The sequence below is a fragment of the Protopterus annectens genome, chromosome 4.part1 (genome assembly GCF_019279795.1).
Source record: "Protopterus annectens isolate FY-2018-M chromosome 4.part1, PAN1.0, whole genome shotgun sequence".
NCBI classification, from domain to species: domain Eukaryota; kingdom Metazoa; phylum Chordata; order Ceratodontiformes; family Protopteridae; genus Protopterus; species Protopterus annectens.
In genome coordinates, this window is record NC_056734.1 from 551,085,380 (window position 1) to 551,229,558 (window position 144,179).

Sequence of the window (144,179 nt, forward strand, 5' to 3'; positions counted from 1 at the left end):
GGGTGTAGAGGTCAATACTAGGCTTGTTGCCCTAGGAAATGACAGCTCAGCCAGAGTGTGCTTGGCATCTGCATCCCCAGTACAGTAGGCTACTGTGCCACTGTAAAGTAGGTCACATAAGGCAATGTGTGAGGCTAGTGAGCTGTGCCTCTGTCAAGCAGGGACACAGTAGAGATCCCAGGGTTTGAATGTGCTAAGCCACAGCCATGTTGTCGGTGTGTGTTGGAAGAGGGTTGCTGAGGATCTCTAACAGTAAGTGGCCGTCAATAACAGACTGAGGGGAGCCCTATCTGCATTCTCTGGACAATTCCACTGTCAACACTGTGTTGTGATGATTATGTGTGAATGAATTGCTGTGCCAGAACTGTTCACAGATGTCCTCCCTCTGTGGGCTACAGCTCTGCAATGTATTAGCTCACTCTGTCTGTTGTATGGCTCATATATGGCTGGTGTACACCTGACAGGTGTCTTGTTGTGGAACAGTCATGGGTATATGTGGGATAGCATGATCAATGCAAACCATACACATGCTCATAGAATGCAATTGTCAAGGATTATGCTGAGTGGCCAGTATAGTCCCCCAGCATGGGTCCTCTGAAGTCGTCCACCGCAGTCTTCACAAGTGTAGAGTCTGCTTGTGCTAAATACAGTTTGTGTGCAGTGACAACCTTGCCTGGGGGTGGTGATGGGATATGGATGTCCAGGGAAAGGTGGGTATGGTCAGATATCAACAATGGTGGTCTACCTCTGGTGTGGAACAGTGAGTACCAATGTTGCAGATGGACAGGTGCAATATGTATTCCCCCATGTGGCTGTGGTGTGTGGTTCTGCCATAGCACATGGACCCACAAATTGTAGTGGCTGTAGGGTAAAGTGGTAGAGGCCTGAGTAGTTCTCACACACAATATGCCTGTACCTGATGTTAACAACTGGAATGGTGTATGTGAACACATGCATATCCCGGCACTGCTCCCAGGGAAGCTAAATGTGTGTCCTGGATGTGGGTGTGGTGTTCTGGACTGGTTGTGGTGTGTGTTACAGGTCCTGTGGTCACAAAGCATGGTATAGAACATAACCTGCCAGTGCGATGTGCATATCTGACCCTGACGTAGGTGGCTGCAAATGCATATATATGCTATCCCCCACCTGACAGGTAGTACTACATGTACATACCTCTGTAGAAATAAAGATGTCAGCACCCTATAAATACTGCAGGTGCGGAACAGATGCCCAGTAATTCAGATAGTGCGCTCTGCTAATGCGTTTCCCTCAAGTGTCATAATATAGTTAGGTAGGGGTTTAAATCCAGCAAATGCTCAGTGTGTGTAGGTGGGTGAGTGGGGTTTGTGTGTGTGAAACTCTGTGTGAGGGAAATGTCCCTTTTGGCAACTGGGAAAACACACTACAGGATGCACATTCCCCTTTCTAAACACTAATGATGTCAGCACCCTATAAGTACAGCAGGAGAAGGGAAACCTCCCAGTAATGCGAATAGCATGCTCTGCTAATGCGTCCGTCTCGAGTGTCATAACATAGTTAGGTAGGGGGTTAGTGTGTGTGCAAGTCTGTATGAAAGAAATATCCCTTTTGGCAACTAGGAGAACACACTACAGGATGCACATTCCCCTTTCTAAACACTGATGATGTCAGCACCCTATAAGTAAAGCAGGAGAAGAGAAACCTTCCAGTAATGCGAATAGCGCGCTCCGCTAATGCATCCGTCTTGAGTGGCATAACATAGTTAGGTAGGGGTTTGAATCCTGCAACTGCCCAGTGTGTGTGGAGGGGGGTTAGTGTGTGTGCAAATCTGTGTGGAGGAGATGTCCCTTTTGGCAACTGTGAAAGCACTCTACAGGATGCACATTCCCCTATCTCAGCACGGATGATGTCAGCACCCTATAAGTACAGCAGGAGAAGAATAACCTCTCAGTAATTCAAATAGCGTGCTCCGCTAATGCGTCTGTTATGAGTGTCATAACATAGTTAGGTAGGGGTTTGAATCCTGCAAATGCTCAGTGTGTGTGGAGGGGGTTAGTGTGTGTTTAAGTCTGTATGAAAGAAATATCCCTTTTGGCAACTAGGAGAACACACTACAGGATGCACATTCCCCTTTCTAAACACTGATGATGTCAACACCCTATAAGTAAAGCAGGAGAAGGGAAGCCTCCCATTAATGCGAATAGCGTGCTCTGCTAATGCGTCTGTCTCAAGTGTCATAACATAGTTAGGTAGGAGTTTGAATCTTGCAACTGCCCATTGTGTGTGGAGGGGGGTTTGTGTGTGTGCAAGTCTGTGTGAGGGAGATGTCCCTTTTGGCAACTGTGAAAGCACTCTACAGGATGCACATTCCCCTATCTCAGCACGGATGATGTCAGCACCCTATAAGTACAGCAGGAGAAGAGAAACATCCCAGTAATTTGAATAGTGCGCTCTGCTAATGTGTCTGTCACAAGTGTCATAGCATGTTTACTTAGGGGTTTGAATCCTGCAAATGCTCAGTGTGTGTGGAGAGGAGCAGTGTGTGTGCAAGTCTGTGTAAGGGATATGTCCCTTTTGGCAACTGTGAAAGCACTCTACAGGATGCACATTCCCCTCTCTTAGCACGGATGATGTCAGCACCCTATAAGTACAGCAGGAGAAGAGAAACCTCCCAGTAATTCAAATAGCGTGCTCCGCTAATGCGTCTGTCACGAGTATCATAACATAGTTAGGTAGGGGTTTGAATCCTGCAATTGCTCAGTGTGTGTGGAGGGGATTAGTGTGTGTACAAGTCTGCAGAAAGAAATTTCCCTTTTGGCAACTAGGAGAACACACTACAGGATGCACATTCCCCTTTCTAAACACTGATGAAGTCAGCACCCTATAAGTATAGCAGGAGAAAGGAAACCTCCCAGTAATGCGAATAGCGCGCTCTGCTTATGCGTCTCTCTCGAGTGTCGTAATATAGTTAGGTAGGAGTTTGAAACCTGCAAATGGCATGTGTGTGTGTTTGGATGTGGGGAGCTTGTGTGTGTGCAATTCTGTATGACAAACATGTCAGTTTTGGCAAACAGGAGATCACACTACCTGATGCACATTACCCTTTCAAAACACTGATGATGTCAGCACCCTATGAGTACAGCCAGAGAAAAGGAGCCATCTAGTAATCTGAATAGTGTGCTTCGCTAATGCATCTCTCTCACGTGTCGTGACTTAGTTAGGTAGGGGTATGAATCCTGCAAATGGCAAGTGTGTGTGTGTGTGTGTGGGGATAGTAGGGTGTGTGCAAATGCAAGTGTGAGAGAACAGATCTGTTTGGCAAATACTACAATACACCAGATGCTGCATATTCCCCCAGTAAACACAGAGGATGTCACCACACTATCAACACAGCCAGACAGGGCTAGTTGACCAGTAATGCCAATAGTGCGATCTGCTACATGGTCTATTACCATTGTCAGAGTACAGATAGGTATGTTTTGGTAACCCACAACTGCCACGTGTGGTTGTGTCACACATTATGACCCTGTGTGGGTCTTTGTGCATAACAATGCATGCCATTACCCAAACCAGCAATGGCATTGCACACATGATGTATGTGTGTGACACATACACATAAATACCTGTGACCTGCAGTAGTTACCATGTCTGACACATGCCTCAAGTGGATAAATGGTATTTGCAATGCATAACAATATGACTGTGTCTTACTGTGCAGGGGCCGCATGCGGTATGTGTCTATACAGTGTGGGTGTATATGGTAAAATACCTACAGCAGGGGATACACATCTGGTCTGGTTCATATAGTCTACATGTAGTCGATGTACAGGTGCTGCATGTTCCCACCTGTTGTGGGAGTGGTAACATGTCATTCCACTGAAATTCAGTGACCACATGCTGGGAACCCTTCAACTAGTGTGTTATAGCTACAGTAATGCTCATGCACAATGTTTGGCTGGATGCAGTCCAGCCATATGAAGACAGTTCTTGAGACTGTCATATTGCCTGTGTTGTTATGGAGGATAGGTGGTTTTCCTGTGTATGGGAGGGTTGTGTGGTGTGTACCAGGCTATGAACCAGACGGCAGTCCAACACACTGTTAGCTGCACATGAATAGGCCCTGACACTTTGTGCTGTGCCAACAACCTGGAGGTGTGTGTATCTGTGGTGCCTTGGGATACCACCCCCCTGTCCATGTGTGTTACATGTGTAGGGGACAACAGGCATGGTATGAGGCATAACCTGGCAGTGATGGGTTGTACCTGTGAGCCATGAATCAGGACTGTGGTACTGCACAGACATTGCAGTTCACCGTGCTGAGGACAGTGTCCAGTGCATGCATCTTGTGGTGTACACTGCTGGTGTTGTGTAGCAGCACTGTTAGTGCCCTAACCTGTGTGATACCCGCGGAGGTGGCTATGTAATCCGTGTCCTGCAGCATAAGGCAGTATGTGTGTATCAAGGAGCTTCGCCAATATACATTGGGGCATGGGTGTCACGTGCAAGCTGCCCCTTGCACATCATTGTGGCTTCCCTAGCATGTAAGCACACATTGACAGCCAGCGGATACCCTATGAATGACATTGGAGACTGAGCAGAATGTAGACCTACAACACCCTTCCTACATATAGTGGTAGCATACCTGGTGAGGGTATGTTGGCAACCAAGATCAGGCTCATACTGGCCAGTGCCACATGCTGAGAGATCCCTTCTATGTTCCCTATCATGTAGTCCAGGGAGGTATGTCTCAGGTCATCCATAGTGGCATGGTCAATGACTGAGTCATATGTGTCCATGCCTCTGACTAACCTGTATGCATGTGTTTTGTGGTGGACCATAGTGCCCCTGAGGCATATCACTGTGACCTTCACCATATACAGCCTGTTGAGCGGGACCCCACTGCAGCGCCCAAGACAGGTACCTGACACATCTGTAGCAGGTGTGTTGTGTAGCCCTACAGGCTGTGAGTGTGTGGCACACGGAATGTGTGTGCCATGTGTGGCATGTGCTCTGTTCTGACGTAACATATGCCTGTGTGCCAGCTGCAGAGGTGTGTGATGCTCAGGAAGGATACTATTCTGAGTCCCCACGTATGCCCCAGTGTGTTCAGCATGCTGTCAGTGCGTGTCTATGTCTGACTTGTATTGTAGTCACTGTAGTATGACATGCCACCTGACAGGGTATGGCACTACTGGGTTCAGAGAGCTCAGTCCCCAGATTGGCTATGTGGTGGCATCCCACACATGTGTTGTACGTTCCTGGCCAAGGGTGATGGTTGACTGCATACATGTGGCAGCTGTGACATTGCCACATGACTCACATAAACCACAACTGGACCATAAAGGTGATTCACAGGTTACCTTTGCACATGCTACCCTAGTAGTGTGATTGCCATGGTGAGTACCAACACATAGGGCCAATGGGGAACAACATACTGAAGTTGTGTATGTGTGGGTGTACTGCTTCTGTTTCATAGCACTGGCATATATGACTGCACACGTGGGTAAATGCCAGGAAAGACATGTGCAATGTGTCACAGGCAACATACATGCGAACAGGACAGACAGTGACGTTCTGTCATGTGTAAACTTGACATACGTATTGTACACTATGCAGATGTCACTAGGAGTCCACAGAAGTACTGTAACTCTGCATTGCAGGTGGAAGCAGTGTTCCAGGGAACCCCAAATGAATATGCATGCAAACAAAGCTACAGTAAGCAGGGCTGGAAGTAGTTCATCGTACAACAAAGAAGGGGTAACACTAACAGTAAGTAACAGTGCAAATATGTAGGCACTATCAACATGTACCCAGGAATGCACAGTGCAGATGCCCATGGTAGAACTGATATTATGTCATAGTTAATTGTGATTTGGATTACATTGGTACTGCACACATATCAACATGCGCAAACATCCACATTGCATAGTCATTGTGGGCAACTTGACACCATTACTGTACATGTCCATCATTGCATATCACTACTTGCATTAGCTTCCCCCCTGTGCTACCCATGTATGTGGCTATCTGTTGACATCCTTACCACCGGCATGCAATAATGTGCAGCTGTTACACTTTAGTACGCACTATGGGTGCAGATAACAATTCAGGACAGTCATACGGTTACTGCATCAGGCATGCTGGGATATACACACAGTCATATCAGCACACTGTACTGTTACCAACATGATACTACTAATACACTTCTATGTAGTCACCCTGTGCATCAGCAACGTGTTTACCTGTTCCCGCAATGATGTTGGAGATTGCAGGAGGTGGCACTGTGTCATCATATGCACAGGGTGTGAATTAGGTATGCCTGAGTCTGCCACTGATACCACCAATTGACATGTGTGTGTATGTGTGTTGGTGAGGGACAGCAGTACAGGGTGGGGCACTGTTGGTGCAGTGTGTGCATGTATGTGGTAGCCCTAGGTGTTAACATTTCGCATGTGTGTATGCACGCACACAGTTCCACCTCATGGCTGCCATATACAGGGGTTTGTGGACAGCCACAGACTGCACCTGGCAGGTCATACAGATCAGTGTCTGTGGGCACGGACACGGTACCTGTGCCTGGCAGGGGTGCTACGGACCGTATCCAGTACTAAGCCAGACTGGGTACTGTCATCAGAAGTGGGAGTGTGTTGACTGAACACAGGTCCCTGTTGGGACTGTCCAGAGCCGCGTGCACGTGGTCTCCTGGGGCGTTCCAATGACAGCACAGACCCAGCATTGCTGGGGCTGCTGCCACACTATGAAGGCATGCGTGGGCCTGTTGTTGTCTGCGCCGACTGCCAGCTGCTGCTGTTGCTGGCATACGGCCACGGCGATGCCGCAACCGCCCACCATTGCCCTGGCTCATGGACATTTGGTTGTGGAACTGCTGTAATATGTCCCCACAATGTCTGTCTATGACATCGGTGAAATTACGGATAGCATCCGCAATGTCACGCATACTGTCAGTCATGGCTGTGCAACATGCTCTCAGCTCCCTCAGACCCTGTCTGGTGTACCTTTCCATACGCGACTGTGCCTGCATGACAGCCCAAAACATAGCTGAGGTTGACAGACCTCTTTGGGCACATCTGCCAGAGGCAGTACGCCCATGGATGCTCCCACGAGAACTCACGGGCAACTGTCTGTGTGGTACCATCGCAGGACCCTGCCCATGGCTGCTGTGTGGGGAAGCATGTGCCACAGATACCACATTACCCTGGTCAATGCCCACTGTATCCTGTCCATCACCTAGGGACAATGGTGACAAAGGATGTACTGGCAGGATGACTGTGCGCAATGATGGGGTTGACAGCTGTGTACTGTCAATTGGCTGACCAACGGCGGACCCTGACACACCTTCCTGTACCATTACACAGATATCATCATTACCAGTACCTGTGGCACCAGATTCAGGTTCCCTGCTGCAGGACACCAGAGCAGCACCAGAACCTGTGGGAGGAAGACAGGAAACACAGTTTACAGTGTCCACACAATGTTACCAGTGATGCACTTATGCACACATGCACACATGCACACATGGACACAGGCACACATGCAGACATGCACACGTGGACACATGCACACATGCACACATGCACACAGGCACACATGCACACGTGGACACATGCACACATGCACACGTGGTCACATGTATACATGCACACATGCACACATGCACATGTGGACACATGCACACATGCACACGTGGACACAGGCACACATGCACACATGCACACGTGGACACAGGCACACATGCACACATGCACACATTCACACATGGACACAGGCACACCTGCACACCCCACAGTATACACACAGAGCACTACTGAGTTACACTAGTGTTACTAGCACTATCAGGACTATTATAGGTATTGTTAAACACACTCACCAGCATGGATGGCCTGCTTTGTTGTAACCCCAGAGGGACCTGCAGAAATGAGGAGATTAATGTCAGTGGGCACAACTGTGCCATTGATACTGCATATGATACAGTGCAGTAGTACACCAGTTGCCTTTCACACGTCAGCTGCTGATATTGCCAATATCACACATGCACAATTACATACTATGTTGACAGCTACATACCACGGACACACCTTACACATGCATAAACTAACAGTGTACAGAACAGTCAAGTGTACATATGGCATATTACCTGCACACTCCATGTCGTGCTGCTGTGTGGATCCAGCTTCCATCATGATGCAGGTGTATTGCTGTTGCTGTTCCGGGGCTGGAGCCACAACACTTAGGAGTAGCCCCTCCAGTCTGGTGAGGGGGGGATGTGTGGCCACCCCACCTCCTGTGGCAACCTGTTGCCTGTGGATATCCGACGCACACTGACGGACATTTCTGGTTAAATCACTGCAGTGATGTTGTACCTGCTCATATGTCCTATTATGCATGCCAATGTCATTTACCCTACGGACAAGGTCTTGCCACAGTGCATCCCTCTCCTGCTGATTCTGGCTGGTGCGAGAAAACAGTATGTCATACTCCCGCACCAGGCTCTGGTGTATCTCCTCATCTTCCACTGCAGAGTAGGCAGGATTACACTGACGCGCCATCTCCCTGGAAGAGAACACTAACAGGATATCAGCAGACTATGTCAGCAATATATGGCACACATACTATACATGATACTCAAGTGTAGTGATATACTACTACTCCCATATGTTGCATGTGTGTGTCTCGTGGTGGATACACAAGTACATGGCCAGATATCAGTGCTCAGCCAACACCTGTGCAACAATACCTGCCACATTCCATACAACATAGTAGCATGCCCCGTTGGTCAGCACACTGTGACAGGTCCAATGCACAACCTCACTCTGGGGGTTCATACCAAGGTACTGTATGTGAAACGCCATCCACTAGTGTGATGTGGACACAAGTTACTTGGCCTGGATATACATATCCCACCACCACCACCAGCACAGTAGACTACTTTGATATGTATGTGATTAGACAGTTATTCACTTGTTAGGACTGAGATGGTATCCATGCAGCCCACTGGGCCAGTGGAAGCTACAACCCACACTGCTGACCCCTTTGCAAATGCTTACCACGGACATCCCACAGATTGCATGGAACTTGCACACACATTTCTAACCCAGACCCTATGCACAAAGGTTAGGCATCCTGTCCGGTGGACCCCAGCCAGAGGCAGATTGTATAACAATAGCAGGAGGCTACTGCAGGACAGAGCAGATTCACATTAAGGGAAGGCATCTGTGGTCAGCACTGGTAATATGCTACAGTCCCTAATAACAACGGCCACAGCCTACTCTGGGAGGGAAATGGCCACAAACACTATAGATAACCACAAGGCCTTCTTCAGTTATGTTACACATATGGACCAAATGCCTCAGATATGCTCTGAGTTAATACACACCTACTTAACATTCACCGAACACACAAATATTGGCAACATTCTTGCAGACAGGTTCGGTGCACGTATCCCCCCTCCTTCTCCCCCACAAGTTGAAATACTTATCACAGCTGTATGTAACCTCCCTATCATCTCACATGTCCAGGTGAGGGCCGCCCTCAGCAAAGCAGAACAAACAGCATCACTGTGACCTGATGGTATCCCTGGATGTGTGCTACGTGCACTCCAAGAGGACATACAACTGCATATAAGACTGATATTTAACCTTGGCCGTACTACAGGATATGTACCTGGACACTGGCATACAGCAACAGGGGTCCCACACCACTAAGGAGGCACCTCTACTGACCCTGGGAACTACCACATCATAAGCATAACCAGCCTGGTCTGCTAAGCTATGGAATTATTCAGTATGGGACGCATATACAGCGATATTGGGTACCTGCAGACACTTGTTCCCGGCCAGTTTGCGTTTGTGATGGGCTGATCCTGCCTTTTGAACCTGGCTGACCTTTCAAAACAGTCACTACAGCCATTGCTGAGGGCAACACACAGACAACTGCTGCCAGGATCATGGCCTAACACTGACTGACATGTAATGTATAGTCATCCCCTTTTGGTGGAACTACGTACACAACATATCACATGGACATACCTATAGATACAGACCTATGACACATTTGGAGGGTTCACAGTATGCAGACTATTAACCTGCTACTTTACATTACCTGTGTTTGTCGCAGCTGGTTGCGTTACCACTACTTCTGCTTCCTGCTGCTGCTGGCACGGCTTGCTACTGTCACTGCTGACAGCTTAGACTCAGTGTGTAGCGTGTGTATTTTTTTTTTATATCTCACTCTCTGTCTCTGTCTCTGTCTGTCTCTCTCCCTCTGTCTGCGTCCAGACAGTGCAATGAACATATTGCATGTGTGGAGTGTTAGTACAGGATGCTTTTGTAGGTATCTGCATAGGTCCATGTGATGGCCTCTGCACCAATTGTAAGCCAGCATTTGCTAATTGCATGCAGCCAGTTGTGTACTGATTGCAGTTCTCACTGTGATTTCAAGACAGTGCTGTAAAAGGGTATGTGAGATAGGCGTTGCCCTTTCAGATTGTAAGGGCGGGGACCATGCTGGTATGCTGTGGACACTGTTCTGTGAGTATAAAGGTTAGTATCTCTCTCATTATTCAGGCTGTGTTGTAGATTCACATTTCTCCATTCCTCTCTCCTGTTCCCTGTAGTAAGTGTGCATGCACAATGACACCTACAACTATATGTATATATATATATATATATATATATATATATATATATATATATATATATATATATATATATATATATATATATATGTAAATATACATACATTTATATATGTACATTAACTGACATTATTACCTACTAGCTACCAACAAGCATGGCTGTTTCTGTTCACACACTATTATTATGGAAATCCACTAGTTTTGACAGTAATTCTAAATGACATGCTTTGTGTACTACACATCCTATATTCCCTTTACATTCATTCCTACTATTACATGATATATTTATTTTAGCACAATGTTCTTGTATAAGAGTCATGGCTTAGTGGTAGGTCATACAGACAAGGTCCTGGGTTCGGGAATGACAGTGGGATTTTATTTTGCTTTTGAACTGACTACAGGACCTGTCAATTAGAGTGACTAAGGCACTTTTAAGCAGTTGTAACCAGGTTAGCGCTGGTTTGCGCGGAGCTCCCGCATGCGCAGTGGCGTTCAGCTCCGGGCACACACACGCACACCCGCTTACAACGGCTTAATAGTGCTTACTCTGGCGCACACCCGCACTATTTTCTTTGAAAGAAATGAAAATGGGGAGACAGGAAAGTGGTGAAAAAGGGGTCACAAAGAGGGTAAGACAGTAGGGAAACAAGCTTGGGATTTGCAGGAGGGATGTAGGTAAGGCCCATAGCTGCCCATTTCTTCATCAGCAACAGCTGTGCATATGTATGTAATTTGGTGTGATATTTGAAACCTTCCACCCCTGAGAGAGGTGTCAGGACAACAATAATACTTGTTGTACAGCCAATTGTAATTGATAGTTTCCATGTCCAGCAGACATGTGTGCGGAATGGGCAGCTATGTATGGGCGTAATTTTTTTGTGGGTACAGAGTGCCCTTTTTCTTTTTCAGGTGAAAGTGGTATGTCAGGTGAAGGAAGTCGGTATAGCTGGGGAGGTAGGTTGGGTAGGTCAACAGACAAGACAAACAAGATGCATACAGGGGCGGTGTATGACAACAATTGACGGGGATGGAGGTTTGGATATCCAGAGCCCATGAGCCCACAGATGGCAACAGTGGAACTGATGTCCCCAGCCATGGGCAGTTGCCACTGTTCCTTCACTGCCCAAGATGGGGCTGTGCTGGGGGCTGTGTAGGCCGGGCAACAGGCATGCCCATAAGTTGTGCCACCTGTGCCTCAAGCTGGCATAGGGGCTCAAGAACAGAGTCCTGGATCTCCCTATGCACCACAGTCCGGACGCTATGGAGGGTGAGTGGTAGTTCTCCTCCGGCCACGCTTGCAGAGGGGGGACATGCTCCATCCCCTGCAGCGCTTCCACCCGCAGGTGGCACAGGGCCACCAGAGGAGGGTCCAGACTGGGCACTAGTGCCAGGTGCACTCGCCAGCCGAGGTGGGAGAGGTGGGTCCGCTGGAACCCGCCTTCCCTGTCGTTCTATGATTTGCATTATGTCATGACAATTTGGGTTAGTAACATACAATACCATTCGCAATTAGTTGTAACAGCATGCATTAGTATTCCCATTAACCAAACACCCAGATATTCACACCATTGAACAGCGAGCATAACACATGCATAATTTGAACAGCAATACACAGTCCAACAACATGCAGGGTTTATTGATGGCAACAGGCCATCAGGTTTGGATGTATGAACAGGGCAGATGCATCAACGGACATGCAAATATTTATGACCCATCAGGACAAATGTCCAGGGGTGTTAATTGTGATTTCACATACCAATTTCACGTGGAATGGATTATATGTGGTTATAGGGTGGGGTGAAGAAAATATTATTAACACCTTCGAATACCAATATATATGCTGTACATTTCTAATAGCTACAGATATATCCACACTACTGTTCTAACTACAGTTTCCTATATGATAACTACTTCACTTTGGTGATAGGATTGTTACTGCTACATCAATATACATTTTATTGTTATTCATACACGTTCATATCTGGCTTTGTTCAGCTACATCATCCTGCTACATTTGCTTTATATAGCTATAGACAACTGTGGATGTTTGATATTTCAGACAATCATGCTATCTGCATATTGCAGACTGAGAGCAACATATCCAGATTTTGGGATACACATTCCAGCTGCAGCAACACTTTGGACACATTTTGCAGTTTGGTTCTACTTGTCACATTCATTTCATTCTGTACTGACTGCTGTATACTTTATTCAGGGGTTATTACTACTTTATTGGTGGATTCATAACTCTTTCTCACACCCTCTCACTTGTTTTCATTTTACTATTCAGGATGGTACTTACTTCTAGGCTTTATTGACATGTTTTACCTGTAGTTATTACAATCCTTTCCAGCAGTCTCACTTCTGTCATGTTTCAGTATTTCAACAGGGATATATTTCACACATGTGATTTGCTCATCTTCTGCAGCTGTACTTTTCAGCCTGCTGCAGGTTATGCACTATTATATTACAGGTGGGGCATCTTTATTTCAGACTTTATTTGAGACATTTTCATTTTTCTGTTTGGATTACAGACTGCAACACACTTTTGTAATCAAGCAATACTTGCAAACACTTTTACACTGTTACTTGCACATTTTATTACTTAGTGACTACACTGCACTCTTTTGCTAACTGTCATACTTTGATATTTCTTTAGAGTTACTGGGAGTGGATTACTGACCTGCCTGGTGGCACAACCGCACCAGCCTATCGCCATAGGCTCTGCGGTCCGCAGAACGGACACCTGCAGCTGTAATATAAATGAAGTAATATTGGAATACACATCCATAATATCAGCTAATTTAATTTCTTACATACATAATTAAATGTAACTTACTCAGTAGTGGGGCGTTGGGCATTTGCCGGGCCTCCTGGATCCAAAGGTTCAATTGGTCCTGCTTGCATCTCTTCAGATCCGCATGGTGGTGATGGACCTGCTCACCAGTCCTTGGAATCCCTGTGGCACTGGTGAGATCATGAGCCAACTGGTCCCACGCCTCAGCCCTATATGCTCCCCATAGGACCTGGCCCTGCATAAGTTGGGCCTCATGATTGTGGACTAGGAGCCAGACCATGTATCTGGACTCCTCAACACCCCACCTCTGTGCTCGAAAGCAACTACCCTCTTCTACACCTGACATTCTGGCTGCAAGTCAGTTCTACAATCATTTATGCTGTGTATTCCCACCTATGGGGCTTATATATGCCATTTTTCCCGCACTTATCTGTGATTGGCCATTTTGGAATTGTATCCACTTCACAAAACCTGCTTTGTCATGCTCCACTTTATATTCATTCCTATATATTTGCTATTACTGCATTTCTGAGTACAGCTGTCGTGGCTTAGTGGTTCAGTACCTTGACTATGGTACATGGTATCCTGGGTTTGAACCTGGCCACGGCTTTTTATATTTTATGATTGTCTAGACAGGCTAGGGGGTGTGTCTGTGTAAAGGCAGTTTTGTTACAGCTTGCTCAATGGTGCCCGGTCAGTTAGCTTGTTGGCGCGGTGCACAGCTCCGCGCAAACGGGGTACGCTGGTTTAAGCCTCATTTGGCTATCAGCAAGCATATTACGCTCAGCTCAGCTGGGGGCACATAGTTTCAGCGTGTTAAACCACTGCTCACCTACGGGCACTCAGTTTGCACCTGTTAAACCACTGCTCACCAACGGGCAGATGCACTCACCTTGTTAAACTGTAGCTCAGATATAGGCACATCTGGCATCTTTTATTATTTTGTTATCTCACATTTCTTCAAAATAAATGGACTATTTCATTACATTTTACATAAACTATGATTTTATATGTGTACATGTTTGTCAGGGACTTGTTTCGTGCTTATTTTACTAGAAATAAAAATTGGTGCTGTGGGTGCTCGAACCATGAATGCCTGCTCTTCAGCTGACGTCTCTACCGCTACGCTATTGCTTCTTGGCTTACTTTGCATATTTAGTTCTTATATCCTTTTCCACTGACTGCTAACTGTGGCTAAGCTATGGGCACGCCCGCGCAAACGAGTGCACACACGGGCAAACATCCTTACGATTGAAAAAAATATATAACATGTTCATTTATATATTTTATGTTCATATTCTGTGGGGGCATGTGTTGTGTTGTGTTTATTCATATTTCCATGGCCTCTGTCGTGGGTGTTTACTTTGGGCAATTTTACTTTCTGGGGGCGTGTCCGCTTGCAGGGCTCGGCCTACGGACACACCCCTTACTGTCTTCCACGGACCGTGTTAGCTTTAGGTGTGATTCAGCATGCTCTCATGAATATGCAGAGCATGCTGACATCACTCCATTTAACTGCAGCCTCTGTGTAAGAGTTATAACTCTTACACGGAGGCTTCGTGAATCCTGCTCATTATTTATCTGTTTATTGAGTAAGATAGTACAACTGGACATAACCCATTTTCAGCAAAGGCTGGAGAAGAAAAGATCCTTAAGTCCCACCTCCATATGGGGTTGCAACCTTTCCAGTTCTAGGACACTGGTATGAAACAAAATCACCAAAAACAGCTTAACTGATTCTAATAATAAAAATAAATAAATAAATGTACTGAAGCATACTTTCATTAAAAATACACAAAACACAACAGTGCTTAGAATGCTCAGTGATATTTGCCTTATGATGCAAAGCCGCAGCACCTAACACAGAAAACCCAACAACCCCTTATCTATAACCCAAACCCTAAGTTTAACCTCAGTCCTAAATAAAAATATAAATCCAAGTCTAATTTAAACTCTAATCCAAACTCCAAACTTAAACCTAAACTTAGTCTTAAACCTAACCCTAAAGGTAATCCGCTTATTAACCCTAACTGATCAGTAGCCAAAACCAAAATCTCATCCTAAACCACTGACAAATCTACAGTTCTAACACTCTAATCACAAAGTCAGTGACGGATAAAGCTACTACTGTAACCACATTCCATTAAATAGCAACTCTTTCACACAAGCAAAATTCTCATTCAGTGCAAGATTCAAGCAAATAAAAAGAACTGAGCTAAACAGTAATCTACTTCCTTTCCCACCACATTTACGTATGTAAGTATTTATTTATGCAGTTGTTTGTATGTGTTAACCAGAGTAGAGTAGTGATTCACATGGACACCCATTGTTAAGCTAAACTTAGGAACACTCTCTAGTTAAGTGACTTGCTCAGAGTCAGATAACAGGAGAATGGATGCTGGCAGAATCAAATATTAGACAACAGAAAGCAGCTTGTTAACATAATGTTAATCCTCTTCACTAACTCCCACAAAAAATATTGCTGGCCTCTATCTGCTATATCCTCATCTATACCAAAGAAAGACATAGCAGTCATTTCAGCCAAACAGGGACAATAAGTGAGTGTTAAAGTCTCACGTTGGTATAATTTATATGTCTGGATGCCTCTGCAATAGTTCCACATTATATCCCAGGCAAGGCCAACCAGACATTCCTGTGAAGAAAGTCTGAGATCCTCTATGCTTCTAGCTGAAACCAAGGGTGTGGCATAAAATTTTTCATGTATGCCATGGTAGACATACTGGTTTTACATTTTTTACTGGTTTAATTAATTTATGCAAAATAGATGTGAAACTTGTGACATTTGTAGCAGCACCATTTGAACTGTAAGTGCTATTTAAAATATAAACAGAAGTGCTGTTCAGCAAAAACTTATTTCAATGATAATAATCACTATTATCAAAGTCTTTACATCAATATTATCCTTTCTCACAATTAAAAAAAATAAAAAATGCACACATAATTTGTTCCCAAATATTTTAGAAAAAAAATCTATATATTTGAAAGCATTCAAGGCAGACATGTAATTCAGTAGCACATTGGTTCAGTCAGCTTGAACATTCTTATAATCACAAGCATTTTTTTTCTGAGAACTTGCTGGGAACTTGCTTTATATTTCCAGAAATATAAAAACATGCCTATTGACATAATTAACAGTATATGTAAATAGACTATTTTTCAAGTTGTACAACTTAGACTACAAATATCATTAACAGTTTTCTTCAACTTCATCTAAGGTTTCAGCTGATACCACACAACTGCAAGGAATTTACTGTTTTTCTATAATAGCAACATAAACCAGACCAATCTGTCATCAACTGCTTCTTTAATCTTAAACACATTCATGTTCATTACTTAAATAAGTTGCCTCTTTCTTCATTTACCTTTGATCTTTCCCAGCATCAGAATCTTCTTTAATAGAATCCCACTTTTATATTACGGGGACAGTATATTTTAATTTTAGTTTTATAATAAGACCTTCCAGTAAACAGTGTAATGACTGATTTTTGTCTTGCAGTCCACAACATTCTCAAAAGCTTTTTCCAATACCATAGTTCAAAAGCATCAATTTCCTGGTGTATAGATTATTTATACTCTATCTCTCACAGCCATATATTATTCTGGGGAAAACCATATTTTTGGGTATATGAACCTTTGTTAACACTGATATCCTTTCTCTTTAAAATCTTATCTAGATTTGCCATAACCTTCTTCCCCAAAAGCAATCACTGTTTAATTTTATGGTTGCAATTACCATCTACAAAAATCTTTGAGCCTGAGTCTTGAAAAAGGGCATGACCAAGATGACAAGCAGTTAGCAGCACAGGCTTTTTGCTCTGCTTCTCTTATAAATTCCTGACAGGATTAAATTATCTGGAATATTGTGTTGGAAACTTCTTGGGACATTTTGGTAGAAAAATAATTTACATTTGAAATATTTTCCTGTCAAAACCTCAAGATAAAGATTTACCAAAGGAATATGAACCACTCTAAAGTAGTTTCACAAGAAAATTCAGTGAAGAAAGAGTTACAGTCTATTCTTTGTACTATAGAAGACCTATCCTTAAAACTAGATAAACTGGACCCAAAGTCGACAAAATAAAAGAAGATTGTATAAAGCAGATTGAAGTATCAAGGAAGTAGCGAAACAACATAAATTTCTGATATCTGCTATGGAGGATTCTATCACTGACATAGACAGCAGACTTACAGAAGGAGAATATAACATTGATTTTATTCTTCAACAAAACAACAAGTTTTTAGGAAAAATTGATGACCTGGACAATAGGGTTAGGAGGAACAAAATCTGTATTTATGGAGTCCCTGAACAACTAGAAGGAGATAACATGGTGGATTTATGGAGTTCTTGAACAACTAGAAGGAGATAACATGGTAAACTTCTTATCCACTTGGATCCCTAAAACATTAAACCTTCCTGAAGCCCTGTCATTTGGCATAGAAAGGGCTCATAGATCTTTGACTGTAATGACACCAAGCAAAAAAACTTTCAAATCCAAGATCTATAATAGTCAAATTTATTTCTAGTCAAGACAAAGATCTAGTTTTGAAAACAGCCTAGTCTGCTTCACCCATAAAACGTGGTGATTCTTTCATTAGATTTGACAATGCCTATTCCTCTCCGATGGTTTTGAAAAGAAAAGCTTGTATTCCTCTGTTAAAATCACTGAAGAAAGCCGGAATAAAAACTCACCTAATTTACCCTGCAAAACTAAGATTTTTCTTGCCAGAAAGGAAAAAAAATGATTTATTAGAAGATGCAGTTTCCTTCATCCAGAAAAATAAATTACTTAATTCTACTGATGATATGGACCTTAGTGTATCTTTAAAAAGACAGGCTACAAGGAATGATTGTACAGTTAAAGACAACAAAAAAGCTCAGAGACAAATAAAACTAACTGTTAGTTATTTATATTTTATTTGTCATAAAAATGCTGTTTCTGAAACATCTTTTAAATGAAATCACCTAAAAGTAATACTTTTCTAGTTTCCTTACATTAACTTAGGTTTACAAGTATTAGCCTCCCTATTACTGCAATATTGCAGTTATTCCACTACAGGGAGTAAAGTATATAGTAATAAGCTTATTTTAACTAAACTATTATGAATCTAAAGGGAAATATACTCAGTTTTAATTTTTTTAATTGTTTTATTCCTTTTCCTTTCTCTTCTGTCCTCCCACTCTTTCCTTTTCAACAATAATTTAATAACTGAGTAACTTTAATAGAATGAGTCTGGTTTGGGTACTGGTTTGACTGTTGGGAATGTATGTGTGTAGAAGGGAATGTCAAAACTCTTTACTGTTTAAAGTTTAATCTGTAACACAGTATTTACTTATAGTGTTACTAACAGTGAAGGATATAGTTAAAATATGTGCACTGATGTGTTTTTAATCCCGTTTTATTTCTAGTGATGTTATTAAGGTTGTGTAACTTTCCCCTGCTTATTTGATGTGAAACAATGTCTTTCCATTAATATGTGGCTTGCAGAATATGTCCACAAATGTTCAGTGTTTAAAGATTTTCTTTTCAGTCTATTTTCCCACTGAATTACTTCAGAGGAGTTTAGAGAAGGGTTTCAGGTTGTCTAAAGCTTCTCTGTGTCTCTGCTTAACTCTGAATCCTTCCTGAATAGTTCCTGAGTCAGAGAGGAAGTGCAATGTGACCTTTAACTCCTCAGAAGCAGGAAGTTTGCAGAACACAGAAAAGGATTGATAAAATGGACTTTTAAATGAAGCTTTTAAAATGATATTTCCCAGTATTAAGGACAAACTGTAAGTAGTGCAATTTAATATAATAGTAATTCATTAGACTTCTGAATGGCTTATTTAGCTATATATACATGGAACATCTGTTTAATTATTGAAGGGGGAGCAAGTGAAATGATGCACAAAACGTGCATATTTGATGTGGGACACAGACAGGTGTTTTCATTAAACCTCAAACACGATACACAAATGTACACAATAGTTGAGTGGAAATTTGCATTAAATGTTTTCAACATTACTGCAGTGTGTCCAATTCCCTCTGTAGCTGGTACGCTGCTTTTTTTTTTTTACTGTAATTCTGAAGATTTTAATGTGTATTATTCCTAGTTCAAGCATTTGTTCTTTCTGGATAATGCTGTAGCACCACTTTATTAGTTAGAAGACTCATATATGTGTTTTATATAGGGAATAGTGGAATAACATAAGTTGAAAAATACATATAATTTCATTAAGGTAACTTACATTTCTGCATAAAATACAAACATTAGCAGTCTGCTTTATAATTCATCCATGTTAGATAATGAATATGAATGTAAATAGCCAAAATCTATGCAGGGTGTTTTCACGAGCTTCTAGTCTGTGTGAGAGATTGGATGTGAATCTGTAATCAGTTATGAGATTTTTGTAGTGAATGTGGTGGAACTGTAAGTAATTTACATAGGCAGAGTGTTAATATAGGTACTGGTTCATAACCTTTTTACAACATGTTATAAGTACAGGTAATCTGTTTGTTATACAATGTGGTACATATAGGACTTGCGTGTTATTCTGGTTAAATTACAGGCACATATACCTTAAAAAGACACTATTAAATCATAACACAGAGTTTCTTAATTCATAGAAATACTTCATGTATTAAGAATGGTCTGGGCATATCTTCAGTATGATAGTTAATATATAAATAAATGTTATGTATAACTAATGCTAATTATTATAAATAAATAGTTATTTAAAGTTATTCTATTTGAAAGGTCTTATTATATATTAACCTTGTGTAGTTTTTTTGTTTTTTTCTAGTAATTTAACATCTTCTTAAAATGTAAAAGATTTATTTAGAAAATTTCAATGTATGTAAATATAAGTAGTAACAATAATGTGATTAGTTGTGTTATGGTGTTGTTAGTAAGCAGCTTGTATAAACTTTTCATCAGGCCTGGAATACTTTCTTTCATGTTAGAGATTAAAAATATTTAAATTCTGAATTTTCACATCATCCTTATTATGTTTGTCCATAACAAGTTGTTCTTTTGTTATCTTAATGCTTAATGCGCTAAAACATTTCATAGTAGTTTTTATACCTATTGTTCCAATAGATGCAGTATATAAATGCCTTTCATTAAATACAAATGGGTTAAATAACCCTTTAAAGAGGGATTGTTTAAATAAGTATTTTGCTCTATATAAAGCAGACATTGTTTTTCAACAGGAAACCCATTTATTGACTAAAGATTTAGCTAGATTGTTGTTAAAAGATTATTCAGTTTTAATTGGCTCAATGGTTCAAAAAGAAGATGTGTTCTTATTCTCTGGAAAAAAACATCAGGTCTACCTAAAATAGTGGATTCCTATTTTGACAAGAATGGTATGCTGGGGTTGGTGGTAATAGAAATTGATAAAAAAAAATACTATATCCTTATAAATACAAATACCTATTGGATCCCTGGGATTGGTTGTAAAACAGTTAAGAAATACTCAGATATTTATAACACTATATTCTATAGGAGAAATGTTGAACACTGGTGATTTTAACTGCATCCTATCAGACAAAGACACTACAAATGTTAAACAAATGCTGTTTTCAGGAGATAAATATTTAAATCATTATATTAAGACAATTTATATGAGATATATATATCAGATTTAAAACTATATGGTTCCTTAAAATATATTCACCATTCTTATAGATTTGGGACTCAAATCAATATTGATAAAGTATTGGTATCCAATTAATTTAGATCTAAAATAAAGGAGGTACTAATAATTTCATGTTCCTTGTCTGACCACAATGCTATTACATTTAAATTAACGTTAAGTCCAAGCAATTTAATTTATTGTCAAAGACTTCTGGCATATATAACTAAAATAAAAGGTTTTAATGAGTGGTTATTAAAAGAGATAAATCAATTTATGGAATTTGACAATAATGGTGAGGCCATGGATGTCATACTATGGGACACATTAAAAGCTTACTTATATGGTAATGTAAAGAACTGGTATATTTCATAGGTTCATAGGTTGGTACTAGGCTATCTGCCCTAGGGCATTTATAAGCTTAGCCAGAGTGTGTTTGGCTTTAGCCACCCTTTTAGATAGGTGGCTGTTCCTCTGTATAGTGGGTCACAGAAGATAGCCCTTAGTTTACTGTGCCTCTGTCTAGTAGGGACACAGAAGAGATCCCTTGGGCAAACCTATGATCTCCCATCCACTCATCAAGATTTCTCTTGAAGAGGGCCATTGAGGGGCTCAGCCTAACATGGATTGGGACCTTATTCCAGAGTGAGGGGAGCCTCTGGGATATGAATCTGTCCCTCCAGCATGTCCTATTTATTTCTGTACTGAGGTTTAAGTCCCTGGTGCATGTAGCTCTAAGGGATTTAGATTTCCTGAGGTGGAGCATGTCCAGTAGTTCTGGGTTGGACATGGCTTTATACGTCAGGCATAGATCACCTCTGAGTAGGCGGTAAGCAACTGAGTAGAGCTGTAGTTTCTTTAACCTGACTGCGTAGGGCATCTGTTTGAGTCCCTTGATCCTCTTGGTGAGGTACTTTTGGGGTCTTTCTAGTCGCTGCAGGTGTCTGGTAAGGTACATCCCAAACGAGGCATTGTATTCAATTATGGGACTGATGAGTGATGAGTAGAGGGGCACAATGACCTGTTTTGATCTAGATGTAAACCCTTTCATGATAAGGTGGGCTATATAGAAGGTTTTTCTAACCACTTTGGCAACGTGATTGTCAAAGGAGAGGTTGCTATCTACTTGGGCCCTCAAATCCCTAATTATTTCTTCCATACTTAATGAATTACTACCTATGTGGTAATTTGTGGGCACTTTGTTTTTCCCATAGGGGATGACTATGCACTTTTTTGCATTTAGCTTCAGGCCATGGCTCTGACACCAGTTATCTGTCTCTGTGAGACCCTTTTGGAGGATGCTTGTGTCAGCCGGTGAGTCAATTATGGCACCCAGTTTGCAGTCATCTGCGAACTTGGTCAGCCATAATCCTCCTGTGTTAGCCTGTACTTCAGAGAAATACATACCGAACAAGAGAGGTCCCAGGACTGAACCTTGTGGGATGTCACTTGTAACTGGTTTGGCATTTGACATGGCTCCTGCAATTTTGACCAAGTGGGATCTATCCCTGAGCCAGTTTGTAACCCATCTTGTGACATAGGGGTTGGTATTTAAGCTGGTGAGCTTATTTATGATGCCTGAGTGGGGTATTGTGTCGAAGGCTTTTGCGAGGTCCAGGTAGGCTGTGTGGACTACCTTCCCCTCATCTATGGCCTTGGTGACTGTTTCAAAGAAGTCAACCAGGTTCAAGAGGCAAGATCTACCCTTGACAAAGCTGAATTGGGTAGGATCCAGTGTTTGGAGGTTCCCAATGTCTCTGTTTATGAGTTCCATGATGATACACTTCATAGCTTTGCAGACCAGGCTAGTCAGGCTTATAGGCGATAGTTCCCGGGATCCATTGTGGCACCACCTTTGTGGAGTGGGACTACTGTTGCTGTACGCCATTCCTTGGGTACATATTCTGTAGTAAGGCTGAGACTGAACAGTGACTTCATGTGAGGGTTTAGTTCTTCTTTGAGTTCATGTAAGATGCAGCCTGGGACTCCGTCCGGTCCCATTGATGCTGTGTTTTTTGCTTTGGAGAGAGCAGCTCTCACCTGTGCTTCTGTGATGTCAGGGTGGCTACACTCTGATGGGATAGTCATTTGCTCTTTTGTGGGGGAAGGAGGGGAGAAGTTTGCACTGAACCTATCTGCCAGGATGTTGGCAATGTCTGTGGGTTCAGTGTATTTTTTGTCATTTTGCCCTAACTCAGAGCATGTCTGGGAGTTGCCACCCAGGTTCCTGACATAACTAAAGAAGGCCTTGTGATTTTCTTTAGTGTCTTGTGCAATTTTTCTTTCAAATCTGGCTTTAATTGATTTTATGAGGGACCGTAGTTTTTTTGCTGGTACTGATCAGAGATGCCTTCCCTTTCTGGGATTTTGTTCTGTCATGTAGTAGCTTCCTCCTCCTGTTATATAGCTTGTTGATGGCTGGGTCCACCAGACAGGTCTCTTGCCTTTGGAGGAGTGGGTCTTGGTTTTATTTGGGATAGCAAGATCCATGCATTCCCGTAGGTGTCCACAGAATGTGTTTGTAAAGGATTCTGCGGTTTGAGCCGTATTTTCCACTGGCCTGGGGGCTTTGAAGGATTTCATCCCGGTTTTAAGGAGTGTGAAGTTTGCTTTTGAGAAGTTCTTCACTGTGGTTAACTTGGCCGGGGGTGGGGTTGGGATATGGATGTCCAGTGAGATTAATTTGTGGTCAGATCTTACCAATGAGGGGTATACCTCAGGTATGGAACATAGAGTTCCCATGTTGGTGATGATCAGGTCCAGTATGTTTTCTCCTCTTGTGGTAGTGGTGACCAGTTGTACCATAGCATTTGTGTTTATAAATTGTAGGAACCATTGGGCAAGGGTGTTTTGGCTTGAGTAGTGCTCCCAGTCTATGTTTGAGTAGTTGAAATCACCCAATATGATGGTGTTTGGAGAGACCTTCATATTCTCCAGTGTTCTCAGGAAGGCCAAGTGGGGTTCATGAGTTTGGGAGGGTGGTCTGTAGTAGGCTAAAAACTGAAGGGCAGTTTTGTCTACTGTTAGCTGCACATGGATGGTCTCCAATACTTTGTGCAGTGCCACTAACCTGGAGGTGTGGGCATCTTTGATGAATATGGATACTCCCCCTCCTTTTGTGGTTCGGTCCAAGTTTTGGCGCCGAAAAGCATGGTATGAGGTATAACCTGGTAGTGCTGGGGTGCTCTCTGGAGCCTTGAACCAGGTTTCTGTTACTGCACAGATGTCGATATTTTCCATACTGAGGAGAGTCTCGAGTGAGTGCATCTTGAGGTTTAGACTTCTGGTGTTGAGCAGCATTACCCTAAGTTTCTTATCCCTTGTGGTGTCTATGGAGGTGGGTTTGTCTTTTGAGCCTTGCCTAAAAAAGGCACTATGGGGGTGGCAAGAGCCTTAGCCAGTATTCGAAAGCCCAGGGGTGACAGATGCAAGCTGTCCCTAGTGAAGCAACATGGCTTGTCGAGCATATCATCCCAGGCTGACAGACACTGGATCCCCTTTGAATGACACCAATATTTTAGCCAGTTGGTAAAATTGATCATTTTGTCTTTATACTGTGGCATCATTCTTGGTGAGGGTAAGATGCTACTCAAGGTCAGGGTCATACCAGCCTGGGCTACATGATCAGAGAGCTCCTCTATGTCTCTTTTCATGTAGTCTAGGGAGGTATGTCTCAGGTGATTCACACCAGCATGGACAATGATGGAGTCATATTTGTACTTGCTTTGGAGTGACCTGAGTGCTTGTGTTATGTGGCAGATCCTGGCACCCGATAGGCAGCTTACAGTAACCCTCTCCTTGTTCAGCCTGGTGAGTGGGACGTCAGTGTGTCTGACAATAGAGTTACCTATTACAAGTGTGTTTGGTGTGTTGTTTAGCCTTAGGGGCTGTGACTGTGTGGCACACTGACTTTGTGAACTATGTGATAGTGATACGTGAGTATTGTTTTGGGGTAGCAGTTGCTTGGATGCTTGCTTTGGAGGTCTCTGCTCTTTGGGCAGATTTTTATTTAGAGCCTCCAAGTATGTTTTTGCGTGTTTATGTGTTTGGTTTGCTGTTGTGATAGGTCTATGTGAGACTGGATTTGTGGTGTGTGTGGTTCCCTTCTCCTCCTGACTGATTACAACAGTGCTGGGTTTAGAGAGCTCAGCCTCCAGTTTGGCTATATAGTTGCATCTCTCACATATATTTGAGCTTGTTGGGAGGAGGAGAGGGTGGTCTGTGTACATAAGGCAGTTGTTACAATGCCTCAAGATTCCCAGGTTCACCAGCTGGACTGGAGAGTAAACCCGAAACTGACTTGTGGACATGCCCGAATAGTAAAAGGGACTACTTTTTGACTGACCAAAAAGGACCAATAGGGAGCCAATAGGGAGTCAAGTACTTTGAGGGAGTATAAGAGGATGTAGTGCTTTAGTTTATTAGTGCCTACTTATAAGATTACTTAAACTAGTGCTTTGGAATGAAACTAAAGTGCTTACTTTGAGATTTAGAACAGTTCTAAGGTAAAAAGTGAAGAGCAGACTTTTTGGAGCCGGTAATAGTTTAACCCTGTTTAAGCTGTGCTGCCTGATGCTGCACTATGCGCAAAATCACGCAAAACTATGCTAAAGCGGGCTTTAAAGCAGGGAGTTTGAAAGAGATAGGAAATGGCCCAAAACGGCCAATAAGCTACAAGTTACTGGGCTGAAACCACTACTCAAGGGATAGATAGGCTGCTCAGAGCTCTCCACTCTCACTGGTGAACAAAGAATCTTCCTCCTATCCAAATAAGGATATGGGCAACACAGGAACTATGACACAGCCCAGAATTCAGCAATATCTGAAGACTGCACTATTCTAGTTCATAAAAGGCGGGAAACAAAGATATTTTTGGGGTTTTTTTCTTTGTTTAAATAGTAACAGAGATTAGGTACAGAAATACAGTAAATGCTTTAAATTGGCTAGCACACTTGAGTGTGTAGCCTACCAATTAAACAAGGCAAAAAAAAACTTTAAAAGTGCAAAAACACAAAAAATACAGGCAGGATGCAATAAAACAAACTTTGCAGAGCTTAGTTAGTTAAAAAAACTTGCTTTTCGGTGAGTAAAAGCAGTCGCAAATAAGGAGGCAGAAAAATTACTTGAAATCAATGAAAAGTCACTCTTCTACTCACTGCTGCTTGTAGAACTCTGCAGGACACCACGAAAAGCTGTGCCGAGTCAATTACAAGTGCAGTACCATGCTAAAGTGGGCTTTAAAGCAGGGAGTTTGAAAGAGATAGGAAATGGCCCAAAACAGCCAATAAGCTACAAGTTACTGGGCTGAAACCACTCCTCAAGGGACAGATAGGCTGCTCAGTGCTCCCCACTCTCACTGGTGAACAAAGAAGCTTCCTCCTATCCAAATAAGAATATGGGCAACACAGGAACTGTGACACAGCCCAGAATTCAGCAATACCTGAAGATTGGACTATTCTAGTTCAGAAAAGCCGAGAAACAAGGATATTATTTTGTTTGTTTTTTTTTTTTTCTTTTTTTAAATAGTAACAGAGATTAGGTACAGAAATACAGTTTTGTTTGTTTGTGTCTTTTGGCTTTTCCCGGTTAGGGGTCGCCACAGCGGAACTCCAGTCTGCTAATGATTGGCAGTAGATTTTTACATGCTGGCTTGCCGGGCCTAACACACAACCATCAATGAAGGAACGCCCATTCATGCATGTCGATACACAGAAGACGCTCTAACTGAGAATCAAACGGGCAACGTCTAACTGTGAGGCGACAATGGTACCGCAGCACCACCACAGTAAATGCTTTAAATCGGCTAGCGTACTTGAGTGTGTAGCCTACCAATTAAACAAGGTGAAAAACAAACTTTAAAAGTGGAAAAACACAAAAAATACAGGCAGGATGCAATAAAACAAACTTTGCAGAGCTTAGTTAGTTAAAAAACTCGCATTTCGGTGAGTAAAAGCAGTTGCAAATTAGGAGGCAGAAAAAATACTTGAAATCAATGAAAAGTCACTCTTCTACTCGCTGCTGCTTGTAAAACTCTGCAGGACACAATGAGAAGCTGTGCCGAGTCAATTACAAGTGCAAAACCGCGCTAAAGTGGGCTTTAAAGCAGGGAGTTTGAAAGAGATAGGGAAAGGCCCAAAATGGCCAATAAGCTACAAGTTACTCTGCTGAAACCACACCTCAAGGGACAGATACGCTGTTCAGAGCTCCCCACTCTCACTGGTGAACAAAGAAGCTTCCTCCTATCCAAATAAGGATATGGGCAACACAGGAGCTATGACACAGCCCAGAATTCGGCAATACCTGTAGACTGGACTATTCTAGTTCAAAAAAGGCGGGAAACAAGGATTTTTTATTTCTTTTTTTAAATAGTAACAGAGATTAGATACAGAAATACAGTAAATGCTTTAAATCGGCTAGCGCACTTGAGTGTGTAGCCTACCAATTAATCAAGGCAGAAAACAAACTTTAAAAGTGCAAAAACACAAAAAATACAGGCAAGATGCAATAAAACAAACTTTGCAGAGCTTAGTTAGTTAAAAAAACTCGCTTTTCGGCGAGTAAAAGCAGTCGCAAAAAAGGAGGCAGAAAAAATACATATTTGTAAAAGAAAGGAATGGGATAAAGAGTTAAATGCTCTCAAAGCTGAAATTGATAAATTAAAATTAAACCATAAACCCAAGATAAAACTGCAAGTACATAGTTGAAAAAAATCATAGAAATGTTACATCATAAGACTTTCATTAATCTAGAAAAAAATTAAATTACAGTCATATTCAATAAACCCCAAGGGCCTTTATAGAATGTTAGATCAAAAAACATGAATAAAATAAACCATATCAAGGAGATTGTTTATAAAGAAGGGAATAAGGTCATTAAACTACAGATCTGAAAGATATATTAAAATGTTTTAGCAAATATTATGAAGAAATTAATAAAACATAGTTCAACCTGAGTAACAGGCAACTGATTGGATAGTTTTTTAAAAGAAAACATCCATAATAAACTATCAAAATAATAGAAAAGCAAGACTGATAAGTATTTTTACTTTAAGGAATTAAAAATCCACATTAAACATATTAAAACTAATAAAGCACCAGGTATGGATGGGATAATTCCTGAGCTATATAAAATTTTAATCAGACCACAAAATGCTGGGATACAAGAACAGGAACTGTAGAAAACACACACCAAACGTTGAGAAAAATTATTTTATAAAATAGCAAAGCTTTCGGGCAAGCACCCTTCTTCAATACTAATACAAACATAAGTAAAAGCAATTTGCTTTAAATAAGAGCCAAAAGATCACATGACCGCAGCCAAAATCATGTGATCCACATAAAATCAAAATATCTTAAATATAGCAATATAGCGCAATTTTATAATAAAATGATGAATACATTTATAAATAAACACTCATTGTATTTATTTAACTACACAATTTAGTATGTTGTAGCTTCACTAAGAATGTTTTCAAACTAACAGCAGTATTCAAACCAGGCGAGCGATCAGCTGCAAGCCTTAAAGTCCATTCATATTCTTTAATCTCCAACAAATTGTTAATGCCTCCACCTCTAAGGGATGGAATAGCCATATCAATAACCCTAAATTTAAATCTATGTTCTACATCCTGGGATTTGATGTGTTTATATCAGGCATTCTTCTCATTACCCCTTCTGATTTCAGATTTGTGCTCAATAATATGCTCCTTTAATTTCCGTGTAGTTTTCCCCACATAGAATGAGGAACATGCAACACAAGTTGCCAAATAGACAAGATTAATACTACCACAGTTAGTTGTTAACGTAAATGTATAATTCTTTCTAGTAATTGGGTGAATATAAGAATAATTAGGATTATCAGCAATATCTACACAACATGTGCAAGTCATGCACCTAAATGTACCATGACGGATCGAACTATGTATATTAGAGCCATGGTTAAAGTCCTTGTAACATAGTTTACTTTTCAAAGTTTTCATATTTCTATAAGAAAAATAAGGTTTACTATCCAATAAATTCCTTATCTCAGGGGACGCCATCAACATAATCCAGTTCTTTTCAATAATATGTTTCACTAAATGAGTTTTGTTGTTATAAGTAGTAACATATCTAATTTTCTCCAATTTTAGTGTACTGTTATTTAAATCAGGAACAGACTCATTATGAGTCAAAGAAGTCTCAAAGATTGGTTTAGAAATAGTCTTCCTATTCTCTATAGTATTAGCTTTTAAATTTAGTAGCAAATCGTAGTCAAACCCACTGTTTAAAAATTCATTTAACATTTCATCCAACTGTATATGGAAAATTGAATCAACTGTATTAAGTCTACTGGCTCTAGCAAACTGAGCATGAACAATCCCTCTAAATGCATGTGGGTCATGCATGCTGTTACTATGTATATATCTACCAGCATGCACATCTTTCTTATAAATACTAGTATGTAACAATCCACCTTCTAAAAAAACTCTCACATCCAAAAATGAGACATCACAGTCAGAAAAGGTAATTTTAAATTTCAAAAAGGTGGTAATGGTGTTCAAATAATCAATGTAACTTACTAAATCATGGGGAGAGCCCTTCCAGATTAAAAAACAATCATCCACAAACCGCTGGTAAAAACATACACTACTGTTCAAAAATTTAGAACTATCATGAATATACTGCGATTCCCATTGGTGCAAGACCAAATTAGCATATGTATTAGCTACCGGTGTGCCCATGGCCACACCGGTAAGCTACAAATACAACTGTTTGTGTAATATAAAGACATTGTTACTTAAAACTATATCCATTCAAAGACAAACATTTTCAACATAACTTGCTGACAGGGAAGCTTGTGCTGTCAAAAACTCCCTAATAGATTCAATACCATAACTATTCGGTATTACTGTAAAGAGAGATGTAATATCTAACGTCACAAAGAGATATTCACCTTTATGTATCTTAGTGACTTGTAAACCATTGAACCATTCAGATAACTTAACCAAAAATTCTTTTGTATCTTTCAGCACATTGCTACATTCTACTAAATACGGATGCAATTGTTTTTGTAAATAAATGGAAATCGGCTCAGTTATCCAACCATTCCCAGACACTATTGGTCTCATAGGTGGATTGTGTAGTGATTTGTGGATTTTGGACAGCCCATATAAGTGTGAAATAACCGGGCAAGGCACCGTAAAAAAATGGAAAAGATCCAAACCAATATCACCATTAACTTGTAAATCATATATCATCATATTCACAGTATTAATGCACTTTTTGACATCACTAGAGCCAATTATTTTAAAAGCATTCCCTTCATTAAGAAAATCAGTTACAGATGACATATATCTATCATGATCCATAATAACTACTATACCCCCTTTATCAACTTGTTTGATTACAATGTTATTACTTGCTTCTAATTCTTTCAAGGCCAAGAACTCATTATAGCTCAAATTATAACATTTTGTCTTAATAGTATCAGAATATAACAGACCAGTCAAACATAGACTCTTTAAATAAAAAAATTAAGATTTCTATTCCTAACAAACTGTTTGAAGTCAGTCAAAGCAGATACCAAGTCAGCACTAGCTGTAGGTATGAAACTTAGTCCTTTCTGGAATAAAGAAAGGTGCGAAGCATCCAGGACAAATTTAGATAAGTTTAAAGTACCTTTATTTATCGATGGCTCATTTTCCCCTGTCCCATCAGACTGTCGTTTTTGCATTTCATCGAGTTTATAGATAGTCTTATTAAAGACCAGCCCCTCAGTGCATTGCTCTCTTGCACTTTCTCTGGCTGATCTAATTGAAAGCATTTTTGAGAAAAATTTAAAACAGACTGTTGGCTTTTCTTTATATGCGACTTTCCACTTTTGTGCTCATCTCGTATCAACTCCCCACTGGCTGCAGGCACAATATCATGCGCACTACTGCCCATCTCCACCGATACCGACGTCATCTCTGGAGGTGTGGTTTCAGGCACTTTACCTGATAGGATAATAGATGTATTTGAAACAAAGTTATTAGTTCTAAACTCTGGAAATTCATCCAAATTATTGATAGAAACAGGACGAGTATGGACTTTCGTAGAAGTCATATTAGTGGAATCATTTTTAGGCCAAGAGAATATATGGCCCTTTTGAAAATCTGCCACATCTCTCATTAATTTCCGCTTTCTAGTTGCTTCAAGGCAGTCATCAAGGTTATGCAATCTGTCTAACATCTGTTGAAATACAGTCAGCATGCTAGGAAAACAAGTCATTGCCATAAGTTCATTCTCCATTTTAATAATTTCATCTTTCAAATCTTTCTTATTTTTAGAGAAAAAAATAATTCATTAAACTCATATAGTCCAAGCTCAGCTTGATATTTAACTGTTGCCAACGCTTTAATAGATCCGGATAGGCATTACCATATGAGGGCATCTTCAAAATTCTTAACCCCCGTGGTATAATACCCCTATCCAGATAAGCTGAAAAACGAAAACATTGCCATTGTAAGCATTTATAAGTGCCAACCTTCCTTTCTAAAAGTTCCATTTTTTTACTAAATGCCACAGTACCTTCTGACAATGCACTAACAGTATTGTCCACATCCACTGGGATATTAGATACTAAATCCAATAAAGGATTTATGTCCTTGGCCAAGAAGGATTTAAGTGAACTAGTAGTTTCCATGAGGCTGCAGGGGCTCTCAGCAAAATTCCCAACAAACCAGCAGGAGAATGATATAACCAGACCACAAAATGCTGGGATACAAAAACAGGAACTGTAGATATAGTTTTAAGTAACAATGGGCAGGATTCACGAAGGCTTGCACGGAGTCTAAGAGTAGTGTAAGACTCCATGCAGCCTTCGCGATCCAGGAACAGCCCAAAGTCCATGTAAGAGACCAGCTAAAACGTCTCTAACACGGAGTGGGTGTGGATAAGCTAATCACCTCACTTGCAGCCGAATAGCATGCAAATGAGGTTGATTAGCGATCCAGGAAGCCCAAAACAGCCTGTGTAAGAGCCATTTTAGCTGCAGAAATGTACTCAGTTGACAACTGAGTACGTTTCTGCAAAAACCACAATGGAGCCATGTCAGCTCCAAATAAAGGGTGCATATGTGTCAGGCAGCATGCCAATGGCCAAATATGTGGCCATTGGCAAGGTAACCTGATGCAAAAGTAATAAAAATATATATTTTTTTTCGGCGATCACCGATGTTTAAACCCAGTGCAGCCCCGCACAAACGGGCTGCGCTGTATAAAACATAAAAATGAAGTTTATAAACCCACAAATGTGGGTTTTATGCAATACATGGATTTACAATGCAGGGACCAGCAGACCAAAAACAACATGGCCACCGTTTAGTGGTTGCTAAGGGGGGAAGCTGAGTCTAAGACATGTAACTAAGCATTAGTAGGCAATCTGATGCAAATGAGTGTTAGGATACTGAATTCCACTGTCACATAGCAAATGAGCACATTCTGAGTAGTGTAAGAGATACATAAGGGAGAGGAATAGAGTAGGAGATAGGTGACATCACAGGGGGGAATGGTAGAAAGAAATGCAGTTCATTGGAGGTCAAAGTTACATGACAGATGTCAGACACATATCATGGAAAGAGGAGTGCCACAACATAAGCATGGGAAAGTCAAGAAATTTAAGGTGTACACTTTTGCCTACATAAAAAGTTTCTTGCTGGGCATGCATGAGCACGTGCGCATGCCGTGAAGCGCGAGTAAGACAGTGTGCGCACGAGTAGGGCAGACTTAGCATGTAGAAGCCTGTTGGCAGACCTGTAACACTGTTTGAGCTGGTGTGCGCGTTTTAACCTGAATAAGCAGATTCTGAACAATGTAAGCATGTGTGCATGCGTGTAAGCCACTGTGAGCATGTTTCTGCTGGTATACACACTGCTCCCCCCTGAGGAAACAGAAAGGAAAAAGGAAGCAACAGAATTAGTAGGAAGCTAGCAGGGAATACTGCTGGAGCTAGCAGGTGAAAACAATTAGAAGCAGGCAATTACACAGGCAGAATAGTAACTCAGCCCAACACTTAAAAATCTGCAAACAGCAGTGCAAGATGTTTCTCTCAAGAGACACTGCAAGACAGGAGTAAGCTATTAGAAGTGAAAACTGAAAAAGCTGAACTCAGAGCAGAAATGTTACGGGCTGCCATAGCTGTCATAATGAGACATAGGCGACTTGCTGAGGGTGGTGACAATGCAGATGGTGCCAGACAACCCACAATGAGGAGACGGAAAAGAGTGTACAGGCCCAGGGTCACCTTCCACGGGTTACATGAGCTGGAGATAGTAGAGCGCTATAGCATGGACAGAGACCTCCTGCAGCAAATAGTGGAGTTGTGCAGGCCACGCCTCACACACAGAACCAACAGAGGGGAACCCATCCCAGTGGAAACCAAGGTATGTGTTGGCCTAAGAATACTAGCAACAGGTACCTTCCAGAGACCAACTGGTGATATGATGGGGATATCACAGGCATCAGCCTCCAGGGTACTGCACCAGTTCCTGGATGCCATGTCAGCACATGTCGGTGATTATGTATATTTCCCCAATGCCCGTGAGGTATTGGCCAGCAATATGCGTCTCTTCCAGCAAATAGCGGAATACCCTGAGGTAGTGGGTGCAATAGACTGCATGCACATACGCATCAAAGCACCAGCCGGTGAGCAGGGTAGGGCCTACATTAACTGCAAGGGCTTCCCCTCCATCAACTGCCAGGTCGTGTGTGATGCCCATGGCATAATAATGAATGCGTGTGCTGGCTGCCCTGGGAGCTACCATGATTTCCACATCTGGCATTTGACGCAGCTGTACCAGACATTTGCCAATGGGGATATCCCACATGGACACCTAGTGGGGGATGCAGGTTATGCACTGGAGCCATGGCTGATGACACCCATCAGAAACGCACACACACCTGAATAGGAACGCCATAATGAGGCACACGCACAAACACGTAATGTAATAGAGCGTGTGATTGGGCTGCTCAAGTCACCGTTCCGGTGTCTGGACACATCTGGTGGTGCCTTGCAGTACACACCAACTACATGTACCCAAATTGTCATGGTATGTGCTATGCTACGTAATATGATCTTGCGAAAACAGCTGCAGCAGGACCAGCATAGGGCTGGGCCAAACAGCCCCCCACCATTGCCAAGGCCATCACAGGCAGAGCGTGACTCAGAGGAGGAACAACCTGAGCCTGCCCCAGTAGGCAGAAGGAGGTGTGCCCAGTATGCCCTGGCCTTGGCAAAGAGGCAACGCATAGCACATACACTGGCTCAGTAGGAACCCTGGGAATGATACCCCCTCTGACTCACTCAAATAATAACAGGGATACCTAAAATGACATGACCTGCTCACAAACATGTACAGGGAGTGTAATATGTGCATCTGACAGAGGCAGCCCTGCAGCACCACCTGAGGCATGAATGCCATGTGTTAAGTAATGTAACACCATGTACTATATGCACACCTGAGGACCCTGACTAACATCCTACCCTCACCAAGCATCATGCCACAATATGACAATGAGATGATCAAGTGCAATAATTGGCTGAAGTATCGCAGTTAGTCAAAGGGGAGCCAATGTGTGCCAGCCTGGGATGACATGCTGAGCATGACATGATGCTCCACCTGCTAGGACTGGCGTGCACCTATCAGTGCAGGCCGTATGGATACTGGCAAAGGCTGTTGTTACCCACAGCGTGCCCTGAATAGGTAAGGCTCAAAACACAAACCTACCTCCATAGGTATCAGAAGGGATAAGAACCTAGATGTAATGCTACCCAATGCCAGAAGTCGAAACAGCAAGATGCTTGCAGTCTAAACTCACCCAGTATGGAGAATGTTAATATCTGTGCTGTAACAGAAAACTGGGTCAAGGCTCACAACAGCACCCTAACACTACCAGGTTACACTTCATACTGTGCTGTACAGCCTCAAAACATGGAACAAGCTACAAAAGGAGGGTGACTAGCAATAATTGTCAAGGATAACCACACCCCCATGTTGGTACCACAACAAGAAGCAGCATGGACTAGCCATGGTCAAGTAACAGAGGCTAAAACTGCCCCCCAGTTTATAGCCTGCTACAGACTACCATCCCAACACCAGGAACTGCACCTGGCCTATGCTGGAATACATGAATATATCAAGTCCTCCAAACCACATTATATTGGGTGACTGAAAATACCCAGACATAGACTGGGAGCATTATACTAGCCCCAACACTGTAGGACAAAAGTTCATAGAATCCATAAACCAAAATGCCCAGGAACAACATACCACTCCCACAAGAGAGGTAAGCATACTGGATGTGATAATCAGCAACATGGGTACTGGATGGCAAGACAAGAAGTGTATTGTTCACTGGTAAATTCAGACCATAGAGTAATCACACTGGATATACAAATCCTGACCACAGTCCCTGGCCAGAAAACCACAGTGAAAAACATGTGTAAAGCAATATTTGCACTCCTCCAAACTGATGTGGAATCCATTAAAGGTCCTGTGCAGGTGCAAAATATGGGCCACACCTCAGAACCTGTAATACAGCCATTCCATGAACACTGCCAAGAATGCTTGGATTATGCAATCCTAAATTAAAACAAGACACAATGCCATACATGCAGGCATCTGGCATGGTGGACACCAGCCATAACCAAACCATGCAAGAGAATGAGGAAGCTACTACATGATAGAGCAAACATAAAAAATGAAGTAATCACTGATCAGTACTATGGCAATAAAATATGTCCACACATACAATCCACTAAGGCCAGCCACAACAAGTTGAATCTGTGAATCTTGAGGCAATGTTACACCTGCCCCAAGTACACAGACAACCCCCACCCCCCAAGAAATACAAATATATGTGAGAGATGCAACCATCTATCCAAACTGGAGGCTGAGCTCCTTCAACTCAGTACTCCCAAAACTAGTCAGGAGGAGAAGGTAACCACACACACCACAAACCCAGTCTCACATAGACCTATCACAACTGCAAACCAAAGACATAAACACAGAAAAACATTCCCGGAGGCCCGAATTACAAACACAGCACACCAACAGAGGCCTCCAAAGCAGACACCCAATCAAACAACCTCCAAACATAGCACATGCAACACATAGTACACAAAGCTGGTGTGCCAAACAGTCACAGGACAGAAGGAGAAACAACATGCCTGATACAGTTGTAATAGGTGACTCCATAGTGAGACACACTGCTGTCCCGCACACCAGACTGAACAAGGGAAAGGGTACAGTAAGCTATCTGTAGGCTGCCACAATACGCCACATAACACAAGTATGCAGGTCACCCCAAAGTAAGTAGAAATATGATGCAGTCATAGTCCATGCTGGTGTGAATGACCTGAGATGTACCTCCCCAGACTACATGAAAAGAGACATAGATGAGCTCTCTGATTATGTAGTCCAGGCCGGTATGACACTGACCGTTTGCAGCATCCTACCCTCACCAAGAATGATGCCACAGTACAAACACGGAATGATCAGTTATAACAAGTGGCACAATTACTGGTGTCATTCCAAGGGGATCCAATGTCTGTCTGCTTGGGATGTCATGCTTGACAAGCCACGCAGCTATTCCAGGGATGGCTTGCACCTGTTACCCCTTGGCATCTGGATATTGGATAAGGCTTTTGCCACCTCCATAGAGCCTTTCATAGGCAAGGCTGAAAAGACTAACCCACCACCCTACAAAACATAAGTGGAAAGAAACATAAGGGTAATGCTGACCTATGCCAGATGTGTAAACCCCAATATGCATGCTTCTGAGGCCATCCCCAGTATGGAGAACATCAATGTCTGTGCAGTGACAGAAACCTGCTGCAAGCCTCCTGACAGCACACCAGCACTACCAGGTTATACCACATATCATGCATCATGGCCCCAAAACCTGGAACAAAACATAAAAGGAGGGTGAGTATCCATATTCAGCACAGACACCCATACGTCCAGGTAACTAACAATGCACAAGGCATTGGAGTCCACCCATGTGCAACTAACCGTAGGCAAGACTGCTGTACAGTCTGTAGCATGCTACAGACCACATCCTCACACACAGGAACCCCACCCAGCCGTCCTGAAGACACTGGACAGTATGAATGTCCCACCAAATACCAAACAAGGTACTCACAAATTACCACATAGGTGGTAAACCATTATGTATGGAAGGAGTAATCAGGGAACTAGGGACACAAGTGGACAGTAACCTGTTATGTGACACTCACATTGCCAATGTGGCTAGGAAGACTGTCTACACTGGACACCGTATCATGAAAGGATTCACATCTATGTCAACAGAGGTCATTGTGCCCCTATACTGTTCTCTTATCACACCCATAATCTAGTACAATGCCTCATATGGGATGTACCTTACCTGACACCTGCAGCAGTTAGAAAGACCTCAAAGGTACCTCACCAAGAGGATAAAGGGTCTCAAATATATGTCATATGCTGCCTGGCTGTAGACACCCCAGCTGAATGCAGTCACATACTGCCTACACAGAGGCATTGCATGCCTGTTGTACAAGGCCATGTCCAACACAGGAGTAATGGACATGCTCCACCCCAGAAAACTCAAAGCCATCGGAGCTGTGAGAGTGAGAGATGTCAACCTCAACACATAATGAAATAGGATGTGCTGGAGGGACAGATACATAACCCAGAGGCTCCCCACACCCTGGAACAAAATCCCACTCCATCTTAGGCAAAGCCCCTCACTGACACTCTTCAACAGGAATCTTGCCAAGTGGATGGATGATCGTAGAGTTACACTGAGGGTCTTCACTGTGTCATGTCCAGACAGAGGCACAGCAAAACAAATCATAAATGGCCATAATATTCACATAGCAAGGGGTGGCGAAAGCCACACACACTCTGGCTAGGCTAAGAAATGCCCTAGGGTGAATAGCCTAGTATGAACCTATGAACTTATGAAGATACAAATTGTACAGGACACTAAGGATAATCCCAAGGCTTCCACAACTGATGGTAGGAACCATGTTGGGAATTCAAAGATATGATCTGAATCACACAAATATCACAAACAACATACCAAACACACACACATATTGCCAACATACATCCTGACAGGTGCAGTGCAACCCCCTCCCCCGAATGCAAAATATCTATCCCAGCAGACTGCTGGCCCCCTGACATTGCAGATGCTGAGATAACAGCCAGCATCTACAAAGCAAAACACACAGCAGCAATGGTATGAGATGGTGTCCTGGGCTGAGCCCAACATGGACTCCAAGACAAATGGAATGCCAAATCACACTACTGCTCAATGTCAGCCTTACCACAGGATATGTACCCAAAGAGCCGTGTACAACAACAGTGGTCCTTCTCAAAAAAGGTGTTGCCTGAATGGATACTGAAAACTACCACCCCAGAATCCTGAGAAGCTCGGTCTGCACAGCTATGGAAAGGATCAGCATGTACCGCAGACATAAAGATATTGGGGACCTACTGACACCAGACCCTACCCAGTGTGGCTTTCTTAAGTGCAGATCCTGCCCCTAAACATGTTTGACTCATTTGATACAGTCATTAAGGTCACTGATGAGGGCAATGTGGTCCACACAGCGTAGCTGGACCTTGCAAAGGCTTCTATACAATACCCTACGTGTTCATTATAGATATTCTCACCAGCTTAAATATAAACCCCTATGTCAGTAGAGGGGTTGCAAACCAGACCAAGGACAGAACAGACATGGTCAGACATGCTGCAGCCATGTCAGACTACAAACCAGATATAACTGGCATCCCACAAGGCTTGGTCCTGGGATCTCCCTCGTCTGGTATATATGTCCCATAGGTACAGGCCAACATGGAAGGACTGTGTCTGAACATGTTTGCAGAGGACTACAAACTGCTCACCATATATGACCCTCCAGCTGACACAAGCATCCCACAAAAGGGTCACATAGAAACAGACAACTGGGGCCATAGCCATGTCAGCAAGCGAATTGCAGAAAAGTGTATAGTCAACCCCCGTGGATATACAGTAAGTGCCCACCAATTACCACATAGGTGTTAACCCATTATGTACTTAACATGTAATGAGAGACCTGGGGACACAAGGTGATAGATATCCTGCATTGGACAAACATGTGGCTGTAGTGTTCACAGAAACATACCATATACCCACCTAATCATGAAGGTTGTCAGATCTAGATAAGGGGAGGTCATTGTGGCTCTGCAGTCATCCTTCATCAGCGTTACAATTGACTACAATAGCCCCTGTGGGATGTACTTCAGCAGACACCTCCATCACCTGTAAAGTCCCCAACAGTACCTCACCAGGAGTATCAAAGAGCTTGCACAGATGCCATGTGTTGCCTGATTAAACAAACTGCAGCTACACACACTGCCATACTGCCCACCCAGAGGCAAGCTGTACCTGATGTATAAAGCCATGTCCAAGCTGGTATCAATAAACATGCTGCACCTTGTACAATCTGAATGGCAGTGAGCTATGCACATGAGAGACCTGAACCCCAGCACTGACTTACATAGGACAAGCTGTACTGCATGATCCATAACACAGAAGCCACCCCCACCCATGAGTAAACTCCCAGTACAGGCTATCCATAGAGTCACTCATCGATTCTCCTCAAGAGGAATCTTGATGAGTGGATGGGAGATGGTAGCTTTACCCTGGGTATCACTGTTATGTCACAGGTAGACAGAGGCACAGTATACTAACCATGACATACGTCATGGCAAACTCCACTTACAATGTGTGTCGAAGGACAAACACACTCTCCGACTAGCATTAGAAATGGCCTAGGGCACATCGCTAGTGTTTGCAAATGTACACCTATGTTGTGGAATACACTACCAATGTTGGACAAGCCTGGTTTAAGTAGTTCATATCTGAACATAATGCAACATGGTCAGATGTGCACAACTGGCCCCTACCCTAACCAGGCTGTTGTGTTCACTATGGAAATGTAAAGCAGTGATAGGACTAAAGCCCAGGATACTGTCCACCACAGTCAAAGTACTAAACCAGTACACTATACAGTACTACAGTGTTAGGTCAGTGTGAAAGGATGTTGACAACTGTATGCAAAGTATCCCATGCAAACCCTGCAGGCACAGTATAATCCCTGTTGTGTTCACACACAAAGCAGTTGGACAGTAACTACACAACATGACACACAACACACAACCATAAACGAGAGATATTTGTTGAAGTTCACACTCATCCACAAATGTGGTGGGCTGCAGAGTTCAAGATATGGAAAGCTCACACTGGGCATGCTCACACACACTGATAAATGAGACATATGTCAGACAACATGCCATGGGAAGGCTGAACTGGGCATGCTCACACACTTAGGCCAAATCTCAGTTTAGCAGTTGGCCACACATATCTGGTATTTGTACGTGTTATTCCAGGAACCAACCACATTACAGCAATCTGCCCAGTGCACACAGTTAAATGACTACAGAGACATACGTGATATAGTGGATCCCTCCCAAATGCAAACATCTTCCACAGATACACAAGTTGTTCATACAAACAGGGAATGCTATGGCAGTAAAGACCTGCAAACAGTCTATCAGCAACAAATAATGTGCATTTGACAATTAAACATATGGGTGTAGAGGTCAACACTAGACTGTTTGCCCTAGGGAATGACAGCTTAGCCAGAGTGTGCTTGGCGTCTGCCTCCCCACAGGATGCACATTCCCCTTTCTAAACACTGATGATGTCAGCACCCTATAAGTACAGCAGGAGAAGGGAAACCTCCCAGGAATGCGAATAGTGCGCTCCGCTAATGCGTCAGTCTCAAGTGTCATAACATAGTTAGGTAGGGGTTTGAATCCTGCAAATGCTCAGTGTGTGGGTGTGTGTGAGTGGGGTTGGTGTGTGTGCAAGTCTGTGGGAGGGAAATGTCCCTTTTGGCAACTGGGAAAACACACTACAGGATGCACATTCCCCTTTCTAAACACTGATGATGTCAGCACCCTATAAGTAAAGAAGGAGAAGAGAAATCTCCCAGTAATGCGAATAGCGCGCTCCTCTAATGTGTCCGTCTACAGTGTCATAACATAGGAAGATAGGAGTTTGAATCCTGAAAGTGTGTGTGTGTGAGTGTGGTTGGTGTGTGTGCAAGTGGGTGTGAAGGAAATGTCCCTTTTGGCAACTGGGAAAGCACACTACAGGATGCACATTCCCTTTTCTAAACACTGATGATGTCAGCACCCTATAAGTACAGCAGGAGAAGGGAAACCTCCCAGTAATGCGAATAGCACGCTCTGCTAATGCGTCTGTCTCGAGTATCATAACATAGTCAGGTAGGGGTTTGAATCATGCAAGTGTGTGTGTTTGGATGAGGGGGGTTAGTGTGTGTGCAATTGTGTGTGAGGGAAATGCCCCTTTTGGCAACTAGGAGAACAGACTACAGGATGCACATTCCCCTTTCTAAACACTGATGATGTCAGCACCCTATAAGTACAGCAGGAGAAGGGAAACCTCCCAGTAATGCGAATAGCGAGCTCCGCTAATGCATCCGTCTTGAGTGTCCTAACATACTTAGGTAGGGATTTGAATCCTGCAAATGCTCAGTGTGTGTGTGAGTGGGGTTGGTGTGTGTGCAAGTCCGTGTGAGAGAAATGCCCCTTTTGGCAACTGGGAAAACACAATACAGGATGCACATTCCCCTTTCTAAACACTGATGATGTCAGCACCCTACAAGTACAGCAGGAGAAGGTATGTGGCATGGACAATGACTGAGTCATATGTGTCCATGCCTCTGACTGACCTGTATGCTTGTGTTATGTGGTGGGCCATAGTGCCCCAAGGGCATATCACTGTGACCTTCACCTTCTCCAGCCTGTTGAGCGTGACCACACTGTACCGGACAATAAAGGTCCCTAACACAACTGTGGCAGGTGTGTTGTCTAGCCGTACAGGCTGTGACTGTTTGGCACACAGGATTTGTGTGCTATGTGTTATGTGTGATGTGTTCAGGCATAACGTATGCCTGTGTGCCAGCTGCAGAGGTGTGTGCCACTCAGGCAGGATGCTATTCTAAGGCTCCACGAATGGCCCAGTGTGTACACGTTTGTATTGCTGTCAGTGTAGGTCTACATCAGAATGGTATTGTAGTCACTGTAGTATTGCATGCCACCTGACAGGTTATGCCAGTACTGGGTTCAGAGTGCTTAGTCCCCAGTTTGGCTATGTGGTTCCATCTCATACATGTGTTGTACGTCCATGTGTAGGGGAGAGGGTTGGCTGTGTACATGTGGCAGCTGTGACATTGCCACATGACCCACATATTCCACAACTGTACCATAGAGGTGACTGACAACTGACCTTTGCACATGCTACCATAGTATTGTGATTGCCATGGTGATTAACAGCACATAGGGCCAATGGGGAACAAGGTACATAGGTTCATAGCTTCATACTAGGCTATCTGCCCTAGGGCATTTAAGAACCTAGCCAGAATGTGTTTGGCTGTCGCCATCCATTGTAAATATATCTTGCCATGCCCTTTTCCGAGGTTAGTATACCGTGCCTCTGTCTAACAGTGACACAGAATTGATACCCGGGGTAAACCGACAATGTCCCATCCACTCATCAAGATTCCTCTTGAAGAGAGTCAATGAGGGACTCTGCCTAACCTGGACTGGGATTTTATTCCAGAGTGAAGTGAGGCTCTGGGTTATGAATCTGTCCCTCCAGCATGTCCTATTTATTTCAGTGCTGAGGTTCAGGTCTCTCAAGTGTGTAGCCCGATGGGATGTGGATATTCTCAGGTGCAGCATGCCCATTAATTCCGGGTTTGACATGGCGTTATACATTAGGCACAGATCACCTCTGAACAGGCTGGGGTTTCTTTAACCGATCAGCATATGGCATCTGTTTGAGCCCTTTGATCCTCTTGTTGAGGTACTTGTGGGGTCTTTCCAGTTGCTGCAGGTGTCTGGTAAGGTACATCCCAACAGGGGGATTGTACTCAATTATGGACCAGATGAAGGATGAGTAAAGAGGCACAATGTCCTCCCCTGATGTAGATGTGAATCCCTTCATGATGGGGTGGGCTATATACAATGCCTTTCTAACCACTTTGGCCACGTGGTTGTCAAATTAGAGATTGCTATCAACTTGGGTCCCCAGGTCCCTAATTACTTCTTCTGTATGTAATGGAGTACCACCTATGTGGTACTTTGTAGGCACTTTGTTTTTGCCAAAGGGGATGACTATACACATTTTTGCATTCAGCTGGAGGCCATGGCTCTGGCACAAGTTGTCTGTTTCTATGAGGCCCCTTTGGAAGATGCTTGTGTCAGCTGGAGAGTCGATTATGGTGGCCAGTTTGCAGTCATCTGCATATTTGGTCAGCCACAGTCCTTCCATGTTGGCCTATACCTCTGATAAATATATACCAAACAAAAGAGGTCCCAGGACTGAGCCTTGTGGGACACCACTTGTAACTGCTTTGGAGTCTGGCATGGCTCCAGCAGTTCTAACCATGTGGGTTCTGTCCTTGAGCCAGTGTGCAATCCATCTAGTGACATAGGGGCTCATATTTAAGCTGGTGAGCTTCTCTAGAATGCCCGAGTGGGGTATTGTTTTGAAGGCTTTTGTGAGGTCCAGGTAGGCTGTGTGGACAACCTTCCCCTCGTCAATGGCCTTGGTGACTGTTTCAAAGAAATCAACCAAGTTTGAGAGGCAGGATCTGCCCTTAACAAAGCCAAACTGGGTATGAACCAGTGCCTGTAGGTCCCCAATATCTATATTTATGTGGTCCGTGATGATCCTTTCCATAGTTCTGCAGACCAAGCTAGTGTGGCTTATGGGGCGATAGTGTCTAGGATCCGTTGAGGCACCACCTTTCTGTAGAGGGACCACTGTTGCTGTATGCCACACTTTGGACACATATCCTGTAGTAAGGCTGGGACTGAACAGTAGTTTTATGTTTGGTTGTAGCACGTCTTGGAGGTCATGTAGGACACAGCCTGGGACACTGTCTGGTCCCATTGATGCAGTGTGTATTGCTTTGGAGAGTGCAGCTGTTACCTGAGCATCTGAGATGTCAGGGGGCCAGCACTCTGCTGGGATACATATTTGCCCTTTCAGTGTGGAGGGGGGTGAGAAGTTTGCACTGAACCTGTCAGCTAGAATGTTGGCAATGTCTGTGGGTTTGGTGTTTCTATTGACATTTTGGACTACCTCAGAGCATATCTGGGAATTACCACCCTGGTTCCTAACATAACTAAAGAAAGCCTTGTGATTATCCTTAGTGTCCTGTGCAATTTCTCTTGAAGCTGGCCTTAGACAATCTTATGAGTGCCTGTAGTTATTTGCTAATTCTGATCAGTGATGCCTTCCCTTTTTGGGATTTTGCTGTATCATTTAGTAGCTTCCTCCTTCTATTGTGTAGTTTGTTTATGGCTGGGGTCCACCAGACAGGACATCTGCCTTTGGAGGATTGGGTCTTGGTTTTATTCGGGATCACATGACCCATGCATTCCTGAAGGTGTCCATAGAATGCGTTTATAGAGGAATCTGAGGTCTGGTCTGTAGTTTCCACAGGCCCGGGGGCTTTGAAGGTTTCCACCTCAGTTTTGAGGAGTGTGAATTTGCTTTAGAGAAGTTGTTCACTGTGGTGTTCTGGGCAGGGGGTGGGGTTGGGATGTGAATATCCAGTGAGATTAGTTTATGGTCCGATCTTACCAGTGAGGGATACACTTCTGGTCTGGAGCATAGAGTCCCCATGTTGGTGATGATCAGGTCCAGTATGTTTCACCTTCTTGTGGGAGTGGTAACAAGTTGTTCCATAGCATTTGAGCTCATATATTCTAGGAATCTTTGGCCTAGGGTGTTGGAGCTAGAGTCATGCTCCCAGTCCATGTTTGGGTAGTTGACATTGCCCAATATAATGGTGTTTGGAGAGAACTTCATATTTCCACTGTTCACAGGATGGCTGAGTGCAGTTCTTAGGTTTGGGAGGGTGGTCTGTAGCAGGCTATAACCTGGAAGGCAGTTTCACCCATTGTTAGTTGCACATGGATAGTCTCTGATGCTTGGTGCTTTGCCACCAACCTGGAGGTGTGGGTATCTTTGATGAATATCAATACTCCCCCTCCATTTGTGGTTCTTCCAAGTTTTGGGGCTGAAAAGCATGGTATGAGGTATAACCTAGTAGTGCTGGGGTGCTCTTGGTAGCCCTGTACCAGGCATCTGTTACTGCACAGATATCGATGTTCTCCATGCCAAGGAGAGTTTCGGATGCATGCATCTTGAGGTTTAGACTTCTGGCGTTGGGTAGCATTACTCTTAGTTTCTTATCCCTTGTGATACCTATGAAGGTGGGTTTGTCATTTGAGCCTTGCCTAACATAGGGACTATGGGGGTAGCAAGAGCCTTTGCCAATATCTGAAGGCCCAGGGGTGACAGGTGCAAGACGTCCCTAGCGAAGCAGGTGGTTCAACAGAAGATGAATATGTGAGGGTGTAGTGCCTGTGATTAGTTAGCAGTAGCATATATGACTGCTCACATGGACACATGCCAGGTAAGTCATATGCAATGTGTCACAGGCAATGTAAATGTGAACAGGACAAACAGTGACATTCTGTCAAGTGAGACATGGACATACATATAGTAAGCTATGCAGATGTCACTAAAAGTCCACAGAAGCTCTGTAACTATGCATTGCAGGTGGGATCAGTATTCCAGGGTAATTGCAAGCAAACATGCATGCAAACAAAGCTACAGTAAGCAGGGCTGCATGTAGTCCATTGTACAACAAACAAGCTGTACCACTTCCAGTAGGTAACACTGCAAATATGCAGGCACTATGCACATGTACATGGAAATACACAGGTCAGATGGCTAGGGTCCAGACTCAGCACACACAAGTGTACAGACCATGTATTGTCAGGATGTACAATAACTGGATGGAAACCCATGTGCTCATACCTGCAGTAATACACGTCAAATAACAGCCACTGAGCCTTCACTCAGTGGTTCCATACGTAGTAGGATGTGTGCTACCTGGCCTGCCACCACAGTATCCCTGACATGTATGGGGACTCTCCCTCCTGTGACAGTTAGTTTTGTGTGTTGGGGCTGTCTAGCATGGTATGAGATGTGAGCTTGCAGTGCTAGAGTGCTCCTGTGTGTCCTGTACCAGTAGTGTAGTACTGCACACATATCAACATCCTCAAACATCCGCATTGCAGAGTCCAGTGTGGGCAACATGCCATTTGCAGTTTACATGTCCATCATTGCGTATTAATACATTCATTACCTTATCCCCTGTGCTACCTATGTATATAGCCTTCTGTTGACATCCTTACCACCAGTATGCCAACATGTGCAGATGATACACTATGGTACTTACCATGGGTGTAGACAACAGTACATGACAATCACACCCTTACTGCATCAGGCACGCTGTGATATACCCACAATTAATTCAGCCCACAGTATTGTTAACAACATGATACTATTACTACACATCTATGTAGTCACCCTGTGCATCAGCAACATGTTAGCCTGTACCTGCACTGATGTTACAGATTGCAGGAGGTGGCACAGTTTCATCATTGCACAGGGTGTGAACTTGGTATGCCTGAGTCAGCCACCGATACCACCAATTGACATGTATGTGTATGTGTGTTGGTGAGGGACAGCAGTACAAGGTGGGGCAATGTTGATGCAGTGTGTGCGTGTATGCGGTAGCCCTAGGTGTTGTCAATTCGCATGTGTGTATGGATGCACACAGTTCCACCTCATGGCTGCCATATACTGGTGTTTGTGGACAGCCACAGACTGTACCTGCCAGGTCATACAGATCAGTGTCTCTGGCCATGGACACGGTACCTGTGCCTTGCAGGGGTGCTACGGACCATATCCGGTACCAACCCAGACAGGGTACTGTCATCAGAAGCAAGTGTTCGTTGACTGGACACAGATCCTTGTCGGGCCTGGCCAGAGCCATGTGCACGTGGTCTCCTGGGGCGGTCTGATGACAGCACAGACCCAGCATTGCTGGGGCTGCTGCTGGCACTATGGGGGCGGCCGCGGCCCTGTTGTCATCCGCGATGACTGCAAGCTGATGCTGTTGCTGGCATATGCCCACGTCGACGCCTCAACCGTCCACCATCGCCCTGGCTCATGGACATGTAGTTGTGGAACCGGTCTAATATGTCCCCACAACGTCTGTCTATGACATCGGTGAAATTACGGATGGCAGCCGCAATGTCACGCATACTGTCAATCATGGCTGTGCGACATGCTGTCAGCTCCCTCAGACCCTGCCTGGTGTACCGTTCCATACGTGACTGTGCCTGCATGACAGCCCGAAACATAGCTGAGGTTGTAAGACCTCTGTGGACACATCTGACAGGGGCAGTATGCCCACGGATTCTCCCATGAGAACCCCTGGGCATCTGTCTGTGTGGTACATCTCTGGGCCATGTCCATGGCTGCTGTGTGGGGAGGCATGTGCCACAGATACCACATTACCCTAGTCAATGCCCACTGTATGCTGTCCATCACCTAGGGACATTGGTGACAAAGGGTGCATTGGCAGGATAACTGTGCACATTGATGGGGTCGACAGCTGTGTACTGTCAATTGGCTGACCAATGGCAGACCCTGGCATACCTTCCAGTGCCATTACACAGATGTCATCATTATCAGTACCCATGGCACTTGATTCAGGTTCCCTGCTGCATGACACCAGAGCAGCACCAGAACCTGTGGGAGGGAAACAGGAAACACAGTTTACAATGTCTACACATTACCAGTGATGCACACATCCACACATGCACAGGTCCAGACATGCACACATGCACACATGCACACATGCACAGGTGCACACATGCACACATGCACACATGCACACAGGTGCACACATGCACACATGCACACATGCACAGGTGCACACATGCACACATGCACACATGTGCACATGCGCACATGCGCACATGCACACATGCACACATGCACACATGCACAGGTGCACACATGCACACATGCACCCATGCACAGATGCACACATGCACACATACACACATGCACATGCACACAGTTGCACACAATTGTACAGTACTCAGTATGCGTGATATCAACACACAGACACAGACACACCTACATGCATACAAAGAGCACTACTAAGTGAGCCTAATATTACTATTACTATCAAGACTATTACAGGTATTGTTAATACACACTCACCAGCATGGATAGGCTGCATTGATGTTACACCTGTAGGGACCTGCAGACGTGAAGAAACTAATGTCAGTGGGCACAACTGTGCCATTGTTACTGAGTATGATACAGGTCAGTAGTACAACAGTTGCCTTTCAGAGGTCAGCTGCTAATATTGAGGATATCACACTTGCACATTAAATACTATGGTGACAGCTACAAACCAAGGACACACCTCACACATGCATTAACTACCAGTGTACACAACAGTCAACTATACATATGGCATATTACCTGCATGCTCACTGTCTTGCTGCTGCGTGGCTCCAGCCTCCATCATAATGCATGTCTGCTGCTGTTGTTGTTGCTGGTGGACTGGAGCCACTACACTCATGAGTAGTCCCTCCAGTCTGGTGAGTGGGGGATGTGTAGCCACCCCACCACCTGTGGCGACCTATTGCCTGTGGATATCCGATGCACACTGATGGACATTTCTGATTAAATCACTGCAGTGATGTCGTACCTGCTCATATGTCCTATTATGCGTGCCTATGTCATTTACCCGAAGGACCAGGTCTTGCCACAGTGCAGCCCTCTCCTGCTGATTCTGGCTGGTGTGGGAAAAGAGTATTGTATAATCCCGCACCAGGATCTGGTGTATCTCCTCATCCTCAGCTGTGGAGTAAGCGGGATTCCGCGGGTGAGCCATGTACCTGAAAAAGAAAATAACCTGATATCAGCAATATATGTCAGCAGAATTTGGCACACATACTACACATGCTACTCGACTGTTATGATACAACATATCTCACATATATAGCATCTGTCTGTCTATTGGTGGATGCACATGTAAATGGCCAGGTATCAGTGCTCAGCCAGCAACTGTGCAACAGTACCTTGCACACTCCATACGACATACTACCAAACCCACACTTTTAAAAATATACCATAAGTTTAGTTTTTACTTAGGCTTAGACAGTGTGGTGAGTGTTTAATCATGTATGGTAGTGTTTTTAGTTAGCTAAGAAAAATGTTTTTTAATTAATTTATTTGTGGGTAACAAAAAACCTTTAGGTATTAAATGTATTTTCTTAGGTACATTTTTTTTATTTTATGGCAGTAATAGTTACACTTATCTCTTTATTGTTGTATTTGTGTTTGATTAAGTTGTGTTTTTTTTTTAAATGTTCCTTTTTAATTATTAAAAACATTAATTAATTTTTGTTTTTAATTTTTTAATTGATAATTGTTAAATGAAGTAGTAAGGACCAAAAGTATTTAATGTTTGGTTCAAAGGCTTGGGGAAGAAGCTACTCAATTGAAATGGTGAAAACTTTCAAATATTGTTTTGAAAATGTGTGACGTTTTCGGATTGTTAGGTTTTGGTATACTACCAAACCCCAGCAGTCAGAACACTGATTCAGGTCCAGAGCACCTCCTCACTCTGGGGGTTTGTATCTAGGTACTGTATGGCCTACATCATCAACTACTGTGAGCTGACCACACACTAATTGCCCTGGATATACATATCCCACCTCCACCACCAGCACAAACGACTATAGTGAATAACATTGCAGATGCAAACTTTACACTTTGTAACAGTGACATGGTATCCTTTCAGCCCACTGGGCCAGTGGCAGATACAACCCACAATGCTGACCCCTACACAAATGCTTTCTACAGACATCTCCGAGAATGCATGGGTCATGCAATCCCATATATGACCAAGACACTCTCCACAAAGGGACAGCATCCTGTCTGGTGGACCCCAGCCATAGACAGATTGTATTACAACAGATGGAAGCTACTGCAAGACAGAGCATAATTCCATAAAGGGAAGGCATGTCTGAGCAGCACTAGTAAGGATCTATTTTCCATCATACAAACATCCATGGGCAACTTTGAGAGGGAAATCAAGAGGGACACTACAGATAACCAGAAGGCCTTCTTCAGTTATGTTAGCAACCTGGTCAGAATCCATCCTCTATGCCCAAAGTTAGTACACAACAACAAATATTTCACTGAAACCACAGATATTGACAACATTGTGGCAGACAGGTTCAGTGCAGGTGTCACCCCGCCCTCTCCCCTAAAACAAGACATAGTTATCCCAGCTGACTGTAACCTCCCTGTCATCACAGATGTCCAGGTGAGAGCCGCCCTCATGAAAGCAGAATACACAACATGACTGGGACCTGATGGTATCCCCAGTTGCATGCTACATAAACTCTGACAGGAGCTAAACACACATATAGAAGTGCTATGTAACACTAGCCTGACTACAGGATATGTACCTGTACACTGGCGCACAGCAGCAGTGGTTTCACTCCATGAAGGAGGCACCTCAACATACCAATACAATACAACACAATACATTACATTACAATACAATACTATACAATATGCTATTGCCCCTGGGACTACAGCAGCATACTGTTCTGCTACCCTGACCATTGTGACACATGTGGTGTGATGGCACCTGCTGCTGTCACACAGTTACACAGGGTGACTCATATGGCATATTACCTATCTGACTAACATTCAGCAGGGGTATGTGTGACATGTACTCATGGGGAGTCTTGCTTCTTAACACTGTGTGGTTTATTACAGGGTATGTCTTATCTGTGGGTAGGAACTTTTACCTACACATGTGCTCTCTATTGCAGTGGCATGGACAACACACAGCAGTCATTTAGGTTGTGGGTGGTGTGAGGTGTTACTATGGTTGTTGGACATCTGTCATGGATGTGACTTACGTATGTAAATCCGGGAGTGGTAACCTCTATGTGGGTAGTATGTGTGTACTCTGTGGTGTTGTCAGTCACTGTGCATTGGTAATGTGTTTGAGTGCATTGTCACAGTGTTGTACATGTCACTGTGTCCTTCTCCATATCTGTAGCTGTCATGTGAGGTCCATACCATGGCATCCATTATGTGGTGCGGAGGGGTACTCCGACCTACATGTCCATAGCTGACACACCATGTCTGCTGACACATACCATGCGCAGGTATTCCAGGAATAGTGTGCCACTGTGAATATCATTGGGGGCACTATTGTACACATTTATGACCCTGTTCACCCCTGACACATGCAGTGGTGGGCAGCCAATCACATATCTGGTGGTTACTGGTGTAGGTGATTTGAAATGGGGTATGGTACTCTGGTTTTGACACTGGTGTTCACTCCATGCCTTTGTCACCAGGCACCTGTTGCAATACATCTGTACACATGTGCCTCACTCAGAATATATATACATCTCTCTCTCTCTCTATATATATATATATATATATATATATATATATATATATATATATATATATATATATATATATATATATATATGTCTGTATACATATACACATATATATATTGATGTACATATATTGCTATAGATATGGAGGGGGGACACAGAGGGGTGAGAGTGACAGAGGGGGTGGGACAGGGGGTGTTGAGGTCGTCATATACAGTCATACCTGTAGATAGTCAGATCAGTCTGTCTATGTATATGTATCTACATATATCTATATCTGTATGTGTGCATTACATATATATGTTTGTACATATTCTATCTATCTACATCTGTCTATGTATTCCTACATCTCTCTCTATGTATGTATACATATATGCATATCATATATATATATATATATATATATATATATATATATATATATATATATACATACATACATATTTTGACATACATATGTATCCATATGATAGACAGGTATATCAACATGTTTGTCTACCATACTGTATACACACACTAACATACTGCAAAACATACATAAATGTGAAACCTACTTTGTACATTGCACTACAACCTACAGTCAACCTACACTGATATGTGCACATAGATGCTCTCACATACAAATGTATGTACAGCCTTCACTGATAGTTGCTGTATGTCCCCTGCCCTTTACACATCTTCATATACATATGGATACAGACCAATGACACATATGGAGGGCTCACAGTATGTAGACCTTTATAGTATTACTTTACATTACCTGTGTTTGTCACAGCTGCTTGTGTTGCCATCTGGTTTTCTGTCCTGCTGCTCCACTTGCCAGTTGTCAGCTTTCAGGTGGCTGTTGCTGAACAGTTTTGTTTGTGTCTGCTTAATTTCAATTTTCTCTGTCTCTGTCTCTGTTTCTCTCTCTCTCTCTTTCTCTCTCTCTGTCTGTCTTTCACGTCCTCCTCAGGGTGCAATGAAAGTATTGCATGTGTGGACTGGGAGTACAGCATACTTTTGTAGGTATCTGCATATGTCCATGTGATGGCCTCTGCACCAATTGTTAGCCAGCATTTGCTAATTGCATGCAGCCAGTTGTGTACTGATTGCAGTTCTCACTGTGATTTCAGAACAGTGCTATAAAAAGGTATGTGAGCTAGGCGTAGCCCTTTCAGATTTTAAGGGCAGGGACCATGCTGGTATGCTGTGGACAATGTTCTGTGAGTGTAAAGGTTGGTATCTCTCTCATATTTCCAGCTGTGTTGTAGATTAACATTCCTCCATTCATTTCTCCAGTTTCCTGTACTAACTGTGTATGTACACTGACACCTACAACTACTACTACTGTTAATGTTGTGTGTGTGTGTGTGTGTGTGTGTGTGTGTGTGTGTGTGTGTGTGTGTGTGTGTGTGTGTGTGTGTGTGTGTGTGTGTGTGTGTGTGTGTGTGTGTGCTTTCCTTTCACTTTTGCTTGCACTTTGTTACTAAGGCTTCAATATTTGCCCTTTACAGTCACTACTTGTATGCCTGCTAGGTGTCCTGACTGTAGTGTGCTGCTGTAGCTTTCCTATTTTCCATGTACATTCACACCTTGGAATGCTTGCTATATCTGCTAGGGTGTTACAGCATGCAGTGTGGTCTGGCCATGGTGTGGGCCTTGACATCTATTAGGGTATTTGAGTATGCTGCTGAGCAGGCCCCAGAGACTCTCAGGTTCATCTTTTATCTGCCTCATGGAATGGTACATATCAGTGGGGTACACCCATTAAATTGTCTGGTATGCTGCAGTTGTGACTGTGGGTTAGCATGAGCATATGTATTACTACACTTATTCTGCCATGCAAGTGGTGAATACTTTCAGGACTCCATAGTTACCATTGCATGTGTTGTTACACCTTTCTGCCTACTGTTTGTACATTTCACATGGAGTGTGTGGGGCATCCCTGTAAGTCATTCACTGTTGCTATGTCTAGGCTCTTAACTATTCAAATATGGTGGTGTCAGACCTCTCATGTGTACAAATATTTGCAGGTTGTCCACATTTCTGCCTCATATTTTGGTCAATATCTCATGCACAGCTTTTTCTGGCAAATCACTCTGGGCTCAAGTCAGAATATAGTGACAAACATTCAAGTTTCAGACTTCATACCCTTCCAAACATCCCACAAAATGCAGACCCTGTTACTCTCTGAACTGTCTGCGTTTGTTGTAACATTATTTGTAATGTGTCCCTGGTTTTGGGCCTTTGCTCCACATATTTTATTACTTGGTCCGGATGTGTTCCTGTAAGAGGTTGTGAGGTATGGGCAGTGTTATCCTGCTGTGAGTATGTGTGTGGCTTGCAAGGTGCTACAGTGACATTATTACCTACTAGCTACCAACTAGCATGGCTGTTTCTGTTCACACACTACTATTATGGAAATCCACTAGTTTTGACAGTAATTCTAAATAATGACATGCTTTGTGTACTACACATCCTATATTCCCTTTACATTCATTCCTACTATTACATGATATATTTATTTTAGCACAATGTTCTTGTATAACAGTCATGGCTTAGTGGTAAGTCATGCAGACTACTGTTTCCAAGGTCCTGGGTTCGGGACCGACAGTGGGATTTTATTTTGCTTTTGAACTGACTACAGGACCTGTCAATCAGAATGACTAAGGCACTTTTAAGCAGTTGTAACCGGGTTAGCGCTGGTTTGCGCGGAGCTCACGCATGCGCACTGGCGTTTAGCTCTGTGCACACACGCGCAAACCCGCTTACAACCGCTTAAACGTGCTTACTCTTGCGCACACCCACGCTATTTTCTTTGAAAGAAATGAAAATGGGGAGACAGGAAAGTGGTGAAAAAGGGGTCACAAAGAGGGTAAGACAGTAGGGAAATAAGCTTGGGTTTTGCAGGAGGGATGTAGGTAAGGCCCATAGTTGCCCATTTCTTCATCAGCAACAGCTGTGCATATGTTTGTAATTTGGTGTTTCAATTGATACCTTCCACCCCTGAGAGAGGTGTAGGGACAACAATAATACTTGTTGTACAGCCAATTGTAATTGATAGTTTCCATGTCTGGTAGACATATGTGCGGAATGGGCAGCTATGTATGGGGCGTAATTTTTTTGTGGGTACAGAGTGCCCTTTTTTTTTTTTTTCAGGTGAGAGTGGTATGTCAGGTGAAGGAAGTCGGTATAGCTGGGGAGGTATGTTGGGGAGGTCAACAGACAAGACAAACAAGACGCATACAGGGGCGGTGTATGACATGTGTGGGGGGGTTACACAATTGACGGGGACGGAGGTTTGGATATCCAGAGCCCATGAGCCCACAGATGGCAACAGTGGAACTGATATCTCCACCCATGGGCAGTTGCCACTGTTCCTTCACTGCCCAGGACGGGGCTGTGCTGGGGGCTGTGTAGGCTGGGCAACAGGCATGCCCGTAAGTTGTGCCACCTGTGCCTCAAGCTGGTGTAGGGGCTCAAGAACAGAGTCCCGGATCTCCCTACGTACCACAGTCCGGATGCTATGGAGGGTGAGGGGTGGTTCTCCTCCGGCCACGCTTGCAGAGGGGGGATGGGCCCCATCCCCTGCAGTGCTTCCACCTGCAAGTGGCACAGGGCCACCGGAGGAGGGTCCAGACTGGGCACTAGTGTCAGGTGCACTCGCCAGCTGAGGTGGGAGAGGTAGGTCCGCTGGAACCCGCCTTCCCTGTCGTCCTATGTTTTGCATTATGTCATGACAGTTTGGGTTAGTAATATACAATACCATTTGCAATTAGTTGTAACAGCATGCATTAGTATTCCCATTAACCAAACACCCAGATATTCACACCATTGAACAGCAAGCATAACACATGCATAATTTGAACAGCAATACACAGTCCAACAACATGCAGGGTTGATTGATGGCAGCAGGCCATCAGGTTTGGATGTATGAACAGGGCAGATGCATCAACGGACATGCAAATATTTATGACCCATCAGGACAAATGTCCAGGGGTGTTAATTGTGATTGCACATACCATTTTCACATGGAATGGATTATATGTGGTTATAGGATGGGGTGAAGAAAATATTATTAACACCTTTGAATACCAATACATATGCTGTACATTTCTAATAGCTACAGATATATACACACTACTGTTCTAATTACAGTTTCCTATATGATAACTACTTTAATTTGTTGATAGGACTGTTACTGCTACATCAATATGCATTTTATTGTTATTAATACATGTTCATATCTGGCTTTGTTCAGCTACATCATCCTGCTACATTTGCTTTATATAGCTATAAACAACTGTGGATGTTTGATATTTCAGACAATCATACTATCTGCATATTGCAGACTGAGAGCAACATATCCAGATTTTGGGATACGCATTGCAGCAACACTTTGGACACATTTCGCAGTTTGGTTCTACTTGTCACATTCATTTCATTCTGTACTGACTGCAGTATACTTTATACAAGGGTTATTACTACTTTATTGGTGGATTCATAACTCTTTCTCACACCCTCTCACTTGTTTTCATTTTACTATTCAGGATGGTACTTACTTATAGGCTTTATTGACATGTTTTACCTGTAGTTATTACAATCCTTTCCAGCAGTCTCACTTCTGTCATGTTTCAGTATTTCAACAGGGATATATTTCACACATGTGAGTTGCTCATCTTCTGCAGCTGTACTTTTCAGCCTGCTGCAGGTTGTGCACTATGATATTATAGGTGGGGCATCTTTATTTAAGACATTTTAATTTTTCTGTTTGGATTTCAGACTGCAACACACTTTTGTAATCAAGCAATACTTGCAAACACTTTTACACTGTTACTTGCACATTTTATTACTTAGTGACTACACTGCACTCTTTTGCTAACTGTCATACTTTTATATTTCTTTACAGTTACTGGGAGTGGATTACTGACCTGCCTGGTGGTGCAACTGCACCAGCCTATCGCCATAGGCTCTGCGGTTCGCAGAACGGACACCTGCAGCTGTAATATAAATGAAGTAATATTGGAATACACATCTCCATAATATCAGCTAATTTAATTTCTTACATACATAATTAAATGTAACTTACTCAGTAGTGGGGCGTTGGGCATTTGCCGGGCCTCCTGGATCCAAAGGTTCAATTGGTCCTGCTTGCATCTCTTCAGGTCTGCATGATGGTGACGGACCTGCTCACCAGTCCTTGGAATCCCTGTGGCACTGGTAAGATCATGAGCCAACTGGTCCCATGCCTCAGCCCTATATGCTCCCCACAGGACCTGGCCCTGCATGAGTTGGGCCTCATGATTGTGGACTAGGAGCCAGACCATGTATCTGGACTCCTCAATGCCCCACCTCTGTGCTCAAAATCAACTACCCTCACCTACACCTGACATTCTGGCTGCAAGTCAGTTCTACAATCGTTTATGCTGTGTATTCCCGCCTATGGGGCTTATAAATGCCGTTTTTCCCGCACTTATCTGTGATTGGCCATTTTGGAATTGTGTTCACTTCACAAAACCTGCTTTGTCATGCTCCACTTTCTATTCATTCCTATATATTTGCTATTACTGCAGTTTTGAGTACAGCTGTCGTAGCTTAGTGGTTCAGTACCTTGACTATGGTGCATGGTATCCTGGGTTCGAACCTGGCCACTGCTTTTTATATTTTATGACTGTCTAGACAGGCTAGGGGGTGTGTCTGTGTAAAGGCAGTTTTTTTACAGCTTGCTCAACGTTGCCCGTTGGTTAGCTTGTTGGCGCGGTGCGCAGCTTTGCGCAAACGGGGTGTGCTGGCTTACGCCTCATTTGGCTGTCAGCATGCATAGTACACTCAGCTCAGCTAGGGGCACACAGTTTCAGCATGTGAAACCACTGCTCACCTATGGGCACTCATTTTGCACCTGTTAAACCACTGTTCACCTACGGGCAGATGCACTCACCTTGTTAAACTGTAGCTCAGCTATAGGCACATCTGGCATTTTTTTATTGTTTTGTTACCTCACATTTCTTCAAAATAAATGGACTAGTTCATTACATTTTACATAAAATGTGATTTTATATGTGTACATGTTTGTCAGGGACTTGTTTCATGCTTATTTTGCTAAAAATAAAGGTTGGTGTTGTGGGGGCTCAAACCATGAATGCCTGCTCTTCAGCTGATGTCCCTACCTCTACGCTATTGCTTCTTGGCTTACTTTGCATATTTAGTTCTTATATGCTTTCCTACTGACTGCTAACTGTAGCTGTGCTACGGGCACGCCCGAGCAAACGAGCGCACTCACGGTTAAACATGTTTACAATTTAAAAAAAATATATCACATGTTCATTTATATATTTTCTGTTCATAGTCTGTGGGGGCATGTGTTGTGTTGTGTTTATTCACATTTCCGTGGACTCTGTCGTGGGTGTTTACTTTGGGCACTTTTACTCTTCTGGGGGCATGTCCGCTTGCAGGGCTCAGCCTACGGACATGCCCCCTACTGTCTTACATGGACCGTGTTAGACTTTGGTGTGATTCAGCATGCTCTCTTGAATATGCAGAGCATGCTGACATCACTCCGTTTAACTGCAGCCTCCGTGTAAGAGTTATAACTCTTACACGGTGGCTTTGTGAATCCTGCCCAATGTCTTTATATTTGACAAACAGTTGTATTTGCAGCTTACCGTTGTGGCCATGGGCACACCGGTAGTTAATACATATGCTAATTTGGTCTTGCACCAATGGGAATTGCAGTATATTCACAACAGTTCTAAATTTTTGAACAGATAGTTCTACATCTTTGAACAGTAGTGTATGTTTTTACCAGCGGTTTGTGGATGATTGTTTTTTTGATCTGGAAGGGCTCTCCCCATGATTTAGTAAATTACATTGATTATTTGAACACAATTACCACCTTTTTGAAATTTAAAATGACCTTTTCTATCTTTGATGTCACATTTTTGGATGTGAGAGTTTTTTTAGAAGGTGGATTGTTACATACTAGCATTTATAAGAAAGATGTGCATGCTGGCAGATATATACATAGTAACAGCATGCATGCCCCACATGTCTTTAGAGGGGTTGTTAATGCTCAGTTTGCTAGAGCCAGTAGACGTAATACAGTTGATTCAATTGTCCATATACAGTTGGATGAAATGTTAAATGAATTTTTAAACAGTGGGTATGACTACGATTTGCTATTAAATTTAAAAGCTAATACTATAGAGAATTGGAAGACTATTTGTAAACCAATCTTTGAGACTTCTTTGACTCGTAATGAGTCTGTTCCTGATTTAAATAACAGTACACTAAAATTGGAGAAAATTAGATATGTTACTACTTATAACAACAAAACTCATTTAGTGAAACATATTATTGAAAAGAACTGGATTATGTTGATGGCGTCCCCTGAGATAAGGAATTTATTGGATAGTAAACCTTATTTTTCTTATAGAAATATGAAAACTTTGAAAAGTAAACTATGTTACAAGGACTTTAACCATGGCTCTAATATACATAGTTCGATCCGTCATGCTACATTTAGGTGCATGAATTGCACATGTTGTGTAGATATTGCTGATAATCCTAATTATTCTTATATTCACCCAATTACTAGAAACAATTATACATTTACGCTAACAACTAACTGTGGTAGTATTAATGTTGTCTATTTGGCAACTTGTGTTGCATGTTCCTCATTCTATGTGGGGAAAACTACACGGAAATTAAAGGAGCGTATTATTGAGCACAAATCTGAAGTCAAAAGGGGTAATGAGAAGAATGCCTGATATAAACACATCAAATCCCAGGATGTAGAACATAGATTTAAATTTAGGGTTATTGATATGGTTATTCCATCCCTTAGAGGTGGAGACATTAACAATTTGTTGGAGATTAAAGAATATGAATGGATTTTAAGGCTTGCAGCTGATTGCTCACCTGGTTTGAATACTGCTGTTAGTTTGAAACCTGTCTTAGTGAAGCTACAACATACTAAATTGTGTAGTTAAATAAATACAATGAGTGTTTATTTATAAATTTATTCATAATTTTATTATAAAATTGTGCTATATTGCTATAGTTAAGATATTTTGATTTTATGTGGATCACATGATTTTGGCTGCTGTCATGTGATCTTTTGGCTCTTATTTAAAGCAAATTGCTTTTACTTATGTTTGTATTAGTATTGAAGAAGGGTGCTTGCCCGAAAGCTTTGCTATTTTATAAAATAATTTTTCTCAACGTTTGGTGTGTGTTTTCTACAGTTCATGTTCTTCTATCCCAGCATTTTGTGGTCTGGTTATATCGTTCTCCTGCTGGTTTGTTGGGAATTTTGCTGAGAGCTCTTGCAGCTGCATAGAAACTAGTAGTTCACTTAAATCTTTCTTGGCCAAGGACATAAATCCTTTATTGGGTTTAGTATCTAATATTCCAGTGGATATGGACAATACTGTTAGTGAATTGTCGGAAAGTAATGTTGCATTTAGTAAAAAAATGGAACTTTTAGAAAGGAAGGTGAGCACTTATAAATGCTTCCAATGGCAATGTTTTAGTTTTTCAGCTTATCTGGATAGGGGTGTTGTACCACGGGGGTTAAGAATTTTGAAGATGCCCTCATATGGTAATGCCTATCCTGATCTATTAAAGCATTGGCAACAGTTAAATATCAAGCTGAGCTTGGACTATATGAGTTTAATGAATGATTTTTTCTCTAAAGTTGAGAAAGATTTGAAAGATGAAATTATTAATATGGAGAATGAACTTATGGCAATGACTTGTTTTCCTAGCATGCTGACTGTATATCAACAGATGTTAGATAGACTGCATTACCAGGAAGACCGCATTGAAGCAACTAAAAAGCGTAAATTAATGAGAGATGTGGCAGATTTTCAAAAGGGCCATATATTCTCTTGGCCTAAAAATTATTCCACTAATATGACTTCTACGAAAGTCCATACTCATCCTATTTCTATCAATAATTTGGATGAATTTCCAGAGTTTAGAACTAATAACTTTGTTTCAAATACATCTATTATCCTATCCGGTGAAGTGCCTGAAACCACACCTCCAGAGATGACGTCGGTATCGGTGGAGATGGGCAGTAGTGCGCATGATATTGTGCCTGCAGCCAGTAGGGAGTTGATATGAGATGAGCACAAAAGTGGAAAGTCACATATGAAGAAAAGCCAACAGTCTGTTTTAAATTTTTCTCAAAAACGCTTTCAATTAGATCAGCCAGAGAAAGTGCAGGAGAGCAATGCACTGAGTGGCGGGTCTTTAACAAGACAATCTATAAACTCGACGAAATGCAAAAACGACAGTCCAGAGGGACAGGGGAAAATGAGCCGTTGATAAATAAAGGTACTTTAAACTTATCTAAATTTGTCCTGGATGCTTCACACCTTTCTTTATTCCAGAAAGGACTATGTTTCACACCTACAGCTAGTGATGACTTGGTATCTGCTTTGACTGACTTGAAACAGTTTGTTCGGAATATAAATCTTAACATTTTATTTAAAGAGTCTATGTTTGACCGGTCTGTCTGTAAAAGGTGCAGCACTTTTATACCAGTAAGTGTACCAGTCCTCACTGCCTTCCATGATTTATGTGAAGTTGAATTAAGAAAGTTATATTCTGATACTATTAAGACAAAATGTTATAATGCAAGCTATAATGAGTTCTTGGTCTTGAAAGAATTAGAAGCAAGTAATAACACTGTAATCAAACAAGCTGATAAAGGGGGTATAGTAGTTATTATGGATCATGATAGATATATGTCATCTGTAAATGATTTTTTTAATGAGGGGAATGCTTTTAAAATAATTGGCTCTAGTGATGTCAAAAAGTGCATTAATACTGTGAATATGATGATATATGATTTACAAGTTAATGGTGATATTGGTTTGGATCTTTTCCATTTTTTTACGGTGCCTTGCCCGGTTATTCCACACTTATATGGGCTGCCTAAAATCAATAAATCACTACACAATCCACCTATGAGACCAATAGTGTCCGGGAATGGTTGGATAACTGAGCCGATTTCCATTTATTTACAAAAATAATTGCATCCGTATTTAGTAGAATGTAGCAATGTGCTGAAAGATACAAAATAATTTTTGGTTAAGTTATCTGAATGGTTCAATGGTTTACAAGTCACTGAGATACATAAAGGTGAATATCTCTTTGTGACGTTAGATATTACATCTCTCTTTACAGTAATACCGAATAGTTATGGTATTGAATCTATTAGGGAGTTTTTGACAGCACAAGCTTCCCTGTCAGCAAGTTATGTTGAAAATGTTTGTCTTTTAATGGATATATTTTTAAGTAACAATGTCTTTATATTTGACAAACAGTTGTATTTGCAGCTTACCGGTGTGGCCATGGGCACACCGGTAGCTAATACATATGCTAATTTGGTCTTGCACCAATGGGAATCGCAGTATATTCAAGATAGTTCTAAATTTTTGAACAGTAGTCTATGTTTTTTCCAGCGGTTTGTGGATGATTGTTTTTTTATCTGGAAGGGCTCTCCCCCTGATTTAATAAGTTACATTGGTTATTTGAACACGACTACCACCTTTTTGAAATTTAAAATGACCTTTTCTGACTGTGATGTCACATGTTTGGATTTGAGAGTTTTTTTAGAAGGTGGATTGTTACATACTAGTATTTATAAGAAAGATGTGCATGCTGGTAGATATATACATAGTAACAGCATGCATGCCCCACATGTCTTTAGAGGGATTGTTAATGCTCAGTTTGCTAGAGCCAGTAGACGTAATACAGTGGATTCAATTTTCCATATACAGTTGGATGAAATGTTAAATGAATTTTTAAACAGTGGGTATGACTACAATTTGCTATTAAATTTAAAAGTTAATACTATAGAGAATTGGAAGACTATTTGTAAACCAATCTTTGAGACTTCTTTGACTCGTAATGAGTCTGTTCCTGATTTAAATAACTGTACACTAAAATTGGAGAAAATTAGATATGTTACTACTTATAATAACAAAACTCATTTAGTGAAACATATTATTGAAAAGAACTGGATTGTGTTGATGGCATCCCCTGAGATAAGGAATTTATTGGATAGTAAACCTTATTTTTCTTATAGAAATATGAAAACTTTGAAAAGTAAACTATGTTACAAGGACTTTAACCATGGCTCTAATATACATAGTTCGATCCGTCATGGTACATTTAGGTGCATGACTTGCACATGTTGTGTAGATATTGCTGATAATCCTAATTATTCTTATATTCACCCAATTACCAGAAAGAATTATACATTTACGTTAACAACTAACTGTGGTAGTATTAATGTTGTCTATTTGGCAACTTGTGTTGCATGTTCCTCATTCTATGTGGGGAAAACTACACAGAAATTAAAGGAGTGTATTATTGAGCACAAATCTGAAGTCAGAAGGGGTAATGAGAAGAATGCCTGATAGAAACACATCAAATCCCAGGATGTAGAACATAGATTTAAATTTAGGGTTATTGATATGGTTATTCCATCCCTTAGAGGTGGAGACATTAACAATTTGTTGGAGATTAAAGAATATGAATGGATTTTAAGGCTTGCGGCTGATTGCTCGCCTGGTTTGAATACTGCTGTTAGTTTGAAACCTGTCTTAGTGAAGCTACACTGTACTAAATTGTGTAGTTAAATAAATACAATGAGTGTTTATTTCTAAATTTATTCATAATTTTATTATAAAATTGAGCTATATTGCTATATTTAAGATATTTTGATTTTATGTGGATCACATGATTTTGGCTGCGGTCATGTGATCTTTTGGCTCTTATTTAAAGTGAATTGCTTTTACTTATGTCTATATAAACTTTTACCTGATAATATTTTAAACATTTTATTAAATGCTTTTGAAGACGTTAAGAGTACATCTAATACTGCCCACCATGGAGATATTCTCTTATTACACCTATTTAAATATCAGATAAGGACCCTGCTTTATGTACTTCTTGTCAACCTATATCACTTTTAAATGCAGACCACAAGATTTCCATGTTTATATTAGCAAAAAGATTAAATAAAATGCTCATTGGTTTTGTAAATGAAGATCAGACTGGGTTTATAGTTCATAGGAAAATTCAAGATACTACAATAAGACTCATTCCTGTGATTGATATGGCAAACAAAACTAAAAAGAGTTATCCATAAAAAGCTTAGATATGGATAAAGCTTTTGACTCTGTGAATTCGTCATACTTGTTAGGAGCACCAAATGAATATAACTTTTCCACTGATTTCATAAAATTAATTAAAAAGCTTTACGATAAATCAATTTAGGTTCATAGGTTCATAGGTTGGTACTAGGCTATCGGCCCTAGGGCCTATACAAGTCGAGCCATAACAATTCCCTGGCTATTTCTTCCCACAATATTTACTTCCCTGGACTTCTGTCTAGCAGAGTGACTGAAATGATCCCTGGGGTGAATTTCTTATCTCCCATCCAATCATCAAGGTTCCTTTTGAAGAGGGCCAAAGAGGTGCTCTGCTTGATGTGTATGGTCAGTCTATTCCAGAGTCTGGGGAGTCTCTGGGTCAGGAACCTATCCCTCCAGCATGTTTTATTCATTGTAATGACAAGGTTTAGATCCCTGGAGCATGTGTTTCTGAGGGACTGGAATTTTTTTAAGTGTAGCATGTCCAACAGCTTTGGGTTTGACATGGCCTTGTATGTTAAGCAGAGATCATCGCTGAGTAGACAATATGCGACAGAGTATAGGTGGAGATTTTTTTAGACGGTCAGCATAGGGCATCTGCTATAGGCCTGTGATTCTTTTAGTGAGGTATTTCTGTGGCCTTTCCAGTTGTTGCAGATGTTTTGAGAGGTATATACCAAACGGGGCATTGTATTCAATAATGGGTCTAATGAGGGATGAGTACAGTGGGACAATGACCTTTTTTTTCTGGATGAAAAGCCCTTAGTGATGAGGTGTGCCACATACAAGGATTTCCTGACTGTTGTGGTGATGTGGTTATCGAAGGTGAGACCACTATCCACTTGTGTCCCTAAGTCTCTTATCACACTTTCGGTGTTTAATGTACTGCCACCTATGTGGTAATTCATGGGTACATGTTTTTTCCCAAAGGGGATGACTATACATTTCTTGACATTGAGCTTGAGCCCATGGCTCTGGCACCAAGCATCTGTTTCTGTAAGGTCCTTTTGTAGAATATCCACATCATTTGGGGATTCAATAATGGCTCCCAGTTTGCAGTCATCTACTAACTGTGTTAGCCAGAGTCCCTTAGTGTTGGTCTGTACTTTAGTGAAGTGGATGCCAAACAAGAGCGGTCCCAGGACTGAACCCTGAGGTACTCCACTTGTCACTTGTCTGGAGCTGGATTTGGAGTTGGCTACTTTTACAGTGTGGGTTCTGTCAGTAAGCCAGGTGGCAACCCATCGTGTGATGTAGGGATTAATGCCCAGATTAGTAAGTTTATCTATGACTCCAGAGTGGGGGATGATGTCGGAGGCCTTGATACGGTACAGATAGGCTGTGTGGACCACCTTACCCTTGCCCATGGCTCTGGAGACTTATTTGAAGCAGTCAGTCAGGTTCAGGAGACAAGATCGGCCCTTTACAAACCCAAACTGCATGGAGTCCAGTGTTTGAAGGTTGCCAATGTTTTTGTTTATAAGTTCAATGATAATACATTCTATGGTTTTGTAGATCAGGCTCATCAGACTAATGAGGTGGCAGTTCCTGGGATCCAAGGTGGATCCCCCCTTGTGGAGTGGGATAACTGTAGCTGTGCACCACTCAGTGGGTACGAAGCCTGAGGTGAGGCTATTATTAAACATTTATTTTGTCAAAATAGCCTCCTTTATGTCTATCCCCTTTCATATCTTAAAAGGTACCAAATATGGATGCCCTTTATCCCCTTTACTATTTGCACTTATGATAGAGACATTTGCTAACTACATAAGATCTAATATAAACATTAAATGTTTTAAAATAAATGAAAAAATTTCTTCTAATATTCAACTTTTTGCTAATAACATTCTGCTGACTAGCAGTAATATTGAACTATCACTGGATCATACAGTTAGCTCTATAGACTATTATGAAAATATTTCAGGTCTGAAATTTAATCACAATAAAACAAAAACCCTGATTATAAGCAAAATGATAACCACTAAGTTAAACTCTTACCAAACATTTGGCTGGGACAATTTACAGTTAAAATACTTAGGAATTACTATTGAGACTAATAATAAAAATCAATTTTAATTAACTACCAAAACCTGAATGCAATATTCAAATTAACAATTAGAATAAATTATTTTTTTCACAATTGCGGATAGACTTACATTGATCAAAATGATAATCTTACCAAAAATCTTATTCTTTAGTCAGTCATTTATTGTTCCTCCTCTAAAAAATTTTAAAACAATAAACTATTTTACAAAAGTTCTTATGGTATCCCCAAAAAGTAAGAATCTCCTTAGACTGGCACATCAAAAGTTGAGAGGAGGGAGGCATTGGTTTCCTCTATATTGACTTATAATTTATATATGCAATTATTAAAGTAATACTCCAGTGACTTGACTCTTCTTATGTTTCCTGATGAAAATCAATACATGAAAATATACTAATGGATAATAACAAATGTATAATAGAAACTTAAACAAATTTGGATGTCAATACTTTCATGGGGATTTTAAAAGACTATATATTGAATAAAAAATATAAGTTTACTCTTTACCCTTTCACAAATCAAGTCCCATTAATATTCAAGAGATTTATGAATTCATATTATCTAATCAAAGATCTACTAATATTATTTCTTATGGCTTTCGCAAATGGATGCTTAATATCTTTTAATACAAAGAAAATGTATGACTTAAAGAATAGTAATTTAATTTATTGGCATCACAATGGGAATAAAATATACTCAGATGATTATCTGATTGCGAGATACAGCCAGAAAATAAGTAGTTGGTTATATATACAAATAAGCAAGGAATATAGACAAGACAAAATTAAAATAACATTAGACATGCATAATAAAACTAATCCAAAAATCCTAGACTTCTTTTCTAATATAAATAATAATTCATCTAAAGGTAAGTCATACTAGTCAATCATATATAAGATTATTAGAATTTAATTCATTCCCTCTAAATTGTCATACTGGAATTACTTGACAAAAATAGATAAATAAGAATTTTCTGAGAAAAGTAAGAAACTATCCTTAAAATCTGCAGGAAAATTAATGTCCTCTCTATACTGGAATATTTAAACATGGACATTTTTACAGCATTTTTCTAACACCCCACAAAACTGCAGTATATATAAATCAGAAAAAATAAAATGCAGGAGATCCAATGAAGCCCTTGATGCAGATTGGGTTCACATGATTACAGAATGCACCATAGTGTCATCCTTCTGGACTGATTTTAGAAGCTTTTGCCAAGCATTGTGGTCAGATAATTGTACTATCCCAGATTCCCTGATTTTGTTCAATGCCCCAATCCCAGATGTAATTCCAGTATCACAAATACTTCTTCTTCTTTGGTTTGTCCTAGCTACTGCTAGGAAAGTTATAACTAAAAACTGGAAATGCAAAACTACTGTCTTCTTTTTACTACTAAATGTATCTGTCTAGCCAAATTTGTTTGTAAAAATGAATTATCAACCATAAAAATGAGAACTAGAAATATAACTCATCAATACACAGCCCTGCAGAAATTTAATGATAGATTATAGGTTCATAGGTAGATACTAGGCTATCTGCCCGAGGGCATTTATAAGCCTAGCCAGAGTGTGTCGGCTTTTGCCACCCCATTGATTAATTAACTGATCCTCTGTCAAGCAGAGCCAATGAAGTGATCCCAGGGGTGTATTTTCTGTTACCCATCCACTCGTCAAAGTTTCTCTTGAAGAGTGTTAGTCACGGACTCTGCTGATGTAATTTGGAATTTTGTTCCAAAGCATGGGGAGTCTCTGTGACAGGAATATATCCCTCCAGCATGTTCTATTTATTGCTGTGGCGAGGTTTAGCTCACTAGAGCGTGTGGCTCGTAGTGACTTGGATTTCTTTAGGTGGAGCATGTCCACTGTGGTATAGTTTCCTGTGTTGCCCATATCCTTACTTGGATAGGTTGGATAGGAGGAAGCTTCTCTGTTCACCAATGAGAGTGGGGAGCTTTGAGCAGCCTATCTGTCCCTGGAGGAGTGGACTCAGCCCTGAAACTAGTAGCTTATTGGCCATTTTGGGTCAATTCCTATCCTGCAGAGTGATATAGGCAACAGAGAGACCCAATCACAAGATCACAATTCTGAAATCAGGAGACATTGTGACAAGAATGCATTATATAAACACATTAGTACCTGTGGTGATACACATACTTTTAAGTTTAGAGTGATTGATGTATTATGTCCAAATGCAAGGGGTGGTGATATTAACAATAATGTTGAGGTAAAGGAATTTGAATGGATCTTGAGAGTAGCTGCTGACTCTTCCCTGGTCTAAATAGTACGGTCAGCTTGAAACCTATGCTAGTAAAGTTTCGTAATAATATTATAAAATAGGTTAATTTTTTATTAGTCTTATTACTGTCCATGTTTTTTGATATATATGTATATGACATATATTTACCTTTTTTATGTTTAAAATCTGTGTATTTGTTTTATGATATATGTTATGTTCTCTTATCACATGATTTCATTTGGCTGCTGGTCATGTGAATTTAGACCTGTATTTAAGTTTTCAACATTAGACTTGAATGTTTTAGTATTGAGGAAGGGTTATGCCCGAAAGCTTTACTTTGTACTAAACTGTTTTTTCCTACCATATCCTTACTTGGATAGGAGGAAGCTTCTCTGTTCACCAGTGAGAGTGGGGAGCTTTGAGCAGCCTATCTGTCCCTGGAGGAGTGGTCTCAGCCCTGAAACTAGTAGCTTATTGGCCATTTTGGGTCAATTCCTATCTCTTTCAGTTTCCCTGCTTTAAAACCCGCATTTGCAGTTTTGCACCAGTATACAACTCAGCACAGCTCCTCGTGGTGTCCTGCAGAGTGATACAGGCAACAGAGAGACCCAAGAGAGACTTTTCTTGATTTAAGTATTTTTTTCTGTTTTTTTTTTTGCTCCCACTGCCTTTTCCCACCTAAAAAGTGAGTTTCAAACTGCTCTGTGCTTTTAAAAGTTTAAATTGCATTGCTTTTCTGCATTTTACAGTTTTTGCACTTGGTTTTTATCATTTTAAGTCATTTTTGTATTGTATAACTGTTGTAGGCTACACACTAAAGTGCGCTAGCCTGATTATAGCATTTACAGTGTTTTCTGTGTGTTTTTCTGCTGTTCTCTGAAAAAAAAAAAAAAAATATTCTCTTTTCCCGCCTTTGCTGAACTAGATTAGTCCAGATTTCAGGCTTTGCTGAAATCTGGACTGTGGTATAGTTTCCTGTGTTGCCCATATCCTTACTTGGATAGGAGGAAGCTTCTCTGTTCACCAGTGAGAGTGGGGAGCTTTGAGCAGCCTATCTGTCCCTGGAGGAGTGGTCTCAGCCCTGAAACTAGTAGCTTATTGGCCGTTTTGGGTCAATTCCTATCTCTTTCAGTTTCCCTGCTTTAAAACCCACATTTGCATGGTTTTGCACCAGTATACAACTCAGCACAGCTCCTCGTGGTGTCCTGCAGAGTGATACAGGCAACAGAGAGACCCAAGAGAGACTTTTCTTGATTTAAGTATTTTTTCTGTTTTTTTTTTGCTCCGACTGCTTTTTCCCACCTAAAAAGCGAGTTTCAAACTGCTCTGTGCTTTTAAAAGTTTAAATTGCATTGCTTTTCTGCATTTTACAGTTTTTGCACTTGGTTTTTATCATTTTAAGTCATTTTTGTATTGTATAACTGTTGTAGGCTACACACTAAAGTGCGCTAGCCTGATTATAGCATTTACAGTGTTTTCTGTGTGTTTTTCTGCTGTTCTCTGAAAAAAAAGAAAAAAAATATTCTCTTTTCCCGCCTTTGCTGAACTAGATTAGTCCAGATTTCAGGCTTTGCTGAAATCTGGACTGTGGTATAGTTTCCTGTGTTGCCCATATCCTTACTTGGATAGGAGGAAGCTTCTCTGTTCACCAGTGAGAGTGGGGAGCTTTGAGCAGCCTATCTGTCCCTGGAGGAGTGGTCTCAGCCCTGAAACTAGTAGCTTATTGGCCGTTTTGGGTCAATTCCTATCTCTTTCAGTTTCCCTGCTTTAAAACCCGCATTTGCATGGTTTTGCACCAGTATACAACTCAGCACAGCTCCTCGTGGTGTCCTGCAGAGTGATACAGGCAACAGAGAGACCCAAGACAGACTTTTCTTGATTTAAGTATTTTTTCCATTTTTTTGCTCCGACTGCTTTTTCCCACCTAAAAAGCGAGTTTCAAACTGCTCTGTGCTTTTAAAAGTTTAAATTGCATTGCTTTTCTGCATTTTACAGTTTTTGCACTTGGTTTTTATCATTTTAAGTCATTTTTGTATTGTATAACTGTTGTAGGCTACACACTAAAGTGCGCTAGCCTGATTATAGCATTTACAGTGTTTTCTGTGTGTTTTTCTGCTGTTCTCTGAAAAAAAAAAAAAAAATATTCTCTTTTCCCGCCTTTGCTGAACTAGATTAGTCCAGATTTCAGGCTTTGCTGAAATCCGGACTGTGGTATAGTTTCCTTTGTTGCCCATATCCTTACTTGGGTAGGAGGAAGCTTCTCTGTTCACCATTGAGAGTGGGGAGCTTTGAGCAGCCTATCTGTCCCTGGAGGAGTGGTCTCAGTCCTGAAACTAGTAGCTTATTGGCCGTTTTGGGTCAATTCCTATCTCTTTCAGTTTCCTTGCTTTAAAACCCACATTTAAATGGTTTTGCACCAGAATACAACTCAGCACAGCTCCTCGTGGTGTCCTGCAGAGTGATCAAGGCAACAGAGAGACCCAAGAGAGACTTTTCTTGATTTAAGTATTTTTTTCTGTTTTTTTTTTCTCTGACGGCCTTTTCTCGCCTAAAAAGTGAGTTTCAAACTGCTCTGTGCTTTTAAAAGTTTAAATTGCATTGCTTTTCTGCATTTTACAGTTTTTGCACTTGTTTTTTTATCATTTTAAGTCATTTTTGTATTGTATAACTGTTGTAGGCTACACACTAAAGTGCGCTAGCCTGATTATAGCATTTACAGTGTTTTCTGTGTGTTTTTCTGCTGTTCTCTGAAAAAAAAAATATTCTCTTTTCCCGCCTTTGCTGAACTAGATTAGTCCAGATTTCAGGCTTTGCTGAAATCCGGACTGTGGTATAGTTTCCTGTGTTGCCCATATCCTTACTTGGATAGGAGGAAGCTTCTCTGTTCACCAGTGAGAGTGGGGAGCTTTGAGCAGCCTATCTGTCCCTGGAGGAGTGGTCTCAGCCCTGAAACTAGTAGCTTATTGGCCGTTTTGGGTCAATTCCTATCTCTTTCAGTTTCCCTGATTTAAAACCCACATTTGAGTGGCTTTGCACCAGTATACAACTCAGCACAGCTCCTCGTGGTGTCCTGCAGAGTGATACAGGCAACAGAGAGACCCAAGAGAGACTTTTCTTGATTTAAGTATTTTTTTCTGTTTTTTTTGCTCCGACTGCCTTTTCCCACCTAAAAAGTGAGTTTCAAACTGCTCTGTGCTTTTAAAAGTTTAAATTGCATTGCTTTTCTGCATTTTACAGTTTTTGCACTTGGTTTTTATCATTTTAAGTCATTTTTGTATTGTATAACTGTTGTAGGCTACACACTAAAGTGCGCTAGCCTGATTATAGCATTTACAGTGTTTTCTGTGTGTTTTTCTGCTGTTCTCTGAAAAAAAAAATATTCTCTTTTCCCGCCTTTGCTGAACTAGATTAGTCCAGATTTCAGGCTTTGCTGAAATCTGGACTGTGGTATAGTTTCCTGTGTTGCCCATATCCTTACTTGGATAGGAGGAAGCTTCTCTGTTCACCAGTGAGAGTGGGGAGCTTTGAGCAGCCTATCTGTCCCTGGAGGAGTGGTCTCAGCCCTGAAACTAGTAGCTTATTGGCCGTTTTGGGTCAATTCCTATCTCTTTCAGTTTCCCTGCTTTAAAACCCGCATTTGCACAGTTTTGCACCAGTATACAACTCAGCACAGCTCCTCGTGGTGTCCTGCAGAGTGATACAGGCAACAGAGAGACCCAAGAGAGACTTTTCTTGATTTAAGTATTTTTTTCTGTTTTTTTTTCTCTGACGGCCTTTTCTCACCTAAAAAGCGAGTTTCAAACTGCTCTGTGCTTTTAAAAGTTTAAATTGCATTGCTTTTCTGCATTTTACAGTTTTTGCACTTGGTTTTTATCATTTTAAGTCATTTTTGTATTGTATAACTGTTGTAGGCTACACACTAAAGTGCGCTAGCCTGATTATAGCATTTACAGTGTTTTCTGTGTGTTTTTCTGCTGTTCTCTGAAAAAAAAAAAAAAATATTCTCTTTTCCCGCCTTTGCTGAACTAGATTAGTCCAGATTTCAGGCTTTGCTGAAATCCGGACTGTGGTATAGTTTCCTGTGTTGCCCATATCCTTACTTGGATAGGAGGAAGCTTCTCTGTTCACCAGTGAGAGTGGGGAGCTTTGAGCAGCCTATCTGTCCCTGGAGGAGTGGTCTCAGTCCTGAAACTAGTAGCTTATTGGCCGTTTTGGGTCAATTCCTATCTCTTTCAGTTTCCTTGCTTTAAAACCCACATTTAAATGGTTTTGCACCAGTATACAACTCAGCACAGCTCCTCGTGGTGTCCTGCAGAGTGATACAGGCAACAGAGAGACCCAAGAGAGACTTTTCTTGATTTAAGTATTTTTTTCTGTTTTTTTTTTCTCTGACGGCCTTTTCTCACCTAAAAAGTGAGTTTCAAACTGCTCTGTGCTTTTAAAAGTTTAAATTGCATTGCTTTTCTGCATTTTACAGTTTTTGCACTTGGTTTTTATCATTTTAAGTCATTTTTGTATTGTATAACTGTTGTAGGCTACACACTAAAGTGTGCTAGCCTGATTATAGCATTTACAGTGTTTTCTGTGTGTTTTTCTGCTGTTCTCTGAAAAAAAAGAAAAAAAATATTCTCTTTTCCCGCCTTTGCTGAACTAGATTAGTCCAGATTTCAGGCTTTGCTGAAATCTGGACTGTGGTATAGTTTCCTGTGTTGCCCATATCCTTACTTGGATAGGAGGAAGCTTCTCTGTTCACCAGTGAGAGTGGGGAGCTTTGAGCAGCCTATCTGTCCCTGGAGGAGTGGTCTCAGCCCTGAAACTAGTAGCTTATTGGCCGTTTTGGGTCAATTCCTATCTCTTTCAGTTTCCCTGCTTTAAAACCCGCATTTGCATGGTTTTGCACCAGTATACAACTCAGCACAGCTCCTCGTGGTGTCCTGCAGAGTGATACAGGCAACAGAGAGACCAAGAGAGACTTTTCTTGATTTAAGTATTTTTTCTGTTTTTTTTGCTCTGACTGCCTTTTCCCACCTAAAAAGTGAGTTTCAAACTGCTCTGTGCTTTTAAAAGTTTAAATTGCATTGCTTTTCTGCATTTTACAGTTTTTGCACTTGGTTTTTATCATTTTAAGTCATTTTTGTATTGTATAACTGTTGTAGGCTACACACTAAAGTGTGCTAGCCTGATTATAGCATTTACAGTGTTTTCTGTGTGTTTTTCTGCTGTTCTCTGAAAAAAAAGAAAAAAAAATATTCTCTTTTCCCGCCTTTGCTGAACTAGATTAGTCCAGATTTCAGGCTTTGCTGAAATCTGGACTGTGGTATAGTTTCCTGTGTTGCCCATATCCTTACTTGGATAGGAGGAAGCTTCTCTGTTCACCAGTGAGAGTGGGGAGCTTTGAGCAGCCTATCTGTCCCTGGAGGAGTGGTCTCAGCCCTGAAACTAGTAGCTTATTGGCCGTTTTGGGTCAATTCCTATCTCTTTCAGTTTCCCTGCTTTAAAACCCGCATTTGCAGTTTTGCACCAGTATACAACTCAGCACAGCTCCTCTTGGTGTCCTGCAGAGTGATACCGGCAACAGAGAGACCCAAGAGAGACTTTTCTTGATTTAAGTATTTTTTTCTGTTTTTTTTCTCCGACGGCCTTTTCCCACCTAAAAAGCAAGTTTCAAACTGCTCTGTGCTTTTAAAAGTTTAAATTGCATTGCTTTTCTGCATTTTACAGTTTTTGCACTTGTTTTTTATCATTTTAAGTCATTTTTGTATTGTATAACTGTTGTAGGCTACACACTAAAGTGTGCTAGCCTGATTATAGCATTTACAGTGTTTTCTGTGTGTTTTTCTGCTGTTCTCTGAAAAAAAAAAAAAAAATATTCTCTTTTCCCGCCTTTGCTGAACTAGATTAGTCCAGATTTCAGGCTTTGCTGAAATCCGGACTGTGGTATAGTTTCCTGTGTTGCCCATATCCTTACTTGGATAGGAGGAAGCTTCTCTGTTCACCAGTGAGAGTGGGGAGCTTTGAGCAGCCTATCTGTCCCTGGAGGAGTGGTCTCAGCCCTGAAACTAGTAGCTTATTGGCCGTTTTGGGTCAATTCCTATCTCTTTCAGTTTCCCAGCTTTAAAACCCACATTTGCACAGTTTTGCACCAGTATACAACTCAGCACAGCTCCTCGTGGTGTCCTGCAGAGTGATACAGGCAACAGAGAGACCCGAGAGACTTTTCTTGATTTAAGTATTTTTTTCTGTTTTTTTTGCTCCGACTGCCTTTTCCCACCTAAAAAGTGAGTTTCAAACTGCTCTGTGCTTTTAAAAGTTTAAATTGCATTGCTTTTCTGCATTTTACAGTTTTTGCACTTGGTTTTTATCATTTTAAGTCATTTTTGTATTGTATAACTGTTGTAGGCTACACACTAAAGTGCGCTAGCCTGATTATAGCATTTACAGTGTTTTCTGTGTGTTTTTCTGCTGTTCTCTGAAAAAAAAAAAAAAAATATTCTCTTTTCCCGCCTTTGCTGAACTAGATTAGTCCAGATTTCAGGCTTTGCTGAAATCCAGACTGTGGTATAGTTTCCTGTGTTGCCCATATCCTTACTTGGATAGGAGGAAGCTTCTCTGTTCACCAGTGAGAGTGGGGAGCTTTGAGCAGCCTATCTGTCCCTGGAGGAGTGGTCTCAGCCCTGAAACTAGTAGCTTATTGGCCGTTTTGGGTCAATTCCTATCTCTTTCAGTTTCCCTGCTTTAAAACCCACATTTGCAGTTTTGCACCAGTATACAACTCAGCACAGCTCCTCGTGGTGTCCTGCAGAGTGATACAGGCAACAGAGAGACCCAAGAGAGACTTTTCTTGATTTAAGTATTTTTTTTTGTTTTTTTTTTTTGCTCCGACTGCCTTTTCCTACCTAAAAAGTGAGTTTCAAACTGCTCTGTGCTTTTAAAAGTTTAAATTGCATTGCTTTTCTGCATTTTACAGTTTTTGCACTTGGTTTTTATCATTTTAAGTCATGTTTGTATTGTATAACTGTTGTAGGCTACACACTAAAGTGTGCTAATCTGATTCTAGCATTTTCAGTGTTTTCTGTGTGTTTTTCTGCTGTTCTCTTAAAAAAAAAAAAAAATATTCTCTTTTCCCGCCTTTGCTGAACTAGATTAGTCCAGATTTCAGGCTTTGCTGAAATCCGGACTGTGGTATAGTTTCCTGTGTTGCCCATATCCTTACTTGGATAGGAGGAAGCTTCTCTGTTCACCAGTGAGAGTGGGGAGCTTTGAGCAGCCTATCTGTCCCTGGAGGAGTGGTCTCAGCCCTGAAACTAGTAGCTTATTGGCCGTTTTGGGTCAATTCCTATCTCTTTCAGTTTCCCTGCTTTAAAACCCACATTTGCACAGTTTTGCACCAGTATACAACTCAGCACAGCTCCTCGTGGTGTCCTGCAGAGTGATACAGGCAACAGAGAGACCCAAGAGAGACTTTTCTTGATTTAAGTATTTTTTTCTGTTTTTTTTTGCTCTGACTGCCTTTTCCCGCCTAAAAGTGAGTTTCAAACTGCTCTGTGCTTTTAAAAGTTTAAATTGCATTGCTTTTCTGCATTTTACAGTTTTTGCACTTGGTTTTTATCATTTTAAGTCATTTTTGTATTGTATAACTGTTGTAGGCTACACACTAAAGTGCGCTAGCCTGATTATAGCATTTACAGTGTTTTCTGTGTGTTTTTCTGCTGTTCTCTGAAAAAAAGAAAAAAAAAAACAAAAAAAATATTCTCTTTTCCCGCCTTTGCTGAACTAGATTAGTCCAGATTTCAGGCTTTGCTGAAATCCAGACTGTGGTATAGTTTCCTGTGTTGCCCATATCCTTACTTGGATAGGAGGAAGCTTCTCTGTTCACCAGTGAGAGTGGGGAGCTTTGAGCAGCCTATCTGTCCCTGGAGGAGTGGTCTCAGCCCTGAAACTAGTAGCTTATTGGCCGTTTTGGGTCAATTCCTATCTCTTTCAGTTTCCCTGCTTTAAAACCCACATTTGCACAGTTTTGCACCAGTATACAACTCAGCACAGCTCCTCGTGGTGTCCTGCAGAGTGATACAGGCAACAGAGAGACCCAAGAGAGACTTTTCTTGATTTAAGTATTTTTTTCTGTTTTTTTTGCTCTGACTGCCTTTTCCCACCTAAAAAGTGAGTTTCAAACTGCTCTGTGCTTTTAAAAGTTTAAATTGCATTGCTTTTCTGCATTTTACAGTTTTTGCACTTGTTTTTTATCATTTTAAGTCATTTTTGTATTGTATAACTGTTGTAGGCTACACACTAAAGTGTGCTAGCCTGATTATAGCATTTACAGTGTTTTCTGTGTGTTTTTCTGCTGTTCTCTGAAAAAAAAAAAAAATATTCTCTTTTCCCGCCTTTGCTGAACTAGATTAGTCCAGATTTCAGGCTTTGCTGAAATCCGGACTGTGGTATAGTTTCCTGTGTTGCCCATATCCTTACTTGGATAGGAGGAAGCTTCTCTGTTCACCAGTGAGAGTGGGGAGCTTTGAGCAGCCTATCTGTCCCTGGAGGAGTGGTCTCAGCCCTGAAACTAGTAGCTTATTGGCCGTTTTGGGTCAATTCCTATCTCTTTCAGTTTCCCTGATTTAAAACCCACATTTGAGTGGCTTTGCACCAGTATACAACTCAGCACAGCTCCTCGTGGTGTCCTGCAGAGTGATACAGGCAACAGAGAGACCCAAGAGAGACTTTTCTTGATTTAAGTATTTTTTTTTCTGTTTTTTGCTCCGACTGCCTTTTCCCACCTAAAAAGTGAGTTTCAAACTGCTCTGTGCTTTTAAAAGTTTAAATTGCATTGCTTTTCTGCATTTTACAGTTTTTGCACTTGGTTTTTATCATTTTAAGTCATTTTTGTATTGTATAACTGTTGTAGGCTACACACTAAAGTGCGCTAGCCTGATTATAGCATTTACAGTGTTTTCTGTGTGTTTTTCTGCTGTTCTCTGAAAAAAAAAAAAAAAAAAAATATTCTCTTTTCCCGCCTTTGCTGAACTAGATTAGTCCAGATTTCAGGCTTTGCTGAAATCCGGACTGTGGTATAGTTTCCTGTGTTGCCCATATCCTTACTTGGATAGGAGGAAGCTTCTCTGTTCACCAGTGAGAGTGGGGAGCTTTGAGCAGCCTATCTGTCCCTGGAGGAGTGGTCTCAGCCCTGAAACTAGTAGCTTATTGGCCGTTTTGGGTCAATTCCTATCTCTTTCAGTTTCCCTGCTTTAAAACCCACATTTGCATGGTTTTGCACCAGTATACAACTCAGCACAGCTCCTCGTGGTGTCCTGCAGAGTGATACAGGCAACAGAGAGACCCAAGAGAGACTTTTCTTGATTTAAGTATTTTTTCTGTTTTTTTTTCTCTGACTGCCTTTTCCCACCTAAAAAGTGAGTTTCAAACTGCTCTGTGCTTTTAAAAGTTTAAATTGCATTGCTTTTCTGCATTTTACAGTTTTTGCACTTGGTTTTTATCATTTTAAGTCATTTTTGTATTATATAACTTTTGTAGGCTACACACTGAAGTGCGCTAGCCTGATTATAGCATTTACAGTGTTTTCTGTGTGTTTTTCTGCTGTTCTCTGAAAAAAAAGAAAAAAAAATATTCTCTTTTCCCGCCTTTGCTGAACTAGATTAGTCCGGATTTCAGGCTTTGTTGGAATCTGGACTGTGGTATAGTTTCCTGTGTTGCCCATATCCTTACTTGGATAGGAGGAAGCTTCTCTGTTCACCAGTGAGAGTGGGTAGCTTTGAGCAGCCTATCTGTCCCTGGAGGAGTGGTCTCAGCCCTGAAACTAGTAGCTTATTGGCCGTTTTGGGTCAATTCCTATCTCTTTCAGTTTCCCTGCTTTAAAACCCGCATTTGCATGGTTTTGCACCAGTATACAACTCAGCACAGCTCCTCGTGGTGTCCTGCAGAGTGATACAGGCAACAGAGAGACCCAAGAGAGACTTTTCTTGATTTAAGTATTTTTTTCTGTTTTTTTTGCTTTGACTGCTTTTTCCCACCTAAAAAGCGAGTTTCAAACTGCTCTGTGCTTTTAAAAGTTTAAATTGCATTGCTTTTCTGCATTTTACAGTTTTTGCACTTGTTTTTTATCATTTTAAGTCATTTTTGTATTGTATAACTGTTGTAGGCTACACACTAAAGTGTGCTAGCCTGATTATAGCATTTACAGTGTTTTCTGTGTGTTTTTCTGCTGTTCTCTGAAAAAAAAAAAAAAATATTCTCTTTTCCCGCCTTTGCTGAACTAGATTAGTCCAGATTTCAGGCTTTGCTGAAATCTGGACTGTGGTATAGTTTCCTGTGTTGCCCATATCCTTACTTGGATAGGAGGAAGCTTCTCTGTTCACCAGTGAGAGTGGGGAGCTTTGAGCAGCCTATCTGTCCCTGGAGGAGTGGTCTCAGCCCTGAAACTAGTAGCTTATTGGCCGTTTTGGGTCAATTGCTATCTCTTTCAGTTTCCCAGCTTTAAAACCCACATTTGCAGTTTTGCACCAGTATACAACTCAGGACAGCTCCTCGTGGTGTCCTGCAGAGTGATACAGGCAACAGAGAGAGCCAAGAGAGACTTTTCTTGATTTAAGTATTTTTTTTCTGTTTTATTTTGCTCCGACTGCCTTTTCCCACCTAAAAAGTGAGTTTCAAACTGCTCTGTGCTTTTAAAAGTTTAAATTGCATTGCTTTTCTGCATTTTACAGTTTTTGCACTTGGTTTTTATCATTTTAAGTCATTTTTGTATTGTATAACTGTTGTAGGCTACACACTAAAGTGCGCTAGCCTGATTATAGCATTTACAGTGTTTTCTGTGTGTTTTTCTGCTGTTCTCTGAAAAAAAAAAAAAAAATATTCTCTTTTCCCGCCTTTGCTGAACTAGATTAGTCCAGATTTCAGGCTTTGCTGAAATCCGGACTGTGGTATAGTTTCCTGTGTTGCCCATATCCTTACTTGGATAGGAGGAAGCTTCTCTGTTCACCAGTGAGAGTGGGGAGCTTTGAGCAGCCTATCTGTCCCTGGAGGAGTGGTCTCAGCCCTGAAACTAGTAGCTTATTGGCCGTTTTGGGTCAATTCCTATCTCTTTCAGTTTCCCTGCTTTAAAACCCACATTTGTGCAGTTTTGCACCAGTATACAACTCAGCACAGCTCCTCGTGGTGTCCTGCAGAGTGATACAGGCAACAGAGAGACCCAAGAGAGACTTTTCTTGATTTAAGTATTTTTTTCTGTTTTTTTTTCTCTGATGGCTTTTTGCCGCCTAAAAAGCAAGTTTCAAACTGCTCTGTGTTTTTTAAAGTTTAAATTGCATTGCTTTTCTGCATTTTACAGTTTTTGCACTTGGTTTTAATCATTTTAAGTCATTTTTGTATTGTATAACTGTTGTAGGCTACACACTAAAGTGCTAGCCTGATTATAGCATTTACAGTGTTTTCTGTGTGTTTTTCTGCTGTTCTCTGAAAAAAAAAAAAATATTCTCTTTTCCCGCCTTTGCTGAACTAGATTAGTCCAGATTTCAGGCTTTGCTGAAATCCGGACTGTGGTATAGTTTCCTGTGTTGCCCATATCCTTACTTGGATAGAAGGAAGCTTCTCTGTTCACCAGTGAGAGTGGGTAGCTTTGAGCAGCCTATCTGTCCCTGGAGGAGTGGTCTCAGCCCTGAAACTAGTAGCTTATTGGCCGTTTTGGGTCAATTCCTATCTCTTTCAGTTTCCCTGCTTTAAAACCCGCATTTGTATGGTTTTGCACCAGTATACAACTCAGCACAGCTCCTCGTGGTGTCCTGCAGAGTGATACAGGCAACAGAGAGACCCAAGAGAGACTTTTCTTGATTTAAGTATTTTTTTTTTTTTTTGCTCTGACTGCCTTTTCCTACCTAAAAAGTGAGTTTCAAACTGCTCTGTTCTTTTAAAAGTTTAAATTGAATTGCTTTTCTGCATTTTACAGGTTTTGCACTTGGTTTTTATCATTTTAAGTCATGTTTGTATTGTATAACTGTTGTAGGCTACACACTAAAGTGTGCTAGCCTGATTATAGCATTTACAGTGTTTTCTGTGTGTTTTTCTGCTGTTCTCTGAAAAAAAAGAAAAAAAATATTCTCTTTTCCCGCCTTTGCTGAACTAGATTAGTCCAGATTTCAGGCTTTGCTGAAATCTGGACTGTGGTATAGTTTCCTGTGTTGCCCATATCCTTACTTGGATAGGAGGAAGCTTCTCTGTTCACCAGTGAGAGTGGGGAGCTTTGAGCAGCCTATCTGTCCCTGGAGGAGTGGTCTCAGCCCTGAAACTAGTAGCTTATTGGCCGTTTTGGGTCAATTCCTATCTCTTTCAGTTTCCCTGCTTTAAAACCCGCATTTGCATGGTTTTGCACCAGTATACAACTCAGCACAGCTCCTCGTGGTGTCCTGCAGAGTGATACAGGCAACAGAGAGACCCAAGAGAGACTTTTCTTGATTTAAGTATTTTTTCTCTGTTTTTTTGCTCTGACTGCCTTTTCCCACCTAAAAAGTGAGTTTCAAACTGCTCTGTGCTTTTAAAAGTTTAAATTGCATTGCTTTTCTGCATTTTACAGTTTTTGCACTTGTTTTTTATCATTTTAAGTCATTTTTGTATTGTATAACTGTTGTAGGCTACACACTAAAGTGTGCTAGCCTGATTATAGCATTTACAGTGTTTTCTGTGTGTTTTTCTGCTGTTCTCTGAAAAAAAAAATATTCTCTTTTCCCGCCTTTGCTGAACTAGATTAGTCCAGATTTCAGGCTTTGCTGAAATCTGGACTGTGGTATAGTTTCCTGTGTTGCCCATATCCTTACTTGGATAGGAGGAAGCTTCTCTGTTCACCAGTGAGAGTGGGGAGCTTTGAGCAGCCTATCTGTCCCTGGAGGAGTGGTCTCAGCCCTGAAACTAGTAGCTTATTGGCCGTTTTGGGTCAATTCCTATCTCTTTCAGTTTCCCTGCTTTAAAACCCACATTTGCATGGTTTTGCACCAGTATACAACTCAGCACAGCTCCTCGTGGTGTCCTGCAGAGTGATACAGGCAACAGAGAGACCCAAGAGAGACTTTTCTTGATTTAAGTATTTTTTCTGTTTTTTTTGCTCCGACTGCCTTTTCCCACCTAAAAAGTGAGTTTCAAACTGCTCTGTGCTTTTAAAAGTTTAAATTGCATTGCTTTTCTGCATTTTACAGTTTTTGCACTTGTTTTTTATCATTTTAAGTCATTTTTGTATTGTATAACTGTTGTAGGCTACACACTAAAGTGCGCTAGCCTGATTATAGCATTTACAGTGTTTTCTGTGTGTTTTTCTGCTGTTCTCTGAAAAAAAAAAAAAAAATATTCTCTTTTCCCGCCTTTGCTGAACTAGATTAGTCCAGATTTCAGGCTTTGCTGAAATCCGGACTGTGGTATAGTTTCCTGTGTTGCCCATATCCTTACTTGGATAGGAGGAAGCTTCTCTGTTCACCAGTGAGAGTGGGGAGCTTTGAGCAGCCTATCTGTCCCTGGAGGAGTGGTCTCAGTCCTGAAACTAGTAGCTTATTGGCCGTTTTGGGTCAATTCCTATCTCTTTCAGTTTCCTTGCTTTAAAACCCACATTTAAATGGTTTTGCACCAGTATACAACTCAGCACAGCTCCTCGTGGTGTCCTGCAGAGTGATACAGGCAACAGAGAGACCCAAGAGAGACTTTTCTTGATTTAAGTATTTTTTCTGTTTTTTTTCTCCGACGGCCTTTTCCCACCTAAAAAGCAAGTTTCAAACTGCTCTGTGCTTTTAAAAGTTTAAATTGCATTGCTTTTCTGCATTTTACAGTTTTTGCACTTGTTTTTATCATTTTAAGTCATTTTTGTATTGTATAACTGTTGTAGGCTAGACACTAAAGTGTGCTAGCCTGATTATAGCATTTACAGTGTTTTCTGTGTGTTTTTCTGCTGTTCTCTGAAAAAAAAAAAAAATATTCTCTTTTCCGGCCTTTGCTGAACTAGATTAGTCCAGATTTCAGGCTTTGCTGAAATCCAGACTGTGGTATAGTTTCCTGTGTGGACCATATCCTTACTTGGATAGGAGGAAGCTTCTCTGTTCACCAGTGAGAGTGGGGAGCTTTGAGCAGCCTATCTGTCCCTGGAGGAGTGGTCTCAGCCCTGAAACTAGTAGCTTATTGGCCGTTTTGGGTCAATTCCTATCTCTTTCAGTTTCCCTGCTTTAAAACCCACATTTGCACAGTTTTGCACCAGTATACAACTCAGCACAGCTCCTCGTGGTGTCCTGCAGAGTGATACAGGCAACAGAGAGACCCAAGAGAGACTTTTCTTGATTTAAGTATTTTTTTCTGTTTTTTTTTTTTTGCTCCCACTGCCTTTTCCCACCTAAAAAGTGAGTTTCAAACTGCTCTGTGCTTTTAAAAGTTTAAATTGCATTGCTTTTCTGCATTTTACAGTTTTTGCACTTGGTTTTTATCATTTTAAGTCATTTTTGTATTGTATAACTGTTGTAGGCTACACACTAAAGTGCGCTAGCCTGATTATAGCATTTACAGTGTTTTCTGTGTGTTTTTCTGCTGTTCTCTGAAAAAAAAAAAATATTCTCTTTTCCCGCCTTTGCTGAACTAGATTAGTCCAGATTTCAGGCTTTGCTGAAATCCGGACTGTGGTATAGTTTCCTGTGTTGCCCATATCCTTACTTGGATAGGAGGAAGCTTCTCTGTTCACCAGTGAGAGTGGGGAGCTTTGAGCAGCCTATCTGTCCCTGGAGGAGTGGTCTCAGCCCTGAAACTAGTAGCTTATTGGCCGTTTTGGGTCAATTCCTATCTCTTTCAGTTTCCCTGCTTTAAAACCCGCATTTGCATGGTTTTGCACCAGTATACAACTCAGCACAGCTCCTCGTGGTGTCCTGCAGAGTGATACAGGCAACAGAGAGACCCAAGAGAGACTTTTCTTGATTTAAGTATTTTTTTCTGTTTTTTTGCTCTGACTGCTTTTTCCCACCTAAAAAGTGAGTTTCAAACTGCTCTGTGCTTTTAAAAGTTTAAATTGCATTGCTTTTCTGCATTTTACAGTTTTTGCACTTGGTTTTTATCATTTTAAGTCATTTTTGTATTGTATAACTGTTGTAGGCTACACACTAAAGTGCGCTAGCCTGATTATAGCATTTACAGTGTTTTCTGTGTGTTTTTCTGCTGTTCTCTGAAAAAAAAAATATTCTCTTTTCCCGCCTTTGCTGAACTAGATTAGTCCAGATTTCAGGCTTTGCTGAAATCCGGACTGTGGTATAGTTTCCTGTGTTGCCCATATCCTTACTTGGATAGGAGGAAGCTTCTCTGTTCACCAGTGAGAGTGGGGAGCTTTGAGCAGCCTATCTGTCCCTGGAGGAGTGGTCTCAGCCCTGAAACTAGTAGCTTATTGGCCGTTTTGGGTCAATTCCTATCTCTTTCAGTTTCCCTGATTTAAAACCCACATTTGAGTGGCTTTGCACCAGTATACAACTCAGCACAGCTCCTCGTGGTGTCCTGCAGAGTGATACAGGCAACAGAGAGACCCAAGAGAGACTTTTCTTGATTTAAGTATTTTTTCTGTTTTTTTGCTCCGACTGCCTTTTCCACCTAAAAAGTGAGTTTCAAACTGCTCTGTGCTTTTAAAAGTTTAAATTGCATTGCTTTTCTGCATTTTACAGTTTTTGCACTTGGTTTTTATCATTTTAAGTCATTTTTGTATTGTATAACTGTTGTAGGCTACACACTAAAGTGTGCTAGCCTGATTATAGCATTTACAGTGTTTTCTGTGTGTTTTTCTGCTGTTCTCTGAAAAAAAAAAAAAAAAATATTCTCTTTTCCGGCCTTTGCTGAACTAGATTAGTCCAGATTTCAGGCTTTGCTGAAATCCAGACTGTGGTATAGTTTCCTGTGTGGACCATATCCTTACTTGGATAGGAGGAAGCTTTTCTGTTCACCAGTGAGAGTGGGGAGCTTTGAGCAGCCTATCTGTCCCTGGAGGAGTGGTCTCAGCCCTGAAACTAGTAGCTTATTGGCCGTTTTGGGTCAATTCCTATCTCTTTCAGTTTCCCTGCTTTAAAACCCGCATTTGCATGGTTTTGCACCAGTATACAACTCAGCACAGCTCCTCGTGGTGTCCTGCAGAGTGATACAGGCAACAGAGAGACCCAAGAGAGACTTTTCTTGATTTAAGTATTTTTTTCTGTTTTTTTTGCTCCGACTGCCTTTTCCCACCTAAAAAGTGAGTTTCAAACTGCTCTGTGCTTTTAAAAGTTTAAATTGCATTGCTTTTCTGCATTTTACAGTTTTTGCACTTGTTTTTTATCATTTTAAGTCATTTTTGTATTGTATAACTGTTGTAGGCTACACACTAAAGTGTGCTAGCCTGATTATAGCATTTACAGTGTTTTCTGTGTGTTTTTCTGCTGTTCTCTGAAAAAAAATATTCTCTTTTCCCGCCTTTGCTGAACTAGATTAGTCCAGATTTCAGGCTTTGCTGAAATCCGGACTGTGGTATAGTTTCCTGTGTTGCCCATATCCTTACTTGGATAGGAGGAAGCTTCTCTGTTCACCAGTGAGAGTGGGGAGCTTTGAGCAGCCTATCTGTCCCTGGAGGAGTGGTCTCAGCCCTGAAACTAGTAGCTTATTGGCCGTTTTGGGTCAATTCCTATCTCTTTCAGTTTCCCTGCTTTAAAACCCGCATTTGCATGGTTTTGCACCAGTATACAACTCAGCACAGCTCCTCGTGGTGTCCTGCAGAGTGATACAGGCAACAGAGAGACCCAAGAGAGACTTTTCTTGATTTAAGTATTTTTTTTCTGTTTTTTGCTCTGACTGCCTTTTCCCACCTAAAAAGTGAGTTTCAAACTGCTCTGTGCTTTTAAAAGTTTAAATTGCATTGCTTTTCTGCATTTTACAGTTTTTGCACTTGGTTTTTATCATTTTAAGTCATTTTTGTATTGTATAACTGTTGTAGGCTACACACTAAAGTGCTAGCCTGATTATAGCATTTACAGTGTTTTCTGTGTGTTTTTCTGCTGTTCTCTGAAAAAAAAAAAATATTCTCTTTTCCCGCCTTTGCTGAACTAGATTAGTCCAGATTTCAGGCTTTGCTGAAATCTGGACTGTGGTATAGTTTCCTGTGTTGCCCATATCCTTACTTGGATAGGAGGAAGCTTCTCTGTTCACCAGTGAGAGTGGGGAGCTTTGAGCAGCCTATCTGTCCCTGGAGGAGTGGTCTCAGCCCTGAAACTAGTAGCTTATTGGCCGTTTTGGGTCAATTCCTATCTCTTTCAGTTTCCCTGCTTTAAAACCCACATTTGCATGGTTTTGCACCAGTATACAACTCAGCACAGCTCCTCGTGGTGTCCTGCAGAGTGATACAGGCAACAGAGAGACCCAAGAGAGACTTTTCTTGATTTAAGTATTTTTTTCTGTTTTTTTGCTCTGACTGCCTTTTCCCACCTAAAAAGTGAGTTTCAAACTGCTCTGTGCTTTTAAAAGTTTAAATTGCATTGCTTTTCTGCATTTTACAGTTTTTGCACTTGTTTTTTATCATTTTAAGTCATTTTTGTATTGTATAACTGTTGTAGGCTACACACTAAAGTGCTAGCCTGATTATAGCATTTACAGTGTTTTCTGTGTGTTTTTCTGCTGTTCTCTGAAAAAAAAAAAAAAATATTCTCTTTTCCCACCTTTGCTGAACTAGATTAGTCCAGATTTCAGGCTTTGCTGAAATCCGGACTGTGGTATAGTTTCCTGTGTTGCCCATATCCTTACTTGGATAGGAGGAAGCTTCTCTGTTCACCAGTGAGAGTGGGGAGCTTTGAGCAGCCTATCTGTCCCTGGAGGAGTGGTCTCAGCCCTGAAACTAGTAGCTTATTGGCCATTTTGGGTCAATTCCTATCTCTTTCAGTTTCCCTGCTTTAAAACCCACATTTGCACAGTTTTGCACCAGTATACAACTCAGCACAGCTCCTCGTGGTGTCCTGCAGAGTGATACAGGCAACAGAGAGACCCAAGAGAGACTTTTCTTGATTTAAGTATTTTTTCTGTTTTTTTTGCTCCGACTGCCTTTTCCCACCTAAAAAGTGAGTTTCTAACTGCTCTGTGCTTTTAAAAGTTTAAATTGCATTGCCTATCTGCATTTTACAGTTTTTGCACTTGTTTTTTTATCATTTTGTCATTTTTGTATTGTATAACTGTTACACAAGACACTAAAGATAATCAGAAGGCCTTCTTTAGTTATGTCAGGAACCTGGGTGGCAACTCCCAGATATGCTCTGAGTTAGTGCAAAATGACAAAAATACACTGAACCCACAGACATTGCCAACATCCTGGCAGACAGGTTCAGTGCAAATTTCTCCCCCCATCCTCCCCAAAAGAGCAAATGTCTATCCCAACAGAGTGTAGCCTCCCTGACATCACAGATGAACAGGTGAGAGCTGCCCTCTCCAAATCAAAAAACACAGCACCAATGGGACCGGACGATGTCCCGGGCTGCGTCTTACACGAGCTCCAAGAAGAACTTAACCCTCACATAAAGTCACTGTTCAATCTCAGCCTTACAACAGGATATGTACTCAAGGAATGGCGTACAGCAACAGTGGTGCCACTCCACAAAGGTGGTGCCACAATGGAGCACAGAAACTATCGCCCTATAAGCCTGACTAGCCTGGTCTGCAAAGCTATGGAGCATATCATCCTGGAACTCATAAACAAAGACATTGGGAACCTCCAGACACTGGATCCTACCCAATTCGGCTTTGTTAAGGGCAGATCCTGCCTCTTGAACCTGGCTGACTTCTTTGAAACAGTTACCGAGGCCATAGACAAAGGGAAGGTTGTCCACACAGCCTACCTGGACCTCGCAAAAGCCTTTGACACAATACCCCACTCGGGCATCATAAATAAGCTCACCAGCTTAAATATCAACCCCTATGTCACAAGATGGGTTGCAAACTGGCTCAGGGATAGAACCCACATGGTCAGAATTGCAGGTGCCATGTCAGAGTCTAAACCAGTTACAAGTGGCGTCCCACAAGGCTCAGTCCTGGGACCTCTCTTATTCAGTATATATTTCTCTGAGGTACAGGCTAACACGGGAGGACTATGGCTGACCAAGTTCACAGATGACTGCAAACTGGGTGCCATAACTGACTCTCCAGCTGACACAAGCATCCTCCAAAAGGGTCTCACAGAGATGGATAACTGGTGCCAGATCCATGGCCTAAAGCTAAATGCCAAAAAATGCATAGTCATCCCCTTTGGGAAAAACAAAGTGCCCACAAATTACCACATAGGTGATAATCCATTAAGTACAGAAGAAGTAATTAGGGATTTGGGGACCCAAGTAGACAGTAATCTCTCCTTTGACAATCACGTTGCCAAGTGGTTAGAAAGACCTTCTATATACCCCACCTTATCACAAAAGGGTTCACATCTAGATCAAGAGAGGTCATTGTGCCCCTCTACTCATCACTCATCAGGCCCATAATTGAATACAATGCCCCATTTGGGATGTACCTTACCCGACACCTGCAGCAACTGGAAAGACCCCAAAAGTACCTCACCAAGAGGATCAAGGGACTCAAACAGATGCCCTATGCAGTTCAACTAAAGAAACTCCAGCTCTACTCAGTTGCTTACCACCTACTCAGAGGCGATCTGTGCCTGACGTATAAAGCCATGTCCAACCCAGAATTAATGGACATGCTCCACCTCAGGAAATCCAAATCCCTTAGAGCTACACACTCCAGGGACTTAAACCTCAGCACAGAAATAAATAGGACATGCTGGAGGGACAGATTCATATCCCGGAGGCTCCCCTCACTCTGAAACAAAATCCGAGTCCAAGTTAGGCAGAGCCCCTCACTGACTCTCTTCAACAGAAATCTTGACGAGTGGATGGGAGATTGTAAGTTTACCCCTGGGATCTTTTCTGTGTCCCTGCTAGACAGAGGCACAGTAAACTAACCTTAAAAGGGCTATCTTCTGTGACCTACTATTCAAAGGCACAGTCTACTAATCTAAAAGGGTGGCGAAAGCCAAACACACTCTGGCTAGGCTTATAAATGCCCTAGGGCAGATAGCCTAGTATCAACCTATGAACCTATGAACCTATGAATCAATTCTGAGTTGGACTTGGCTTTGCAAGTCAGGCAGAGATCACCACTGAGTAAGCGATATGCCACTGAGTACAGCTGGAGTTTTTTCAGTCGGGCTGCATAGGACATATGTTTGAGACCAGTAATCCTCCTGCTGAGGTACTTTTGTGGTCTTTCCAGCTGTTGGAAGTGTCTTGTGAGGTACATCCCAAATGGGGCTTTGTACTCTATGATGGGTCTAATGAGTGATGAGTAGAGGGGCACTATAACCTCTTTATTTCTTGATGCAAACCCTTTAGTAATTAGATGGGCCACATAGAAGGATTTCCTAACTAATTTTTGCATTATGATTGTCAAAGGAGAGATTACTATCTACCTGGGTCCCCAGATCTCTTATTACCTCTTCTGTATTAAGGGGGCTGCCACCTATGTGGTAATTCATGGGTGTTTTGTTTTTCCCAAATGGGATGACTATGCATTTTTTGGCATTTAGCTTTAGGCCATGAGTTTGACACCAGGTGTCCGTCTTAGTAAGGCCCTTTTGGAGGATGTCCGTGTCAGCCGGAGAGTCAATTCTGGCCCCAGTTTGCAGTCATCGGTGAACTTTGTTAGCCATAGTCCTCCTGTGTTTGACTGTACCTCTGAGAATTATATGCCAAATGGTAGGGGTCCCAGGACCAAGCCTTGTGGGACAACACTTGTGACTGGTTTAGAGTCTGACCTGGAGCCCGCTATTCTTACTGTGCGAGTTCTGTCTGTAAGCCAGTTGGTAACCCATCTCTTGACGTAGGGGTTTATATTCAGGCTGGTGAGTTCTTTCTGTAATACCTGAGTGGGGAATGGTGTCAAAAGCCTTTGTGAGGTCAAGGTAGGCTGTGTGAACTACCTTTCCCTTGTCTATGGCCTTGGTGACTGTCTCGAAGAAGTCAACCAGGTTTAGTAGGCATGGCCTGCCCTTAACAAAGCCAAACTGGGTCGGGTCAAGTGTTTGGAGGTTCCCAATGTCTTTGTTAATGAGTTCCATGATGATGCGCTCTATAGCCTTGCAGATCAGGCTAGTCAGGCTTATGGGGCGATAGTTACCAGGGTCAGCTGTGGCCCCTCCATTGTGGAGAGGAATAACCGTTGCTGTGCGCCATTCTATGGGCACTTAGCCTGTGGAGAGGCTGAGGTTGAACAGCGTGTTTAGGTGGGGGGGTTAGTTTGTTCTGTATTTCGAACAAGACGCAGCTTGGGACACCATCTGGTCCCACTGATGCTGTGTTTTTGGCTTTTGAAAGGGCTGTTTTCACCTGTGCAACTGTGATTTTTGGGACACTACACTTTTCCGGTATTGTTGTGGGCCCTTTTGGAGGTGAGAGGGGGTGAAGTTTGCACTGAATCTATCTGCCAGGATGTTGGCAATATCAGTAGGTTCAGTATATTCTGTGCTATTTTGCACTAGTTCAGTGCATATCTGTGAGTTGCCACTTAGATTCTTAACATAGCTAAAGAAGGCTTTGTGGTTATCTTTTGAATCCTTGGCTATTTTTCTTTCGAAGTTGGCCTTGGATGATTTCATGAGGGATCTCAGTTTCTTACTGATACTGATCAGGGATGTCTTTCCTTCTTGGGATTTGCTTTTTTTCTGAACTAGTGTCCTCCTTCTGTTGTATAGTCTGGTTATTGCAGGGTCCACCAAACTGGTTTCCTTCTCTTAGAGGAGTGAGTCTTGGTTTTGCTAGGGATGGCATGATCCATGCATCCTTGTAGGTGCTCATAGAGTACATTTGTAAAGGTTTCTGCATCTTGGGCAAGTACTAATGGAAACTTACTAATGGTTTTCTGTATATAATTCTTGTTATGGACTTTTGTATATAGTTTTGTTTTATTTTGTTTCAGATTGGTAAATTATTGTTGGATTGTATAAAATCAAATAAAAACTTAAACAAAAAAAGAAATCTTTGAGCCCAGGAAAATGAATTCTAGCTGACTCCATGCCTTCCCATTCTATTTAAAGAGAAATGAAAAGCATTAAATGACATTTTAGTGTGCCTTTTTGACTAGCAAGCCAGATTTTTCCAATTTCTGCTTTTACTATTTTTAACAGACTGTTCCTCCCTTTTCGTGATCAGACTGGTATCATCTGCATATCTGAACTTATTAACATTTCTCAGCTTTTCTGTTTTCAACATCTGATTCATCTAACCCAGCATTTCACATAATATAGGCAACACATGATTTGAATACAGCCTTGTCACACTCCATTCCCAATCTTAAAACAGGCAAGTTATTCATTATTTGGTTCTATTTTTTTTCGGCATCAGATTTCTCAGGAGAAAATTAAGTTGACTTTGTATCACAATTTCTCTAAGAAGTAGCTATAGTTTGTTAACACATTAAAACCTTTGTGATGTGGAATGTCAGCAGCATAATACATTGTTATGTACACACACCTAAATATAGTGTCTCTAGTGTTTCACAAAGAAATTGTCATATCTTAGAAACTGAAAAAGAGTAAGTATCAATAACAATAAATAAAGTAAAATCAATGTCATGAGAGCCTGTAAACCTTTTTAGTTACCAAATCTCAATGGTGTCACCAAAGGAGTATCAGCAGCAAAATAGCATGTAAGCAGCAAAATAGAAGTCCATAGCTAGGCAAACTTCATTTCTAAAATCCAACACAGTATCAACGATTGTAGTAGGAACGTTCTTTATTCACACAAAGCAGACTCAGTAAGCGCTTTCACCATACGGCTTCCTCAGACTGTAACAAACCTTCTAGCATACAGTCACTTAAATACAATTACACAGATCTAAACAATCATTCAATCACCATGTAGTAAAATTATTTAAAGAGACCATGAATCCTATCTAACATTCTTGCTTGATTAAAATTACTCTGCATATCCATGCGATCATTTAAAAACACTTGCAAATATAAAAATAAAAATATATATATATATATGTTTATAAAATCATTAATAAATTGATATATTCTTATTGCAAACCACAAACATAAAAACATGAATTGGTGACAACGCCTATTTAATCTCCTTTTCTTCAGCATGGGATGGATACTAACCTTGTCATTAAGACCAGAATGAGATTCCGCTCTACATCAGAATCCACCTTAGTTCCATTTCCAGCGTATAATTCAACGTCCCCCTCTGATGTTACATTGGATATATTGTATTACAAGGAGCGTGACGTGATGTTGCTCAGTGGTGGACATCTGATGTCTCGCTAATGCATTATTAGGGTCCTTCACCCTCATTTTGTAACAGTGCTCTAATTCTCTCTCTCAATTGCCTGTTGGTTTTACCAATGTGGTAAACAACATTCTTAGACTTACAATTTGTCCCTGTCATAAAGGTAAATATCTGCCCTGTAATGGGTTGCTGAAAGCTGATACTGTCATTAATAAATCCACATTGGTTGCAATTACCACAGGCACTAGTATTAGACCCCAAATTGGAGTATTTGGTACCACTCTTATGACAAAGAATCTCTTTAAGGTTCCTCTTGTTTTTATACATATACTTTGGTCTTGAACCTACCAATTCCCTAATTTCATTATCAACACATAATACTGCCCAATGTTTCTCAATAATATCCTTCACATTATAGACATCTTGGGTGTAGAAAACAGGTAAACTAACACTAGTATCCCTATTCCTATGCATATACCCATTTCTTTCAACCTCATTGCTCCAGCTATTATCTGAAAAATATGGTCGGGCTGTTGTAGCCCTTAGTCCTTTGGTTTCTTTAATAACTCTGTCTACTTCAACACCATTATATGATCGGGCTATTAACCTGTTTCTCAGACTCGAAATCTCTTCATAATAACCCTCATCTATAGGATTGAGACGAGAGGCTCTCATGGCTTGACCTCTCATTACGTTATTAAAAGGATGCATACTCGTTCTATGCAGTAAGGTGTTCTTGTAACAGCTCTTCTTATGGACAGCTGTATTCAACATACCATTCTGTAATCTTATTAGATCTACATCCAGGAATGACACTCTATCCCTGGAATACGTCATAGTAAATTTCAAGAAACGTTGTGTTGCTCATAAAAGCTGCAAATTCTAATAATTTTGCTTCAGTCCCTCCCATATTAAAAGAGGTCATCCACGAATCTCTTATAGAATCTTACATTCTGTTTACATAACATATTAGATAGCAGTACTTCCCTTTCCCAAAAGCCATAACTAGGTTGGATGTAGCTTGGCACAGGATGTGCCCATAGCCACCATCATCCCTAATATAACTCATCAGCAAATAAGAAAATATTATTTTCCAATATAACTTCAAGAAACAGCGCTAATAATAATCACATCATGTTTCCATACATACTATTTATTTCCTCAAATAACTTTGCACATAACACCACAGTCATCATTAGGAAATGAAAAAGAAAAGACTCACATCAAATGTGACCAAATAATAATCACTATTCTCATCCAATTTACTGACATACTCATACAAACTAACAAGAAATTCTTTACTGTCTCTCAAAATAACATCATTTGAGTCTATAACTGATCTTAAATGTTTTTCCACATATAGTGAAAATGGTTGCGTCAACCAACCCTCTCCCGAAACAATGGGCCTCATAGAAGGTTTCACCAAGCTCTTGTGGACCTTGGGAGACCTTTCAATACAGGTATTAAGGGTCATTCACCCTTAAGAACTTAGATAGATTTTTGTCTATAATTCCACTCTTAAATAGATCATCAATAGTGTCATATACACGAAACACTTTCAACCTTACTTGCTCCATATTCAATTTACTATAAAGGAGGTGTCACTCAACATCAGGCGCAGTATCCTATATGTCACAGCATCCATAATCACAATCGGACCTCCCTTATCTGCAGGGGCAATGATTATGGAATCATCATTTCTTAGGCTATCTAATGCTTGCCTTTGGGTAAAGGTCATGTTGTACTTGCCTTTCCTATTTCTACCATATCTATCACTATTACTATAGTATTCATATAAATCATGTTCCACTAGCCTCCCATATGTTTCAATTATAATTAACTTGTCTAGTAGGGTACTGAGCTTAGATGAAGAAACTGTACTGAACAAGGGTTTGACATTCATTCCTACTAAGAGGAGTGATATCACTGATACATTGATTGACATTAAGATGTTCGTTAGAAATATTCAGTTAAAATTACAGTTTGGGAACTCGGGTGATACTAGTTCTAGTGTGAATACTTTCAAACCTACCAGTACATATGTTCCAGTATTACATCCTGTATTGGAAACATATGGGAGGCTAGTGGAACATGATTTATATGAATACTATAGTAATAGTGATAGATATGGTAGAAATAGGAAAGGCAAGTACAACATGACCTTTACCCAAAGGCAAGCATTAGATAGCCTAAGAAATGATGATTCCATAATCATTGCCCCTGCAGATAAGGGAGGTCCGATTGTGATTATGGATGCTGTGACATATAGGGATACTGTACTGATGTTGAGTGACACCTCCTTTATAGTAAATTGAATATGGAGCAAGTAAGGTTGAAAGTGTTTCGTGTATATGACACTATTGATGATCTATTTAAGAGTGGAATTATAGACAAAAATCTATCTAAGTTCTTAAGGGTGAATGACCCCTTAATACCTGTATTGAAAGGTCTCCCCAAGGTCCACAAGAGCTTGGTGAAACCTTCTATGAGGCCCATTGTTTCGGGAGAGGGTTGGTTGACGCAACCATTTTCACTATATGTGGAAAAACATTTAAGATCAGTTATAGACTCAAATGATGTTATTTTGAGAGACAGTAAAGAATTTCTTGTTAGTTTGTATGAGTATGTCAGTAAATTGGATGAGAATAGTGATTATTATTTGGTCACATTTGATGTGACCAGTCTTTTCACGGTCATTCCTAATGACTGTGGTGTTGAATATGTGCAAAGTTATTTGAGGAAATATTCCAGTATGGAAACTCATGTGATTGAATTATTAGCGCTGTTTCTTGAAGTTATATTGGAAAATAATATTTTCTTATTTGCTGATGAGTTATATTTACAAAGGGATGGCGTAGCTATGGGCACATCCTGTGCCAATAGCTACGCCAACCTAGTTATGGCTTTTTGGGAAAGGGAAGTACTGCTATCTAATATGTTATGTAAACAGAATGTAAGATTCTATAAGAGATTCGTGGATGACCTCTTTTTAATATGGGAGGGGACTGAAGCAAAATTATTAGAATTTGCAGCTTTTATGAACAACACAACTCGTTTCTTGAAATTTACTATGACGTATTCCAGGGATAGAGTGTCATTCCTGGATGTAGATCTAATAAGATTACAGAATGGTATGTTGAATACAGCTGTCCATAAGAAGAGCTGTTACAAGAACACCTTACTGCATAGAACGAGTATGCATCCCCTACACGTTTTTAATAACGTAATGAGAGGTCAAGCCATGAGAGCCTCTCGCCTCAATCCTATAGATGAGGGTTATTATGAAGAGATTTCGAGTCTGAGAAACAGGTTAATAGCCCGATCATATAATGGTGTTGAAGTAGACAGAGTTATTAAAGAAACCAAAGGACTAAGGGCTTTTTCAGATAATAGCTGGAGCAATGAGGTTGAAAGAAATGGGTATATGCATAGGAATAGGGATACTAGTGTTAGTTTACCTGTTTTCTACACCCAAGATGTCTATAATGTGAAGGATATTATTGAGAAACATTGGGCAGTATTATGTGTTGATAATGAAATTAGGGAATTGGTAGGTTCAAGACCAAAGTATATGTATAAAAACAAGAGGAACCTTAAAGAGATTCTTTGTCATAAGAGTGGTACCAAATACTCAATTTGGCGTCTAATACTAGTGCCTGTGGTAATTGCAACCAATGTGGATTTATTAATGACAGTATCAGCTTTCAGCAACCCATTACAGGGCAGATATTTACCTTTATGACAGGGACAAATTGTAAGTCTAAGAATGTTGTTTACCTTGCACTTTGCTCTGCCTGTACTTTACATTGGTAAAACCAACAGGCAATTGAGAGAGAGAATTAGGGAGCACTGTTACAAAATGAGGGTGAAGGACCCTAATAATGCATTAGCGAGACATCAGATGTCCACCACTGAGCAACATAATGCTCATGCTCCTTGTAATACAATATATCCAAAGTAACATCAGAGGGGGACGTTGAGAATTATGAATTATAATGAAATGGAACTAAGGTGGATTCTGCGATGTAGAGCGGAATCTCATCCTGGTCTTAATGACAAGGTTAGTATCCATCCCATGCTGAAGAAAAGGAGATTAAATAGGCGTTGACACCAATTCATGTTTTTATGTTTGTGGTTTGCAATAAGAATATATCAATTTATTAATGATTTTATAAACATATATATATATATATTTTTTATTTTTTATATTTGCAAGTGTTTTTAAATGATCGTGCATGGATATGCAGAGTAATTTTAATCAAGCAAGAATGTTAGATAGGATTCATGGTCTCTTTAAATAATTTTACTACATGGTGATTGAATGATTGTTTAGATCTGTGTAATTGTATTTAAGTGACTGTGGCGTTAGAAGGTTTGTTACAGTCTGAGGAAGCCGTGTATGGTGAAAGCGCTTACTGAGTCTGCTTTGTGTGAATAAAGAACATTCCTACTACAATCGTTGATACTGTGTTGGATTTTAGAAATGAAGTTTGCCTAGCTATGGACTTCTATTTTGCTGCTTACATGCTATTTTGCTGCTGATACTCCTTTGGTGACACCATTGAGATTTGGTAACTAAAAAGGTTTACAGGCTCTCACGTTCCGTTCATGACATTGATATCTTAGAAACTGTACAACAACATGGCTTTTGTCAATTTACTTTGGTTACCTAGAAATAAGCTTTCACATAACGTTCGCAAAAAGTTCATCTCTATGTGTACACCTATCAAGGTATTTACAGAAATATGCTCAATTATGATTACATGTATAATTAATAATGCAAATAACCATGAGTACCTCTCAAGATGTGCAATTCTGATTGTGCAAATATTAAGCACAGTTTTCTTCATTATTGTATAATGTTTCATTTGATGTCATGGAATAGTTTGCAAGTTACCCATTTTAAAATTAATAAGCAAATATGGATTATTTTATATTTTCATAATTTCTAGCAAATAACTAACAATATCTCCAGTATAATGTACTGTAATTGCACAATGACAATGCACTTTTCTTTCTCCCACCATAGCATATCACTCTATGCTCCTTAATAACATGTAGGGATATAATTTATGTAAATATGAATGCAAATATGAAAATATGAGTAATAAGTGAAAATCAGTGGCTAATTTCTCCACTGCAAAACATCTAATGTTAACAAAATGTGGACATTCTGAGAAAATCTGTACAGTTGAGAGGTATGTCTGTCTGTAGGGCTGATAGTGCTACTTATTGTGTAACATTGCTTAAAATAGCATTTGGGACACTAATTACATGAGGTGTAATAAAGAGACAATGTGCTAACTTTATATTTTATATGTGATTTTTTAGAGACTTCCTGTCCCTGTGAAGCACTTCTGTTATTCAAAATCTTTATTTCTGTGAAGTTATTTTATACTGATAAATCAAGTAAACCACACTCTCTTAGAAAATTAACCAAGTTCTGTGAATCTGTATATTCATAATTGGTAGATTTTGGCTGCTGGTTTTGACTCAGTTTCTTTTTGCATGGGTTCAATTATAACAAAGACATATAGGCATTAAATGGGATAGGGAACGTTCTTTCCTACTGTAGGGCTTGCAATACTAACATATTTGCCCCTGGTATGTAATTTGTAAAGGAGATACAGCAAGTGATGGGACATAGTCAGATGAATACCCAAGCATTCTACAATGAGAACTGAAAGCAAGAAATAGTTTACCGGTGAAGAGCATAGCTTAAAGATTTGAAGACGTAATGGACAGTCCATGACATGGGTGTTTAAACACATTCATTGCTTTTTTTTTTCAGGTAGCCACACACACACACACACACACACACACACACACACACACACACACACACACACACACACACACACAAGCACACACGCACTCACGCACACATATACATACACAAAGCCATTCACTTAAATGAACACACATGCCAATATGCAGTGTGCAGGTTTGCTAACTGAAATACATGTATGTTTTTGGGATATGGCATGAAATTAGAACACCTAGCAAAACCCCAGTCCTGTAGCCATTGGGTACCTAATAAGGAACTTAAATAGAGAACCACGTGAAATATGACAGTCTTCATCTTATTTCAGCTTTTCTCATTAAGGGTCAGCAGAGCAGAACAGTTCAGAAAACAACTGGCAGTAGAGTTTATGTTGTCGAGTTGCCAGCCTGGCAGCCATCCTTCCACAGAAGGCACACTCATGCACACACTAAGGGCCAATTTAGAGTGTCAAATCCACCTGCAGCATGTCTTTGGAATGTGGGAGGAAACTGGAGCACCCAGAGAAAACCCATGCAGCTCCAGAGAGGGCATGCAAACTCCACACAGAAGACACCAGAGCCGAGAATCAAACCGGATAACCTATTGCTGTGAAGTGGCAATGCTAAACGCTGCACCACTGTGGCTGCTAAATGCAATATGACAGGGATATATTCACATATGTATACTAAGTTAATGACCACTGGGGTCTTTATAAGCCTAGCCAAGCAATTCAAATATACCCCACAGGTTATTGTGCCTTATAGGTTATTTTAAGGAGTATATGTTAGTGAGGGCATGATTTAATGGCTACCTCTGTGCATCAGAGACATAGGTGTCATACCACCAGTGAATTTCTGATTTCACATCCACTGGTCCAGGTTATGCTTGAATACAGTTAGGGGAAGGGCTCTTCTTCACATGGATGGGAAGCCTATTCCAGAGAATGGGGATTCTCTGAGATACATGCCTGTCCCTCCAATATGACCTATTTAAGTAACAAGCAAAGTTTGAATTCTTGGACCTAGTAGTTCTGGTGCTGTTCATTTTGTGGATATGCAAGAGAACCATCAGAGCAGGATCTAAGGATGACTTGTGTGCCAGTAATAAATTGCCTCTCAGCAGTCTATAGGAAACAGTGTATAGAGATGGGGTTTTGAGGTGATCTGCACAAGACACTGTGTTTATGTCCTGTATTCTTTTTGTGAGGAACCTCTGTGGACATTCCAGTTGTTGCATGTGCCTGGTCAGATAGAGCATACCAAATGGGGCATTATATTTAATGAGGGGTCTGATGAGGACTGAGTACAGTAGCATGATAAATTCCCTGGACCTAGATTCCATGCCCTTACATATAAGTTGAGTCACATACAATTATTTTCTTACCACTTTAAACACATGTTGGTTGAAAGTTAGAACACTATCTACACGAGTCCCTGACTACTGTGTCCACATTTAGGGGTGATTTCTCAATGATGTAGTTTGCCTGGATGACTGATTTTTCAAAAGGTACTATTACATATTTCTTGTCATTGAGTTTTAAGCCGGTGCTTTGAAACCAGTCATTTATCTGTGTTAGATCTTTCTGTAAGATATTAGTATCTTGGGGGCTTTCTGTGATTGCAAATCATCTGCAAACTTGGTAAGCCACAGGCCCTTGACATTGACCTTGACTTCTGATAAATAGATGCAAAAGAGGAGCAGACCCAGTACAGAGATCTGGAGGATTTCACTGGAGACTGACCTCTTTGTGGTCTCTCCAGTCCTAACTTCCTGGGTCCTGTCTGTGAGCCAGGTGGCTATGCAGTAATGCTAACTACTGGAATACCATACAAAGTCCTTTAGCTATAGGTGTCTGTTCTAAGCAGTGGCTTATGTAACTTTCTGAAGATGAAACAGCAGGTAAGAGGTGAGTGAGGAATCAAGACAGGAATACAGGATGAATCATTACCAGCTCACAATCTTATCCCACTGACAGCAATTTATTTGGCACATTAAAATATTTAAAACTACCTAATTCAGCAAAAGAAGCATGCATGATTCAGAGTAGGTAGCAATCCATCACAAGAACTTTCCTGATAATCATTTTTGTTTAATTCATCAAAGTAAAATAGTACCAATGTATACAGTACAAGAGAAAGGGATGGGATGTTGACACATCATATTGTGTAGATGAAGGTGAAGAATTAGCTGGGTAGAAGATGATAGGGGTGACAGCTGAAATGAGAACAGTTTAAGTTAGATGTGAGAAGCCATTGCTTAAGACATAGTGTTATATGGTCCTGGATTGTTTTGACTGAGACAGCATGAGCGTTTAGGCCAATAGAGGGATTCAGTGTTGCTTGTGGTACAGTAAGGAAGGGCACGGTAGGTACATGGAAGAAGCAGCTGTACGTAGACTACCCACAATACCTGGATGGACTAGACAGATTATCAGTCTTTTTCTCATTGCCAGTTTAGCATATTTATGTGCTTCTGTATACTACTGTGCTCCTATATATATATTTAAATAAATTCTATAACAGCAAATTAAATGTTCATTATCTCAACTATATGCACTTCCTCTTCACTTGACTGCTTTGCTAGTCTTTATTTAAATAATTACATTAAAATATTCAACTACTTCCTCACAGGAAGGCAAAATGATTTGTACACCTATACTAAAGCCTTTACTATCTCACGTTTGACCACATTTTCTAATGCAATCAGTCTCAAGATTTCATCTTTGTTGTAATTTCTGTTGGGGATATCATTTTCTAAAATATTCAGCTCTGATTTCTTAACTTCCACCTGTTCTGCTTGTTGAGCCAAACTGTTCTTTTTCTCGGTCTCCGCTACTCCACATCACCATTATCAACTAGTGTTCCCATTCTTCAAAAGGGGTCTTTCATAAACATGACCCTATAATGCAGCTATTTCCTCATGAGCTAGAATTGGACAATACACAGTATCCTCTTGGTAGACAATATTCATTGTAGATTCTAATTATTGTTCTAGCCATCATCCACAAAGTCAAATTTCCAGCATCTTCCATTTAGCCTGCCTACAAACCTGTAAGGAATGGATCCAAGGGCTTTCAACTCTCTCTTAGCTCCCATTCAAAATGTCTTCTGCAATGGAAATAACAAAGTGACGAAGGAGCTTGCTTTTGTATGTTAGCAGTGCTTGTTTAAACAGATGTAACAGATTGTAGTTTCAACAAATTAAATACATCTTTCCCCAGTTACAATCTTACATGCTATCATAGCAAATAGTGAATCCTAATCTGCCATTGGGAAAATCAGAACATGGCTCCTGCACATGGCAGCAAGTCAAAATAAACAGCAGCAAATGAAAGCAGCAGTTTGATCCTAGAACTTCTACATACAAATGCAATTACTGAGTGCCCTCAGCCAGTCTGCAATAGAATCCTCCATGTGATTAGCATTAATGCATTCATTTCAAGGCTGAAAATACTGTTTAAAGACTTTCATAAACATTTGTAAAACTGTGTTCACTGTTAATGTGTATTAATGTGCCTGATAATTTGATTAAGAGGGTGTTTTGCAAATACGTACTACTGCATGGGCTTGCTCACCCACTGTCCCAAAAACAACTGCAGTGTTTTTTCTAACACCAGTTTTGTTAAGATTACACCACCACCAATCAATCTTGCTTTTTAGACCATCTTATGAGCACTAACAGATATAACAAATAATGTAATAGTGTTACCAGAAATAAATGTTCACTTTGTATGCTATTCAAAAGCCTGCTCATTCATGACTAGTAGGTTTATGGAACTTTTCTGATGTCTGGCTTATAACTATCCCCAAGATATGGTAACACTAAAATTAATTATTACAGACAGCAGGGGTGATGGAGGGCTTCACCTGCATGCAGATGGTAGAGGTTTACCTCCTGTATGGCAACTGTTTGGGTGAGATTCCTTTTTGTCCAGTAGTTCTGACCAAATGGGATTTGGTGAATTAGCCAGTGAACAAACAAAGCAGTTATCTTTTAGACTGTTAGCTAGGCGCCTTTTCCTAGCTGTATTCATTTTATATTGCCCACACAATCACATACAACTCACAATATTGTCTAGTTGCTACCTCATACTGAGTGGTTCATCACTAGCACCATGGTGCTGGGGGTAGAGCCCTGATTATAACCCACATGGCCTCAGATTGACTAGCAACCTAGGTACTATGGGAGACAGCCAGGGAGGTTGGGAGTGGTCCTGCAGTACCAGCCCACCCATTTCTGGGGGGTTGGACGTAGCTAAGGCTAATGGTATACTTTCACTTTTCAGAGAACTAAGGGCTAACATATAAGGGTTGTGATGTGTGTTTCATTCTGCATGGCAGAGCATGAGCATGGCAGTTATCATTAGCACAAGTGTGAAAGTGCATGCATGCTTTCAGGATGGTGTTGACATGTATGTCAAGCCACCAGGGAGAGGCATTAGGATGCTGGTCATCAGCTCTCTGTCTTATCTCAATGTCCATGAACACTAGGAAAGAAGGAGAAACAAATGCAATAATGGAGAAATGGAATACATGTTTGATAAAAGATGCAGATAGGAAAATCACACTGAGTGCATACATTTATAAAACTTTCAAACAAATAAAATTTCAGAGGAAAATAATATGATTAACTATTTCTATTTCGTCATTATCATGTTCTTTCACAGTCCATCTCTACTATCTAATCAGATTTAAGGCCTCAAAATCAACATATCCTGTTTATGCAATGTTAATTTCAACATGCAGAGAAGAAATCACGAGGCACACATTATTTATGGGAAATAAAATAATGGTAACAACTATAATATGCTGTACCATGTCATAGCAAACCTGTCTCTAGCAGGAAAACTGCACAAAAAGTTTCATTGGGTAAAACTACTGATGTATTATTTATTTCTCTGACAAAAATTGGAAAGCACAGTTTACCCAAGGTGACAGTCCCAGTTTGGAAATCTCTGTTCTGGAATCCCAAACATTGTCTTTTGGACACAGAAATGTCCTAGTTTAGACCACTCAGTCTGAATGGTGACTTGGCTTCCCAGGGTGGCCAGTCCCCCTGCTTTCCCATCCTAAGAAGCTCTGGGGACGTTGCGATTTTTTGGGGATGCCATTGGGTATGGGGTAAGGTTGGATGCCTTCACCCTGGCAGGAGCCTTCCAGGCCCTGCCACCATCAGTCAGTCACTCCCTCAAGGATTTCCATCATGGGGGCTTCTGCTTGACCCCACTCACCCAAGCATGAGCTCTCCAGGCCCTTCACTCATTTGATTGGTGCTCCCATACTGACATCTGTCAGGACCAAACACTACAGTCCCTCCCCTTCGACCTAGCCAAGAGATCTTCCCTATCCATGGCCCCCTATGTCAAGGGACTCTGCTGCCTGCATGTCTTCTGCAGGCTGCCAAATTGTGCTGGATCATTTATGCCCTCATACCCTCTCAGGGTAGCTTCTCTTTGATCCCGTCTGCTCCTCCAGAACTCCCCTCAGCTGCTGAGGGGCAGATCTGCTCTCATGAAGGCTTCAGGGTCACCCTGCTTTCCCATCCAGAGCAGCTCTGGGGACTTTGAGATTTTTCAAGGATGCTGTCGGTTGTGGGGTGAAGTTGGATGCCTTTGCCCCAGCAGGAGCTCTCCAGGCCCCTCTGCCATCCACCCTGGTACTTCTTCAAGGACTTCTATCATGAGGAGCTCTGCCTGACCCCACGCACCCTGACAGGAACTCTCCAGGCCCCGCTGCTGTCCACCCTAGCGCTCCCTTAAGGACTTCCATTGTGGGGAGCTCTGCCTGAACCCCTCACACAGGTAGGAACTCGCCCAGCCCTATCACTATCTGCCTCTCTCCCCCCTTCCAGACTTCTGTCCCAGAGGGGGCATGGACAGGTCTGTACCCCCTCACCTGGGCGAGAGCTGTCCTGTGCCAGTCACTTTCCACCTCTTTCTCCCTTACAGACTTTCATTGGGACTGACCCTCTCTTGGGTTCCACTTCTACGCAGAAGAAAGAGCTCTTTTCCAGGGTTGCATATCTCCTAACTGCTGCCAAATCATGCAGTGTAATGCATGCTCTTGGAGCCTCTCAGAGACCTTCCCAGCCTCATGGAACTCAGCTGGGCCATGAAGCCTCAGGCAGTCCCTCATCCTGACTTCCACGACACCGGTTCTCCACTTTGCCTTCTACCTAGGGCTTTCAAACTCGCAGGGGAGATGGCCCTGGGTCCCCCCATCTCTGCACTGTTTGCAGCACACCTCAGTCTCTCACCCCCATGGTGCCAGGCACCGACAAATGTGCATCGCTTCAAGCCTCCTGGCATGTGGCCTCTTGCCTACTGGGTAGTGCTATTCACAGAGTGGCATCCCCGCAGTGCCTGGTTAAGGACAGGAGGCCAACCTGCCTGTCCCGGAGTGAGATGACATGGCTGCCCTATCTCCACTTTCATGGGGGCTGGGAGAATGGGATTGCAGACCTGGCTTCCCAGGGCAGCCCTCAAGTGTCCCAGTTTAGGTCCTGTAACAAAATGGTCACCTTGAGTTTACCTTCTAAATGATATTAGTTGTATAAACCTTGTATCCTTTATTTTGGAATGTGGGTCTCCAAAAAGAAAAGAAAAACAGGCAATGAAGACTGGAGGTCATCACAATTTGGTGAAATGTTAATAATCGTGTTATAGATAGGTGAGTTGAGACACAAACTGTAGAGAAAAATACAGTAGAAACTTTTCTTAAGCTAATAACAAAGTATGTATAACTGAGCTCCATTCATTTGAAATTCTTAATTAATAATGCATCACACACTATATTTGGAAATTAAATCACCTTGAGGTATGTTGATGTCTATTAAACTTCCATTTTTTCCCTTTAGTTTTTCATTAAACATCATGTTAACATTATTTTATGACAGTTACTTCCATTTTTTTCTGTTCATAATGACTGATATACATGTCAAAATTGAACTATATCTTGCAAACAGGAATCATATTTACATCATTCTACATCATCCTTCCTCCACCATTTCCCTACCACGAGTCCTTGCCTGTGCTGTTATCTTCATCTTTTCATAGCTACCACTATAGCTTATCTGTTACTGTGCTGTGGTCTCCATGCTTCCTCTGAGGTCATAACATAACACAAAGAAATGTCTGTGCTTTTTTTCCAGATTAATAGATTTTTGTAAATAACCTTAAATAATTAACGTTAGTATGTTTCTGTTAATATAACGTCACATTCTCAATAATATCAGTTATGTTCATGATATATAACTCATTTGTTGAATTCTGATATGTAACTCCTATCCCCTACAATTTGCCCCATGACTTCTAGCAAATGATATTTCTACTAATGGATGCTGACTTAAAGAAATAGCTTCATTAAGGAGCATGGCAAACAACAGAGTGTTCAGAAACTGCCGTTGACATAACTTATTACATCACGATCTGTGTGCATAATTTGTACTTTATATTTCTGGAAAATGCTTCCTAGGTAATTTCTGAAAATGGATCAGAAGGACCATCTACCTAAAAACATGGTACATGAATGATAAACATAAACTTAACTGTTAGACTTTCTGCTTTTATTGCTGTTTGTTGTACCTTGCATTCTACCTGGGTCAGACAAAAACTAAATGTCAGAAAGCTACACATCATGTGGGTTGCACAAATGTGAGCATTTTTGTCTTATGCTCTCAGATGAGATATACTTTCTGGAAGCAACACTGTGAAAAGCATTATGTGCCATTGTACAGGTTAATTTCTAATTATCTTTTAACTGAATACATGGGCTGGGGACCTATGACCTAAGCACAAAGTAGGAAAGTATAAGTAGATAGAAATAGTATTAAGTACAATCATGAAAGAAATTACAAGGGGGCAGTTATCAACTTAATTTCTTAATTTCCTCTAAAATGTATAGTAGTCAAAATAAAACATTGGATGCAAATCATAGCAAAGGAGGAAAACAGTGTTACTCGAAGCATGGTATAGTTATGTTACTATTCAGTACAAGGATTCTGGTTAGTATGATGGAGGGAGGATACACACAGGGGTAAAGCAAGAGATGATAAATATTGCTGCTACCACAGAAATGTATGTCAGTGACCCAAGGGTTAAGACTCAGAGGTGCATGGTGGCAGGTTATTTAGTCTGATAGGAAAGGGTGGAATAGAACTGGAGTGGAAATTTATACAAAGCAGGGCATCAAATGTCAAGGTCTGGGAGAAGGAGAAGAAAGAAGAAAATGACCTCATGAAAGTGGCAAGAAACAAGACAGGGACAAACCTAGAGTAAATGCCTTGGCTGTTGAGGTAGGGGAAGGGGACAGTTCTAGTGGACTGATTCACTATGACAGACCATAAATACATCAAAGTAAGAGAATGGGAAACTAGATGGTAGAATAATGGAATGGATTTTTGGAAAAAGCTATACTTATTTAGTTTCTGAGTTTTCTGGTAGCAGACAGAGAGATTCCAGATACCAAGGTAAACAGGTAGTAGGAGTTGGTTGAGGTCTTGGACCAAAGGACTATGAAAGGGTTCATTCAACTAGTGAAAGACTGTCCCAGCACATACACAGACTTGCAAATATTTTCCCAACCAAGGTGTAGGGTGTCAGAGTTATCCATATGAAGAGCTTGTTAGTCAAAAGAGATCAAACTCTAGTTTAAACTGCAGAAAGAAGGTAAGAATGGAAGGGCAAAGATAATGGCATACAATTATAAGGGAGTGGATTACTCAAAGCAAGAGGACAGTCTCAAATATAAGTCAGGTGCCTGGACAAAACTATAAAGGGTTAAAATGAAAATTGCATGTGTTCTAGAAAGTTAGTGTATGTGTGTCCTAAAAGGTTAGTGTATGTGCTGCAACAGTATAAGCATTAACATGGAAAAGTGCAGAATGTTAAGTCTCATTTTTTGAGCATGAGGCAATATTGTTTTTAACTCACATGGTAAAAAAGCGTATTCCATACTAAGTTAGAACGGTAGATAAGACGTTGCAAATCTATTTTTACTAAACTTGACATATTTCTATTAGATATTTAGTAATGGTCTGAAGAATAAATTGTATTGTGAACTGTATTAGTTATCATTTTCTATTGGATGTTAGCAGTAGTATGATTGATAAAGTTTTTACTTTGTTAAAAAGTTCCTATAAAAAAATTATGAATTCTTTTGTTTGGAGAGGCATGACTTCCTGATTAGTGTCTCCCACACATGTGTTATTTCTTTTAATAAATTATATTTTAGCCTACCAATTACTGAAGTTTATTTTATTATGGTTAAACCTTAACAGATGGTGCCTTAAAGACTTGGACTTTTTTTTTCAAACTGCCTGGAGCTGCTTCTATAGAAAATCACTTTACATTCGTACTATATGAGATACTTAGACTGTAAAAAAAATCTGATTGGAAAGGCCGATGCTTCATGGATTTATCATCATGATTTAGAGCAAACAGCTTTTAAAGAACTTTCTCATGTGGACCTTGGTAATGATGTTATTTCTGGAGCTGGTGTATTACCTGCTTATGGGACTGTAAAATCAATTTAGGAGCTGAGAAAGCTCTCTAAGCTATTAGAAATGTTAAGCAATGCAATATTTGAAACTGTTAATTTAATTACTTTAGAGCTGAGTGGCATGTGTGCAGTAGTACTCCAAAATTGAATGGCACTTGATTTCATATTTGCGTCAAAGGGAGGTATGTGTGCAATTATGCACAAGGAATGCTGTTTGTTTATTCCCAATAATAAGCACGCAGTATGTAGTCATTTGGAAATCATCCAAAAAGTGGCTGAACTGTCAGATACCAAAGAAGTGGATAGTTCACAATGGGCATGGCTAACCAATTTATTTTAAGGATGGGGAGGCAGCTTATTGAATTTGTTTTGCTTATTGCTATTATTATTATAATAACTGTGTTTTTGCTTTTATTCTTATGCAAAGCTTTAAGAACCAAATTCATCGTGTCTTGATCAAAACCATTGTTACAAAATTTATACATTAGTGACTTTGAAAAAGTGTCATTTGCATTGTGTCAATGAAAATGAGATAGCGAGTGAAAATGCAGAGTTAGTTTTTGAAGGTTTTGGAAAAAATGTATAACAATATATTTAAAGTATAGAAAATGTTTTACGATATGAGTGTGATGCTTTCTCAGCATTAAATGAGGGACTGTAAAGGGTTAAAATTGCATATGTTCTAGAAGTTTAGCGTATGTGCTGCAACAGCATAAGCATTAACATGGAAAAGTATAGAATTTCCTGAGTCTGAGGTAGCATTCTTTCTAAATAATATGGTACAAAAATGTATTGCATACTAAGCTAGAAATGCAGATAAGATGTTTCAAATCTATTTTTGCCAAATTCAACATATTTCTATTAGATACTTAGTAATGGTCTGAAGAATAAATTGCATTGTGAACTGTATGTGTTATCATTTTTCTATTGGATGCTAGTAGTAGTATGATTGATAAAGTTTATTACTTTGTTTTTCTATAACAGATTATGAAATCTTTTGTTCAGGGAGACATGGCTTCCTGAGTACCGTCTCCCACATATTTGTGTTATTTATTTTAATAAATTATATTTTAACCTGCAAATGGCTAAAGTTTATCATATTATGGTTGAACCTTAACAAAATTAAGGGAGCAGACAAATTATGTGACTGAGTCAGAGATGCACCGGGGCCTATGGACAAGGGGTTAATCACATGGCAAAAATACAAAAACAGAAGACAGTTCAAGAAAGCTGTATAGGAATGATAGCCTGACAATATGGGTAAAAGATGAGGCATAGAAGAGTTGGAAAGGTGGGGAGGGGCAGATGGAGTAGCCACAGTGCTAGGAGACAGTCAAAAGGGGAACAAATTAAGTGAGGACAAAACAGGCATACAGTAAGAATGAGATGCTAGAAGGAAGGGTCAAGAAGAGAAACAAATTTTTTTCTTGGAATATAGCATAAAGAGAAAGTGAGTGACTGCAGGCTAAGCAAAGATCTGGGGGACATCACAGAAAACTGCAAAAGAGCAGAGATATTGAGTACATGTTTCACTTCACTTTTCATGAAGAAATTAAACGAAAGATATGAGGTTGGGAGGGAGGAGCAGCAAGATGGATGCAGAGATGGAGAGGAAAAGAATGGAGAGGGAAGGGACTAGATGCCCTAAGGGATGAGGAAGGTCAAGAACCAAATATTCTGCCTTTCTGTAATCAGGAATCCAAACATTAAGCGTGCAGATCTCCTTGAAGGAGATCTTCAGCAGATCACTTGTTAGTACAGAATGTCTGAGGCCTGAAAAACAGTAAGCAGAGCAACTTTGTATGATGCAGGGGAGCAGCAAAATTCTAAAATATTATAGGCCTGTTATCCTAACAGCAGTTGAAGAGAAAGTCCTATTGGGGATTGTTATGATAAGACTGGTTGTTTTAATAGAGGATAACAATACTGTAAACACCTTCCTGCTTGCAAATGTAGCAAGCAGTTGCTATAGTTTATACTCTGCCTGCATGAAACACCATAGTACTCGTGTTTTAATTAAAAAAATGAATAAAGAAATAAATTCCTTTGCTACAGTTTACACCCTGCCTGCACAGAGCACTAATGTGCTCAGATTTTAGTTAAAAATGATTTTCTCTTTTTTTTACTTTTAAACAGTAGCAAACTGCTTACTACAGTGTAGCAAGCAGTTGCTACAGTTTAGACTACACATGGAGAACTACAACTCTCAGGTTTGAGTTTTGAGTATTAATGCAGTATCAGCTTTTAAAAGCCAGTATTGTATTAAAAGAGAATTCCTCCCTCTCATACAGTTTAACTCAATTGTTAGCTTTCTTTTCTCCCTACAATATGGTTCCAGCATTGTGTATGTACCAGAAACCTGTTTGTAGTTTTTAAAACTTTTATTTCCTTGCATTGGAGTCAAAAGGAAGGGAAAGAGCACCTACTTTTTTTTTAAACTCAACTTCTCACATACTTTGCAGAGAAATTTGTCTCCACCTGCATGACATATCATAGACTCAGTTAAATCTGTAGTTTACAGTAAGACGTTGTCCTGTTCGATTCTCAGCTAAAGCGTCTTCTGTGTGGAGACATGCGTGAATGGGCGTACCTTCGTTGAAGGTTGTGCGTCAGGGCTGGCAACTTGGCACAGAAAAATCTGCTGCCAATCATTAGTGGACTGGAGTTCTGCTGTGGCGACCTCTAACCGGGAAAAGCCGAAAGACACCTGTCAGGTACTGCTGTCAATCTTAGATGGGTAATTAATCCTGCTAATGTCATGAACACAGCTGATATAAAAAGACAGAAAGTTGTGGAATTGTTTCCACTGTTTTTATTGCAGAGGGGAGGAGAATTTAACACTCCTCTTTCATAGCAAAACAAAGCAATTAGATCAGTCAGGGGTTTAAAGGAAATTGTCAACTCAACTCTTCTGACAAATTTACATAAGCAGCAATGCAGTATTGAAATTCTAAGCTTTAAATGTTATTTACAATAGTTTGTGTTAAGATGAGTAGTAGCAAAGATTTATGTGACATTTAGAGAAAAGTCAGTAAATATTTTTTCTTGTAAAGTATAAATGCATTTACCATTTTCAAGCCCCCCCCCCACACACACACACACACACAGGCCAGAACTGCAGAAAGAAAGCCAGGTGGCAACCCTATCAACTAGGTGCACTGATACTGTTAATAAAAAAGGTCTCTTGTGCTTTGTGTAACATCCTTCAAGAGCAGGATGCATATCTGGTACATGCATATCCATTGTAAGAGATTCCCACTGACTTTGAGTCAGTCCTTGCATTATCAGAGAGCAACCATAATATATATAGCTGAATTTACTTTAACATACATTTACTATGTGCCCTTGCATTAAGAACACTAAGAAAAGGAAATCAGAAGTGCTTAACTGTGTTTAAATGCATACACACACACACACACACACACACACACACACACAAACACATACTTTATATACATACACATATACAGAAACATACACACACACACACACACACACACACACACACACACACACACACACACACACACTATATACATGTGTGTGTGTGTGTGTGTGTGTGTGTGTGTGTGTGTGTGTGTGTGTGTGTGTGTGTGTGTGCATATAATGAATGAGACTGACTTACTGCCTGCTGTGATATTCAGAAAAGATGAGTTTATTCTCATTTTTCATCTGCACTTTTGATTTAATATCTCTGTAATCTGTACAACTGTTTCCTACAGTCCCTTTTGTTGTGAGATAGAGCTAATATCTGTTAGTGTTGAACTCAGTTTGTAGTGAAATCCTTTGTCTAGAGGCCTATCTGCTTACTTAGTGAGAGAAAGTGAACAGAACTGGTTACATCTGGACAGGGCATTCCTGCAACAGTATTGTCTGGATAATAGGTCCGTTTTCTGATTTCTATGCCTTAAATCAGATATACCTGTTACTCAAGCTGTTGTTGAGAGACTGACTTACTGCCTGCTGTAATATTCAGAAAAGATAAGAGCATATTCTCATTTTTCATCTGCACTTTTGATTTAATATCTCTGTAATAGGTTCATAGGTAGGTACTAGGCTATTGGCCGTAGGGCCTATATAAGTCTAGCCAAAAAGGTACCCTGGCTTTCACCACCTAGAAAATTATTTTCCTGTGCCCCTGTCGAGCAGAACCATAGAAGTGATCTCTGGGGTGAATTTCCTATCTCGCGTCCAATCATCAAGATTTTTCTTGAAGAGTGCTAATGAGGAGCTTTGTTTGATATAGATAGGTAGTTTGTTCCAGAATATGGGAAGACTCTGGGACAGGAATTTATCCCTCCAGCATGTTCTATTTATTGTGTTGACAAGGTTTACGTCCTTACAGCGTGTAGCTTGGAGGGATTGGGATTTCTTTAAGTGGAGCATGTCCAACAGCTCTAGGTTTGACATAGCTTTGTATGTTAGGCAGAGATCACCTCTGAGTAGGCGATATGCGATGGAGTAAAGCTGGAGTTTTTTGAGACAGTCTGCGTAGGGCATCTGTTTGAGGCTGGTAATCCTCTTTGTGAGGTATTTCTGCGGTCTTTCCAGTTGTTGTAGATGTCTTGTGAGGTACATACCAAAAGTGACATCGTATTCTATAATGGGTCTAATGAGTGAGGAGTAGAGGGGGACAATGACCTCTTTTTCCTGGATGAGAAACCTTTTGTGATGAGGTGTGCCACGTTGAAGAATTTCCTGACTACTGTGGCAATGTGATTATCAAAAAAGTGACTACTATCCACCTGTGTCCCAAGGTCTCTTATCACACTTTTGGTGTTAAGTAGACTACCACCTATGTGGTAGTTCATGGGTACTGAGTTTTTACCAAAAGGGATGACAATGCACTTTTTGGCACTGAGCTTGAGGCCATGGCTTTGACACCAGGCATCTGTCTCAATAAGGCCCTTTTGTAGGCTGTCCACATCTTTAAGAGTTTCAATTATGGGTCCTAGTTTGCAGTCATCTGCGAACTTCATTAGCCAAAGACCTTCTGTGTTAGTCTGTACTTCAGAGAAGTAGATAGCAAACAGGAGAGGACCCAGGACTGAACCCTGTGGTACTCCATTTGTCACTGGTATGAAGTCGGATTTGGAGTCTGCTACTTTCACAGTGTGTTTTCTGTCAGTGAGCCAGTTGGCAACCCATCTTGTGACATAGGGATTTATACCTAGTTTATAGGTTCATAGGTTCATAGGTTGGTACTAGGCTATCGGCCCTAGGGCCTATGCCAGCCTAGCCATAAAAATTCCCAATTCCCTGGATATTTCTTCCCACAATATTTACTTCTCCAGGCCCCTGTCGAGCAGGTCGACTGACATGATCCCCAGAGTGAATTTCCTATCTCCCATCCAATCATCAAGGTTCCTTTTGAAGAGGGCCAATGAGGCACTCTGCTTGACATGTATGGGCAGTCTGTTCCAGAGTATGGGGAGTCTCTGGGTCAGGAACTTATCCCTCCAGCATGTTTTGTTCATTGTGATGACAAGGTTTGGATCCCTGGAGCATGTGGCTCTGAGGGATTGGGATTTCTTTTTTTTTTTTTTTTTTTTTTTTAGGTTTCTACTTAAGTGGAGCATGTCCAACAGCTCAGGGTTTGACATGGCTTTGTATGTTAAGCAGAGATCACCTCTGAGTAGATGATATGCCACAGAGTATAGCTGTAGTTTTTTTAGACGGTCAGCATATGGCATCTGCTTTAGCCCTGTGATTCTTTTAATGAGGTATTTCTGTGGCCTTTCCAGTTGTTGCAGAAGTCTTGTAAGGTACATACCAAACGGGGCATTATACGCTATAATGGGTCTAATGAGGGATGAGTACAGTGGGACAAAGACCTCCTTTTTTCTGGATACAAAGCCCTTAGTGATGAGGTGTGCCACATAGAAGGATTTCCTGACTGTTGTGGCAATGTGGTTATCGAAAGTGAGACCACTGTCCACCTGTGTCCCTAAGTCTGTCATCACACTTTCGATGTTTAGCATCCTGCCACCTATGTGGTAATTCATGGGTACATGTTTTTTTCCAAAGGGGATAACTATACATTTCTTAGCATTAAGCTTGAGCCCATGGCTCTGGCACCAGGCATCTGTTTCTGTAAGGCCTTTTTGTAGAATATCCACATCATTTGGGGATTCAATAATGGCTCCCAGTTTGCAGTCATCTGCAAACTTTGTTAGCCAGAGTCCCTTAGAGCTGGCCTGTACTTCAGAGAAGTAGATGGCAAACAAGAGTGGTCCTAGGACTGAACCCTGAGGTACTCCACTTGTCACTTGTCTGGAGCTGGATTTGGAGTCGGCTACTTTTACAGTCTGGGTTCTGTTAGTAAGCCAGTTGGCAACCCATCGAGTGACGTAGGGATTTATGCCCACCTTAGTAAGTTTATCTATGACACCAGAGTGGGGGATGGTGTTGAAGGCATTGGTGAGGTCCAGATAGGCTGTGTGGACCATCTTACCCTCGTCCACAGCTCTGGAGACTGATTCGAAGAAGTCAATCAGATTCAGGAGACAAGATCGGCCCTTCACAAATCCAAACTGGGTGGGGTCCAGTGTTTGAAGGTTGCCAATGTCTTTATTTATAAGTTCCATGATAATGCGTTCCATGCCCTTGCAGATCAGGCTTGTCAGACTGATGGGACGGTAGTTCCCAGGATCCAAGGTGGATCCTCCCTTGTGGAGCGGGATAACTGTAGCTGTGCGCCACTCAGTTTAGTGAGTTTATCTATAATTCCAGAGTGGGGGATGGTGTTGAAAGCCTTGGCAAGATCTAGATAGTCTGTATGAACCACCTTACCCTCATCTACAGCTTTGGTGACCACTTCAAAGAAGTCTATCAGGTTTAGGAGACATGATCTGCCTTTTACAAACCCAAACTGGGTGGGGTCCAGAGTTTGGAGATTACCAATGTCATTGTTTATAAGTTTCATGATGATACGTTTCATAGCCTTGCGAACCAGGCTCATCAGGCTAATGGGGCGGTAGTTCCCGGGGTCTGTGTTAGCTCCCCCTTTGTTGAGTGGGATGACCATTGCTGTGCACCATTCAGTGGGTACAAAGCCTGAAGTAAGGCTATGACTGAACATGGTACTTAGGTGGGGTGCCAGTTCATTCTGTAGTTCATGTAGAACACAGTCTGGGATGTTGTCAGGTCCCATGGATGCTGTGTTCTTGGCTTTGGAGAGTGTGGTTTTTACCTGTGCAGCCATGATTACAGAAACTTTGCATTCTTCTGGTATAGAGATGGGCCCTTTAGGGGGTGAGAGGGGGTAAAGTTTGCACTGAACCTATCTGCCAGGATGTTTTCAATATCAGTTGGTTCTGTATATTTAGTGCCATTGTGCTGTAACTCAGAGCAAATCTGAGTGTTGCCATTGAGATTCCTGACATAGCTATAGAATGCTTTGTGGTTGTCTTTAGAATCAGTGGTGATTTTGTTTTTGCAACTAACTTTGGAGGATTTTATGAGGGATCTCAGCTTCTTACTGAGGCTGAACAGGGAGTTCCTCCAATCATGGGATTTTACTCTTTTTTTCAACAGTTTCTTTCTTCTGTTGTAGAGATTGTTTATGGCAGGGGACCACCAGATTGGCTTCCTTTTTTTGGAGGATAGCATCTTAGTTCTGTTAGGGACAGCACAATCCATGCACTTGTGTAAGTGCTTATAAAATGCATCTGTATAGGATTCAGCAGTTGTACCTCTATTGTCCATCTGCATGGGTGTCGTGAAGTTTGCCACTTCTGTCTTAAGAAGCATAAAGTTGGCTTTGGAGAAATTTTTTACGGTGGTTTCCGTAATGGGGGTGGGGGCAGTATGTGGATGTCTAGGGTGATTAGGTTGTGGTCAGATCTTTCCAACGAGGAATTGACCTCTGGTTTGGAACACCAGTTGCCCATGCTGGTAATGACCAGGTCTAGGATATTGCTGCCCCTGGTGGGGGTGTGGATAAGTTGATCCAAGGCAATGGAATTTATAAATTCCAGAAAACTTTGAGCAAAAGAGTTGGCACATGAGTAGTTTTCCCAGTTAATGGAGAGGTAGTTGAAATCATCCATTATTAGGGTGTTAGGTTGTACCCTAATATTTTCCAGTGTATCAAGAAATGAGGAGTGGAAATCCTGGGGAATGGTGGGGGATCTGTAGCAAGCTACAGTTTGGATTGCAGTCTTGCCCAGAGTTAGTTGCACTTGGTAATCTATACAAATGTTTTCTACTGTCCCTTTTGTTGTGAGATAGAGCTAATATCTGTTAGTGCTGACCTCAGTTTGTAGTGAAATCCTTTGTCTAGAGGCCTGTCTGCTTACTTAGTGAGAGAAAGTGAACAGAACTAGTTTCATCTGGGTAGGTCATTCCTGCAACTGTATTGTCCAGATAATAGGTCTGTTTTCTGCTTTCTGTGCCTTAAATCAGATATACCTGTTACTCAAGCTGTTGCTGAGAGACTGACTTACTGCCTGCTGCGATATTCAGAAAAGATAAGAGTTTATTCTCATTTTTCATCTGCACTTTTGATTTAATATCTCTATAATCTGTACAACTGTTTTTCTCACCCACCCACCCTATTCTTGTGGTGGTCTTATGTCTTGGTGGCTTTGAGTTGCCCGCTTCTGGTATAAAGTTGATACTGAACACTCCCCCCCCCCCCCAAGTCACATTACATCAGCTCATTCTACTGTTAATAGTGAGAACTTAGCAAAGGCCCATTCCTTTAGCTTCTGCATATTGAATTATCTTATTATCCTCTGCCTCTTCACTTTCTACTAAAAAAAAAGTGTTTCCTACCTTTCCTTGAACTAGTATAACCCAGATACAGATTTGCTGTATCCAGGATTTTTTGTAAGCTTCTGAACGGTGCTCTTCAATTTCTTCCCCTAGATCTGCTAGTTCTCTGCTCTCCTGCACTTTTATTAGTTCATTAGTCTAGCACTTTAAAGTATTCCCAGTGCCAGAAAGTCTGCTCTTCAAATTTTCCCTTAGAATTAGCTGGTTTCTCAGTAGTATCACTAAAATCTGAACCCCTGTGTCTAGCACTTGCTTTAAAACTTGCTGGAAATCACTAGGAAGTCTTAAACTGATACAAACACTCAATTCTCCTTGTTAATAAGGAGAGATTAATCATAGGCACTAAACAGCCTATAATTGCAAAGTACCTTGCCAAGGTAAGGGAAAACAGCTCTTGTACTTTACAAAAGAAACACCGAACCAGGCATGTCCAAGGGTCAGCTTTCGGTGATTTCTCCTGTCCACCTGGTGAATCTGGGCATACTGGGGCAATGCAGCAATTGCCTCATGTACACAGACAACCCTCTCCTCCTATCATCCAATACTACAACCTGCGAGAGATGCACTTACATAGCCAAACTGGAAGCAAAGCTCTCTCCAGTCAAGATTGTGCTAGACAGTCAAGAGGAGAAGGGTAACACCTGCACTACACCTCAAACAACACATAGCCCTTCAAAACTCATGCCACCAACATCCACACATAGTAACACTAAACCCACTTATGTGGAGGCCCTTAACATTAACCTGCCCAAGCAACAAGGACCTCCGAAGCTGAAACGCAAACAAAAAACAATCACAACCAAAGTGACACATAGCTCAAAATACCAGCGTGCCACCAAACAGCAGCCCCTAAGGCAAGACAACGTACCCAACACTTTAGTCATAGGTGATTCTACAGTCAGGCACACTGATGTCCTACTCACCAGGCTGAACAAGGAGAAAATTACTGTCAGCTGCCTGTCGGGTGCCAGGATCCTCCACATAATGCATGCACTCAAGTTACCCCAAAACAAGTACAAATATGACTCTGTCATTGTCCATGTTGGAGTGAATGACTTGAGAGGTACCTCCCTGGACTACATGAAAAGAGACATGGAAGAGCTCTTGGATCATGTGGCCCAGGCAGGTATGACCCTAGCCCTGAGCAGCATCCTGCCTTCTCCCAGAATGATACCACAGTATAAGGAAAAAAATGATTGACTTCAACAATTGGCTAAGTTTCTGGTGTCATTCAAAGGGGATCCAGTATCTGTCTGCCTGGGATGACATGATCGACAAACTACGATGCTTTGCCAGAGATGGTCTGCACCTATCACCCCTGGGATTCAGATTACTGGCTAAGGCTCTTGCCACCCCTATAGTGTCTTTTTTAGGCAAGGCTCAAAGGATAAAACCACCACCATAACAGATATAGGCATACAAAATCTGAAGGTAATGCTACTCAATGCTAGAAGTCTAAACCTCAAAATGCACTCTCTCGAGACACTTCTAAAAATGGAGAACACTGATATCTGTGCAGCAACTGAGACCTAGTTCAAGACTCCAGAGAGTACCCCTGCAATAACAGGCTACAACTCTTACCACACTTTTCGGCCATCAAACCAGGACCGAAGCACTAAAGGGGGAGGAGTGTCCATATTCACCAAGGATATTCACACCTCCAAGATTGTTGTCCAGCACAATGCATCTGAAATTCTATAGGTGCAACTAACACTAGGTAAGACTGCAATCCAAATTGTAGCTTGCTACAGATCCTCCACCATTACCCAAGATTATCACTACACCTTTCTAAACATACTAGAAAATATTAAGATACATCCAAACACCCTAATACTGGGTGATTTCAACTACCCTGCCATTAATTAGGAAAACTACTTGGGTACCAACACCTTTGCCCAGCAGTTCTTGGAATTCACAAATTCCAATGCCCTGGACCAACTGATCCATAGTTCCACCAGGGGCTCAAATATCCTAGACCTGGTCATTACCAACATGGGAGATCAATGTTCCACACCAGTGGTCACCCCCTCGTTGGTCAGGTCTGACCATAAGCTAATCTCCATTGACATCCATATCCCACCACCATCCCCCCAGTAAGGAAACGTCCATAAAAAACTTCTCCAAAGCCAACTATGCTACTCAAGTCAGAAGTGACAAACTTCATGATACCCATGCAGATGGGAACTGAAAGTTTGACTGCTGAATCCTACACTAAGACACTGTACGAGCACATCCACTCGTGCATGAATCATGCCATTCCAAACAGAACCAAGATGGTCTCCTCCAAAAAAAGGAATCCAATCTGGTGGTCCACTGCCATAAACAAACTATACAACAGAAGGAAGAAACTGTTGCAAAAAAGAGGAAAATCCCAGGATGCAAATAACTCCCTTACCAGCCTCAGTAAGAAGCTGAGATCCTTAATAAAAATCCTACAAAGCTAGTTACAAAAATAAAATTGCAAAATATTCCAAGGACAACTACAAGGTATTCTATAGTTATGTCAAGAATCTAAACGGCAATGCTCAGATCTGCTCTGAGCGGCAACAGAATGGCATTAAATATACTGATCCCAAGGATATTGCCAATATCCTGGCAGATTGATTCAGTGCCAACTTCACCCCCCCACCCCCTAAAGGGCCCATCTCAATACCAAAAGATTGCCAAATTCCAGTAATCGTGGCCACACAGGTAAAAAACACATTCTCCAAAGCTAAGAATACAGCATCCATGGGACCAGATGACATCCCTGGCTATGTACTACATGAACTACAAATGTACTGGCACCTCACATAAGTGTCATGTTTAATCATAGCCTCACCTTAGGCTTCATGCCCAATGAGTGGTGCACAGCTGCAGTTATCCCACTCCACAAGGAGGGATTCACCTTGGATCCTGGGAACTATCATCCCATCAGTCTGATGAGCCTGATCTGCAAAGCCATGGAACGCATTATCATGGAACTTATAAACAAAGACATTGGCAAACTTCAAACACTGGACCCCACCCAGCTTGGTTTCATAAAGGGCCGATCTTATCTCCTCAACCTGATTGACTTCTTCGAATCAGTCTACAGAGCCATGGACAAAGGTATGGTGACCCACACAGCCTCTCTGGACCTCGCCAAGGCCTTCGACACCACCCCCCACTCTGAAATCATAGATAAACCTACTAAGCTGGGCATTAATCCCTACATCACTCGATGGGTTGCCAACTGGCTTACTGACAGAACCCACAGTGTAAATGTAGCTGAACAGTCAGGAAATCCTTGTATGTGGCACACCTCATCACTAAGGGCTTTTCATCCAGAAAAAAAGAGGTCATTGTCCCACTGTACTCATCCCTCATTAGACCCATTATTGAATACAATGCCCCGTTTGGTAAATCCCTCTCAAAACATCTACAACAACTGAAAAGGCCACAGAAATACCTCACTAAAAGAATCATAGGTCTAAAGCAGATGCCCTGTGCTGACCATCTAAAAAAACTCCAGCTATACTAGCATATCGCCTACTCAGAGGCAATCTCTGCTTAACATACAAGGCCATGTCAAACCCAGAGCTGTTGGACATGCTACACTTAAAGAAATCCCAACCCTCAGACCACATGCTCCAGGGATCTAAACCTGGTCATCACAATGAAAAAAACATGCTGGAGGGATAGGTTCCTGACCCCCATACTCTAGAACAGACTGCCAATACATGTCAAGCTGAATGTCTCTTTGGTCCTCTTCAAAAGGAACCTTGACTATTGCATGGGAGATAGGAAATTCACCCCGAAGTATCTCCATAGTTTTATGATAAGGCTTGAAAGTTCCCTTAATATATGAATACCAGGTCTGCATTTACATTCAGAGATTTTTTTTTGTGGTGTGTGTGTGTGCGTGTGTGTGTGTGTGTGTGTGTGTGTGTGTGTGTGTGTGTGTGTGTGTGTGTGTGTGTGTGTGTGTGTGTGTGTGTGTGTGTGTGTGTGTGTGTGTGTGTATGTGTGTGTGTGTGTGTAAATGCATTGTGCTTTAGTTATACATTTGCAAAGTTCTTAGAATTAAAGAGTTTAAAAAAGCTGAAGTTGAAGCTAAAGTGACCCGTGGAATGCTGGAGTGGTCAGCCCTGGATGCAGTACTCTTTACTGTGTGTACTTCAGAATAGCTGAGAAAAAAGAGAACAGAATCAGCCTATTTTCTGATGACAGAAAGATAGATGCACCAGAGGAGATGCAGCATATCTAAGAAGGATTTATAAAATTGACCAAGAAAGGTAAAATGGGGGTATTGAGATGCTGTGGAGACAAATACAAAATACTGTACCTTGGCCATAAAACTCTGAGTCAAGTTTAAGTTTGAGGGCATATAATCAATAGTAACAGAGCAAGGAAAGGAGTTATTTGTGTTGCTTACACTAGAAGTGGTCATCAGAAGCAGCTATAGAGGGCATTAACAGCAACAGACTGAATGCTGGGGCTATTCTCAAGGGTATGGGCTTCAGAAGCAAAAGGTAATATTCCTACTGTTTTGGGCCCAGATCATGTCATACCATGAGTACTTTGTATAGCTCCAGAAACTATACAGGGTGTGTGAGAGACAGAGAGAGAGAGAGAGAGAATGGAGTGATAGAAGGACTCCAGAAAACAGCCAACAAAGGGTGCATAGGATGGAGAAGAAAGACTATGAAAAGAAATTAGGAGAGCTAGAGGTCTATACACTGGAGAACAGAATTGACAAAGAGGCATGGTGTGGGTTCATAAGATCATGTCAAGGAGATGTGAAGGGATAATCCTGGACAGATGGAACAAAGGGAAGAGGAGAAAGAGTACAGGGTGCAGATGGCAAGGACCAACTATTGCTTGAATCTGAGAATATATTTCTTCAAAAGAACCTGAGTGGTCCATTGAAGTAATGGAATGGAAGGCGCAGATGTAATCCATGGAGAAAACATCACAGGGCAGCAACAAGTGCAGAGAAGGTGAAGCAGAAGATATGGATGGAGGGCAGCTAGAAGGGTAAATGCATTTAAAGTGCTGCCTAAATATTCTTTTTGTTATTCTTCAGACACCAAAATCCAATGCAGTATAACATAATGTGTTAATAATGAGACCCTGACATTCAATCCAAAGAAGTCTCTACTCAATGAGTTCAACCTGCTAGGGATTCATGCGAATGAAAATTTTGGGACTATTGGCCCTCCTTCATCCAGCACACAAGAGGTACATCCCCCAAAGCACTTAAACTTATATATCAACTCCACAGTTGCAAAAACAGCGAATAAAGGAGGAAATCCAAAACTAAAAGGAATCATTGCTGGCACACAGCAAGAAACTGCATTAGCATTGACTTTAAAACAGTAAAGAAGTGCTCATGGAGTACAACAATAGGTTGATGATCTTGAGCACAAAGAACCTCAGTAAGGAATATGGAAGCCAATGTAATCACAGTACATACTAACATGCAATGCAGTAAAGCACTTTCATGCACTAGAAATGCTGCAAAGCAAAAGAAGCCAATGTACATCAGCCTGTGCCTACTTTTTAGACTCCCTTATATAGATTGAAAACAGCAAGACCTTCTACTAATAACAGCAATTTCTGCTGACACTTTCTCAAGACTTAGTGAAAGTTAAGCTACACTGAGAAAACTATTGCAAAATTTGCACCTTCAGAGAGAACACTTGTAAAATCTTAGCAGTTTTGAAAAAAATACTTGCCGATTTCCTCCTCCCCTCAAACAGCATCATGCAAGGTATTAATAGCTGCGAAAGGTCTATCCCTCCAGGGTATCCTGCAAATCCTGCCCCTCCCCCAATACTACATGGCATTATCATTAGGCACATATAGCAAGATATTCAAAATGGGATTACAGAATCCTTTCTTAGACAACAAAGGCCACTGGCACAGTCTTGTATCACTGAAGTTTATGTGAGAACTTGTGCTACAGATTTTGTTCTTTTTGAAATATGTCTAGCACAAGGTGTTATACATGAGACGCTTTTCTTTTTATGAAGTGCTGCAGCTACAGATCTGCACAGGTAGTATAAGCAATACAAAATTCTGGGGTAACAAATCAATATATTTCCTGTCATTTACAAAAATGTTAAATGACAGCGCAGTATTAACAGCTGCTTGCAAAGAGAACTAAATTGTTCAGCTTTATACCTGTCCCCATGTACAAAGTATACCAATAATGAACAGAAGTGTGGATAAGAAAGCATGACACTGTAGGCTTCTATGTCCCAACAATTCTAGCCCTCAGGATCCCCAGACTTTCACAAGCAAGCTGAGCAATATAATATCTCCTATGTATACTGGGTCCCTTTACAAAAATTATTGTTATAGTGCTATGGTAGATGGCAAACATATTATCTGTTTCATTAATATAACATTGTTACTTAAAATTATCCTAGGAATGGGTATGATTGTATCAACTTAAGTAGTAGGCAGTGACCTGTAGTCCTATTCAGTACTACACAGAAATGTCATAACTCTTATCAATGGGAGATGAATGCAGTTTAGTAGCTTCTACTGACAAAGAGTGTTGATATTACAAAGGATGGCAAAATTGCTGGCTTCGTAATATAGTTATGGAACTTTGCAAAGAAACAGTTTTTCACATTTCTAACTGTCAAAAAATGCTTTTTTTTTTCTTTTTTTTTTTTTTTTGGAAAAGATACTTCAGTCTCAAAATTAGAAGCTAAGTATTACAAAATAAGGCAAACAGATTTCATTTCAGAAGAGTAGACCTAATACTGCAATGAAATCCACAAATCTTTTTTTAAACAAAACATGTTTCTATGGATCCATGTTTTTCTCCATGTGCTTTGTCGTGTGCTTGTATTATCATTTTTATAACATCTTAAATTCCTTATAATGTATCAACATCAAATCATAACATTTTAGAAATTCTTGTCTCTTTCTGATGTATTTACCACATGATCTCAATACTTTTAATAAAAGCCAGACATAAGCCTAGATCTTTCTTTTTATGCACTTGTAATAAAATACTATAAGATTGCAGGCATATTACTGAATATACTATGCAGGTTCCTTGCTAATACACAAAGTCAGGAATAACATGGAATGATTCCACTTGAAATGCAGCTTATACTGGTAAAAACTTGTCTAACAGACCCTGTGGATGCACTTAATGCAAAATCAATGGGTAACTCTGGTAAGTTTCATGCCGTCTATACATTTCTAAATCCTTAAGATAATGTGCTGTTCCATAACCCTGCAGTAATGATAGTGGATACATTCTGTCTCAGAACAAACAGCTAAGTGAATGCTCAGTGACATTTCAGCAGACTTACAATTCAATTAGTATTACTGCCAACTACTTCTGCACTTACCAGCACTTGTGGAATCTTCTTTGAATTTGTGTAACCCTCCGTAGACATACAGAGGAGAGTAAAAGAAATAACACTGAAAAAAGGGCTTTCAGTCCAAAGGTGTGAGCTAGTGATAAAATCAATGAAGCAGAAGTTTGTAGTTGCATTTCAGTGCATATCAAAGAACGTGACGTAACTTCCTCAGAATTGTTGATTTGCACACCCCGCAAATTTATTATGTTCTCTCTCTCTTTCTCACAGATATATATATATATATATATATATATATATATATATATATATATATATATATATATACATACACACACACATTTAAATAGGTATATATACACTGCTTTTCTCAGACATAAACTAGAAATACACTATTAATGAAGTACTGAATAACCTGACTTAGGAAGGGCTATTTTCACAATTTGTCAGTAAATGATAATGACTCATATTGTATGCATTTCTCTTTATGACTACATTAGACATTGGTCAAATATTTTATATTTTCAAAATGTGGACAGCATTTGCAAGAAATCATCTATAGCAGTTACACATCACAGAAAGTAAACTGAGGACACAGAGTCTCATAATTTACTTTAATCTAGTTCTTTTTACTAAAATTCCAAAAGATCTCAGACCACGAAAGGCAAAGGTGAGGAAGAAAAGATGTACTCCAAGATGCCCCATTTTTGGGAGCTAGGGGTCCATTATCATGCACCATTGAATCTTGAGCCAGGAAAGATTGAATTACTATTTTGCAGCAGACTGTACTAATTTAGCATATGGGGTAGAAATATTGCAATTAGGAAAAAAAAAAGATACAAAGAAACTTCATTGTAAATGTGTTGTAAAATAAATGATACTGCCAAACTGGCAGTGTTACTGTGCATGGTCCTTGAAGTACTGACAGTAACTGATGTTCTGATAGTAGTTTTACTATCTCCTAAGAGCTCTGAGGTAAATTCAGTCTGGTTCCAGTCAATTATACACCTTCATTCTTACATGTTTCTTCATGATTTTTAACTCTATAACAGGCATGGATCAACACCTACCCCACCAGCTGATGGTCCTACACCCAAGACTATTACATTCTCTTGGCATTGTCTGAAAACATGCTAATTCTGTTTACAAGCACATGGATGATTTTTAAAGTAAAGTAGCCACATTTCAGCATTTCCCTCAGTAGAACTCTAAGGCATCCAGCTAGTCTTTGGTTTATTATGTAATAAAAAGCTTCTTACCACAAGCCCCTGTAGCCTGCCCACTAATGCTTGTCAATCTACTCCAGTATTTCCAAGAACCTAACCCGTCTAGATTTTTTGCCATCTTTCTCTATTGAATGCCTTCGCCAGCAGCTTTTTCTTTGTTTGACTTCACCTATTTAATCATTCCAGTTGCCTTCCTCGTAGTCTTGTCACAGGATCACTCACAGATTTGCCTATCCATCTAATTTCTGTACATGTATTTATTTATTTTATATAACATTTGTTTACCGAGAAAGTCTTACTTGGAACAAAGCCAATTTTCAGTGGAGGCCCAGGGAGAAATGTTCCAGATGCATGTCTTTGAAACGTGGGAGGAAACCCAAAGGAATGCAGGGAGGACATGCAGACTCCACAAAGGTACCCCAGCTGAGAATCAAACTGCACCACTGTTCATAATGTTACATGTGTCCATTTAGACATTTTTTCCAGCTAAAGACTTACCGCTCTGAGGTACTCTTGGCATCCATGCTACTCAGCTGTCCTACCTGGGAGGTTAATCAGGCAATATGCTTCGAATGCCATCAAGTTGTAGACTCATTTTTCTTGGAAAGCCTCAGTAAGAGTTTGCAGTAACCTCACTCACAGAGTCTGTCCTGTATGCGGTGAGCTTTGGAGGAATGTTGCACCATTTTTTGTCTCCTACCTGCCATATCCCTTTTCCTGTAAAAGAGAAGCTGAATATCAGCCATTCATCCCATAATCTGACCAGCATGCATGTTCCAGACTGTTAGCAAATCTGGTTTATTACTTCCACGGGAGAAACCCTGCCAAGAAATCTCAGGTTCTTTTAAATAGTTTTCCTACACTTCTACAAGTGAAAGATGGTTAACTTTGGTCCCCATCTTTCTACCTTCCTCATTCCTTTCTGTAGTAAACATATTTATATATTAACTGTCTGATCCTCTCCTTGAATGTAACATGCAGTTTTTCTGTAAATTTGCAAAATTATTCTACTTTATCTGTCTTGCAACAAACCTGTCTTATACAGTACAACTCTAAACACCCCCCTAACCCATTACTATAATATTTCCCACTTCAGCCATACTGGGTCTACTCCACTCTAAATTCATACAACAAACACATTAGATGCTCCTACATAGTTCACATAATATTTTTCAAGCTTGTACTACAACAACAACATTCTCTTATTACTAACACAAATTTATTTAAGCTCAGTCCTCACATAAACCTACACACCCAACCCATCCACTCTCTCTTTCCTCCTATTCCTCACCCATCTAACTTCCTATTACTCATGCACTCTGTCACACCTTTCAATCCCCTCATCTTGGACCCTACTAACAAAACCAGTAAACTCCCACCTGACCTCACTAAACATAGCTCCCTCCCTCTCAAAACTGTAGACTTACTTAAGTATAATATACATTTTTACAACTTCAGAACCAAAAAACTGCCTGAAACCAAAAACAAAATTAAAATGGCAGACAATCTACCACTACATCACCAACTGGATTATAATACACTCAGTGAAGACAGAAAATATAAGAGAGCTGGTGGAAGTGCAGTATTGTACAAAAAACACTTTACAGCTCACAGTGTCACCTATAACACCCACCCAAATTGACAAAGCTGAAATCCTCATAACTACCCTCAAGTCAGCTCAACACAAATCCTTGTACATAACAGGAGTTTATATCCCACCTGGAAACAATCATAGCACAGCATATCTATTCTGGTTAGCATCTATCATACCCCACAAAAAACTATTATGAGGCGATTGGCTGTGCCCTGTCCATTAGTAAGCCCACTACACCACAAATCTGTATAGACTAACACAACTAGTCACCAATCCCATTTATTTAACAATGAAATTAACAAGGGTACCACTATACACTGATACTCACTTCTCTGTCTGGTAGAATCTCTAACTCGGGGACCCTCTCAGACTCTCTAAGGGTACCACTATACACTGATACTCACTTCTCTGTCTGGTAGAATCTCTAACTCGGGGACCCTCTCAGACTCTCTAAGTGACCATCTCTCTATATTCACCATAAGAAACCAAACAAAAATCCAGAAACATCACCACTTTAGTGTGGCTCATAACCTCTCAAATTTCAACAAAGACACATTTATCTCTTACCTAAAAGAATACAACTGGACTATACTAAAGCACCTACCACTCGATAACTGTATGTCACTTCAATAATATAGTCCTAAAAATCCTAAATGAACTGGACCCACTTAGAAAAAATGAGTTAAGTCAAATCCTATCCTATAACACAAAATATCTAATGAAACTTAGAGATCCTGTTGGGAAAACTTGGATCACAAACTAAACTCAGCCAAACTATTAGAAAGTCAAAGATGTTAGAAACAGAGCCAAATACAATAATCTTCTTCATAAAAAAATGATATTATACTAACCTCCAAAATAAAAATTATTAGAAGCCTAAATTATTCTGATTTTTCATAAATCAGCCTCTAAATCCTAGCTGTTTAACTCAGCCTTTACCTACACTCAAATTTAATAACTCAGTTGACATTACTAATGAATTTGACTCCAACTTTATTAAATCAGTTTCTTTCCTACTCATCAGCTTTACACCAAACAATGCCATGAACACATTGCAAACTCTGATAACTCCCCATACCCTGTGTCTCCAGCCAGTCCCCACTGCAATAATTAGAAAACTACTACTTAAACTAAAACCCTTAGTGTCAGATAGTCTACCCGGTGAATATCTAAAAATGGCAGCAAAGGCCATATCACTCTGTCTCAAAACAAATAACCCAGGCTATTAATGAATTTTTTGTACCTTTACTATGTAAAAATGTTACATCCTGCCCATCCACAAAAAGTGGTCTTTCTACCGAACTCTCCAATTATAGGCCCATCACTATCCTCTTCCCTCTATCGAAACTACTTGAGAAATACATTCAGACCCAACTCCAACAATGCATCACATAAAATGCACTTGTCTGTCCTTCACAGCATGGTGTTGTCCCCACCACAGTACCATTGCCACCATCCTTAACTTCACTAATACTGTTAACACAATGAGAGATGATGAAATACTTGTATCTGCTGTCTTTCTTGATCTGTCCAAAGCTTTCAAAGTTGCCTCTGACTGTATACTCTTGTAAAAACTCTCCAGTCTAGGTCTTGACAATTTCTCTCTATCCTGGTTTCTAGTTACCCCTCTAACAGACTCCAGACAGTAAAATAGCTCACTGATATCTTATCCTTTCTCACTGTGCAATTGGGGTCCCACTGAGATCCATACTGGGGCCTATCCTGTTCAGCATCTTTTTTGATGACCTTAATCTGGCCAGTAAGAATGCTCCTTTTGTACAGTACACAGATGGTTCTACTGCTCAGCAAACAACCTTATTACCAACAAAAACTGGCCCAGGAATCCTTCACTTCTATAGAAGACTGTCTGAGTACCTGACAGCTATTACTAAACCCTAATAATACAGCTAATTCACTTCACTTGCAAACACCCCACAATAAAGGAAGCATCCTTCTCTATTATCTATTCCAACAGTACCAAAATAGAACTTGTCACACAAACCAAACTACTATGAGTGTACATACATGAAGTCCTGAAGTTTGACTTCCACATTCAATATACTGTGAAAAAATGCACCAAAAACTAAACACACTCTATAGGGTAAAATCATATCTATCTAACACTACAAGATGTCATATTATCATTACCTTCCTACTACCTATGCTCCTCTGCTCAGCACCAATGCTGACAAACACCCAACTTATTCAGCTAAATAAACTCCTGCAGTGTTAAAATAAGGTCACAAAATTTGTAGCCAACCTCCCCCATCAATCACATCACTGTTTGGCCATCAGAGACTTCCAGTGGCTTGAGCTACCTCACCAACTTGTATACTTTTAACTCCCTATCATCCACAATCTAATAAGCCAACTAAATGGCTGTCTATTTATAGTCAGCCTTATAAAACCATGCAACCTACTCAGAAGTTTGCACTGTTTTGACAAAAAACTTGTAAATATATCAAAACCTAATAACTCTGCAGGCTGTTCTCCCTACTCTTATCAAGTCTCAAAAACCTGGAATTCCATCCCCCTATCAGTGAGACAGAACTGCTTGCTAAAGTCATTCTAACTCCAGCTAAAGTCTCACTTACTCAACTCCTGGCTCTGCAAACGTACTGCATCAGATTAGCACATCAATCATCTTCACCCTCATCACTGCTCAACTCCTTCCATCCCCTCCTACTACATGTACTGTACCTCACTCGTTTCCCCCCTTATGTCATACTTTTTTCCCCAATTTTTATTTTATTGTATTTTTCAACATTTGATGTACAAAAATATACAACATGACATTCCGTTATAAACAGGTAACTTTGATATGACAATTAAATTAATGCCTTTTAACTTGTAGTGTTTAATTAACAAAATTCTAGTATCTAAAGTGACAGGTTCACATGTACATATAAACTGAATGTTTGGAGTGAAACAGGGATAAGTTTAGAAATAAGTGGTGAGTAACAGGATTCATTTACACATGCTATATACAACTATTTACATACAGTGCTACATGTTTTTAAAGTTAGTGAATGATCACTTCATTACTATGAAAGTCAGAAATGAAACTATCAGAGACTACTATCTGTTAAAACCTCATAAGGAAGAGACTTACAAAAACTACGTAGGGACAGGATGACAGATGTGTTCATGCTATAGCTTATTTCAAAATGTGTTCTAGGATATGATTCCAAAAATTGAAACATTTCATGCGCTTATTTCTATTACGTATAATTAGTTTGTCAGCTATGATATATTTAGAGGCCATGTTAGTAAAACTCATCCACTCTATTTTTGACCTGTCAAGCCAGTTTTGGGTGATGTACAGTGTGGCTAACACAAATAGAGCAATCAGGATATTCAAGTCAGATCTGGGCGTATCAATAGAACTCGCATGCAATATAGCAAATTCCCAAGATAGGGTAGATTTCCCATAGCCCATTTTCTGAAGTTTGATCCTTAATGAGTTCCATAGGTTGCGTGATACTTTTTCACCATCAACTACCCATGCCTTCTATTTCACAACTCTAGCTCCCTCACCACTGTACCTCTTATAAGACATATTGCTTTCTGTGGAAAATAGCAACAATATGGCTGTCTGTATACTTTATCAAATTTGAAATGAATTTCTCCCTCTTTTGAAAAATGTTGTAAAAACTAATATGTATATATTATTGTCATTCAAATGTTAGTGTCACTCTGTTTGTTGCTGTTGTTTAGGCCACTGCTGAAAATGGGTCCTGTGCCCAGTTAAGACTTTTCCAGTAAGCAAAAACAGTACATAAATAAAATAAATACACAACTGATTCCTTTCAGGTGTGGCTCAAGCCATGCAGATATGAATAGATTGCAGTGATGTCTCTTTGATAAGTACTCAAATAGAAATCTTGCAAAAGGGATATATGTGTTTAACAGCTTGCAAACTGTTGTTGATGTCTGTTAGTATGACACATACATAGCACTGCCTAGGCAACAGGGTAGACTGAACTATTTTTTATTTAACCTTATTTATTAGCATCTAATTACCAGTGTAGAGTACATCAAGCTACTTATCTAACTTAGATCTAAAAAAATAAACTGCAAGCACTATTTCAAGTTTATAATTTAATGTGCACCCCCTTGGCACCTTGCGCAATCTAACAGCTCTGTCACTGCTTCATTATCACGAAAATGTTAACCAGTTTACAACTGTTGTCAGAGAGTTATGAAGTCTAAAAGCATAACCTTTGTCTTTCTAGGTTGAAAGTTTTTTTTTTTTTTTTTGTTTTTCTTGAACCTAGTTTCATGATAGTTTGCAAATATTGTCTCATGTTGGCTAAGCACATGTAAATACAATGAAGCTCTTCAGCATTTATTGGCAGGTTTCTTTCAAGTAGTTATAAATGCAGATATGGGCTGCAGCATCTGCACATTGAATTACACCAACAGAACCCAATTGTTGTCATGTCTTATCAGTTTACTGAGAAGAAGAATAAAACCAGTCATTCCACTGCAAAACTTGGAGAACTCCTTTCTGCAAATTTTTTTTTATCCTTGAAGTTTCTATCTCCCTGACTGGGTGCAGGGTTCAATCCAGACCTCTGGTTACTGCCTATGTGGCACTTGCATGTCTTCCTATATGTGCAGGAGGGTTCTTCAAGCCAATGAGTCCCCCCCCCCCCCAGTAACACATTAGATGATTATATTACATTTACCCTTGCTTTTTCTCCCTTCCATAACATTGAGCAATCATAGAACTGACAGATATAAGTTTGTGGGTGTAAGTGGCTTATCCTACACATAGGAATACAGAAGAATTTGCCCCTAAAAAAAAAAAAAATTCAAACTCTTGCTGTCTTCAGATAGTTCACTTACATGATTTCTAAGCCAATCGTTAGACAAATATACAGATAAATGAATAAGAATAATTTTCCCATACATTCACAAATGAAAAGTTATTTTTGTGTATTGGTCTTGTGAAATCCCTAAGAGATAGAAAGCTGTGTTTTAAAGTTTACAGGTCTCAAACCTTGACCCAAAATATGCTTTACCTGTTTTATATTCCCTGCTACGCACTGGATTTACAGTTCATGAGCCCATTCAACCTTTATTTGTCCAAACTGCAACCCGGTCTGACTAGCCAGTTTGTCCTTCATGAGAGGCAGTCTTAGTGCTCCTCTTTTTGGGCACTCTTATAATTTGAAGGCTCTTCCTACAGACTGTCTCTACCATGTCCACCTGCTTCTCCGTCAAAATTCCCAGCTACTTTATATGAATCCACACTTTTCCTTCAAATCCAAATTTTCCTTTTATAGATTCCTGTAGCATTCACATGTAAATTCATTGTTTCCACCATTTCAGATCCATCTTCTTTGGTCTCTGCTCTATAATTAGAGTACTGTGCACTCACTTTGTAAACTGTTAAAAGGTTGATATAGAGACAGCTATAGTAACTTCAGCCAGTACCTTATCAGGTACATACAACTGCTTGGTCTCATACATCTCCAGCACTTGCTTTTAACTTGCCTTTGTTGCTTTATCTACACTTGAGAACTACAATACTTCAACTTTCTTTATTTTTTTAATTTTCTTGCTAGACTAAGTCAAGAATCTGATCACTGAAAGTCCAGTCTGTAGAACTTTAATAGCCTTTTTTCCAAATTTTACATCTTCTCCCATCACATAGTATGCTTGCTCCTCAGTAGCTATATCTTAATCACTTGCCTGTTCTTATTAGAATGGCGTATTCTTTCTCCATATATTGCAAACGCCTAGCATGCTTCTGAATCAGAACTGTTGTACTTCCTTCCCTAATTACCCATGATGTGTACAATAGCTTCTAAATCACTTGTCTGCTCAGATTATAATTAAATAAGTAATCGTTCCAGAATGTTGTGTATTGTTGTGTTGAGTTTCTCCCTTTCCTAATATTGTGCACTCATGTATTTGGTATACATTTGGGGGTGTAGGTGGCTTGTCCCACACATAGAAGTGCAGAAGAACTTCCCCTGAAAAAAAATTCAAACTGTTCCATCACAATACATGCAACAAGCTGCTTTCAATATATTTATTGTAATCATGGAGTTTGTTAAAAGGTGTTGGGTTATCATCTCTCATAACATAACAGCTGATATTGTATACACATTTTTAAAGATTAAATAAAAATATTTTGCCTGACAACAGTCTATGTAGCACTGCAATGCTTCTGATTTCTTCTTTAATTTCTTGAAACAATCTGATATCTGTAACCATCAATAGCTATGACTGAACTTGTCTTAGCTCTGTTCTATTCAACCTAATGGACATTCCATTTTTACATGCAGTTATTTTCTACGAAATTAACCAATGTTGAATCCCACCTTTCATTTAAAAAGTATCCAGCAATTCATCTATCTTGTCTATAGAGTCCTTTTGCAAAAGAATGTTATCTAAAGGCTCTCGATTACAAGTGCAACACCCAAAAGTGCAGGTCCCAAATGTCCATAAAATAAACTGAGAGTCCAACTAGTTTTGAAAATCACTATACTATTAAAGCATTTTTTGCAGGGGGATTACGCCCTGAACCCCCTAATGTAGAAGGCTATACCTCCACACCCATTATAATCATATACATTAACTGTGAGGTTACTATACTTTGAAATAAGAGGAAAGTCAGAGGTGCCACAACCTTAAACATATTTCTTTATTTGCAAGGGTCATTCTGCTATTCCAAGGATGACAGTTATGCCCCTTGCAATTCCTACAAGTACCAAGCTACATGTTTATAACTCTCCTATTCCAGTTAAATAATTCTTACACTTTTGGGTATTTCCAGAGAAAATGCTTTTGTTTACTTTATTCAGCCATTGCATAGCTTCATAATCATAAACTGTAACAGAATTCACGTAAACATCATCCTGCATCATTCTTCTTCTTCCTCAAAAGGGAATAGTCCGCAATCCAGAATACACAACATGGCAAAATAAAGAATTACTCCAGTGTGGAAAACTGAATTACTTAGGTCGCGACTGTAGAAATGAAGTGTCATTAAATGAAAATGTATTCATTTATTTTATACCCTTAAGACAGAGCTAATATCTTTTCATTGCAAAGTATATAATTTGTATAATTACAATGAAATTCTTTTACTTGGAAAATTACCACATTTCACTCATTATTGTCTTGTTGAGCTCTATGCCTTTATTTTCACAAAATGCTTATGTCATAACTATCCACAGTACAGTCAGAATTAATGCCAGTCCTATTAGTAACATCTATCTTATGTTTTTATTTTTTAATACATCTTACAATGTTGGTAACCTTCACCTTGAAAAATTTCCAGAGTTTCCTTCTAACTTTTGCACTTTCTCATCTCTGGTGTTCACAGCAAGATCCAAACTATCACATGTTTTCTAGGTCACTAAGTTTATGGCACCAAGAAATATAAAGTTAAAATCTGTTAATGTTTACATTCTAAGTGAAAGCATTAGAAGTACAGACCAGGATCTGTACTTGTTTTTCTCCAGAAGCATGAACACATTTTCCTACTTGTCTGCCTGAGGATGTTATCTTCTCGTGAAGGAAGGTTGCTTTTTATAACTATAGCATTTGCCAGTAGTAGAAGTTACTCAAGATGAACTCTTCACTGGCCTGGTTTCATCTCAAGGATAAAGCCCAAATGATCAAATATCTGGGCCTGGAGGAGGTAGATCATGCATGACCACCTCCCCTGCCAGATCTTACTGTTATTACACCATGCCAAAACATTACATTTTTAAATTTTGACTGGTATTAGTTTCTCACTGTTTCAGTACTTAAAATTCACAACTGGAGACTAACTGGGTTTTAATTTGGACAGAATGAGCTGATTACTTGCACTGTTTTTTGTATTAAACATTTTATTAACATAATATACAGCACTTAGGCAGAATCACTATGCATATTTATACTGACAGTAAAATGTGAAAATGAATACATGTGAGAGCACTTAGCTGTTGTTTGCAAATCTGATGCCAGAAGAAGCAAGTGAGACTTTCAACACAGTGGGGTTAGATTGCATATTATCCATTGACCTTTACTATATTAATTGTTCCATCAGTGGAACGTCTTCATTTATATCACATTTCCCATAGTGTCATCCTGCTAGAGGTCATTATGATTCCATTGAACCTCAGTTATGTCACCCTCCACCAGCCCCTTCCCTACCTATGGCTGAGGCTTTGGTTGGTTAAAGGTTGAACAATGCCTTGCCATTGAGTAGGAGGTTTGATTCTAACTTCTCTCAGGCTTGTATCCTGGCTTACTCACTGCTGTGGAACATCCATAAGTCTTTGAATATGTACAGTATGGGAGATAGCTGACAAGTAATGGCCCACTGGGTAGCCACTACCACATCCCACATGGAGCATAGTACTTGACCAGTGAGACCCTGCCATTGGGCCACTAGAGAAGGGTGTGGTCCCTACCACTAGCCATCCTGACCCATCTCGTCCATCTAATGGGTCATGTTGACATCACTTTGTGCCAGTTGTCAGGCATCATGCTTCTAGTGCTCCAACCTATCCCCAGCCACAACCACCCCTTATACACTGTCCATGCCTTCCCATCTCCATTTGTTCACTCACTGGTTGTCTCAGTCCAGTTTTTGTCTCCCTTTCTTAGTGTGCATACATCCCACTGTTTGTCTATGCTGTTTTGGGTTTGTGTGCCCCTGCTGCCTACCCTTCCACACTTTTCCTCTCCCTATTGCCATATCACCATTCAATCATCCCTTCTGTGTGTGTGTGTGTGTGTGTGTGTGTGTGTGTGTGTGTGTGTGTGTGTGTGTGTGTATATATATATATATATATATATATATATATATATATATATTTATATATATACCCACCCCACCCCTCCATATATGGGTGGCCGCAGTGGTGCAGCAGTTAGCATTCTTGCCTCACAGCAAGAGGTTCTCAGGTTTGATTCTCATCTGGGGTGCCTTCTGTGCAGAGTCTGTATGTCCTCCCTGAGGTCACATGGGTTTCCTCCCAGTGCTCCAGTTTCCTCCCTCATTATAAAGACAAACAACAAATAAGTTAGAATGAAATGAGAGTCACCTCAAAATATATCCAAGTAAAACAAATGAAGCTAAAAGCCACAGAGCAGAAGTAGTTTATTGACAAAAATTAAAACGAAGATAAAAAGTGAGTAAGTGCTTTCGGAAATCCTTCTTCAGATCAATAAAATCAGCCTGCTATGGCAAAGCTTTAAAAAAAGGGGGGGGTTAAGCAATCAGAATTATCTCCTGAGCCGATGCCTCATAAGTGCCAGTTTTAAAGGTACAACCCCATTTAAACCTGGTTCTCAGTCAGCTCTCATATCCACAATCCATTGAAGCTCTTTAAATTCAGTAATGTTACGTAAATCACCTCAACCATCTATAACAACTTCTATCACCATGAAGGAAAAAGTATGTCCTGGAAACCATATAATATGCTGTGACAGTGCATTTGTACCAACTCTATGTTTGATGTCACTTATGTGTCTCAGGATTGTGGTTTTAAATGGACAGTTGGTTTTTCCAACATAAAATTGGGAATAATCATTGCACTTAGCTATATAAACCACATTTCTGGTATTATAGTCTTCAAATGTTTCCAGATGATATTCCATCTTAGTTATAGGATGCATAAATGTATTGTTTGTATTAATATATGGACATGCTTTACATTTACCGCAATTAAAGGTACCTTCTCTCATATTGTTCACTCTATCAATTAATCTCTTTTCACCGCAAAGAAGTTGTTTCAGATTGGGTCTATTCTTAAAACAGACCCTTGGGGTGTCTCCTACGAACTGTCTTAGCATCACACCTGCTGTTAATATTTTCCAATTTCCTTTAATTGTATCACATATTTGTTGAATGCCTTATCATCTGTAATCTTTTGTAGACTGTAATACCAAAAACATGGTTTATATAGCTATGTGCAATGACTGTTCCCAATTTTATGTTGGAAAAAAACAACTATCCATTTAAAACCATGATCTTGAGACACCCAAGCTACATGAAACATAGAGTTGGTACAAATGCACTGTCACAGCATATTATACAGTTTCCAGGACATACTTTTTCCTTCATGATAACAGATGTTATAGACAGTCCTAGAAGAGGGGATTTATGTAATATTACTGAATTTAAAGAGCTTCAATGGATTGTGAATATGAGAGCTGACTGTAACCCAGGCTTAAATGGGGTTGTACCCTTAAAACTGGCACTAAGGAGGCATCAGCTCAGGTGATAATTCTGATTGGTTAACCCCCCCTTTTAAAGCTTTGCCATAGGAGGATGATTTTATGGATCTGCAGAAGGATTTCTGAAAGTGTTTGTCCACTTTTTATCTTTGTTTTAATTTTTGTCAATAAACTACTTCCGCTCTGTGGATTTTAGCTTCATTTGTTTTACATTCTAAAGACATGCAGTAGGTGGATTGGACACTCTAAATTGGTCATAGGTGAGAGTGTCTGTGTGAGTGAGTGTACAAATGAGCAACCACAGCAGGGCTAGCCAACCTTAGCTCTAGATGATTGCCACTGCTGAGGTGACACCCCAACCACATGTGCAAAATGGGAAAAGGAGTTGAGGATGAATGGATGGAAGGATATATATGGGATACATATCCCCATAAAAAGTGCTCTGCTTTCACTATAACCTGTTTTTCCTTTATGCTTCCGATCTGTGAGCACCTCTGCTTGCTATGTTCTTCTATTTCCTACTGTCCTGTACTCCCCTTTACTCCCTTTTCATGGAATTAATAAGTTTACACATGCCTGGATACCAGTCAGAAGCTGTTTACACTGTAAGTCATAACTGCATATTCTTACAATATGGACCTTATTGGCACCTGTTACATAGTACATTGACTTGCAGCATATTGTGAGGTTTGTACTTGACACATGTAGACACTAAATTACTCTACATCGTACTTCTTGCCCTACTTTATCGTGGTTCGTTTACATCTTTTTTAGAACTTCTGTAATTTTCACATTATAGGAAAGCTACCAGCTCATTTGCACGGTCTGTCACCATTTGCATATCCAAGGATACTGCAGTGCTATGTGGTGCAAGCATAGCTCCATTCTGCAACCCATCTCTGTGAATCTCAGCCTATGTGAAACAGACATGAAAATGAACTATATGCACCATGGCTCCATATCACAAGATGGAATCCTAAGGTTATACCACTGAAATGAATATTCCAAAAGCTATGAAAGATTGAAACTCCAAATCTTGAAATAACACTGAATGTAGACATAAATGCAAATACAAAAAATTAAAGTGCAATGGTAGCGCTGTTGCCTCACAGCAAGAGGTACTCCCATTCGATTCTCAGCTGGAGTGCGGGGAGTGCCTTCTGTGTGGAGTTTACATGTCCTCTCTGCGGTTGAGTGGGCGTTCAAAAGACATGCATAAATGGTAAATGGGCATGCCTTTGTTGAAGGCTGAACGTCGAGCTGGCACCTCGGTGTTCATCAAAATCTACTGTCAATCATTAGCGGACCGGAGTTCCGCTGTGGTGACCCCTAACCGGGAAAAGCCGAAAGACAACAACAACAACAACAACAAAAAATTAAAGTAACACACCAAATGAAAATAAATAAACAACATTTTTACAAGAGACACAAGCTCTCTGCAACCAAATGTTTGGATTGTGTCCCCATACGTCCTTAATATATATGTTATCAATTGAGGTTTCTACAATCTCTGAGATAAGGAATTCAGTCATGCATCATTGTTTGATACACACACACACACACACACACACACACACACACACACACACACACACACACACACACACACACACACACACACCTATATATACATATATGGAAACACTTTATAATCTTGAAATACTGAAATGTCGAATTTCATTATCTCGAGACTATAAAGTCGAAGTTTTGAAATAGCGAAAGTGCATAATCATGAATTTGAATATCTCAGATTCGCGGTTATGGCTTAATGCTTTGTAATGTCCAGCATTGGATGTGGATGGTGTGCAGTGCTGTGTGTAGATTTAGGTGTAATGTCAGATAAGTGAGTGTTTTGTAAGGGTTTTGGGTGGGAGTTTATGTGTATGTGAGTGTGCTGATATGCGTAATGTGTGTGTGTGTGTGTGTGTGTGTGTGTGTGTGTGTGTGTGTGTGTGTGTGTGTGTGTGTGTGTGTGAGGGACTGTAGAATGTGTGTGTGTGAGTTAGCTTTTGCCTGCTGTTTGTGCGATCTCGGAGTTAGTATATATAAGTAGGGTGGTGTGGGGGGTGCAGCTTATTTGTGATGTATGTTTGTGGATGTGTGTTGTTTTGTTTGCTTATTTTGTGGTGTGGGTGTTGTGTATATGTGTGGTCTGGTGTGTGCTGTGTGTTCGGTGTTTTAAATTTCGTGGTTTTGGGCTTTCGGTGTTGTTGGATTCGATTTCATGGTCTCAAAAAACTGAAATTCGAGATTTCAGTCTTTCAAGATTATGAAGTGAATCTATATATATATATATATATATATATATATATATATATATATATAAAATAAAATTTAATATATATATATATATATATATATATATATATATATATATATATATATATGTGTATACAGCACCCTATATTATGCATGTGAAACTTGTAATATCCCACACAATCGCATTGTGGATGACACTGCTTCCACCTGAACTTATGTCTTCTCTGCTCCCTCTAAGACTTCCCCCCAGAGTCCTAAAGCTTATGTGTGGAAGTCCCTACACTGTACATCACAAAGGAAGAAAAATCACACAGTGCATGTGCACACATAATTACAAATTAAATCTTGTCTGTAGGACTTTAGAGTGGCACTTCAATACAAACTGGATAAAACATCCCAAATCTTGTTTGCACCTAGCATGCTACTGCAGCACAATTATATTGTCTGTTATTTGGAGGGTCCTGAGTATAAGAAGAGACTTGAAGGTTTATTGATTATATACGATGGCCTTCATCTCACTTACATGTTTATGCCTGTCCCTTACCTTTTGGGTTATCTGGTTTACATGGTGCAGACACTGTGAGCTCTGTACATAGTCAGAGGTACCTTAGTCAGTCCCTCATTCAAGTCCAGAATGGAGTAGTTGATGCCCTGTACTTCCCACCAGCAAAGCTCCTTCTCAATGGGGGATGAGGAGCATCAATACCCCCAAACTCTGTCTGCATCAGTCCCACTTACTGTTGAGATAAAACTGCATGTTTCTCATCTTTTGTTTAGCATGAGGTGCAACTGAGATGAATGCTGAGTTTTACCTTAGGGTTTTCAGTTGTGTTGACTTGTCTCTCTATCTATCTATCTATCTATCTATCTATCTATCTATCTATCTATCTATCTATCTATCTATCTATCTGTGTCTGTCTATCAATCTATTTATCTATCATCTATCCATCTATCTTTCTATTTATATGTCTTTATTTGTTTACCAAGATGGCATGGCTGAGATCTGAAGAGCCTGCTTTTAACAGACACCCTGGGAGAAAAGCTCCAAATGTAAAAACATTTATGTTAAGTAAATGTCTGCAATACAATATCTAAAAAATCCCTCCTACTTCATATTACCCACCTTCTACTAAAACATGCAGGATGTATATAACCAATCCATAGTCATGACTCATACCACATAACTAGCAGCCACACAGTGATTCTAAATTAAACTGACAACATTAAAATATCCATCATCAATATGAACAGCTTAAGCAACAAGTTGGCATTGTTAGAAGCAGTACAACACCAACCATCATAAGGACTGGTGAAACATGAAAAAAAATACTCTTCATTTGCCTATTTTGACAAACATTATGCATGACAACCATTCAGATGAGTACATAGGGTAGGAGTCATAATAATAGTCACAATGCTACCTTCCATTCAAGCTACACTCATCAGCAAAAGGAGAAGCAATGCACCAAAAATTCTGACCCCATCTGCAAGCTAATGCAGATCACCACTAGTGGAATAACTAATATATACACAGTAACACTGTATATCTCTGCATCAACTCTTCCAGTTAGAAATTACACTGAAAAATTTGCTTCAGATTTAGCAAAGGAAAAATACTAATAATTCTGCTTGGAGACATAAACTGTAACTAGAAAGGACCTACCAGAGAACACTTGTACAGTTTTCCACAGATAAATTATGTATTCCCAAGGCCAATTCCCAAGTCCAGTAACAGTATTTTACTCAATATAGCATTCATATAGATTCCAGAAAAAGTACAATTGGGTGCAATTACTTCCCCAAGACCCAAAATGTCAACGTGATCCAAAAATATCCCCAGTGCTCATATTACTTTCTTTAATACCAGAAAATATAGAAGTTAGCCTATTAATAAAAAAACATCCAGCTGACTGGACCCATTGCACTAACATACAAAAACCCAACCATGCACTGCACTGTCACTGTGGCATCATAACTCCTATTCAAGCACAGGCTATTTCTTCTTAAATAACTAAAATGTAAAAATAGATTATGGCCTTGACTAACCAGTGAGATAACAGCAAAAATGAAAGACAACAATCAGGAATGCCACAAGTTAGAAAGCAAACCCCACTAGCATAATAATAATTCCAAGCATCGTCATCATCATCATCATCATCATCATCATCATCATCAGACTATTTGTTTTCTACAAGGAGCCGGGGTGTTGCATCCAATGTCACCATCTCTCTTGATTTAATGGCATCATCATATTTTCTTTGGCAGTCATGCTTGACTATCACATGTCTTCTCAAACACAATCCATCCATGTCTTTGCTGGATGCCCTTGTTTCCTCTTGCCTTCTTCCTGTCTGTTCTAAATCTTCTTCACCAGATTACCTTCTACTTTCCTGCACATGTTCCCAAACTACCGTAATCTGTTCTCTTTGACATTCTCTGCAATTGGAACTACTTTGGCTTTTGCTCTGATGTCCTTATTTCTTTGTCCAACAGTATGCATCCTACCACCCGTCTCAGGTGCTTTATCTCCATCGCCTCTAGCTTCCTCAACTGTTCTGCCTTCACTGCCCAGGTTTCTCTACCATACAGTAGTACTGGTTGTACCTCTGTTTTGTATACCTTACTTTTCACCTTCTTCAGCTTTCTTCTGTCATACACTAGTCCTGACACTCTGTGCTAGTTGGCTGCTGCCCCTCTGATTCTAGCTTTGACCTCCTCATTCAGACTTCCCTTCTACTCAACCTCCCCTCCCAGATGCTTGAAGCTACTAACCCGTTCCACTATTTTTCCTTCTATCTCAGTTTTCAGCTTTTTCTAATTTCATCCATTCACTGCCATTACAGTTGTCTTATCTATACTCAGTTTCATCCCATGTTCCTTAAGTTTTTCACTCCATTCCCCGATCATCTGCTGAGGTTCTTCTTCAGAGCCTGCATGTAATGCCGCATCATCTGCATATAGTAGCTTTCTTGATTCATCCCCGCTGACCTATTTACTAATGTAGTTCATCACCAGTATGAACAGCAGCAGGCTCAGAGCTGAACCGTGATGATTAACCACTCCCACTGGGAACCTGAGTGTGAGCATTATTGGTGCCTAATAAATAGCCTGCACTAGTTCTACCAATGTTTCTGGGACTTTGAACCATCACTGGACTGCCCAAATCAGCTTTCTTGGAACTTTATTTTATGCTTTCACCAAATCTAGGAATGCAAAATAAGTAAAACAGTCTCTGTCCCTTTAAGATGGTAATAAAATACTGGTAGGAATTACCTGCTGAATCCTAGCAGGTGTAACAACATTGAAATACTAAGCATGTAACAAAATTACATGTGACCTACCTTGCCTGTTCCCCTTGGTATTTAGTAGGTTAGGGTGTTCTTAAAAGCCATTGTGGGTCCCTCCTTAAAAGATCTGTCATTTGAATCTGTAGCAAAAATGCACTGTTTTGTTCAGGCAAAGAAGAAGGAAGACTGGGAGCCCATCATGGTTAAAATTCTTTATTTGTAAAGTGAAAATTAAAAATAATTCCAGGCAGATGAGGATAGCTCTGTTTGTTCAAATTTCAAGTCTGGTGCTGATTCTTAAAAACAAAACATTAGAGAAATGTAAAGCATTTGTGTGACACCCAGGTGGGGAGTGTTAACTGATTGATATTTATGTAAATAAATCTGCAAAGGCTCCAACTTGGTGGCATCTAGGTGTACATTTAAGATCTAGGAATGCAGCATTGAACTCTTCCCTCATATCTAGCTATCTGCCTCGGGCAAACATCAAGTCTGTTGTGCTGCATCCTGATCTGAACCTGTACTGCTAATCTCCCATCTTACTTTTGATTACTCTGCGTATTAATTTATCAATCACCTCTCCCCAACTTTCATGCAGTGTGACAGGAGTTTGTTACCCCTATACTGCCCTCAGTTGTGAATGTCCCCTTTTTTCTTTTATACTAGCACTAGTTTGCTTGTTCTCCAGTCATCTGGGATACGCCTATCTCTCCATACTGCTGTCTGTACTCTCTGGAGATATCTCTCCCCTAACTCATCCAACATCTTAATCATAACTGCCATGACCTCATCTGAGCCTGCTGCTTTCCATGACTTCATTTTCCTATGTGCTGTTTTTACATCTTCCAGAGTGAGGTCCTTATCTTCTTTCATCACAGACAGTGTCTGAAGCAGTGCAGCCTCTGTCAGGTTTTCTTCATTCAGGACCTGCTGGAGGTACTCTTCCATCTGCTTTTGATGCCCTCTGGACTGGTGAGCAGGTTGTTGTTGGCATCTCTTATGAGAGAGTCTGATGACTGTCTTCATTATCTTTCTGTCTTTGCCTTGCAAACTGATAGAGTTTCTTGGTGCCCCCTGCTGAGTCACATTCCAGAAACTGGTAGAGTGCCTCTGATGCCTTTTTTTTTTTTTTTTGGTATTGCAACCTCTTTCTAAGCCAACCAGAACTCCTTCTTTGCCTGGTCCATCTTTTCAATCTCCCACTTTTCCTTCACTCCTTCTTTCTTTTGATGACTTCCTGGAGTTCTGAATTCCACCACCAGCCTTCTTTATGTATCTTTTTTCCATACCTGGCTTGGTGACATATCTTTTCTATAGACCTCACACATGATGTTTTGAAGTGCTGCCCTTCATCTTCTTCTTCTTCTTCAGCTCCACCTATTTCCTTTTCTTATGGAGGTACTAGAGCCCTGAGTATTTAATTAAACTGTTGTGCATTCTCTCCAGTCGACTTCCAGATCCTCAGCCTAGTCTCTGTTGACTTTAAAGCCTTCTCTGATCACTGTTTGCTGCTGACTGTGGCAACCAGTGCTTTATGCCATGGGCCAACTGTTTCCCTGGAGATGACTTTGAAATCACTGACTTTACCTCAGTCCCCTTTCCTTGTTAGGAGGAAGTCTACCTGAGTTGCATTGTTGGCCACACATGCATGCAGGGCTGGTGTTATCATTTTGGGGGCCCCCAGCAAATGTCAAGTTGGGATCCCCCTAGGCACTGCCAGTATAAGTATCATCCTATCAATGCCACACCTCCTAAGAAATTTTTTAGTTTCTACTGCAAACCATTAGGAGTAGTACACACAGACAGACCTTGGCTACAAGCTGGTACATTACACTTTGTTGAGCTGTCTAAAAAGGGACACTTACAGTTACTGGCATTTAGTTCCAACAAAGATACATTACAACAACTATATGTGAAGGTCTGGACTTTAAATGAAGTGATGGCTAGGCCTACTGTTTCAACTCCCCCCACACACCCTCCAGTCCTCTTCTCTGATCCTCCCTCCCCCTTTTGGGCTCCCCATACCATGCGCATTACTTTTTTCTTCCTTTTCTTACAGTTTGCCTTACTCTCAGCTTTTTCAAGAAGCCATAACTTTTTCTTGCTCTGATGTGCATTTTAAAGTTTTTTTTTTCTTTTTACACAACGTTTTCATCCAATAATAGCTTGAACACAAATTATTATTAAGGAAAGAAATTTACTGTTGCTGTTCAGCTTTTAGTTTTCTTTGCATCCTTGCAGCACACCTTTCTTGACCAAGACAGCACAGTATAACCATTTAGGAAATAACTCAATTAAGCTGGTTTCCCCAAAGCCATAGAGGTTATATATGTGCCCTGGGATGCATTTTAGAGGATTTTCTAAGTATTTTACTCCAATGGTGACCTAAACAAAAATAATGAAAAAGAAAAGAATTTCAGTCTTATTTTTTTTTTTCAAGGAAGACATAAGTTGTACCCAAGGCTTAATGTTCAAAGCTGACAAAATAGTAACTCACAATAAACTAACAAGCCAGTTGTGGTAATACATAGGTCTTATCTGTGAATACTTCCTCCCTAACCCCCGCACAAAAGACAGTCACTGCCTATACATTCCTCTGGTGTTAGACTAGGATGAAAGCAGAGGTTTAAATTGCCAAAGTCATATATTTCAAGTGACTGCTGATATATGTATACATAACATGCTTCCTGACCCCTAACCCTCAAAGTCAGCCCCATGTATATGTGCCTGATGTGTGATTGTGAGAACAATTTCTGTAATATATTCTAATTTGTTGCTCTTAGACAGTACACCACCCCTACACAAGCTATACTAACCTTCTTTTTACACCTCTGAGGTCTGTGAGAAAAGTAAATAATGATCACACTGTCCTCAGCTCAAACACAAGCTATAATGACTTCATGTGCACACCTCTATGGTTTGACTGTGATGAAAATTAAAGTTGTAATAACCGCACAATCCCCAGCCCCCATAACCTACAGCAGCTTTCTGCACACACACATTTGAGCAGGGCTGGTTTTAGA